The sequence below is a fragment of the Simochromis diagramma genome, unplaced genomic scaffold, assembly GCF_900408965.1.
Source record: "Simochromis diagramma unplaced genomic scaffold, fSimDia1.1 OVJJ01000646.1, whole genome shotgun sequence".
NCBI classification, from domain to species: domain Eukaryota; kingdom Metazoa; phylum Chordata; class Actinopteri; order Cichliformes; family Cichlidae; genus Simochromis; species Simochromis diagramma.
The window spans coordinates 7709546-7846747 of NW_024387279.1; the positions used below are offsets into that span (position 1 = coordinate 7709546).

Genomic DNA, 137202 nt, shown 5'->3' on the forward strand with positions numbered 1-137202 from the left:
GGCCTCATGAGCCTATATTTGTGTTTTTAAAAATTATGTTTGACTTTATGACTTTCTGTGTCGTTTCTGGGATGCTTAGGACTCATATTGCACTGCTGGAAATAGTTTATTTTGATGCATATGCTGTTTTTTTGCAAATTTGCATTATAATATTTATTTTCGTTTTTCCTGCAGTATATAAAAATTTGTGGATTTCAAAAATAAAACTATGAAGACACTTAAAATAAATTCCCTGTGGTGGGAAACTATTTTGTGCAACTTTTTTGTATTTACAGTTTTGAGGGATAAGCCTCTTAAATTTCTCTAACTAGAAATATATGTTAAAAAAGCAAAAACGATTTTCAATTTTTTTGTAGTCTATTGCACTTTTTTGCAAGTTATGTAATTACTATGCACTTAATGCATGCATATTATTAAAATGTGGGCTATAATCATTGTATTGATGTATATCATCTTGAAATGCTCCCAAAAATGGCACTACAACATGTAAATTTATAAAATATACTCTGGCGGACTTGGTTCTATGGTAGGTCTTAAAGGGTTAACAGAGTCCTGCAGACTCCGAAGGACCTCAGTCTCCTCAGCAGGTGGAGTCGACTCTGGCCCTTCTTATACAGGATGTCTGTATTTGTAGTCCAGTCCAGTTTATTGTTGAGGTGAACACCCAGGTACTTATAAGAGTCCACTATCTCAATGCCTTTCCCTTGGATGTTCACCGATGTTGTAGGGGGTGACTTCCTCCTTGAGTCTATGATCACCTCCTTTGTCTTGCCGGCGTTGATTTGGAGTACGTTGGTCTCAGACCAGCCAACAAAGTCACTGATGACCCCCCTGTATTCCTGATCATTCCCGTCTGATACGCATCCAATGATGGCTGTATCATCTGAGAACTTCTGTAGATGACAATCGTCCGAATTATAACAGAAATCTGAAGTGTAAAGGCTGAAGAGGAAAGGTGAGAGAACCGTGCCCTGTGGTGCCCCCGTGCTGCAGATTACCACCTCGGACACACAGTCATGGAGCCTCACATACTGTGGTCTGTTGGTAAGGTAGTCGATGGTCCATGCAGTCAGCTGTTTGCCTACTCCGGCTCCCTCCAGCTTCCCTCTCAGTAGTGCAGGTTGGATGGTGTTGAAAGCACTGGAGAAGTCAAAAAACATGATCCTCACAGTGCTCCCTGCCTGCTCTAGGTGAGAGAGGGATCGGTGTAACAGGTAGATGACAGCGTCATCCACCCCCATTCCAGAACGGTAGGCGAACTGCAGGGGGTCCATCACTGAGCCCACCAGTGGCCGAAGGTGGTGCAGGATGAGCCTTTCCATGGTCTTCATCAGATGAGAAGTCAAGGCAACAGGCCTGAAGTGGTTGGGCTCCCTGGGGTGTGCAATTTTTGGCACCGGAACCACACAGGAAGTCTTCCACAGTTCAGGAACCCTCTCCAGGCTCAGGCTCAGGTTGAAGATGTACAGGGCCACCTGACAGAGCTGGTCTGCACAGTCCCTGAGCAGTCTGGAGCAGATTCCATCCGGACCTGCTGCCTTCCTTGCCTTCGTCCTCTTGAGCTGATTTCTCACCTGATCAGCTGTGAAGTAGATGTGAGGCTGGGCTGGAGTGGGGGGTGGGGCTGGCTTTGTTGTGGGTAGATGTGTTATGTATCTGAAATGAACACAAGCTGCTTTAGTCAGAGTGTTTTGTGATATAAAACATTCAGCCATTTTCTTCCATTTATCCAAATCAGAGTAAGTGGAAGGGAAAAAGATGAGGTACACGGTGGGCAGGTTGCTAATCTTTCACAGAGCTAAAACTTAGTGTTAATTTAGAGTGACTAGTTATCCTAAAGCCACTAATTGCATGTCTTTGGACTGTGGGAGAAAGCTAGATTACTCAGAGAGAACCCACACAGACAGGGGGGAGAACATGCAAGCTCCACACCGAAGGGCCCCCGACCTTCTTGCTGTGAGGTAACAGTGCAACACACATCCTACCTCACGATTCACCTGAATCCTAGTGAAACATTTTAAGAATTTTATGTATTATTAAAAAAAATTTTTTAATTAACTTTTGTTTTAGCCAAAGAAAGGAGGCACAAACAGCAAATACCCTGCTTTTCTGGTGCATTTAAAAAGTATCACTGACTTGAAAATCAGCACGTACTTCTAGTTGTGTATTCATATATGTAGATATCGTTGTACTTTGTGAACTGCCCATTTAAAACAAATTCAATTTGTGTTAGAAAGTTTAGGTAGTTTTGAAAAGAATACAAAGCAACAATAGCTGCTTTGTATTCTGGGATTAAAATGACATGATTGCTCCGAGTGCAGACAAAAACACAGTTTTTGTTCTGAGCGACAGGACAACATCTCAAATTTTAAAAAAAAAGCTGAATTGTATTAGTTAGGGCCATTGATATTCTGACAGTCCTGTTTGAATATCAGTTCCTTGGAGAGAAGAAAATGTCACTGGTGAGAGAGAGAGAAAAAGAAACAAAATGCTTTAAAATGCTCACGCGAATCATCTTTTAGTCATTCTGCTGGGCTCCCACTCTCAGTGATTTTGTTTTTTTTAATACTTAAGTTACACACGCCACTCTTCACTGACACAAAGACACTGGGTGGACTTTTTATACATTCGGTAGGATTTGTTGACACACCCAGATATTATGCTGGTGCAGCAATTTTCACTTCATTTGTGCAGTTACTGTGCTAAGGTTTTTTTTTTTTTTTTTTTTTAAAGCTGGCAACCACAGAATATTTTCAATGTGTGAAATATGGATCACTGACTTCCAAAAAGCTCTCACCCACAAGCTGGGGGAGGTTAAGAGCAAAAAAAAAAAAAAATCAAATAAACATGAGGCAAATTCTCTCCCCGTTGACATCAAAGTGGCTCACATTTGCAAATTTTTCTTCTTTCAAAGTTTTTCAGGGGTTTATCATTTCAACTTACTTATTGACCATAAAAGGTCTCCAGAAAAAAGAAAAAAAAAGGATCCTTTGGTTGTAGCTGTTCATCATCATCTCCTCCCCTCCGTCATGTCCTCTCTAGCCTGCTGACACTGATGGTTTCTAAGTGAGTATCTCATCCAACTCTCCCTCTCTCTCTCTCCTCCTGTCATAATCACTGCTCTTTATGATCGGTTTGCCCTCTCTGCCCTTTCAAGATGCGGCGTGTAATGAGGGCTCTGGAGAACTATGTGAGTGGGCTATTTAGCTATTCAGACAAGATCAGCTCACACATCCCACGCTCTCTCTCGCTCGACTCCCTACCAATACCTTTCAGCTGAGTGCAGTGATTGTTTGTCCTGCTTGCAAGGTCACACTGTGGATGGAGCCGGAGCAGCTCCCGCATTCAACATCCATGACGGGCCTTTTAGTGTCTGCTCAACACATGGAAATTGAATGATTAAAATGGGCGATTTAAATATTCAATTCGATACTACTGTCAAATTATTTTGTAGAGCTTAATAGCTGCAAAGGCAACATAAAGGGTCAGTTTTCTCAAATTAAAATAATAATTATAACATAAAAGACATATTTCCTCCCACCAAAATCTGTGCACGCCGTATGAATCCATCATATTTTACACCAGCAGCAGCTTTTTTTTTTTTTTTTTTTTTTTTTTGCAATACTGCCAGAACTCATTAACCTTGATTTTCAAGTACTGCTTGTACATGCTGTTTGCAGACACATTAATAAGCAGCAAATAATATTATTTCTATTAAGGCCCCCCAAAAAACTTGAAACTTACTCTGCAACCTTCCCCACCCACTAGATAAACAAATTATGTCCATGAGTGCTTATAGATGAACCTGTACAAATTCTTCCTGCAATTCATGTCCAGTCTGCTTGTGTGGGTTTTCCTCCCACAGTGCAAAGCCAAGCATGTTACATTAATTGTGGAGTTGATCCCCAGTTAAGAAAATGAATGGATGCATTTCCAGCAATGAGACTGAAACTAATACACACACACATCCTCCCCATCCATCCATCAACCCCAAACGAAAAACAAAGACTGTATGCACTATGTGAGTCAGCACATTATAAATCCAAGTTATACATATATGCAGTAAAAATGTTTAGTTTGTTTGTGCCCTTTTCTTATGTCCTTTGATTCTTAACATTAGTGGAAAATTAACTCATATCGCTGTTTTTAATAATATGATTTATTATGATTTTCAGTTGTGATTGTTCATCACACATTAGTAACATAACTATTTTAAATCATATCTAATTTACCACATAAAAAGTGTTAAATTAGAACAGATCGAAAGCGCATCAAATCTGACTATTTTGACCCAATGCGACCCATGTGCGATCATGCTATGACAGTGTGAACGGCACAAATCCGATATTTTCAAATCCGATCTGGGTCACTTTCGTATGTGGTACTGAATCGGATACATATCTGATGTTTTAGAAAGCGACTGATGTTTGAATGGTCATGTCGCATTAAATCCGTCTTTTACGTCACTGACACAAGACAGACGCCATTTATCAGCGCCGGAGAAGACATTGTGAACGCTTCCTGGCCATCCAGTGTAGATGTTGAAACTGTTGGGAAAACAACTTTGAAGAAACGTGAACATTTTATTTGTACTGTATAATCTGTAGATTCTGACAGAAATCTGTAACTATCCTTTGAAGCACCGCTCCTCTCTAAAACAGCAATAAGGATAATTATCAGGCCATATGTAAATAACAAAATAACAAAATAACTTAAAGCAAAATTGGGAAACGTAAAGTCCGAAACAAGTCTTTATATTAAGGGTCTAAACAGAGCGCGTTGTGTGTGACGTCTTCTTTTGCTTTGAGGGTTCACACTAGAGCGCGTTTGCTGTCACATTTTATTTGTAGCGTGAACAAGCAGACAAGAAAATCGGATTTGATCAAAAAATCGGAACTGAGCATTAAGACCTGCAGTGTGAACGTAGCCTAAGATTCAAAGCTCATTACATTAGAAAAAAAGGAAAAAAAGAAAAAAACCTGCATGTGTAACATGAGTTTAATAATAGAATCTAAACTCTTCTTCAGTTGGTTAAAAACCACAAATTCCCAGAGATATTCTGAGGACAGAAACTCAGGGTCCTGTGTGGCAGTTGTAACACTGCACACGCTAACATGTATTACTTATGTAACGTGTAAGGGAGAAAATGAACATTAAAACTTAATAACAACAAGTTTTACAATCTTTGGTTTTACCCCACATATTGCTCAGTTACAGTATTTGGTCTAATGCTTAGATGACCCCATTAAGACCTCAGTAAGATCTAGATTGCTCAAAACAGCGATGCCCATCTTGCGCAGTGTCCACTGAGGGACACTTACCAGGCTGGACATTTCTTCCTGTTAGAAGCGAGTTTTTCCTTCCCACTGTCACCAAGTGCTTGCTCATAGAGGGTCATCTGATTGTTGGGTAATAGAGAATATCGAAATCACAAGTTAGGACTTGTAATACTCCTAACTTTACAATATAAAGCGCCTTGAAGGATTTGATTTTAGACAAAGAGAAATTGCTAGATCGTTAGATTTTTAATCTACTCTGTTCTCACCTCTGTCCCTGTAGTTTAGACTAAGCGCCAACAACGTCCATGCCTGCTAAACGTGCACACCTGACTCCACAGGTGTGCATGCGTCTTTTAGAAGCACCGCCCACCTCTGATTCTTGACCTATGATCGCTCACACGCTTTCAGCGTCATCTCCCGTTGGACTTGCGTGTCAACATGGCGGCTTCCATGGCATCCCAGGCTGTAGCGAAAGGACTGAGGATAGCTACTTCAAAGCACATACTTCTTGATAAAGCGAAGGTAGCGTTACAGCTTCTCTTGCTGATGTTACGGTCTGCTGCTCGGGCTGGGTGGCTTCGTCGCTGACAGCGTCTCACGGCTAGGGTTAGCAAGTTAGCATGTGTGAGCGAACAGAGGTTTGACAGATCAAAGTTGAACAGTGTGACAGTTCACAGGTGATGTAACAATGCCGTCTTCAAGTCCTGCAGTAGCTCTAATCATGGAGGCTGTTAAATATACGCGCTGCTCTACAAATGATAGTTATTCGGCAAGAGCTTGTTTGAGTAAAGCTTTTCTAATGCGCTCCTGCATGTGAATGTTACTCGTGTACACTGTCTGTCACTATAACTGTGAGTCTGTAAGTTTGTGCGTTTAAGATATTTTTAATTTTTCTTTATTGCGTATAATTGAACTGCAAAGGTCTTCTCGTCAGTGAGTTATTTTGCATGCTTAGGTTCAGCACTTCTACAGTGGGCTGTGTGACCTCTGATGAGCAAAAGTCATAGTGAACAAAACCCCCAGCCTGGCCCCATTTCAGATAAGACCCGAGTAAAAAAGGTTAACCCTTGCACTTTGAGCTTCCAGCATGTGTGTGTGAGCTGGCAACAGCAGCCAGCAGAATTCGCCTGATTAGAGTTGTCTAAGCACACAGTGGCAAATGCTTACAGTTGCACAGTTTCTCATTTAGCAAACAAAGCATTTGGTCTGGTAATTGCAAAGAGTCTTAAACATGCTGCCAGAGCTGCAAGACATAAATCCCCACACCCCTGCACTGTATTGACTAACAAACAAACCCAGTCACACAGAGTTGTGCTTTCATAATAAATTTCAAAGCTCCAGGACGAACAGATGAATAAATTAGCATGATATGCTGTACTGTCAGTTTGATGCTTTTCTGCGCAGTCGGTATCTGAGAACTGGTCTTTCAGGTTGAGGTGCTTGCATAGGTATTTGGAACATTAGTACAAATCACCATAGTGGGTGGACAAAGCAGGGACATCTCATGCTGTGTTTACCTTTCATATTTACTCCCAGATGGATTCAAATGGATGGAAACTTATCATCAAACAGATTTCATGTGCAGTGTTGTAGAGTATTTTTTTATATAGGTATTGTACCTGGAGGAAAGGTGATTGACTGAAAAATAATTGTGCTTTATGCTGATAGAAAATGAAAATATGTAAATTGAACTTCTTCTTTTATCCAAATTTGTCCAGATTAGCTTGGTAAGCTCCTAATACTAAAACTATTAGACATAATTACATGCTACATCTCAGTATCAGAATTCATTATTATTGCTTTTCAGCTTTAATATTATGACTTATTACAAAGTATTGTCAGAAACGCATGGAGGTTTTCTTTTTGTTATGTTTTTGTTATGTCTTGTGTAAAACTAGTTGCTTGCTTCTCTGCAACCATTACTAAAGTATAGAGAGGCCAAGTAATGGCCCACACTTTACTCCGATTATAAACCTGCATTTCTTCATGTGGCTATTGCACATAGCTGCATTATTTTCTGAGTCCTTCCAAAATGTGGGCAACCTACAGCTTACCTTGCCAGAACATCTTGGATTGGATGGTGCTTTGATAATGTGCTGTTCACACTGTGCCTTCTATTTAGCCATGTGTCTGTGTCTGTGTTGTTGTTTTTCATGATTGAAAACCTTTGGTTAATGTTATTACCTAAATAAAAACAATGTCCCAACCAAGGCAACAAATTGCATGAAACATTTCCATTATTTCTTTTCTCATTTTCCACCAACACATTCCTTAGAGCAGGGAATGGGAGCCCCTGTAAAGGCTGCAATTATTATAATTTTTTTCCTCCAGCATTAGAAAAAATGCTCTACAGGATTACTAAATCTGCCATTATTATATATCAAATATAAGTGTTTTTTATTTATTTAAAAAAATATATTTTTCATCCATCTAAGAAAGCAACTGTCAGTTTGCTAGTGGACGACAACTTCGCTCTTATTTTGAAAGGTCATTTGGCGTTTAAAATCTGGCCTTTCCAACTCCTGTTTTTCCAACTGGCTATCTTGCTAGCCGTGGGTGGAAAAAGAAGTGTATTTGTTTTTTAGCACTTACAGCACCAACTATATGAAATATCTCTGAAATTGGGGAACCTGCATCAATAACCAGGCTATCTGCATAAGGTAAACTTTAGATATGTCAGTGGAGGCCTGAGACCTGGCCTGAACTGTTCCTTTAAAAAGTAAACTCTAACAAAAGTTTTTATCTCATGTTTACTGGCTCTTTACCTGCTCGTCTTCTGCTTCTTTCACTTCTTTCGCTTCTGTCTCTCTCCTTCTCTCGTTCGGGCCAGGTGATAAGAGTAATGATCGGGGATTTTCTCTGGTGTGTAGCACAGTATCAGGGCCTGAACAGATTAACAGTCAGGTATCGCTACAATAGAATCAAATCAGCTTTGACAGTATGTCAGCTAAGCTGTGGAATTCAATTTGCAATGATTTGTCACCAACAATGCACAGGACATTGCAATATTCAGATGGTTATGCTCCAAGATACTCCTTAAAGGAGGAGTGAGATGTTGTTGTTATTTTTTTTTTCTCTCTCTCTCTCTCACACTCTCTCTCTCTCTCTCTCTCATAAATCAAATCTCCTGAATTCTTGTCTGCACACCGAGATAATCCTCGGGTTGTTTTTCACTGTCGCTGCACAGGGATGAATTTGTAAACCTTTGCTAAGTTTTTATTTTTTGTGTGGCGAGCGTGCTTGGTAATACCCCAACTGTGTTGAAGCCCAGTGTGGTTTGAAGGGGTACACTGGGAAGAAAGGTGTCTCAATGAGACTCAGTCCTGAATATTTTACAGAACAGGGTGGAGAGCCCTCTGCTTGCAACGGCTTCTTTTGCTGGAACTTCAAACGACGGGAGGCTCCCCCATCTGTCTCAGCAAGAACACATTTACATTTCCTCCCCGCAAGGGATACTGGAGGACGAAGTTGGCTCTAACTGGATTTGAATATCGTTCGCCAAGGTTAATAGCCATTTCTGTAGCTGGTGAGGTGCTTAGGCTTTTTCAATAATTTAGAGCGGCTGCAGTCATTAGGAAATGTTGCCAGCCTCTGCAATGAGTAAATGCGCTCCTATCAGCTTAACTTATGCTGTTGTTCCTGTGTAGATAATGAGGGAGAAGTGGGAGTAATGCTGAAAATTACTTGAGAAAACAATGTCAGTGATGGCTGACAGGCGTAATTCATTAAAAGTGCAGTATATTGAAGATCATGTTCAGCTTCTCTATCATCTGTGAAATGAGACCTTCAAAGATTGAGTTTTCCTGGAACTACCCTTTGTGCAAGTCATAGGGATCTGATTCATTGAAAATTCTGACGGGGTCTGGCTGGCTGGCTGATCTCTCTGTGCCATAAAGGCGGTGATTCCACTACCACTGCGTGAGTGAAGAGACTGTGTTACAGAGCACAATGGCTGCTGCCACTTGTAATAAGTACGCTGTAGTACTCTTTACACAGTTTTGCCTAGATGGTCAATGGTCAATGGTAACTTTATTGTCCCTGACGGGAAATTGATTCGCAGTATGTCAAAACGAACAACAAACATACAACCAACACATCACGTACACTCATTAAAAAAAATACTATAATATAATATAAGCCTGATAAAACAACCTAGATTTTCCATCGAAAAAAGTGCAATGTGCAATGGCAACAACACTTACAATTTAGTGTTGTTAATTAAGATAATAGCACTAGGTACAAACGACAATTTGTGTCGCTTTGTCTTCACTGCAGTCATTTTATAACGACGACCTGATGGAAAGCAGTTGGAAATCGTTAAAGAGAGGATGATCTGAACACAACAGGACAGAAGTTGCCTTCCTCAGCACCTGCCTGTTATAAAAGTCCACAAGCTGGACCTGAGACCTCCCTGAAATCTTGCCCGCCACTTTAACCAGATTGTTAAGTCTGGTCTTATTATCCATGGACATACTACCGTACCAAGCAATGATACAGAAAGTTAAAACAGATTCAATAAAACTTTTATAAAAGAGAGTCATCATTTCAGATGAAACCTTAAAACCTCTCAACCTCCTTAAAAAGTACAGTCTTTGTTGGGCCTTTTTCACTATAGCAGCAAGATGTGACTGCGTTAGATATCGACCATCTCGCCTGCTTAACCTTGGCATGCATGCCATGATCATTTTTAAAGTGGTGACGGCATATTAATCTGAACTTATTGATGAACAAGATAATTAAGCCATCAGCTAAAAGCAGTGCGTGGCTATTAAAGCACAAGGGGAAGACTTTTGCAATTCATGAGCTGTGACTGAAGGTTTGTGCCTGTGGCAAAGTTCACAGATATATGGGACTGAACTTTGCCACAGTTGCGCATCCTTGTATTAACTTCTCCTTATTTACTGCATTATCTTCCCTTTAGACCTGACACCTTTGAATTTGACTCCCTCCTCATATTAACTATGCTAATTACTGAAATCCCTATCTGTAGAGACACAACAGTCAGGTTTTCCTTTCTTAAGCCTGTCTGCAGGAGATTAGACCTGCCCTGCCTAAAGACCTGCCAATGATGCAAATCTCACTGATCTAAATCCTGGAGCCATGCTCTACTGCTTCCGTCTCTATCTCTGCTCCGCTGTTCTATCCCCGGCTCTGTAACAGGCAGATGTCATTTCTCTCTCCTTACTGAAATGGTCTGAGCGTGACCTTTTTAAAAGGCAAGGGCAAAAAAAAAAAGCTACAAGTGGCTGATAGCAGTAATAAGAGCAACAGCGCATCTTTTTGTGCAATAACCAGACCCAAATTTAATTTACCACTTTTTTTATTTATTTGTTTTGTCCATGTGATCAGAAAGGTAAATTCAGAAAAAGTAAAGTCCTATAGTATAAAGTGCCTTTCTCTGGTAGCTACAACAGAATGAATAGGCCAATCATTTGAAACGCTTTAACATGCATAACTTTTTAAAGGGAGTTATGTAACCTGCAATTTTATTTATTTATTTATTTATTTTTTGATAAACTAAATAACCTATTCATGCTTTCATCCAAATCTATAGAGGCACTGCCACAGTTGAGGGGTAGAGAGAGGCACTTGTGCCACGAACACTCAAGCACTATATTAATTAGAGCAGATAAGGCTCTTTGAATTAGTCCACTAAAGCTTCATGAGGCATACTCGTGCTGCTTTAAATGGAAAGCATGGCTGTGATTCATACTGGCATGTTTGTGAACACAGCTTCTTCGCTGTCGTCCATCTCTCTTATTTTATGTCACCTCTAGCACAGCTTACTACGCAGCGCTTGTCTTATCGCAAGACAGTTTGTATTTATGAGATGCAACGAAGTAGCCAAGTGCCACCTCATTAACAGAGTAACACTGTGCGATCAGTATAGCAGTGACTCTGATAGTCCCACAGAGGACTGCTCAATGTGATTCAGCATGTGCTCGTGCGAGTGGACACTATAAATTTCCCCTTTTAATTTTTCCTTGGATGGTTAGCTGAATGGATGGGGAAAGAGATGAGTTCATAACCTGAATGGGAACAAATCAATTACATAGAATTGATGAACTGGCAATCTGTTAATTTCTTAAACATTTGATAATGCCCCTTAAGGAGCATTCTGGTTAATTAAGTCTGCAGTCATTTGTCTTAACTAATTAGGCAGTGTCATTTCAAAGGGTTAGGGACTGGCCATGACAAATAATGAGGATTTTAACCTCACCAGACATCTGGGAATACCACTTAATAATATGTGATATTCGGTGACTGTGATTCACAGTTTGGAACAAGTGCATTGGTTTGTAATAGGTGAGAGTAAGGACTCATTTTTGTGCAGAAAAAATGGGACTTAACAGCCAATAATAACATGTCAGTGTGTTGCCAAAATTGCTCAAAAATGCTTAACTCTATTGTGATACATTAAAGAAAAATGTCCTTGTATACGGTCTAATGCATCAGTATTGAAACATACTGTTGTCCTGAAAAGTAATTGTTTCTGTACAACAATAACAACAATAACAAAAAAGATGTGCATGGGAGGGCATGAGTGGGGAGAGCGGTGTGCCAACCAAACCTCATTTAAAAATCTGGCCTTGTCAGCTCTTGTTGTGAGAAGTAGGTGCCACTTTTCACTGAGTGTGTGATAAGCTGCAGCTGCTTGAAGTGCATCCCGCTCCAGTCCTCAAGTTAGTGATATTGTCTGTAAAGTGTCTAGATAAGCCTGAAACTAGGTTTAACAGATATACAAAGCATATCTGATATCAATATGCTTATTTCTTATATTCTATGTAAAGTAGAATATATTGGTATTTCGTTATTCCCCCAGGCATATATGCAAATTGGGCATTTATTTTACTTTCTATTCTATTCTACTAGTCTTCCTTAAAGAAAAACAAAGTTATCACTCTGAAGCTGTAGCATGGAATTTGTAAAAATAAACAAACAAAAAACACTGATTAGTTTCTATTTAGAAGACAAAACCAGATGATGCAAAAAAAAAAAAAAAGTCTAAAAAATCAACAGTTGAATATGGAAGCCCGTTTCCACCACCAAAAAAAAAAAAGGATCCATAACTCGAAATTTCGAGTTAGCGCTGCCAATCAGTAATCTACGTGAATGATGTCATTTCCTTGTTACCCGGAAGCTGAAGCCCTCAGGTACAAATGCTACAGCTAAGCTACCGGTATTACATCCAGTCATGAATGCACAGATTGCTGAGTATTTTCAGCGTGGCTTCAAAAATGATGAAATCGTTGTGTTATTAGCTGAATCACATGGCGTTACTATCAGCAAACGTACTCGCGAAAGCGCCAATTTGTTGCGATCAAGTTTTGAGTGCATGTTACTCTGTGCCATATGCTTCCGGGTAACAAGAAAGTGACCTCATTCACCTAGATTACTGATTGGCAGAGCTAACTCGAAATTTCAAATTATGGATACTTGTTTGTTTGTTTGTTTGTTTGTTTGTTTTTGTTTTTTGTTTTTTTATTAGTGGCGGAAATGGGCTTCCATAGTTGAAAACCCCAGTAAGACCCGAATTGGAGATTCACCCATTTTAAGTTTAGCATCTTTAAAGACAATATATTCTGCACGTCTTTGAAACGCAACTGAAATTTAATGCTAGTCTGCTTGCCAATGTGCCCACTAATACAATCTGAACAGGATTTTTGGTTTCGTTGTTAAATGTGCTGAAGACTAATTGTAAATGTTCTGGAATATTGTTGCCCAGTTCCTAATGACTGTGACCTGGTGTAGCTAAAACCAAAGAAATGTTTTTTGATGAGAAAAATGGTATTAGATTTTCATCAGAGCTCCCCTTTTTTTCTGCCTGTGCATTATATGTGCTTAGGTTTGAGCATGTGGCAGCAGTGCATTCATACACTAGATGAAACTGAATCCTTTTTGCAATTACAGATGCTGTTTGATAAAACAATCTGTTGTTCTTTTTACAGAGCTTGCACGTGGACTTGGCACTGAGGAATGTATTTTATCTTTATTTTATTGATGCTGACCTTTCATTTTCTAGTGTTTGCTGGTTTGACAGCCTTACAAACTAGGAAAACTTGTTATGTTATGTAAATATGTTTTATGTGCCATAAAACTGCTGGTCTTGCTTTGAGGACCTGTTTCCCAGACATGTATTAAGCCTAGTTCAATGTCTTTTCTTCAGTCGATATTTTTAAAATTTAATCCAGGACTGGGCTTAATACATGTCTGGGGAGCTGGATGAAGATGTGCTTCAGCACTTGAATTAATAATAATGATTTTAAAGGCACAGACCATTGTTTTTGACGCTCATTATTCTTTAAATGTTGAGTTCCAGATGTCATCAGGGATGGAAGTTTAGTGCTACCTATTGGGAAAACTAATGGATACAAACTGTCCTTTGTCCTATCTTTAATTGGATCTTTAAAATAATTACAGCTCTGAATGTCATTGTGTCTGTCTTTCTTTTCCCCATGAATCATGGTGACAGTGTGGGAGAAGTAGATCTGCTGTTTGCTTTGTGTTTGATGTACAGGACATGCTGGTGTTAGACTCCTGTCTTTCATTTACATTGGCCTGTTGGCAATTATGGTTTTACCATAGCAGCATCCAGTTATGTTTTTCTGTCTTCTTATTCAAGCACATTAGCATGCTAACATCTGTTAATTATTTCAGAATATCAAAGTACAGCTGGGGGTGATTGGCACATTGGTAATGGTGATTTATATGTTCATAAATGTCCAACTTATCAGTGGCTCCCCTGAGATATCACAGCTCATCCTTAAGGGAGCGTGAATTCAATAGCTGTCAAATGTAAATCTCATAATGGTGCTTTATATGAAAAGTCAGGAGGTGAAGGTAAAACATTGTATATGTGTAGTTAAAATCCACTAGATATTTTGGCAGTTCATTGCAGACATACTTTCATGTGATAAGGAGGAGGACCAGCAGATTCATGTTTCCAGCTGCAGAGCTTTCTTCCTACTGGAAATAAAAACATAATTCTTTGTTTTCACTGTAATAGATTCTAGGTGTAGCAGTGCACCTATGGCAGTTTGCTGCAACTGACAGCATATACAAACAAAAATTAACTTTTGCATAACTCCATTTTAATAATTGTATGACATTATTAAACTTCACAACTTTTCCCAAACCACTATAAGTTTAAGGATCTTTTCTCACTTACTCATCTGAAAATAAAGTGCTCCGATATTAGAAACCGGCATAAATACTTAACTGAAAGTGAGCTGCTGTACATTCATCTTCACCTGACGTATTTGACTTTACAAGACTAAATCAGGTGCAACAGATTTATATAACAAAACCAATGTCAGTTTCTTACATCATTTTTTTCAGAGGTAAGATATCGACCCCGTTTTCTTTTTAACTCTATAAATCTCTCTCCATAATTTTCCTCATACCTGCTTTGGTCCTTTGCTCATGCTGAGGCTTCTGACTTCTGAGGTTTAGATTGAGTTTAGCGTTAGCTACTTTTCCTTTGTTAGCTTCTTTAAAATGTCCACGTTCAGGTGATGCAGAGGAGTTAAGCATTGGACTACGTTTGTCTTTATAAATGTTTTTCAGACTCGTCTATCTGTACTTGAATTTATGTCCTCACAGTGAAGAGTTTCCATGGTGAAGACATGTTAGCTTGTGGATTTAAATGTGCGCACAACTATAGACCAGCTTGTAATCAAACATCTGGGAGGCTGTTTGGCTGGTCATTGGTCTCTACTGAGAATGCTGGAAATCGGTTGATTTAAATCATGGATTGATCGATGCATCTCGAATAAAAAATGTCTGCTTTTTTCTGAAAATGGAGAATAAAATAAACACAGCAGGCCATTTCAGAATTTGGCAAGTTAGGAATTCTAAGCAGTCATTAAAAGAACAACAAAGAGGTCTTTCATAATGCTTAAATATTTCAAAAGCCCCTTTGAAACGTCCTGATTGGACTGTTGCAAACTTTAGAGCTCTGAAAGGAGTGTCACGCAGGTTGCATCGATACAGATTTGCAGTGTCCTCATGAATATGCCTGCTTAAAATTGCCTTAGTCTCTCTAATGTTGTCAATAGCCTTTCTTTATTTTTGCATAGAAACTAGTAAGGATCAATCCAGGGTTGACTTATTGAAAATTTCCTGTAATGGAACTCACTTTGTCCTGCCATCGGGGCTTTTGATTGATGATAGGCTTTTTGTAAGTGGGATGGTGTCTTGTTCAAGGTGCATTTCTGACTCAGTGCAGCTGTTTACTGCCTTAATGTAGCTCTTCACAGTGTATGTAAGAGATTTATCTGTGTATATATAATGTATAAACTTACTAAGTAAATAATTCAGTGAGATAATGTAAGGTTATTTGTTTTTATTTATTTTTATTGAGTTTTGAAAGGTGATGACTGACAGTGGCTCCTGTTAAAGTACGTCTCCTGCTTCAGTGCAGCCTCTTCACAAAGTCATTTCATCAATAGTGTAACAATAGATACCATTAGGTTCTCATATTGCTCACATTTCTATATAACAGTTTCCATAAAGTACTGAGTTTTATTATCGCTTTGTTTGTCTGTTTTTAAGAATGGTTTTAATATAACTGTTACAAAGGTAATATTTTTGGAAAGCTGCTGAGCTTGTTTGAATAAATGTTATAATAGAATAGCTGGAAACTAGAGTTTTTTGGGGGGGAAATAGTGAAATTGATTTATCAGATGATTTTCTTTATGCATCACTTGACACTTTGTTAGTTACACCCTGTTAGTACTGGGTTTGGACTCCTTTTTGGACTCACCACTGTCTTCGCGGCATCAATCCAGCAGCAATACTCAGATCGGCTGTACAAACCAAGTACAGTTCACACAGTCCTATGTGAACTGTACCTCAGTTTGATGTTTTTAGCTCGCACTTGGTGTGTGTGGTCTTCTGCTTTTATAGCCCTATGCTTCAAGTTTGATGTGTTGAGCATTCAGAGATGCTCTTCTGCACACCACAGTTGTAACAAGTGGTTATTTGAGCCGTCCTATCAGCTTGAAGGATTCGATTTCCTGTGATCTCGGGCATCAAGAGGCCATTCAGACCTCTGTAAACACTAGTGATGGTTGTGGGGAAATACCCCAGTAGATCAGCAGATTCTGAAATAGTTACACCAGCCTGTCTAGCACCAACAACTGTGGCACATTCATAGTCACTTAAATCAGCTTTTTCCTTATACTGATGTTCAGACTGAACCAAAGCAGGTTCTTGACCATGTCTAGATGCCTAAATGCAATGAATTGGTTCCATGTGATAAGCTAATTTGTGTTAATGTGCAGTTGAAGAGATGTACCTAACAAAATTATACTTTGCATACAACATCTTAGTTATATAGATAATGGTAACTGGTCATTTTTATGAACCTTCCAGCAACCTCTTTGAAAAAATATTAACACAAGGTGAAGACACTGCTTAACTGTGCACCACTGCTACATGTGCAGCAGTGTGGGGAGCATTATAAACAATGGAGTCAGAACCACTCTTAATTTGATTTTTCAATAATCAAATGAATCGTTTTAAATATGCCATTTAATATTTTGTGAGTAGATATGTATGATGTAATTACTACGAGGATATGTGAATTTCATTACATTGCCAAAAGAAAACGTGTGGCGGAGTCTTTCTTTTACAGCCGCAGTGCTGAAGTCTCTTGTAAGATAAATCGCTTGTGTTGAGAGATAATGTTCTTGTACTGTTAACACCTGCCAAGGCAGAATCACATCTTCACTCACTATTCGCTGGATCCTGTCTAGACTTACTTCCAAGAAACAAATGTGTTGTTTGACCCGCCGTGTCAACCCTTTGAATTTTTGAGTAACAGATTGACGAGCAGTGCAGCATTGACTCTCGGCTGTTTATGGGCCTGATCAGAGGTGATTGCCTGCTTTGTAACCTTCCCCTGTAAATTAAGGCTTATGGCTCCAATAAATTTTCAAGGGAGCTGGAACTGCTCTGTCAGATGGTGACTTTTTGACATTGTTCTACTCTCATAGTGATAAAGACAACTGCTCTAAATTAGCCTTAGGATATTGACTCCTTAAGTTTAACAGAAGGGCAAATGACAAAGTAGTGGCATGTCTTGAAATGACTTTGCAAAGTGCCAAGATCAGACATACCCTAACTGTGGTGACACTTCTCACAACAAGTGTTGTTTGACATTGTGCATCCTGCTCTCAACTAAGCATGAGACTGCACAATTCTGTGCCTCTTAGGAGGAAGAGAAGTCCTGATGTTGCACGATGCTGCGCTGATAACCATATGGTCCAGCCAGAGAGGTGTTTTGGGACTAGTGTTGTACATACCAAGATTTTGTCCTTCAACACCACTGGTGGATCAGTACAGCTGCGACAAGGACTTGGCAATCTGATGCATCTGCTGCCATAGCACTATCTGTCCTCCCTGTGCCTCTTTGTGCGAGGGCACAACCAGTGAGTGTTCTGGAAAGAGAGCGCCTGCATGTCTATTCTGCTCATTTCAGTGTTGCAACTATTCTTGTTTGCTTGTTTGTTTTTTGCGTGTAAATCTCATCAGAATTTAGTGCAGGGAATTCAACGTATGAACTGTGGTCTTTAGATTTGTTTACCTTTTTGCAATTCTTTCATTTATGTTAACTATCTAATAAGGTGCCTTTGATGTGAATCGTTTTTGCAGATACTTATGGAGCGAAGGACCATGTAAGGTTGTTGTTTTTTTGTTTTTTTGTAGTTCTCAAGGCTCTTTGGCACATACACGTGAATGTGTATCATCTATTTGTTTAATTACACTTCATCGTGTCTTTCAAATCTAATATAACCACAGTACACTGAGCACTGACTCACTTAAGGCATATTTTTTGATTTTGAGATTTTTCTATTTTGGCAATTCCATCAGAACATAAGCGTGTGCAAAGCTCCTCTCTTTTATCGTACTTTTCTAGACAAATCTTATTCACAGTTTACAGCAATAACCTTGTGCACCAATACTTTGTTGGAGTTTTACTTTACTGTGTTAAAGGGAAGAAAATTTAAATGTTGATCAAGTAAGTAAGCAGACAACCCATCAAGATATGGCTAAATGTTTGATGTTTGCTTTTAGCATTAAATGAAAAGCCCTGTTAGGATCCATCTTTTCTACAGTGTATTGCTGTGACATTTTCTGATCACTCGCTGAATGTCAGGACTCTTGCTGCAAGCATGCCAAAAGCAAAATCTTTCTCAGAATAAGTGCTTACTCAGTTTAACTTCAGCTTCCCTTTCCTCTGCCTAATTTAAATTTTATAGTTAAGTTATTTTTCCGTGCTTTTGCATCAAATCTAAAATGCAGTTGCACAGGTATAAAGAAGACAAGGTTGAGCTAATAATAGAGTGGTATGGCATTAATACTGTATGACTTTGTGGTTAGTTTGGGGTTATTCCTACCTCCTGGTCATTTGCGTGTTCCTGTCCTGAAGGGAAAACCGGAGACAATTTGTGTGGGCCTGCGATGGTTTGTCAGTGGGCCAAGTTCTTTGAAAGTATGGCTGGAATGAGAAAGCGGACGTTTTTACTTTTTGATTTACAGAGGAAATTGTTCCTTCAGTTTTTTTTCTTCTTCTGCCTCCTCTTACCTTACCTTCATATATTAATATAGAGATCATTATTTATCATTGTCACCACTCCACCTCTCTTTCTCCAGTCTGCCCCACTTCCTTCACTTAAATGCATCCATATGAGAGATCTTGAGTGCTTTTGTCTGTAGAGAGGTTTGCTCTGAATACTTTATCCCATCTTGGGCCCATTGCATACAACTTTGTTTGTGCCAGTGTCTAGTCTAGTCACCATTGTGCACAGCAAACCTTGTGTCTATTCTTGTCATCTTTGTGTGTGCATTAAGAATAAGTAGAGCAGTAGTTAGGCTGAAGGACTGTGTAGGATCGTCTCTAGAGTGCTGCTGATGATAATTACTGTAGAGAGTGTGTCTCGAGGGACTGCAGGCCAGCTGCCTGCTTGCCTCCCTGCCTTACTGCCATACTGTCATCCAACACTTGCAGCTTTTTTGTTTTTTTTTCCAGGGCAACCATGCAGTACTCAGATTATTTCTCTTCCTGTCAAGATGTCAGCACTATCATGACTTTCTTGTCTGAGTACAGGATTAGAAATGGCTGAAACCATAACAGTTTCAATGATTAGTCTGAAAGGAATTTTAAAGTAGTGATATCTTTATATTAGGGGTGTGTATTGGCAAGAATCTGGCGATACAATATGTATCATAATACAGGGTAGACGATACGATATATTGCAATACTAAAAGCCAGACGATATTTGTGTTTAGTAGGACTAAATTTAATTAGGAAAACTCAATCAAACAGTCCAAACTGTTTAATGCTTGACATGAAACATCTGAAACAAAAACACTCTAAGTTCAAAATGAATGGAGAAATTAACATCTGCCTTATTAGAAGTCATGTCAAATAAACAAACAAAAACTACTTTACTGAAATATCAAGTATTTTTTAACATGAAAAAAGTAAACATGTAACACTGAAGTCTTTCTAAGTACTATGATTGTAAAATACTTATCCAAAAACTGCTCTATGGAGCATCAAAACAAAGTACTTTTTATGTGACCTTAACATAAACAAATATAAATCAAAAATGAAATTGCTTGAAGAATCCATCCAAGTAAACATTAACAAAAAATGTAAAGTGCTATTACAATTAAGTGTTAATAAAATAAAGTACAGCTCTGCAGTGTCCATCAATGGAACACTTTTAGTACAACCTGAAAAAAGGAATTTACTCATCTAAATAAGTGCTTATGAGACTCAACCAAAATGTCAAACATTCTCATATCAGAGATTTTACATGTGTAGTGTTTTCTCAGTGTTTATTTTTCAATTTACAGATTTTTGTGCAGGAATACAAGCTGATCGACATGGTCAGCTCTCAGGACACTTCTCTGTGCATTTACTATGTCTCCTGCAGACGAGAAAACTCTCTCTGCAGAGACACTTGTTCCAGGAATGCATAGGAAACTCCTTGCTACTTTGGATAGCTGAGGCAAGTCTAACCGCGAGAGCCATGTTTGGTGCATTATCGGTAACAACAACAAGGTCCTTTGCGTTCAATCCCCATTCAGCCACAGCGTCAGTTAGTAACGCTGCAATGTGCTCACCTGTGTGACTGTCATGCATGGCTCGGGTTTGTAGTACATGAGACTGAAGGTTCCACTGGTCCGTTATGTGATGTGCTGTAACAGTTACATACGATTCAGTGGCTCTCGAAGTCCAAGCGTCACATGTCAGAGCAACTGTCTCAGCCGAGTTGAGAGAGTCCAGCACTGTCGCTTTGACTTCTTGGTACAACTTTGGCAGAGCGATGTCCGTGATGTGTTGTCGAGAAGGAACGGTGTAACGGGGCTCCAGCGTTTTAATCATATTACGAAATCCTTTATTCTCCACAACACTCAGAGGGCGCATGTCTTTGTAAATAAAAACAAGTACTAACTGCGTTATTTTTGTTGCACGAGTTGAAGTTGCTGGTAGTTTCGAAAAGTTAACTTCTTCAATTGTCCGTTGAGAGGGATCACCTCGTTTCGTTTTAAAATTAGCATTTGACGCTACGTCGCTATGGTGTCTAGACACGTGTGTTCGTAAATTTGTTGTGTTACCGGAATATTTGACTCTGGCGGTGCAGATTTTACAGACTGCATAGCTCTTGTCATAGTCTTTACTGCCTTCTTTTGTCCTAAATCCAAAATAAGTCCACACATCAGCTTTGAAAGCTGCGGGGGCCGGCTGTATCCTCTCCTCTTCAGTCATCAGTTAGCTAGCATCACACACGTCCACTGACTGTTCTACTTCGTTCTTTTGGCAAACTAGACGCTTCTACAGTTATCGCGAGACCTCGTTTTTACATCATAGTAAAGGCGGTGAAAACTGCAAACCAGTGGCCGGAGTTTGAATTCCAACATACAAAAGAAATAAACAGTAAATGCATGTCATTTTTCAATTAAAAAAATCGATAACAGTGATTTTAAATATCGATTCAGTATCATTGCGCGAAATATTGCGATATTTCGTTGTATCGATATTTTCTTACATCCCTACTTTATATGGTTCACAGTATCTATTGTTAAGGTGGCAAATATATCTTTATTCTGAGTTGCAGCATCTGGGGAATTGGCTAGTATAAAAGGTTTTGCAATACTGTAATTCCCATTTGACACTTTTCTGTAAGCCTTACTGTTTTCCTGTTACTCAACTTTGAAATACCAGAGTTTATGCAATAGCCTTGCATAAATATTAGCATTACAGAATGACAGTTAACTAAAATATTCCTGTACTTTTAGATCTGTCAGTGATTGAATGTACCGTCCTCTCTGTTTAAATATTTTAAAAAAAAGGAAAAAAAAGTAGTAGTAACGTAGGCCGGGCAGTTAATTGATGTTTCTTTTTTAATTAAAACAAAGTAAATTGAAAATGAAATGAAAGCAATAATTAAGAAACGGTAATTGCAACACTGTGATAAAGATTATTGTGCAGCATTTCCTTTGCAGTCACGCTGTTGTGTATCCTTGTTGTAAATCCATCACACTTCTTTTACAGTGGTACATTTTTGTTGCTCCCCAAAACCCAAACTTGGTGTTATATTTAAAGTTCAAGAAAATCCAGTGCAAAATTTCCATGAATTACTTTTGTTCACTTTCATAGCATTTCTTTTGTGTCTCACCCATGTTACTCAGAGAACCAGGGTTATATTGATGACCTTAAGTTTCCAGATTCGGCAACTAAATAAGCATCAAATAAACATGATTTAAATATTGACCTGCAAAATTTTAAATAAGACTTCAGCATTAATCAGCAGCCCTTACTTGAGGATTTTATGCCAAGGCACAGTGACCTCGTTATGGGGGTGCATGTTTGCTCAACACCATCCTACGTTACTTCACTATATGGATTTTTACATTAATTTGTCTCCTATTTTTATATTGTTATCAGCAGTAGTAAGAGCCCATCTTTGATACAGACTATTTGTCTGTGGATCTGCGACACAGTAAAATGTGCCTCAGGTTTCTTTCCATTCTCTGGTGTTTTGCCCAAGGTAACTGTCAGTGCCTGGAGGGCCACCTCAATCCCTACCTGACTTTCTCAGTATGCAGGGGTTGTTATTTTAGGAAGTCTGGATATCTTTTTCACCCTCGCTCACCCTTTCTTTGGGTGACAGTGAAGCCTTATTAGTTTGAATTTATTTAACTTTCCTGAGTAGTTTTTCTAGACCACAACAGTGTTTCTAATAATATATGCATAAGTCAAAGATAGTTGAAGATGCCTCCTGTGGAGGAGAATAAACACTGACACTTTGGGTTTTTTATTTTCTTTTTTCAGATTAAGTGGACAAAAATTAATTGACTTGGTAACTGTTAATGAAAATAGTCACTGGTACAGACACTCAAACAATTAGTATGCTGTTTTATGATGCTGATGTATTTGTGGATGACTCTTAACCTCTGTAAAAATGAAACCTCAAGTTAGAATAATACACTGCAGACTAATACATGAAATTGTTTCATGCACAAACTTGCACTTGTGTAGTTGAGGTTGACTACACACTGGCATTACTGATGAGCATAAGAGCTTGGATACTTTGCACGTATCTGTATACATACCATCTGACCATACTGTGATGCGTCTTAGGTCACTCGGATCAAAGCATTTAGCTGTCTGGTTAATACGTGTTGGTGTGATCTGATGATACTTCCTATTAAGGTGTTTAACCTGGCCCTGGGAAGGGTCCCATTTGCCACTTTCTTTTAAGCCCATTATAGAGTAAAAGATTGACAGATGGAGATATTCATTTAGGCAGCAGAGCTGATCCTCCTGGGGCAAACAGTTGGGTGGCAACGGAAGTGGATGTTTTAAGAGAGAGGGCCCTGCAGGTACCTGACAGCAGTCAAGTGAGTCGGCAGAACAGAGGAAATGTGTTTTGCAGCTTGGTTTGTTAAGGCTGTGTGAGATTTTCCGCTAAAGTGGACATAAAGGAGTGAGCGACAGGCAGAAAAAAAGAGTAAAGTTTTAAAGTCATACACATCAGCCAAGTTTTTGGCCAATACCACGCAGTACAGTTAATTTCCTGCCCTTTCTTTGAACCCCATCCACGCACTGTGAAAGAATGACATTATCAGAATGTGCTGCATTAGAGGGATATGGGTAATAGACTTGGAAGCATATATGTGTACAGTACAAGCTGTAATAGCTAAAACATATAAATAGTGTAGTATTACAAACAGTACTGCAGAGGTGACCTGCACATGCCCCTGTTTAGTGTAGGCCAGTATACATCAGCGTGCGCTGCTCTCCAAGAAAACAACCTATTTTGGCTGTAATGAAGTCTCTCGACAGGCTCTCACAAGAGCTGGAATGGAGAAAGCATGCTAATAGTGTGCTCTGGCACAGAGAGGATTGGTTTTGGCACGAATTGTGGATTACTGGTCTTGCAGTTTTGTTTTCAGTCGAGGTCCACCGATGATTGTAGATTGAAAAGGTTTAACTTGGCTATTGCCTATTTAAGGGACCATGTCAAGATCATTATCCTTTAATCACTAATAACCATTAAGTGCTAGTCGGGGTTACATTTTACTCCGTCTATCAGTAAATGGTTGAAAGAACATCTCTCTATTTCAATTCCCTCACTCTTGTGTGTTCCCCCTTCGTGAATGATGGAGTGACTGATGACTTTAAAAAACACACAGTGGCCTTTTCACACCCCATGAACCACTGAATCAAAATGCAGCCTAAAAATGCGGACACAGTCCATGTGCGTGCGCTCAAGTGAACAAAAAATGGCTTCTATTGTTGCCTGTTTGGTCCCTACTGTAAGAAGCTTTCAAAAATGTAGTTTCTGCTCCTCTGTCTTTATTCCTCTTGAATTCAAACTACATTATTCATTCACTGCGCACGGGTCTCACGCTGTTTGCAAGTGTGAGCAAGAAACATATAAACATGTTTGCTTGCTTGCAAACATTTTTACCATAATCTGAAGAGGTCCAAATAGTTAAACATGACTTAGTACGCAGAAGAACATGATTCTGTTATGGTTGTTTTTTTTTTGTTTTTTACCACATCACAAATCTTTAGTCTGTTTATAAAAAAGTCTATAAATAATTTGTTAGACTTATGTCATAAACTTTAGACAAAATGGCATTGTTTTGATTTTTTTTTTGTTTTGTTTTTTTTCTTGCCATGAGTCATCGAGAAATCGACAATGCTTCCTTAAGCACAGTTCCTGGTTTGTAGCATTTGACGTTGTTGCATTGATCTTTTGACAGTCTGTTACTAACAGAGTTTCAATAGTACACAAAAGCAGTGGATTATGTCACAAGTGATCATTGTCTTCTACATTTTAGATCACTTATGTGGCCCTTATGCTCATGCAGGTGTCCCTGAATAACTAATGTATTGTCTAACAGCATCCCATCTCAGTTTAACTCGACTGAGTCAGCAATAACATGTTGTGTTGCAGTCCTAATGTTATCCTGATGTAAGTTTAATCTTTACCGGGTAGACAAATAGAAATACTGAAGCATACTTTCTGTGCCGGCCGTGATTTAGTTCATAGTTCTTGTTTTTCCTTTACTTTAATGGAGTTTCTCTTCTTAATGACTCCCCAAAGACCTTTGCTGTGAAAACATTTGCATCCAGGCTCACATACAAGCCTGCTGGTGCAGAGGGATTCTAACTCTAACACAGTCTATGTCTCACTGTCGCATTAAAAAGCCAATTTCTTTTTAATAGCAACAACAGCTGGAGCTGACAGGACCAGTGTCTTGCTGATGGAGCAAACGGCTTCTTAGCTGTCCTGCAGTTTAAGCCCAAATGCCTGCCTCATTACAGGAAAAGAGAGTGTAAAATAGTTGGAGAGGAGGAGGGTAGTGAGGAGAGGAGTAGAAGATATATCCTATACATGCTATGTGTTGTTAGACATGTTTTGGTATTGTTTAATGTAAAAAAAAAAAAACACAGCAGAGTAGACAGGCTTGGTGATGTTAAGGTGAGGGAAAAAATTGCCATTGTTAGATGTGGTGGGAGCCTTTGAAATGGATACGATCGCCCCCAATTTAATGAAAAGCAAGTTTAAGGTCAGTCTCAAATAAATGTTTCACTTTGTTTCATTTACACTTTTACTCTTTCTACCTCGATCTTTCATCTAGTGCACCTGGTTGAGTCCGAGGAGATGGCTGAATCTACAGGAGTACCAGAGCAAGAAGCTGATGCAAGAGAGTGGCGTAGCTGTCCAGCGCTTCTATGTGGCTGACACAGCTTCTGAGGCACTGGAGGCTGCAAAGAGACTCAGTAAGTAGAGGACACACATACAGAGACATGTGATTCACTTATGTCAGCAGCTGCAATACGTTGTTGTTTAATATTGGTTTGTACCAGTGCTCATTCGTGGATTTCGCTGATACATTACTTGAAGCTGTATGTTCAGTGATTATTTGGGATCTGTCACAGTTTTTCACATTTATGGTAAAATGGTAAATGGCCTGTATTTATATAGCGCTTTTCTAGTCCCTAAGGACCCCAAAGCGCTTTACACAACCTGTCATCCACCCATTCACACACACATTCACACACTGGTGATGGCAAGCTACATTGTAGCCACAGCCGCCCTGGGACGCACTGACAGAGGCGAGGCTGCCGGACACTGGCGCCACCGGGCCCTCTGACCACCACCAGTAGGCAACGGGTGAAGTGTCTTGCCCAAAGACACAACGACCGAGACTGTCCAAGCCGGGGCTCGAACCGGCAACCTTCCGATTACAAGGCGAACTCCCAACTCTTGAGCCACGATCGCCCCCAATTTAATGAAAAGCAAGTTTAAGGTCAGTCTCAAATAAACTGGTGAGTCTGTGTTATAGTGGTCAGAATTGTGTTATTTCAATTATTTTCATACAGTATAGATTCAGCACGTGCACTTGACTGTATTGCATTTGTAGCTCTCTTTTAAACACAGATGTAGTGAGGCAAAAGCTAATTCCTAATTATTCTCTTACTGTAGTTTTAATGAGTTAGTGTAATGGTAAACGGTAATTGTATTGCTGTACCCAGTAAAACCTTAACGGTCCTATTTGTGCCGCATGGCTCTTTGGCCCTGCTACCCAATGTGCAAATGGCTGTGTTTGCAATTTAACAAGGGTCGAAGTTTTATCATGTTAAATTCCGCATCTTTGCTGTTTGCGTACGTGTGGGAGCTTGTGTTTTTGTGGTAGTGCCTGCTCAGTTTTTCATCACGGCGTTCATCCATACTAATTTGTTTCGCAACCTCTCATATGAAGTTTCATATATAAGTGTCAAGCTTTTGTTTGGGTGTGTGTGTGTTGTATAAAATTCAACTTGCCGCCTCACACAGTCATACAATGTAAGGTAGTGGCCAAAATTGTGATTTTTCTTTTTCTGTTTTTGTACTTGTGGTACAAATTTTCACAGATGCATTGTAAGCACAGTGTTAAGCACACATACATATGTGTGTGAACCTGCATCTGTCCTCTACCTTCCCTGTTCTACTTTCCTTTCACACACCAAATTGTCCAACACGTATAGTGTGTATTTCCACCCCCAGCTTTATATTTTATTCAGTGTCCTCTCTAGCTACAGCAGCAGCTTTCTGATAGTGCCTCCAGGTTGGTTGTCAGCCAGTGAGGTGCCACTCTTACTGCTGCCTTTGGGCTCAAGCGCCTGGGGCGCTGCTTTCAGTGGCCCTGGTTAAGATGCTGGCAAAGATAAACTGAATAGGGGAAGAGAATATATATTTTCATGACAGTATCTAGAATATATTGCTTGGTAGGGGATGAAATGGAGAGTCAGAAAACTTGGACAGAAAAGTTCGAAGGGTAAAATGTAATTTTTCTGCACTTACATAGCTTATTTTACACATACCTGAATTTTAAGGCCATGTTTTTCTTGTTCACTCATTAACAAACACATTAAAACACAAATGGCAGCGTTCACCTGCCATCAGGAACAACTTGGGGTTCACTCTGTTGCTAGCTCTGCCATTAGTTTACATTCCACACTACCACCTAAATTACAGCACAACAGTGGAATGGACAGTCTAATGAAACCATCAGACAGCCTTAAAGGCTTGTGTGCTCTCAATTCAGACAGCATTTGTCCATTGACAGTACATGCACTCACCAACCATTCACATATTCAGGTTTTCTTTGTCATGCAAATACTGAAAGGTAATTTAAGTGAGTTTCAATGTGGCATGGTTGTAAGTGCCACATTAGTTAATGGGCTGGTCCGCGTATTTCAGGAACTGCTGAACTACTGGGATTTTTCCACACAACCATCTCTTGGATTTCATAGAGAATGGTCTTTAAAAGAAGAAATATCCAGTGAGCAGCATTTCTCCGGAGAAAAAATGACTTGTTCATGTCAGCAGTCAGAGGAGAATGACCAGAGTGCTTCGAGCTGACAGGAACGAAACTAAGAATCACTCGTTAGAACCAAGGTATGCAGAAGACCGTCTCTGAAAGAAAAACATAATAGAACCTTGAAGAAGATGGGCTACAGCAGCAGAAGACCACACCGGGTGGCACTGACTCATTAAAGTTAGAGAGAAGATTGGAAAAACATTGCCTGGCTTGATTCTTGATATCTGCTGCAGCATTTGGGGGTGGCAGCAGCTCAGGAGGTAGAGCAGGTCATCTACTGATTTGAAGGTTGGTGGTTTGATGCCAAACATCCTTGGGCAAGATACTAACCCCAAGTTGCTCTCTGATGCATCCATCTGAGTATGAGTGTGTGCCAATGTTAGAGCACTTAAAGCAGGGGTGGGGAACTCCAGGCCTCAAGGGTTGATGCCCTGCAGGTTTTAGATCTCACCCTGGGTCAACACACCTGAATCAAGTGATTAGTTCATTACCAGCCTCTGGAGAACTTCAAGACATGTGGTACGAGGAGGTAATTTAGCCATTTAAATCAGCTGTGTTGGATCAGGGACGCATCTGAAACCTGCAGGACACCGGCCCTTCAGGCCTGGAGTTCTCCCACCCCTGACTTAACGCATAGAAGAAAATGCTGGTGTGAGTAGGTTAATGTGACATGTTGTATAAAGCGCTTTGAGCGCTCCAGGAGAGTAGAAAAGCGCTATATAAGAATCAGTCCATTTACGAATTACATTTGGATTGTGGTCATATGGCATAAACAACTTCCATCCTGCCATCATCAATTAAAGTGCTAATAGTGGGGAAATGGGTTTGGGAAATTATCTTGGTGCACTCTTAGTATCAGTTTAGCATTGTGGCCTCCACAGTCACCAGTTCTCAATTTCATGCAGTTTTATTGATCTTATTTCTTATCATATCATAAACAAATCGCATGAGCAGTCACAAAATTATGAGCTGAAAATTGGTAGGAACACATTCAAATTACAGCTCCCGCAGCTGACTGGGACCTTTTTTATGTTACTAATGCATTTCCAGTGTCCCTGACAACAAATATGTTAACCCAAGTTTTTGCAGTAATTTCAAGTCAGCTTGGTTAACCAATCCCTTGCTTCCCATAGTCCCTCAGAGCAGCTTTGCCCTAATATCTCTATTCATGCACTGGGCTTTGGTTGGTCCTTATCTGTGTGTGTCTTGCACTTTTTGTGCCCTTTGACTACTGCTGGCTCGCTAATAAAGCATGCAAGTGAGCATCCACATATGGTTCATTTCTTCAGACACACACTGACTGACTTTGTCTGGGCCATTTTAGGTCATACATAAATGTGTTAGAAAGTAAAAAAGACAGAGATTAATAGTCTTTAGTTGAGATTTGTGGTGCTGATATACAAACCGAGGCTGTGCCAAGCTTTGTGTCTGAGGGTGTGATGGGAAGGCAGGGAATGGAGCCAGCCTAGGATGAAGATCTTTTTCATGGCTCTCCACTGTAGAGGACACGTGGTATGGCTCTCTACAAAAGATATGGATGTTTGGGGTATCTGAGCTGATCAGAGTGACTCACATGGATTTCGGTATTGAGGCGATGTCCTGCTGTGAACCCCTGACGTACACACAATTGAATGAACTCATCAAACATTGAAGCACGGGCACAGATGAATGACATTCACGGAGTAGGCTTGCTTCTATGAGCACACAAACACTCAAACATTCACACCAACTAGTACACTCCTCTCTGCTCTCCTCTCTTAACCGTGAAGTGGTTAAATTGGCAGTTCAGTCACAGCAATGTTACACAGGAAAAAAAAACCTCTCATTCCTCTCATGGACTGTGGAGTGGTCCAGCTCTGGTAAGGTGGGCACAGACAGATTTGTTCTATTGCTGCTGAGGACAAACAGATTTTATCCTTCTCTATCAAAGCGTTAAAAACATGTATCTGGAGCAGACTTTTAATTCGCTTTAACTTGAATGACACTCTTATGGGAGAGTTTGCATTGCGTCAGATGGGTGATTCACTACCAGGTAATGGCTCATAGAAAGTAGGGTTTGATTTCTTTAGTGTTGTACTGGGTGAGTCCTGCAGGGAGCTTTTGTGATGGCTGGTCCACTGGGACACTGAAAACGTTACCACACTAACTGCTGCTGTCGGTCCAAAACCAGTGACCCACATCCACTATTCACATTCACAAGCTACTAATTTTTGTATTTTGTGTGTGTATATGCATGTACAGATTACAGTTTACATCTACAAATTACACTTTTCCATCTAAGTATTTCTTAATCTAACCTTAATATGTAACTACTTTAAATGAAAGTTAGAGTTTGTACCATATTGCCTGATAATGCCTGATTTGGAACTGATTGTTTTCTTTAGGTAGATTTTCATCACCATAACCCAAAATTTTTAATATGCAAGTAGGAAATCAATCCTGTCATTTGAAGACTGCATTGTCTCAGATACTGTGCCTGGAGCGACCCCCTGCTTGGGCTTACAGCAACCTGATGCTCGTATTCCCACGGGGATCACTTTGAGCTTCCACCTTCCACATCTGTTCTTTTTGTTCCTTCACCTCCTGGTGCTTCTCGACGTTCTCATGCTCCTTCTTGGGATTACCACATCTATCACAGCTAACGTTTTTTGCTTGTCAGCCACCACCATGTCACCGTGGAACTGCTTAAAGTTGAATTCCTGCAGGATCTTAGCTCTGCTGTTCTCAAGCAGTTTTGCTTGTATGTTCCATGTGGATGTTGGTACGTCTTGCCTATATTGGACAGAGATGTTTTTGTACACTATCCTTGCTATATAACCGATCAGCTGCAGACCAGTTTTATTTTATATCTCCTTGAGTTTATTCAGATAAAGTGCATAACACGATCTTGTTACAATGGAATGTTCTCCTGGGAAACTTTGCGCCCTGGCATTCATGTGGATGTTAGTTTGACACATACTGCTTACCTAAGCATTGTGCAGACAAAGCACAGCACACTATAGCAATGACGCTTTCCATAGGGACCCCAAGTAGGACAGCGTGGCCTGCCTCAGAGTATCACAGGCTCACAATTGTGTACAAAGCCCAAGGTGTTGACCCAGCTTTCAAACTCATCAGAGCCACCTTTAATCCAAAATTTAAGGTGCAGGCCAGAGATGATTCCTATCTAGGAGCCACAACCCAGCAGTTCACTGGGCCTAAAAGATCTTTGGGCAACATCCTACGCCAGAAACAGCACATCCCAGATATCCTGTGTCCATGCCAAACAGGGCAAAGTGGTTTTAGTGAAATTAAAACCTAACTAGAAGGAACGGTGCCGTCTTAAAAGCAAGCAATCATACTTAATATAAACACCATTGCTATTTTTTGTTCTGCATACTGCACTTTATAAAGACAGTTTAAAGAAATAACTTTTTAGTGCATTTTTGAAAGCGCTGTTTCTTATCTGCTAAGGCCTAAAACTTTCATAGGCAGAGATTTTTCACAAATGCTTTGTTTGAGATGTCACAGTAACTGCAGTAATGAATATAGATTTTGTGTTTGCCTTCGAAGCAGATTTGCACGGCCATGCACACAAATATACAAACACACATACCTGTGCCCTGCTACTGCCAAAGAGAATATGATTATGCAGTCCACTTTGTGTGTCGCCACCCGCCTGACAGATGCATCTGCAGAGCAAATCTTGATGGATTTTCAGTCTGAATTCTAAATCAAAACCACATTTTCTCTCTCTTTTCTTGGTACGAAAGCCCTTCATGTCTGCCATTTCCTCTGCCTCCCACAGAACTCATTCATTGACAGAGCAGTGATGGGAAAAAACATCGGTCTGGATTCTTATCTTAACCGCATGTTGAGCCTGTGTGATGAATGGGAGCAACATATACTTGTGTATATGTACAGCTTATATCAGATGGCAAAGTGTTCTCTTTTAGCATTGTCATCTTCCTGACTTTCCTTTCAGAAATTGTGCTGCAGTCATATTCTCTGCATCCTTCATTTTTCCCTTTCTTGTTTTCAGTTTTATACTTTAATCTTTTTGTACTCCTCGCTCACCTCAGTCTCCCTCTGCTGCTCTCTTCCTCTCTTTGTGCTTAGCACAGCCTCACTGCCAGAATGACAATTAACAGAGGAAGGAAATATTTTAATTTATTTTTTTTCCCACTGCTATGAATATTCAGTGTAAACAGTTTTTATGCATGGCTGTCAAATCTCATGTGTGCTTATTAAAAGGATGGTTGGTTTGATATGTTGGCTTACTGAATAATAGCAAGCTACCTTGACATTAGCCAACCCTTTGATGAGGCAGGTTTATGTGTGTGTTTATGCAGTTTTGCAAATTTGGTTATTCTTGTATATTTTGTGATGTTGCTGGATAGGAGAGGGAACGAGAGCTCTATGGGATGTTCCCAGCTCACAGACACATTTACATTGGTTTCCACTTTTTTCCCCTCTGAAGTTGAGTTACTTTAAAAGCACTCAGATTGTCGGATGACATAGACGTCAATCTCAGAATAAAAACAGTGTGTGTGTGTGTGGGGGGAGTGGGAGGGGGAGGGGGTTATTCTATATATAGTTGTTTATGTTCTTAGAAGTGAAAGAGGCTCTTTTGTTGGTCAGGATCTATTGTACTCAAGGGAAAGAAGCTCATATTGTTTTTTGTGCGTATTGTATCAATAAAACTAGCTTCCATACATTTTGTTGAACTTTGAAGTGAACAAAAAACCCAATATAAATAACAGCTAAATAACAACCTAATTACAGCTGCATACAATAGTTACAGGGGCTGTAAAAGCCAAAAATTCTGTCAGATGTGGAAATTTGCAAAAGTCTTAAGCCACCCCTCATTTTTAAAAAGTATTTTGTTAGGAAGATTTTTTTTTTTTTTTAATTGTTCTTTGGGAATCACCTTGTTGGTGCTGGTACTGTTTTTACGCTTGTCAAACTGTGCTGTTTTTTTTTTTTTCTAGATTCATGGCAAATGGGAACAAAATGGGAACAAATTTGTTTTTGTGATAGGCTGCTAGTATCAAAATGCCTAAAGCTACCATTTGTAATTGGTTCCCTCCTTGGTTGTGAGTTATATGTAGATGCAACACTGGTTAGTCTCTCGAGTTAAGTACCTTTTTTTAATTTTATGCTGATAAATCGGTGTTGATGGCTTAACAAACAGAGAAAAGCATCTCTCTGAAATGTCAGATACAAGAACTGGACTGATAATTAGTGAAAAAGGAGCCAATATGTTGGTTCCTTACAAGTGAAATATAGAGAAATGAGCTGTGACTCAAGACTTTTACACAGTAGTATAGGGACTGTTCAATATAACGATATATATTGGATGACGATATAAAAACGTCTATCGTTTCATTTTACGCTATCGTTTGTTTCGTGGTGTCGCAAAATAAACTGTTTACGGCAATATTTTTTCATCGTTTTGATGGTCACTGTAGTGGCTATATTAAAGTTCTCTCTTTCTCTTATATTTAATATAACCACACTACGGACGGACAAGCGCCTGTTTTTATGTGTTGTCGTTAGCAACAACGACGATAAAACCATCGCAAGTCTGCTTGTTTATTTTCCATATAAACCTTTCACAATAAAGCTCAAGATCCTGTTGAGACTTTTCAAAATAAACTGAATCACGTGAAAGAGCAGATTATTTACGGATGAGAAGTAAAAAGGAGCAGGTGCTAAAAAATAAACCTTGGACTCAAACATTAGAACAGGCTTTTCCCCGCAGCACGCCGTCTAATAAATACTCACAAAGAAAACGGCGGCCGTTACAACTTATGTCTAAAAATGTATAGTTTCAAGCATCGGTTAAAACACTCGACTCCAGCTACATGACGCCCAACTGAAAACACTTCACGCAAGTCGAGCTGCCCGAGATTCACAGAATTTACAGAAAATGTTAAATTTTTGTGATTTATATCGTTATCGGGACGATAGATGTCTTATATCGGGATATGAGATTTTGGTCATATTGCACAGCCCTACAGTAGTATTATAAAATACTATATTTTTATCACATGCATGACAACATGATCATAATTCGGTCGTGGGAAAAAAAAAAAGTGTCCCGCTGTATTTCCTGTTCACTCCTTACTTGAATGATCTTTAAACCTTAGAGCTTTCATCAGACTGTCATGCTCTAACCAAACCTTAACCGCCACATCTCCGTATCTCAAGTTTCCATACGCAGCATAACCTCATCAAAGCTCAACCTATATTTACGGTATGTTGAACCAACACTTTCTGTACTCTTCATATGAAATATGCTTAGTGTAGTGAATTCAGAAACTGTGCTTCTATCAGATGCAGTAAATGAATTAAATGTAGGTTATATGCTCGTTTAGATGATTGGTGTTTGTATGTGTAATGTTGCTCCAGCAGCCAGTTTCTGATATAATCACTGCAACCATCCTAGTTTTGTGTGACTGGTTTTGAACTGTCTTTTTTTTGTATCAGATATGCGTTTGATTTTTAGTACATGCTCCATCCGTTCAACATCGGAAGAATAACAGCATGAATGAGCATTTTGTTTTTCATCCATTTTTCGTGGAATCTGGATTTTCAGGGTCGACTGAGTACTTTGTGAGTGCTTAGGTGATTTCCTGCACAGCAAGTTTAGCATTTTCTTTTTCAAGTTTTCTTCAACAAAATTGGAACAAAAAAAAAAAAAAAAGTTCTTTCCATTTCAGAACTACTTGGCTCCTGTAATTGTTGCTTGCAGGTGTATTATTTATATTTGTCTTTCTTCATAATTCAGCAAAATGTGGAAATTCAACAAGAGTATATTTGACAGACTTTAGGTAAAGCACCGCTTTAGGCAAAGCACCACTTTTGTGTAGATGCCAAAATATATGTGAGAAAGGCTTGATATTTCAGTAGATGCTGAAACAGTTACTGCTGACATTTTGATTCACTATTTGTTTAACAATCAAAGAATTTGTTCTTAAAGCGAGGCCACTTACTGTAGAAGGTTTTATGTGGTCAGACGTGTTGATACATCACGATAGTTCATTAGTCTTAACTAAACTGCCAGTCTTACAAGGTATGACATAACACACACATACACTTTTGCTGGTGATGCGAATGGTTCCACTTCCTCTGGCAGGGTGCAGAGAAACATTTACACCTCCGACTGAGCCTGGCGCTGCTGTATGAGATCATCTAGAGGGTACCATATGCCTCTACACCAACCCCACACACGGCCTAGCCAGTGCCATCTGTCATGAAAATGCACTTTTCCACCATGGGCATCACCACAAGTCGTTTTGAGGAGCTCCTTATCCAACCATGACGCACCTCACCTGAGTCCTCCCTCACGCTCCCCTCCGATCTGTCTAGACTGGCCTGTTTGCCACCAGAAATTCTGTGCTGTGCTTTCTCTGTTTATTTTTTTTGTTCTTATTTTTATTTAATATTAGATAATTGGGGTGTTTGTCGATCATTATAGCTGCTTGAACATCTTGTTTTATTGTAGCTTTATTTCTTAATTAACATGGGACATCGTTGCATTGGATTAATACAAAAGAGTGAGCATGAGGAATTCTTAATATTCCCTATTACATCAGATTTGTTTTTTTCCTAATGAATAATGCAAGTAAAAATGTGTGCTGGTTAAATCTTAGTGAAAAATAATTTAACAGCAATTATTGTATGTGTAAAAGTTCAGTTACTGTTCAATTATAAAGTGCCAGAACTGCATAAAGTCATTGGGGCTAAACTGACGGGCTAGAACTTTGTTGTGAAGGTCAAGATTTCTTATTCAGCTGATCACACCTTCATAGCTGATAAATTGTATGACTCGTCAGACTTGGTGGTAACACTCGGCAGCCGTGTGCTGTTCACACTGAGGATCTAAAAATGAAGCAAACAGATCAGGCTCAGGTGGTTTCTATTTCTTTCCAAACCTTCACACCTTCCTGACATTTCACCAGGCTTAATGCTCCGCTATGGTACTTTGTAGTGTAGTTGGGGATATGACTAATTACTCGATTCAATGGTTAAACTAGGTAGCTTTTGGCTAGAAATACTAGTCTGTCAAACTAGTGCCATTACACAGCTTTTTTTTTTTTCCCCAGTGAGGCAGTAAATGTTACATTATAGCAGACTCCACTGATGAAAGTCTGTATTTTTGTTTGCAAAAGTCAGAAAATGGAGCACAGACTTTTCTAAGTGTTAAAAATCACTGCTTTAGTCAGCAAAGCCTGGCAGGTTGGAAATGAGGTCTTTCTTTTTCAGTATGTTATTTACTTAAGTAGCAGTGTTTCTTGCACAAATGGGTACATTTAACAGTCATCAGAGGGAAACCCAACCTGCCACCTCGTCTCAGAAATGAACATCTGCTGTAAATGGCACTATATGAAGCAATATTTGTAAGCAAGGTCTGGATGAGTCAAAATTGAGTACTTTGGCCATGATCACCAAAGGTGTGATTAGAGTAAATATGGCTTACAATTTTATGAAAAGAAAAGCTTGAAGAATTAAAGTGAAAAATTCTTGACTTTAAGCCTCTAAGGCAGCTACTGTAGTGGCAGAGGCAACATTGCACGGATAGAAGGAAGACGGCATTTGTTTAAAGAGCAGTAAATACTGGATGCAAATGTCATGCAGTCAGAGGATGAAGTAAAGGCCTGAATGGAGAATCATCCTGGGAAGTTATGAGTGGAAACATTTTGGATTCAGCACCACAGATCGAAAGGGTGTGGATGGAGGAAAGACAGTTTGCTCTTTTGTATAAAGGCAACTGTCTTGCATCGACACAACCACAATAACATATCCAACACTGCATCTTAGCTTGCCATTGAATTGAATTAGTGGAAATTATACTAAATGAAATGAATTCTACATCTTAAGTAGTTTAAAATTAGGTTACATGAGATGCATTCAAATGAAGTGAAATACATTTCATTATCTTTTCTTTAATTCAAACTTGAATGAAAAATGAATGCGAGTGCCAATCCAACTGTGGGTTGTTGTTTTTTCCTTCTTTTTTTGGATTTCAACCAGAGAAATAAATAGAAATCTGCACATATTGCTGACTTCCTGAAAGCTTGTGCTTGGCAGCTACTACACCTGACCTGCATGAAACAGAATGTGAACTAACAGATTTTATATGCATAAATATACATTAAGCAAAAATGGTGAAAATTGAATTGATGAACAAACTGCTATGCATGTAATTGAATCTAACCCACTGTACAAACGTGAGCTTTGATTGACTTGGTATCATATATGTATTGTAGGACTTGACAATCAGAAATATGTTGAAACCTTGTCGTGGGCTTTGAGTATTTATATGGCACATTAGCGTTACTCATGCTTCAGTTCACTTGAGCTCTTTTATGCCTTTGTGTCCCAAAACTTGTGCAGTTGTAGAGCCATTATCTGAATAATACTCAGCCTAAATTGCATGTTTTATTAAGGCTATTCCATGATTCATTGAGCAGTGAATTTGTAAGAAGCAACGCAGTGATATTTTCTCTCTAGTGTGTGTGTGTGTGTGTGTGTGTGTGTGTGTGTGTGTGTGTGTGTGTGTGTGTGTGTGTGTGTGTGTGTGTGTGTGTGTGTGTGTGTGTGTGTGTGCGTGTTCTCTCCAGTTCACATCCAATTTTTGCCTACCTTGATTTGGATAGCAGTGCTGTGTAAGACCTGGGTCTTTTGTCATCAAATTCTATTATACTCAGCTCTGTGTGTGATAACTCTCCCGTTCTATCAATGACAAATGTTGGGACATATCTTGCACTTCAATAGAGGGTTGAAAACTGGGGGAAAAGGTACTGTACACATCGCGTGCGCATGGGGCCCTTCTTCCTTTTCAGCGAGGGACAGACAAATATTTTACTGTCAAACATGGTTAAAACACGGAAAATGGCCAGACCTCTCCTCGCTGTGCACATCCTCCCTTCTCATTCACACAGTCCCCACTGGAGCTGCTTCATGCACTTCAACATTTCAAGCGCCTTTTAAGACCACTTTCATCTTCCCCCTTCAGAAAATGAGGCAGAGTCTCTGGTGAAAAGCGCTGACAGTAGCAGTTAGCGTTGAGTAGTGTTGGCTCAACCACAGCTCTTTTTCTTCTGTCTTTGTCTGAAGTATTGAGAGATGAGACGACCCTCTCAGAAGTTGGTCTGTGTGACTGTGTAGACCAGCTGGAGCCCTCATTGCGTCCTCTCCTCGTTGGTCTGCTGGACAGAGGACACCGAAGCAGCTGCTCGTCTATCAAGCCACTTGATGTTACAATGGGTTCTCGCACTTCATGAGAATATGCAGCCTGAGCCTCTGAATTTTGCGCTTGTGTCGCTGCCATCTTTTTGCTCTTGCTGCCAGCAATTTCCATCAGAGTCTTTGTCATTTCCACCTCTACTGTTTCCAGTGTAAACATTATGTGGTGAGTGGAGCTGTGCTGAGATTGGGTCTGTTTGGTGTCAACCATTCATATGGGTGAGCTTGTGAATCACTGAACAAACACACAGGGGAAGATGTATTTGCTAGCTCACTACCTCTTTTTTGACATACAAGCCTATATATGAAAGAGCTGTTTAAGTGGTTCATGTCTTGAGTCTGTGGCTTCCAGATAGACATTTTTTTTGAACACACCACTATCTTTTGGATATTTTATGTTTGCTGACCAACAGTGCATAATTAGTAATACTCAGTCTTTGTGTTGACTGCACAGTGTAATGTATAGTTTGCAGTAAAAACATGATTGGAGAATCCGTCAGGTCATTGGCTGCAGCTGCTAAGAGACTGATATGAAATATTTGTGCCCAAATGATAAGAAACTGACAAATTTGTAGCTGTTAGCTGTAATTTGGCATGCCTCAGCCTTTTCTCCAATTTCCCTTAATAACTTCTTGATTGCCATCCTACCACTGAGACCATTTCTGATGAGGGTTAAGGGCAAGTCTTTCAGATAAAATTCATCCTTTGTCTTCTACTTGTCCAGTTTCCTCAATATTTTTTTAAGAACGCACTGCACACCATGCCGAGATGTGCCACATGTTTGGGTAATAGCACTTTGGAAATCACCGTGCTTTTCCAAAAATATTTTATGCCTGTCAGACTGTTATCTTTGGCAGTTTTCCTAGAGTCAAATAATGAAATGAGAACAAATTGTTTTGGCAAGAGGCTTAAGTGCCTAAAGATACAATTTAAAATGGGTTCTTTGGTAAATTGTCTGTTATGTGTAGAGACAATCCTGGTTCATCCCATTTAGAACTTGTTGCACAAGTTCTAAATGGGATGAGTTACATAGCTCTTAAATTGTGATTGTGAAGTTAAAACAGCATTGGAGTTTCTTATGTATTGAAACCACACAGTGCGCTGTTGCCTTCTTCTTCTTTAGTCACTCTTTTCAGCCTTGTAATGTCTTTGTCACAGAACTATCCAGTTATATATGTTATATATTATATATGTGTGAAAGTGTCTTGTTTCTTTTCTTCTACAATACGTGTTGACTTTATTCATATTTAAGTCGTGAGTGTATTATAGCATGAGTGTGTTTTGAGTGTTTTGAGACGTACAATGCAAATAAAGCAACTTTTTTTTTTTTTACTGTACATTTGTTTATTTTTCTTTCCCATATGAGTTTTCTTTTTCATTCGTCCCTTACTTCAGGCTGTTGCTCACTCCTACTCGCAGCTCCCCCTATTTTTAGTATTTCCTAAACACCCCCTCAAAATGTGCCCAGACCTTCTGTAAAATCATCATAGATGGTACTCATTTGCCAGTTTAATCACATCGGAGGGGATAAGTAAACAAAAGCAGGTTGTTAGCTGGAGCCAACTGCAGATATCTGCGTCTCACCGTCTCACTCACTGCAGGGCTCCTGCTGATGGACTGAACAGCTCTCGCCCCTCCATAGTGCTGCTCTGTCACACAGGAAGACAGATGTTAGCCTGCAGTTTTTCACTACCTGCCAAGATAACACGCATAGCACGCAATGAGGAGAGAAAGTGGGGGGGGGGAGGGGGGGGGGGGGGGTGAAACAAAAGGTTATTAACACAGACACAGCGACCCGCCGACTTGGAGACAAAGCAGAAAACCACCCGTAGGCAGCATGATAGCTGTGAAGACACATGCGCATAAAAACGTCGAGAATTTTCAAGCACAATATGAGCGTTCCAAAATAAACAAGCAGATGCACATTATACTGCCCTCTCCAAGGACCTGTTGTTATCCATTACATTAGCTGGCTCTTAGGTCTTGCGTTGGTTTTAAAAAGGGGGGAAAAAAGCAATGCATCTGAAATTGTCTTAACAGCTGTAAATAGGCTTTGCAGGGTAAAGCAGCCTGTCTCTCAAAGAGCTGATTTCCGTAAGCAGCTTAGTGTTTCCACCTCCTCATTACGCACCACAACCTTTTCATGTTGTGGGTGAGATGTGGAATTATTTTTCACACGTCTTCTCTATCGTATTAGGACGATACTAATGTGCCAGTAGAAGTGAGCGTGCCGCCTATTGTTTGTTGTCAGGGCACATCGGGTAAACATGGGGCACCTGGTCGTGCCGGAGTTGAAAGTAGTTCGAGCAGATACAGAAATTGTGGAGTAAAATGTGCAAGCTCGGCTGCGCTTCGTTGTAGCGAGCTCCAGCCATTAGGTACGTTTCATTAGTCATCAGTGGAATTGGCATTGCGTTCCTCCTGCCCACTAATGCAGCAGCAGATGTCTGTAGATTTTAGAGTTTTTCTCTGCAGTTGTTAATGCTGAAGTGAAGAAATTGTACCAGTCAATAAAAGGGCCTCTCAGCTAGTTAAACTTTTTTTATTTTTAATTTTTTTACTCTTTTTCTTTTTTTTCTGGCGATCTTGTCTTTAACCAGTTGATTTTTTTTTTTTTTGTTGTTAACTGTTTCCCGATGAGCCTCGATACAAGTAAATGTCTTCACACTGGTTTTTGCTCCGAGACGAATGATTCGCCCTGCAGATATCTCCATGGTCATTTAGCACCCATTGCTCCACAACACCATTATCATTATGATCACCCTTCTGCTTGCATGGCAATTAAAAAAAAAAAAAAAAGAAAAAGGGAAAAAAAGACTGAGAGGAGACCAGGGGCATCTCAAGTTGTCATTAGAGGTGCTGTCCTGTGTCTGAAATTCAGGTGGACTTGTCCTCTAATGAGGACTCAGCTGTCATGCAAGCCGTGACTGGAGGAGTGTCACAAAAAGGTGCCATTGTTGGTCAGGGAAACTGATATTCTTTTTCCACTGAGTAGCACCGAGATGCATCATTAGATGCAGAGACACATGGACACTGGGCTTAACCAGACAAGACAGTGACATGATAATTATTTATTTAGTTGTAGCAAACAAAGAGGATAAATGTTGCAGTCTTTGGCTATTTTGGTGTTCAAATCTGTTTGTTAGAGTCTTGTTAGGCCCATATATCTGGTTGAACTGACGCGCCAGTAGTAAGAGGGCTTTTGCCAAGCGCGCTTATGATTTATAAATGTTGGTTGACTTTTCAACCTCAACTGAACAGGCAACATATTCTGCTTAAAGAATTTCAAGACCATTATATGTCAAGGTAGATGCAAAACAGAGAGATTTTATTTTCCTGTCTCTCCTTTTGGTTCACTTGCCATCGCTGCATGAATAGAAAACCATTTAATGTCTGACCTTTTCACAGTCTGGTAGAATTGGGGGAAAAAAGGTAAAAGTTTAGAGAAAGCGGAACTTTTTCCAAGATAATGTCAGCTTTATCTTCTGCGCTTACAGCCCCATCTTCTAAAAATCTGTATTCCTTTGTTAAAAACAATGATTTTACTGTATTCAATTAGAAATTTGATGGCACAAAGAAAAATTGTCGAATACTGAAACTGGGAAATTTCATTGTTATTTGACTAGCGTGCTGATTTTAAAGTGTTAGCCCTGTAAGAGACAGGCTGTCCCAGGTGTATCCCAGCCCTGAATGGGATAAGCAGGGAATGATGGGTGCATGCCGACCAGTTTATAAAAATCTTTTGCCGTTAACAAGTTATTTATGAGCACAGCTTAAAAAAAACTAAAAAAAAGTTTGATGATTTGTCTCTGTGTTGTTGTTCTTTAATTAAATTTAGGCTTTAAATGATTCGCAAATGATTTCCTTTTGTTTTGATTTACATTTTACATCGCATTCCAGCATTTCTGGAAATGGGAGTCGTAAATGAAATCATTATACAAGCAGTCATTAAACATGACCCGCTCTGTGCACTTGCCCTAATGGTGCCTAAGTGTAATTAAAATAAAATGTGTTGATAAGGCTATTACACTAAGCATTTTACAGAACTAAGCGCTGGCCCTAAATTTGCCTTTTAATTCACATGAAAGGTAAAAACCCGGCGCACATATTCACTTTTGTGCTTAAACAATTAGTAAAGCTTATTAGATGGTTTCTTTGTTTCGGATCATTAGTTTCCTGCGTTGCCTATGGTGCTGTAATAGATTATGAGTCCATTTTCACAATATTACTGATACATAGTTGTGACACAGCCAAAAATCACTGCGGCAAAGTGACTCATAAACTAGAGTCGACAGAGTCACTAGCTTTCTTGACATCAATATGCAGCTGACAGCATAATTGAAGTTATTTAAAGGTACACTATGTGCTTCGTGATGGAAGCAAATGGAGGTGCAGATTGTTTTGTTTTTTTCCTCCTACTTATCGTAAAATAGCTCTATACTGGGAAAGTATAATTGTGCCTACGCTACTTGTTTTAATGATCCTGTAGACTGACATTTCCGGCCTCTTTTTTTTCTTCTTTTCTTCCAAAGAACAGATTCCACCTGTTCGACAGCAATCAGCACTGTCTGGCATCATAATCGAGCACAGATGTTGAGGGTTTGACTGCGTTTCTTTTTATTTTTTTTATTTACTGTCTTTCCTCTGGTGTTAATGGTATTTATCCATAGGAAGGCTGAGACTCAGACTGGCTGTGTTTGATTGTGGCTGTTCGTGGCTTGTGTTTGTTTTCTCCTTACTCCCAAGAGTTTGATTAGTCTTCCCCATTTAGCCGCCGCATTACTTTCATTACTGCACACGAGTGTCGGGGAGGGCCACCCTGATCTTTTTCTCTCTCCTTGCAGATGGTAGCCTCATCTTACTCTCTCCGGATTGGCGCATAGCCCGCATCTGTCCCTTACCAGGCAGCATTCCCCCTCATGGCGCAGCCTCGAAGGCTTAATTAAATATCAGACCAAAGCTAACTGTGCTGTTGGCCGCTCATGAGCTACATGCAGAGGGAGGAGGGTGGGGGAAGAGAATAGCCTTTCAAAGTGCACAGAAAGAACGGGGTGAAAGAGACACCGACTGCAGAAGTAACGTCCTCTTTGCCAGCTGCCTTCACTGGCAAGCAGACTGGGAGTTGATTTGCTCTCATTACTGGGAAATAAGTAAAGCCCGAGGATGATGACCGCATTACTCAAATTGCATACGATGAGATCGTAGATGCTGTGCAATGTTAATCTCCTTCCGTGTGTCCCCAAGAAATGGAAAATAAATGAAGATGAAAATCTAGCTCCATTTCTTCACAGAGGGCCATGCATGATACAAATGGAAGCAGTTAGCTGATTATGAAACACGGTCTCCCTCCGACTAAGAAGAGGATTCTCGTTCAGCTGATAAGCAAACTAATATCAGTCTGAGGAGGTTTTTTTTTTTTTTAATTAACGTGGCTAAGATAACAGAAAGAGATTATTCACTTAGCCAGTACTGTAAAGAAAACATACAACAAAGTAACGTAATCAGAACATAGAAAATGTTCCTGTGATAAAACACCCACCTGTGTCACCTTTCAGATGTTTAGAGCTAAATATTGCATTTTTTCCCACTGTGTGAACATCTTGAGCTGTGACTCATCAGCAGCGCTTGGTGGTGTCTTTATTAACTTCAGACACGTGCCCTTGTTTCTGCTTTTTCTTTACAGTTTGACATAAGAAAACTTTGACTTGTTTCAGATTTTTTTTTTTTTACATTTTATTACTCCTTTTCCATCCTGTACTCACGCTGCTCTCATTATGGACCAACCTTTTTCTCTCAGTGTTAGAAGCCATCTCTTGTCTGCCATACTACCAGCTAATGGTCACACTGCTCTTTCACTCTGATCTTTAAGGACATTGTTATAATTTCCATGCATTTCAACTGAGATTGATGTTTCAGTGTTAAACAGCATTATTTGTAAGATTCTACATGGTGTGTGTGAGAGAGAGACCGAGAGAGATGGGAAGAGGCAAGTGTGTCCTTTTTAATCATGCTGTCTTTGTGATTGGTAATACTCACAGTTTATCACATTATATCTGCTTCTTCTGTTTTTCCTCTAAAGTTTTCTCTTATTATCAGCACATTACAGCTTCTGTGGCTATTCATAAATGCTGAAATTGCTTATATATCTTATTGTGTGCAGATTGGCTTCACTTACTAGTGCAGCAAGAATGAACACCTGCCTTGTTCTCACACCATTACCTTCCTTAACACGTCACATACCCTTTTCTTCTTCTTCTTCTATATATTTTAGTGTACTTGCTATGACGTCTTATCTTAGTTCTTTACCTTTCTTCACACCTCAATGATGCAACCTCCCTGCTGGGCCACATCCTTGTTCTTTAACTTGCTTCTTTTTTCTATATATTATTTCTTCTTTTTAAAGCAAAAGTCATTTCCTCTGTGCTGTCCCTCTCCGCTGCACATGCCCGCAGGACATGCTTTCTCATCTTGCTTTGAACTCTTTTTAATTTGGTGCAGTAGCAGTTTTTTTATTAACATATTTATTCATTTATAACTGCTCTCAAAGCCTTTTGCATACGAGCTCACCTTTCATTCTCTCTCCATCTCTTCATGCTTTCGCTTCCCCTCTCCCCTCAGCCTTTAACTCTCCTCGCAGAACGGGCCTCACTAATGCAGTGTTAGTTTAATCCCTGTCACCCTGTCCAAGCCTGTATTCCCTGGGTCCTCCCCCCCCCCCTTTTTTTCTCCGTTTTTTTTGCTTTAAACTGCAGCAACAGTGAACATGGAAAACATTTTTAGCCCCTCCAGCTTCACCGGGTCCTCGATCTATTCCACCCTTCCCTTAGACGTCAAGAGTTTTTATTTTTTTAAATGCCATCAAGGGAGGAGCCAAGGTCAAGGTGTCTTCTTAACCACGTTTCTACGCCCCCTCCACTCACTTCCCAACGTGCTGGCAGCCACCTGTCAAAGGTTGAACTCTCCCCACCTAGATAATAATAACCTAACTGTAGACCATCTTTCATCAAGTGTCCTTTGATCCATTTGAATAGTGCGGGATTGTGGGTAAGATGCGGAAGAGAGAGCTCAGAGGCGACCTCCTGATGCGACTGCTTGGAAGGTGGCAGTGACAGCGAAGGGGATGCTGGGTGGTTAAGTAATTAGGGCAAGGTCATGTTTCCAAACTTCCAAGACTTCCAATGCTTTACCAAGTTTTTATTTTCCTTCTTCCTTATGTGGATCTTTTAATTCTTAAATTTATTATAATGGCAATCACCCCAGAAATGGTAATCTTCTGTCAGTGTGTCCACCACTTTAGCTTATATGTCTTTTGAAATTCAATCACCTGAAATTTGTAGACATTTCTGTTCTTCAGAAGCTCTCCTGTACTGTTTAGCATAGCCACCAGAATTTTGACTTCTTTGGGAAAGTAGTTCTACTAATACTCTGATAACTCCAAAATGATCATCACAGTTATTTTGATCAGTACTGAGATCGCAGTTAGTGGCTCTACATTGTGTAGTGCTTTATACTTCCGCCCAACAGCAGAAGCTCCCTGGTTAAAATCCCAGCAGGAGACACAAATTCCAGGGAGGTTTTATCAGGAAGGGCGTCTAATGTTAAATAAATAAATATCTGCCAAATCAAATGTGAAGCTACCAGCTGTGGCGACCCCTTTTTGAATAAGAGAGCAGCTGAAAGGAGCTTTATTGACATTATGATTAAGCATGGAGCTTAGTGACAAAAATGCTTTGTAAGTATAACACTGCTTTTTCATCCAGGTTGTGTTCCTGCTAATGTCCCTTCATCTTGTTCGTATTTACCATTTTCAGCAGCTGAGACAGATGTTTGTTTGTTTTTTCACATTAGTTTCGTATTTCTTTGACCTTTGAGCTAACACCAGCATCAGGTCAGAGGTTTTTTATTTTCCTTTGCTTTTTATTTATTTAAAAAATGCATTTAAGAGATCCAGTTTACCTCAGTGAGTGAACAGGTGATCATATGCCACAAGGCTATAGTGCAGCAGCCCAGGTTCAAGCTGACCTGTGTCTCCTTCTCGCTCTTCTGTCTCCCCACTTTTCTCTCTGTTTTCACTGCTGTACTATCAAATAAAGGTTAAAATGCCCCAAAAAATAATCTTTAAAAGATGCATTTATGCTGTTGACAAGTTAAACCACCTGTACTTTTTCTTTAAAAAAACATTAATTAATGTACTTAAGTGTCCATTGATAAAACTGGTATGTTCTTTACTGGACTATAAACAGATGAATGTCTCATTGGGAGCCCTTAGATCTGGAATGCACTATAATTGGTGTTTAAGGAAGTCTTATCTGAAATGTATATGAAAGGATGTTGTCCACGAGTCCTGTTGGGTTGGTGGGAAGGTTAAGGCATGTCACTGTCTGAGCCAAGAAGAATAACATTAGGTTACAAAAGATATTTATTTTCCACCATCCGGCTGTCTGTAGACTTAATAGAGTTAACTTTGTGATGCATTACAACAGGACCTCAGTATAAACTAAAGTCAAAGTCTTGCAGATGATCACTCTGCTAAGGAATGTTAGCCAGCCTTCTGTTTTCTTCCTCCCTCCTTCCTTCCTTCAATCATATGGACAAATAATTGACAGGCTCAAGGGTGCGTTCAAGGGCATGAGCTTATATCTTAAGTGCTCCGTCTGACTTTCTCTTCTCCTCCTTTTGTCTCGTTCCCTCTCTCTATCTCTCTGTCTGTCTCACCCTGTTGTTCAGATGCCAAAGAGATCGTGCTGAAAGCTCAGATTCTGGCCGGGGGCAGAGGCAAGGGTGTGTTCGACAGCGGCCTTAAAGGTGGAGTGCACTTAACGAAGGAGTAAGTATGCCCCTACGTGCATTTCACACTGTGAGTTACTGTAGGAAATAGATTGATGTTATTTTCTCCAACAACAGCGGCTTTTACAGCGAGGAGGCTCAAAGAGCTTTCTGAAGATGCTCCCTAGGCACAAAGACACAGTCAGGATTACTCGGGCTGCAAATAAACATTTTTCTTTCTTCCACTGTCTCGTTTTCGAACAACTACCCTCAATTAAATGTTGAAAAAGGGGCTTTAAGGTCGACTGAAGCATTACTCACCCCATTTTCAGTTTCCCCGCTCGGGTTTATTGGGTTTTGTGCTACTATTTTGTTCCTGCTCAGAGTTGCGAAGTGATGGATGTATTTCTTCAATGAGGGCTCACTCTGAAATCTTATGCATTTTTCAAAAGGCTAAACAAATCTTAAAAGAGCTTTACTTTGCTCAGGAACTGCATTTCCCTCCACCAAGTTTCCCCCGTATAAAATACATAAATAAATAAAAAAAAATGCTGTCTTCTTAGTAAAGGTAGCTACAACTTGCTGCCACCGCAAAGGCAGAAAGGTGATTTATGACAATTGTCCCAAGCATGTATCATCATCACCCTACTTCGGGGTTCGGAAAGGCCGGAAACTTTTTCAAAGTGAGATACAGTGAAGTTCATCGTCCCCAGACAGTGACATGAGTGCACAGTTCACCTTCCTCTCATCTATCAAAGGATGAGTACAACCCCGAGCTTCATTTGTATTCACTTGCAAAAGCAGAGCAGGCTAACAGAAGCAGCCTCAGCATGCGTGCTGCTTTTAAATGGAGAGAAAATGCGGAGTTTGATTCACAGCAACGTGCACGTGTACCCAAAAGCTGTCCTTCATCAGAATATTTTGGACTAATACCGAGAAAGTGCTGAGACATATTTCTTTTCAACCGAACAAAGTTATTGAGAGGGGAAGAAATGCGCTTTCATCTGTAGACCCCTCCTGCTTTTTCCACCTTTATTTTAGAAGTCTTTTATTTTTTGGCTTCATGATAAAGATTTATTTCAAAGAAGTGATATTGTTTGACCTGCAACCTCTGTCCTTTAGCCCCGCTGTCGTTGGTGAGCTGGCCAATAAGATGCTGGGTTTCAACCTGACTACTAAGCAGACACCAAAAGAGGGAGTGAAAGTGAAAACGGTGAGCCACTGCAGAGACAGAGGGAAGGAAAAGATCTCTGCCCTCACTATCTTTTCTTTCCTTTTTTTGACCTCATTTCAAGTCATTTTGAGTCCAGTAATTAATTTCTGTCATATTAATATCAGTTTTGTTGTTGTTGTTTTGTGCTCAGTTTTAATAGTAGCTAGCCCCTGATGTTTACTTTTGGGTTGCACTAGCTGGTGTTATGGCTCATTGCATAAATTGAATAGAACCCACTGTGAATTTAAAGTGTCTGGTAAACAACTGTTTCTGTGCGCCACTAACAAGCAGGAATACTATTTTCTCTGCTCGCATGCTGCATGTCGTACCCCCTGAAAACAGACGTTTTCCAGGTGACGAAGCCGTCTCAGTCTGTGGCTTGTTTGTGTGTCCTGCTGCCTTCCTCTTTGTCTCTCCTCATCTCTGTTTCTGTTTCCCCTGTAAAGTTTACGTTGAATCAAATGAGCATCACACATCATTTTTATTGACGGCGGCTACAGAAAATTCAACAAGCTCAGAGTTCGCTCGCTGTCTGAGGCAGAAGGCAAAGGCGGATAAAAGACACAAACATATGGCCAAAACCTGGATTAGATCTGAGTGAGAAGAGAAGTGAAAACCAATTGGACATCTACAATCATTGTCTTATCAAGAAAATCTCACACAGCACAGAAATCTGACGTGGCAAAGAGCCGCCTAACGGCTCGAGTACAATAACGGTGTAGTCAGAACCCGGCGTTTCCGATGACAGCCAGAGCTCAGCTGTCAACCTGCCAATGGGAGCACACACCAACGCTCAACCCGTCCTACAACACAGATAAGGGGCAGCACTCGTGTATCTGTGTGGATTTTCACTCTCATAGCTCTGAATGAGAGATGAGGAAACGAGGCGGGACAGATGAGCGAGGCAGAGAAAGATAGAAATAGACTGTGGAGAAAAGAATATGTTTAGTTTGAGAGAAGAAACTGGTATAAGTCAAACGACAGGCAACTTAAAAGGTTGTTTGAGTGAGTGGGGAAAACAACTTTCGGACAAGAAGATAGGAGCGCTGTCTGTTAACACGGAGCGCAGAAAAGCCGATCCATCCTCATTCACTGGGCGATAAGGTGGAAGCAGAACATAAGGGCTGTGCATGTTCAAACAAACACCCCTTCCACCAAACCTGCACCCCATTAACCACCACAGAACTGATAGTTTCCTGTCAAGTCTTTTTTTCCTTTCCTTTTCAAATGGGCTTCTTGCTTGCTTCCTCCTGCCTCTCTTTCTGAATGAACACACAATCCCTCTCTATTTGCCTCTGTTTCTTTTATTCATAACAGATGACATTTCCTCAGAGCTGTTGCACGTAGATTGTGCCAATCTCTGCACTCTGCTTATGTTCTTGTTTTGTACAGCTAGTTGTAAATGTGTTACTTTTAAAAGATAAAGTTAAACATTTTCGGAGTTTTTGTAAATACTGGTCGGAATAAAGGGGAACACAAATGACTTATTTCCCTTTTTTTCCCCTTAATAATAATGTTTTCTTAGCGATGTCAGATCAGTAACATAGCTACCTTCTTCTATCCAGCCCCTCTGTTTTTGCTTTGCAATGTGCAGGTGATGGTTGCTGAGGCCCTGGATATTACCAGGGAGACATATTTTGCCATCCTAATGGACCGCTCCTTCAATGGTCCTGTCATGGTAGGAAGCCCCCAGGGAGGTATGGATATCGAGGAGGTGGCTGCCAGCACCCCAGAACTCATCTTTAAGGTATAACATTTCTGCTTTTCAGTCATTTCTAAGTTGTCAGTGATTACCAGCTACAAGAATAAGAAAGAGGGGGGAAAAAAACTTGAGAGCAGTCCAAACTTCCTTGAATTAGACATCTTACCATGATGCTTGTTCTTCACTGGCACAGTGGAGCTCTTTATAATCCCCTCACCATCTTACTTTAAAACTGATAAAGGTTTTTGTGGGGGGGGGGGTGTTGAAATCATACCGAGTTTCCAGATGGAAGCTGAGATCGGTTCGCGCACACACACAGCAGAAGCTGAACACGGCACACGCATACAGGAACACACTGGAGTTTAACATGTGCAAACACACACAGCCTTCGATGTTTTCTTTTGCCATTAATGAGATTTTATTTACAGCTTCTCGACAGCACGGCCTCATCGTCGTTAGCAGATGTAACCTTGAAGCGTTTACAGATGGTTACCTCCAAAGGTTATATACGTGTATCTTATTTTGCTAATGTGCGTTGTGAAACATCAAGCTGAGACATTACGTTACATTAACTTCACCAAAGACTTTAGAGTTTCTATAAATGAGAAGTGCGTGGTTTTACTATCAAACAAAATGATTAAAATAGTTATTGTCCAGCCGTGTTTGGTGCTACAGACTGTCTGTACAGATGGATGAGATGTCACCAATAGGTGAAGCAGTAACGATGTTGTAACTAGGAGATGGGCAGTGAAGATTAGGCTGCTGAAGTCATGTTTCCTACCATTCAAGTTGGGTTTTTTTTTTTATTAAATAAAAACCTAATTTCCACATTGATACATGAAATTATCATTACTATGAGATTCATAATAAACTGAATCTGCTTCACTACAGTTTGATTTTGCACTTCCACATCTAACCAGCACTTGGAACACAGACGTGCCTCCACAGGAGCGTGCACACAGGTTCGTGCCCGGACTTTTGCACTGCTTTGAAATGGATGTGTCTGCGGAGCAGTGACACTGATCCATCATCATCAAAAGAGAGAAAACAGGAGGATATATTAGGCTGCCAGGCTGACTTTTTGTCCTCCTTTATCCTGGAGCTTAATTTGACTGCAGTTTCTTTATATATGGTCTCCTTAACTTTTTGTTTCCCCGCGGGGGTTTCTGTCAGTGAAGAACGTGCATAGGAATAGTTGGTGAAAAGTGCAGAAGAAGCAGGTGCGATATTTTAAATGGAATAAAACTGTAGGTGTGAGGTAAATAAGTAAAGAGCCAGCAAGTCTTATTTATATATGTTCAGCTTCTAATCAGCCACCGTTTCTCTCTGAACCATGTGCTTTTTTGGGTCACACACTCTGCTTTATGGAGGACGGATAACCTCCTCTGCCAACAATGATGCTATCAGTCATCAGCAGTGCTAAAGGGGGAGGATAGAACGATTTGAATATGGAGCTAATTGCCCAATCCTAATAAACACACATGCCCAGAACTTCCCACAGATCAGTCGATGCATTATGCATAAATTACCTGCATGTTATAAAAACCCGGTGGAATGTGGGTAAAGGATCTAAAAGGATAGATCTGGATCACTTTCTTTAATTTTGCAAACTGGCATTGGTCTTGGTGATGGATATGCTCCCTGAAATTTTATTATGTTACACCATGTTACTGTACTCCTGCTTTGTGCAAGCTATAACTCTGGTGTCTGATTCTGGTTTTGTACAGTTTACGTATTTTGTGGTCTACAAAGGAAAATGAATGACATGGTTTAGGAAAGAAACAGTTCGTACATGTGCAGATGCTCCACTAGTACCTCAGGGACTGCTTCAGCTACTACAAATAAGCACTCATTAATAAGATAATCATAAGCATTTATAAAAAGTTGAGCCAACAAACATTAGCCTGATGTTTGAGTGTGATGAGCACTTTTAGATATATTTTTGGGAGGTGTTGTGATCATCTTCATAGACAGCCTATTGCTGTTAGAGAGTTGGTCCATTCTGTGTATGATTATCAGAAATATATTGCATAGTTTATTTAGGATATAGCCTAATGTTTACTTCTTGTCTTCATTTGTTTGTCTTCCTCTGTCTTGCATATTCTCTACAAATCTACCAGGAAGCCATAGATATCTTTGAAGGTGTGAGAGACGACCAGGCACTTCGCATGGCAGCTAATTTGGGTTTCAAAGGAGCTCTGCAGAGACAGGTAATGGGCCCATGGAAGGCTTTAAAGTCACAAAGAAGGATCAGTGATTCTGACATTCATATATATGTAGGCAGGCAGATGCTTGCCCAGTCATAAATAGGCCATACTTTGGCTATTATTAGTTTTCCAGAGGCAAGTTGTGAAGTGTCATTATACTATGCTGACTTGCCAGGTGGTCTGTTGTCATACTTGGCAGTGAGGCACAGCACTGTGCCAGGCTTAGGGAGCTTACAGTACTAACGATATCATTATTTGGTAGAACATGGCACACACTGATTTTGTGAGTGAATCATGCGTTAGCCACTAAAACTCATCTCAGTGGGCCAGTTATGATTTTGAGGACAGCGAAACAAACATTTTCTCTCCTCTCCCCAAAGTTTTGAGTCATGTTCAGGCATTTGCTCTGAAAATAAAGCTGAGGAAGAATAGCACAGCAGTAGGCCAAGCTCACAGTCTGAATAAAATGTGTGCTCGGTTAAGATTACTTTAGATCTTTTTTTTTTGCCTCTTAGTATTAAACCCTATTTTTATGGCAAAATTTCAAGTATTTATTTCTGGGCAAATTTACACAAATTTTGATTTTTATTCAGATTTTCTATGTGTAGCTTCACATTTGCCGTCACGAGCACTGGAAAAAAAAAGTTAACTTCTGGTTTGTGTGATTGCTATTGTTAGCAAATCCATGCAGGCTGTTGCCCATATACAGTATAAAAAAAGGCTGAATTGTGTCTGTGGGTTAACGGCACCTTGCTGGGGAGGTGACAGGTGTGTTTACAGTGTCTGTGAGCTATGAAAGGCTTCACAGTGTGGGCCTAAAGCCACACAGCAGACAGACTTTCAGCCTTGCATGCCATGTCAAGAATGTAAGCCGACGTCACAGCTTTGTGCTGGAAAAGGACAGAAAATCTGCAAGTCATGTTTCCATCACTGCAGATTGAAGGCAGAGCCGATAAATACCCAGAAACGCCGTCAAGCAGACTAGAGTCATTTGACCGATAATAAATGCAGCTGTAGCCTTTCCCGCTGTAGAGAAAAGTCAGGTGTTTGTCCAGTATAAAAAGGGCTTAATTTGTTTTCTTTTGCACAAGCTCTGACTGGCATGAGAAATCAGATAACTCAAATCCTAGCACATAGAATAATGAAATATATAAATTACAAAAAAAGTAAAACTCAAATCTGCCTTTGTGAGGCAAACTTGATTTGATGACATTTTTATTGCATCCTTTTTTAAGGCCTGTTTTTGCTGGATACTGAAAGGAAATTGATTTTAAACAGGGAATGGGAGAAATAGAAAATTATTGGTTAATTGTGTGCATTGTTAGTGCGCTTCTCCTTGGTTGCTGTTTGTCAGTTGCCAAGCTGTTTAATTCAGAGATAATTACAACATTTCTAAAATACCTTTACTGTTTTGAAGGAGCTGTGTGGCGACGGGAGCTTTGTGCAGATACAATTTTTTGCGCGTCTGTCTGCACTGTCAGACTGCCTTTGTCACTAAAGAAGCAAAGCTATAGAGAATTAAAAAGAGGTTCCTTTTAAAAGGAGGATTTCATTGATAATGTTTAAGTGCAGTCGTTTTTAATATCCCGTATTCTCACTGACAACATTTGTTTTCCACATTGTAAATATCAGTTGTTTTAAATGCAAAAGGCACATTAGCAAAACAGGTATGCATCGATACTACATCTATGTGCAATCAAGTGAAAGGTGTGCTAACACCAGGTAATTTAACTTTGCCTTCCTTACACATTAATGCCATAAAAAGACACGGTGATGTTGAAGGTGATTTGCCATGTTTTATGTAGCCTGTGTGGGAGGCTGAGCAGCCTTGTCAGGGCTGACTACTCAGAGCCGAACCATCAGGTAATTACTGTCCTCTGTGGACCTCACAGGCAGCAGATCAGATTAAGAGGCTCTATGATCTGTTCCTGAAAGTCGACGCCACTCAAGTTGAAGTCAATCCTCTCGGAGAGACTCCCGAAGGACAAGGTACTTTGTATCATTTTTTAAAAACATACTTGCCTGTATGTTTGTTTGTTTCATGTGTGTCTTTGGATGTGTGCCGTCCTGCTGTCTGTAATTTCTATTAAACATTTTAAACGCAGAACTCAGCATTTCAGCATCACGATGCTGCCACATATTAATCACTGACTGCGAGACAGAGGCAGCACTTCGCTCCTCTGGTCTAAATGCATTTCAGAATGTGAAGTGTACTGTAATTGCAACACACTGACATCAGTTTCTTGTCAGCATGACTTTGTCTGGATCAAAATCCAAATGGCTTCAGGGAGCAGAGCTTTCCATATTCACAGCATGTTCATGTTTGTTGATGTTTCCTAGTTGCTGATGATTAACTGAAGGCATATAATCTATCATCAGCAAGTAATGAGGGACTACGAATAGCAGCAGCGGCAGCTTCAGACGCAGCCTTTTAATTTATGGTCGGCGAAGATTAACCACTTTGAGATGTTCTGTGAAACTCTTATGGGCTCTGAGTGGAGCATTAATGAAATAAAGTAAAGTATCATAATTAAAAATATATTGACATAGGTAACTTTGCATGACCGTTTGTAGTTTTTGAATTGATCACCGTTTATTTCATATTTATTATTTTCATATTTATTTCATATTTTGCATGTGCACAAGATGTTCTGTGTAATCCCAGCAAATCTTTTTAGGAAAGCTAACAACAAATAATGCTGTTTATATTTATAAATATATCAAGTATAAATGTTAAGATTTCCAAAATAATAAGAAGAAATAGTAGTTCCCAGGTTAAAAACTTTGCATCGGGGAATGCCCCTAAAGCACTTTAAAAACCACAAAAACAATTTAATTTATCATACTGTTCACTTGTTCTATTCTCAAAGGAATTATTTTCTATAATTGTGTCGTTGTAAACTGGCCTTATTCCAAATGCATGTGCTCAGCCAAAAGTACTTAACTTGGAATATGTCTGTAAGTGTCTCTGAATGGATGAAAGGGAGATTATTAAAAGGTTGAGCAATTATCATCTTCACTCGACAATGTTTATTGGAGTGAAGCTTAGCCTATTACACGCTCAGTCTATTGAAATTAACTTTCAGTAATTATATTCAAGATAAATTTATTGTGTCGTCAAGCAATAAATATTGTCTCTTAACTCTTTGTACTTCATGTATAAATGATCAGATGAGACACATGAGCCAAATGACAAACTGTAAAATAGTAATGCTAAATTTTCTAAGAAACAAGCAATGATTAAGGTGTTGGCCTTGATCAACATGTCTGACTTTGTGCTGCTGAAGAAGTAGTTACGGCTGCCACGATTAGTCGACTAGTCACGATTACGTCGACTATTAAAATTGTCAACGACTGATTTAAGTCGACGCGTGGTTTGAAGCTTTGTAAGATCACAAAAGACGCAGGAATAAGTAGTAGGATTTAAGAGTGTAATAACGGACTGAAACAGAAGATGGCAGCACTGCATGTACAAGGGTGCCAGCTGCCGTTAAACCCCGAAGAAGAAGAAGCTGTGTCCCAGACGGTGTTGCCAACTTAGTGACTTTGTCGCTATATTTAGCGAGTTTTCAGACCCCTTAGCGACTTTTTTTCTAAAAAAAAATCGCTAAAAAAAGACGTGAAAGCGCGTATCGCTTTTACTCTCAACAAGCAGCGGGTGCTGTAACGCAGTCAGTTCTTCTTTTACTCTTTTACTCTTATGCTGTTTTGTGGATCACAAGGTTTAAAACTACTTATAAACACACACACAAAGTAACTCCACCAGAGTGCCTATTTCGGGTCACTTTTGCCGGTCCAAGCCCGGGTAAAGGAGCAGGGTTGGAATTGTGACATTAAAAAAACAATAATTGCTAAAAGAAATCTAATTTGTAGTTCTAAATAAACTCTAAATGCATTTAGGACGTTTTTTACTCACTTTATGTCTCTTCCACGATGTTATTTCTCTCTCCAACAACAGAGGTTACAATTAGATTAGCATGACCAATTATGCAAATTAGGCGATGACGTCATTTAGCGACTTCTAGCGACTTTTAGGACAACCAATAGCGATTTTCCTTACTGAGGAGTTGGCAACACTGGTCCCAGAGTTCATAGTGCAGCCCAGCTCAGTTTCCAACAATGGCGGCAGCTAGTTAGTTTTAATATTACTCTTATTATTCTTTCTGGGTCACAAAATAAACGTTTAACATATTTTCAGGCGAGAATGTAGCTGTGTAAACCTCAAATATCTGCTCAGTTTATCAAGACACCACATATTTTCAAAAGCGCTTTGACGTTTTCGGAGACGTCTGTTACCCACTAGCTCGATAGCTAGCCGGGGGCAAGGCTCGCTAGAGCCCGTGAGAACACCGGACTCCCGGCAAATCGTTTTCAAACCCACCGTGGTCTTTCGCTACTCAGGTTAAACATATATAAGTCACTTAGATAACTTAAAATGTTATTGTTTGGCTTTTTTTTTGTATTTTATTTGTTCCTGAGTAAATCGGTTTGGCTGAGATCAAAGTTATAGTTTTTACACAGCTGAATAAACGTCAAGCAGACAGCTGATTATCAGAAGTGTGAGATGCTCGAGAATATACTCCGGTGTCCTGTTATATTTTAGATAGCAAGGAGTTTATTAAACTTCACCGAAACAATCTGCAAATTTCATTCAAATTTAATAAACTATCCTCTTGTCTTTATTTTTAGTTAGCACATACCTTAAACACTTAATGTTGTAAGCTAATGATAGTTATATAAGAGCAGATGCTGCTGGTGCAATAAGCTGTACGTTTTACGTCTAATGGATGCATGATCTGATTAGTCGACTAATCGCAAAAATAATCTGTGACTAGTCGACTATCAAAATAATTGTTTGTGGCAGCCCTAAAAGTAGTTAATAAAAAGATGGGATATTTCAGTCATTGAAAAGTGTCTTAGATTAGTAATTTAGAAGTACAGTCTTAAATCCCCCCTTATTTCTTTATATTTTGCTAGGACAATGGAAAAAGGGGTGCAATGATTTACTGAAACACGCAAACATCCATGGAAATACAATATATAAGGCAAAGAGAGAGTTAATTAAATTCTACTGAGCTTAAAACTCAACATTTGGTAAGACCAACTTTATCTTGAGCACAGCCTGAACTCTCTAAGCAAACCTTTCTTGGCATTTCCTGAAGTAATCCTCAGAAATAGATCTCAAAGCTTCTTGAAGGACATTCAAAGCTCTTCTTTGGATGTTGGCTGCCTGTTCAGTTCAGCAATGTTGCTGATTGGACTCCGGGGACAGTGACTGTTGTGTCTGAGTGATGGTGTTTCACTGTGTGTTTTCTCTATCCAGGTATATTTTTACTGCATTGACGGTTTGTTCGGGATCGCAATGTTAAAAAAAATGAAAGTGCTTCCAGTCAGATATTTTCCTGATGGTATTGCTTGATGGATCAAAATTTGAATTGAATTAAATACAGCCAAAAACATGGCACAGCCTCCACTGTGTTTTACAGATGGCTCCAGACACTCACTGTTGTATGTTTTTTCCTGACTTCCTCCAGACGGGTTGAACCAAAAATTTCAAATGCGCTTTCATCACTCCGTCAGCCCTGCAGCCGCTAATTTTCAGCCCAGTGGTATTTGGCCTTTTCTACCCCGTTTCCCTTCATTAAGAATTTTTGATTCAATGAAGAGTGGATGGATCTCAAGTCCATTTTTTTTAGGCTTGATACTTCTTTTGTCCTCCATGTATCCAGTTTCCTTAATAATGCCAAGATACTCGCATACAGGTTATGTGAATCCACAACAGTAGTTCATCCTTGAGTCGAGTAACTTTTTTTTCATATACTTGAATGTATCATAGGTCAGTGTTAAAGAGCTTAACAAAACAAAAATTCCGCTGAAAATGGTCAGGTACAAGGACTGGACAGAAAATGAGAGAAAAGGCAACTTTTAATGGTTTAATGAAAAACTTTGAAAGGCCTTCAGAAAGCCTGGAGCACTATTGATCAAAACAAATTTTTAAAAATTACAAGAAAGTCTGTCTTCTTGGAGGAAAAAGATAAAGACATGACTCAAGATTTTTGCACAGTAGAATACAATTGGATCCAATATCTACCAGGATCGTTCAATTTTAAAGTAAAATACCATTTCACGGCCCCTTACTTTATTTGAAAGTCACCAAGAGCAGTTCACATTTCTGTCCTCCTCTCATTTGTAGCAGGCACTAGCAAACTGTTGTGTCCAGTAAGAGTAATGTAAGAGTACAGTTTCTGCGTCTATAATTTCTTGATGTATTTTTCCTGTATGGCGTAATCCCTGTTGGAAGCAAGCACTTCCAGTCACACAGAAGAACGGAGATATGGGTAAATTTCAGTCACCTTGATTTCCCCTAGTGACAAAAATGGAGGTTAGCAGGAAAACAATTCAAGTGCTCGTCATTCACATGAGAAGGCTGTTATAGGAAGTCACAAAGCATTATTCCAGCGCTTGTGACGCTGCCAAACTTTGGTTTTTGTTTTTATTTTTCTCTCAAAGAAATAAGAATGATTGTCTTGTCTTTGGAGCTGAACACAGATTGAGTGTGATGTGTCATACACTATTACAGCGTGCTGAAGATGCATCACTTCTTTGATCCTTAGTTTCCTCAAAAAAAAGATACTTGCTCAAAGTTATCAAACACTCACACGACAATGTTTTTGTGTGATTCGTTATGAATATTAATGCAGAAAATGAGTCCTTAAAAAAACTGAATTTATACGAGAGGTATGATTTTTCTTTTTTTTAAAAGAAGGAAGAAGCAGGTGTTGTGATTGAAGCAGGCTTTGTAGAAGGGCTTCACATTAACATCAGCTCATTCTTTGCTTCGATTTGTTCACACGTCACAAGGGAGCACAGCTATTTTCTTGCAGGCTTTCGACAGACGTGTTTGGAGAAGGAAAATTTCTCAAGGGTGGAAAATTTGTATTTTTTTGTCTCGTTTGGTAATAGCTGAATACATTTTGTAGATAGACTGCAATAATGGATGTGTCAAAACAGAACAAAAAGGAATTGTGTAGTGAGGAAAACGCTTCACCTGGAGGACGCAGCATGCCGACTCCCCAGTCCCAGGAGAGTCTGCCTGCCTCCATGTGTCTTGTGTCCATGTATGTTTGTTGTTCATGTTGCACTCATAAAATATTTGCACATTTCAATATTTTCCTTCCTTTCCTCAGTTTCGCATCAGGATTGCCTGAATGTTTAAATGTAATTAGCCATTAAGTGGAATAGTTAATATTGAACTAGGAGACGTGGGCCTCCATTTGGATATCATTTTTATACTTTAGGTTTTGTATTAAATTAATTGAGCTTCAATATCGGGGTGAATTTGTTACCTTTCCCCCTACTTTCCTGGTTTTAATAATAAGCTGAGCTAACTGACTTCTGGCTCCAGCTACAAATTTAGCAAATAGACGTGATTTTTCAAATTCTCACCAAGACGGCGAATAACTGTATTTCTTTTGAATGTCCAGTTATCCCTTTCAGTTAGAGTCACTATTTAAGTGTAAGCGCTTCTACTAATTTGTTACATTATTAGTGTGCGGTATTTTCAGGTGGCTTTAAGAGTGTGGAGTCTTTGAAATACACACTCTTTGATGTATAAAGGAAATGTCCATTTGCTATAATAGTCTTTTCCTTAGAGGCAGTGTCAAAACCACATACCTTAGTGAGCCTGAAATAATTAAGACCAGCAGACTGAGGGGACACCCTGGAGTTCATTACTTTCAGGTTTTAGAAATGGTAATTAGGTTTTTTTTTTAATGTCTGGATTCTGCTTCCTCTTTCTCACTTGTTCTATTTTTCCCCCATTGCTGTCTTTTACCCATCCCTTACCGTAGTGGTTTGCTTTGATGCTAAGATCAACTTTGATGACAACGCTGAGTTCCGTCAGAAAAACGTGTTTGCCATGGATGACATGACGGAGGCCGACCCCACGGAGATGGCTGCAGCAAAGTGGGACCTTAAATATATCGGACTGGATGGGAACATTGCCTGCTTTGGTAAGGAAGCGAATCTCTCCATCAGACCCGACACACCTGCTTGCACATACATCACCCAATAAAGGAGTTCTCCCAAAAGCCTACCCCTCCTGCCATGTGGCTTTAATGTGTCTCTTAAGTCGAGTAAGCGAAAAGCTCGGACACAGTTAAAACTTAGTCAAACTAACGGCAGTCTGTGCTCTCCTCCAGTCCACATTACAAGCAGCTTTCTGAAGACTCCAGAAGGATTGCTGCCATAACCAATGCGTTCTAATTAGCTATAATCCACCCAGAAAGTCTCCTGTGAGCCAGATTGTTAGCATTCTCATTAAAGGCCCCCTCTCTTGTCATAAATCAAAGCTTTTACAGTGTACAACTGCACTAACAGGTGCTCTCACTTCTTACCCCGTAGCCTCATAAACACATTAGTTGTCTGTTAACACTTCTCCTCCATTCTGCACACAAACCCCATTCTGCATCCCCAGCTTCCAGGCTCTCCTAAAGTAACAACAGCTTTTAAGGCCCCGCAGCTTCCTTGAGAGCTCCGTAAGCCACCAAAGTGACAGCTGTTAAAGCGAATTTCCCTTTTATTGAGACCTCGGTTGGGGAGCTTGCCAGGACACAAGTTCAGCTTGGCTAAACCAAATTATGTAGGACATTTTTGTGCACTTGGCTCCTGCACAACTCAGCAGGGCAGAGGCACAGGCAGTTGGCTAAATGATGACATAGTCCACAGTCCAAAAGCATAGCACAACCTCTTCTAATCAACACTCTCTTCTCTGAAGTCGGGAGCTGAGTTGTAATCAAATTTTCTCTGTGTTGCTTGACTTGAATGTTTCTGATTAGAAGATTTCCAGCAGATTCACTTTTTAAGTGTGGCATTTTTTTCCAGCTATTTGCTCGTATTTAGTGGATGCCTTAGCACTGAATTCCTTTGCGGGTTATTATAGTTCATGCCATCTTTCCTTCAGTGTCAGTAATGTTACTTTAATTAACTCGTGTCTGCATGTATTGCACTTTGTTCTCAGGCACGTCTGTTTCAATATCCGAATATTAGCCTTTATTTAATGTTCAAATTGTTATACTTTAGTCTAAATTATCGTTAACACAAATATGTGAAAGTGCATAAAAACGAGTGCCTAATTATTACATTACATTGTCGTAACAGTGAATGGAGCTGGTTTGGCCATGGCCACGTGTGACATCATTGACCTGCATGGAGGAAAGCCAGCAAACTTCCTGGACCTGGGTGGTGGAGTCAAAGAGAAACAGGTGTACGAGGCTTTTAAGCTGCTCACTGCCGACCCAAAGGTAGGAACAAACTGTTAACAAAGAGGTCGCTTGCCTGCTTCTTGAACAGCTTGACTGTAACAGTTGAGTACATAAGCTAAATTGGTTACTGATTTTTAAAGCACAGCTTGGAAGAAAAAGCAATTTTACCACCTGTTGAATTGCGTTTGATATTGCAGTCATGTATTTTGTCACAGTACATTCATAAAGCTCTATCTGTCTGGTTAGAGCTCTGTCAGTGCAACTCATTAGTCTGGGGACCTTGGCATATGCCCATGTTTAACTTAGGAAAACAGACTCTGGGAGGCTGTGTGATTATATGCCATCATTTCAGTTACTGTGGCATGATAAATTGGCGCTCTGTATTCTGCAGTAACTGCGCTTGTAAAGAAAGGCTAAGACGTGCAACCGCGTGCGCTGTGAACACGCAATAACGGGCGCATATGCAGCTCAGATTTAATGCACATATAAAACTTTAAATGAAAAGCATGCGACAGAAATTCTCGCGGCTGTGAATGAGTGGCAGCTCGGGGTGTTTTACAAGTGATTCTGCTCCATGTTCGGAAAGCTAATAATTCCAAGCTAAACAACGTAAGCCTTGTAACGATACCGCAGTGCTGATTGTGTGTTGACAGTTATCACATCGCTAAATCCCTCACTGCTGTCACTCCTGTATCCCAGGAATGATCACGGGTTCGCTCTCTGGAGCGTCTCTACTTGGTTGTGTTGAATACAGAGTAGAATTAGATTGAAATTCAGTCCTCAGCTCACTTTTTAAAAAAAATCTTTCTTTAAAAAAAAGCACATGCTGACTTGATTTGGCAGTAAATATTTTTGAAGAATTCGCTTCGCATCTAGTTTAACAAGCTATCTTGCCAGCTGGAATTTCCTCAAATGGCTTACCAGGACAGGTTACTAAACAATGCAGCTACAGTACGCTGTATGGCATGTGATACATAGTCTAGTCTTAAAATAGATATTATGTATATATTACACATACCAGAAAGCTTTATTTCATCTAAAGCTCATTCGAAACACTGAAGTAGGATTTTTCATGGTAGCAGTGTTGCACACCTTTTGTTGATGAATGTTAAAAACTTGCTAACCTTAACACTCCAGCAGGTGATACATTGCCTGACTCGAAAAATCCACTGTGTGATCGATTTTGGTCTCACAAAATCAGCCCGGCAGACTGTGGAGAAAAATAAAAATGAATATGGTGGTTAAAAAAGAAATGCAATCAACAGGGGAGATTTGCTGCTCTCTTCCCCTGAGGGAGCGACATTTTTATTATTATTATACCCTTTTAAAACAAGTTGGATATCTTCAAAGGCGAGATCAGGTTTTAGTCTGTATCCACTGGCCCCCTCACCATCAAACACTCCTCCTGTTCCTCTTTCTCTTTTTTTTTTTTTTTTTGCCTTGGGTTGATTCCCTAAATCCAGATGGGGGAGTAGACCTGCTGCCTGTCCCTCCTGCTGCTGTGTATGGAAACGGAGACGGGAAGCTCCTCCCTAACAGGGAAAAAATAGAGGAGGATTGACATTAAACTGGGTTGGAAGCACCATTAGCATTTCAACCAGGGGAGCTGAGAAACCTGCTCTGATCTGTGGAGGGAATGTTAATCATTTCACAATAAGAGCATGCTGCTCATTTGCATTTGGTTTCTTCTTTTTTTTCCTCCCCACAAATTACTACTCCCAAATCTTTAAAAGATATATGAGCAGTAAGTAACAGTAAAATCACACCCTGGGTAAACGTGGATGGGATGAGGTGCCGAGGCAAAATTGATCGGCTCGGAGCGTCAGTAAATTCTGTTTTTCCTTATTTGCCTTAAACATCAAGGCTTCAGTGCTTATTTCCTTCAAATGCGCAGCCCTTTGTTTAGTATTTATTCAAAGTTTAGAGTCTCAGACAGCCTGGTCTACTTGCATTTCACATCATTATTTTTCTACGGATTTAAAAAAACAAAACTTTCGCTGCTTTCGCATAATAGTGTTGATAGAGTGCCTTATAGGAATGCTTACTTCCACTGGCACTGAATAAAATGAGTTTGGTAGCTGCTGTGAGGAAGGCCAGAAATGTTCTGTTGCATATGTGAAAATGTGTTTTTTATTAGGAACCACTGCAACTTTTGAGTGCCAAGATTAAAATGGTTTATGTCCTGCGAAGAAAAAATGATAGAAGCCCATTCAGCAGGAAATATTACACTGTAATGACAGAAAGAAAAAAGAAGGGGAAAAACAGGTATTTTTGGGGTCCGTCTCTTCTTTCTGGCTTTCTTCCTCGGTTGCTTTTTCCGCTTTTGTCTCCCTCCCTCCCCTCTGTCTTCCTCGCGCTCTCTCCCTCTCAATCTCCGCTTTGATGTCTCAGGCTCATTGTGCTGAGAGGAGTGGATGCGACGCGAGTGTACCGCTGGCACTGAATAGCAGAGATGGAGCATGAGATGACAAAGGCTTCCTTTTCTTGTTTGCTCACTTCCCCAGAATCTACCCTTAAAGCATTCATTACCTTCAAATTATTATGTTGTGAATGAAAGGGGAAGCGAAAACAGATAAAATGGAGGGATACCGCATGAGAAGTGGGAACAAGACGAGAAAGAAAGTCGGAATGAAATTAATGCGAGAAAAATAAGCGAATCATAGAGCTGTATGTCAGCCCCCCCCCACCCCCACCCCACCCTACCCAAGTGTGTGCAAGTGCGTGTTCGCGTTAACTATGTGAGATGTTATGTAGCTCAGCTGGGTCTACTAGACCAATAAGGTTTGTTTGAATTTAGGCCCCCGGCTTCTTTAACAGGAACATATTTATCTCCCATGCTAAAATAAATAGCTCCACTTTCTTCACATCCACGCGTGGAACAGTTTGATGACAGAATGCCTGAATTTATTAAGGTTTCCCTCACATCACCTGTAGGCACAGGAGCAGGCAGCAAATACCAACAGCCAAATAACCTCGTTATTGCTTTGCGCCTGTGCCGTAAAGAAGGTGGCAGATGGATGTTTTGTCCAACTCAACATCCATTTTGTTCTCCGGGCTTAAGGCTGTTTTCTATAATTTTTATAGGCTAGAGTAAATGATGACATTTTCCTAAAACACACTCTTGTTGTGGCTAGATGCCCGTATCAGGGCCGCCATTATATCAACCTACTAATTGTCAAGGCGGCTTATTTTGTGATTTATTGTGTCGCCGTTACGTAATTAATATTCTATTCAAGTAGGCCGAGCGTTTTCGTAATACTTTAACCTTTCATTCCCATATTCATGCGTCTCACTGCGAGTGCATAAAGGAGCCTTTTTCAAAGGTTTATTACAATGCGAAACATCTAAAGCCCTGATCTTATCTGCGACTACGGCAAACTCTGTGTTTTCAGATGAATGAGAAAATAAGCACGTACGGCAGCCTGTCGGTAAATGAACATGTCGTGCTGACTCATGAGTGTGTGTGGGAAGCTTGGTTAACATTACACTGAGTTTGTGCATGTCATGTGTTTACAGATCAGCCTTTCGTTCCAAATTTACTGTAATGCAAACTAAAGTCAGCGCGGTGATCCTGGGGATGAATACTGAGGTTCTTTCTGTTTCTTGACCGACAGTTCCCAATTTCCATTTTACAATTTATGAAAACTACAGAATCCAAAGCAGTCCGACTTTAAAAATGAACTGGCTTTCGGTGTAGATAACGTCTTCCCCTTCCAGAATAAGGTGGTGTTGCGGTGTTGCTCGAAGGAGAGTTAAATTTTCAGAGTGAGCGAGCTGTCAGGGTTCTGCCGCCCACTCAGTTGTTTCTGCGTGTGTTCAAAGAGATGGCGATAAAGAAAGAACAAAAGTATAATGTGTTTAAAGTTGTAAATAATATAAAACTGGGAAATTACACATATATGTATCAGATATGATAATAACGAAAACAGCTATTCCTACATTGTGACCTTAAACATACAGGCAGTGTTTGTTTCTGCGTCTTATGACAGATTTTCTTTTTTCTTCTTTGTACATTGTTACCTTTAGGCTTGTTGCATACTGCAGTAGTTTGTCACATCTCTGCGTTGTTTGAGGTGAAGCAGGCACGCTATGAGGTGAAAGAGGCACAGACGGGCACATTAGCATTAGTCAGCCGGGGGGACCCGCCTCTGAGGCAAAAACAAGAGTCGTGTACATATTCATTTTTTGGCGTTGCATAATCACACTGCCGATCGTGAAACATCTTTTAGCTCGCACTGGTTTGTGTGTGTGTGTGTGTGTGTGAGTGTGAGTGTGAAGGCAGTTTGAAATGCTGAGACTCACCTGTGTGTATGTAATTTCGAGTTTCTCCCTCAGAGAGCTCTCCCTCCATTCTCACTTGCTCTCTCCCTCCCTCTTGCTCTCTTTGTGTGGGATTATTATGCGTGTCGCTCCAGCCCCCTCATTGCCCTCAAAGAAAACTACACACAATTTTACCTCTTTCCAGCTCAGTGACTCTGCTTTAACTCACCTGTGGTTCCCCTTTAACCACTTTCCTCGTCGTTGCAGTGACACTCCCGAGCCCTGCCGGCTCTAAGCCCCATCTCACCCTCTACAGGGAACACACCACTATTACTACCTTTCCAGCTCTGTCTTATGTTATCTGTGAAACAGTCTTTACTGGTGTTCTACACCACTACTTATGTGCTGATGTATACCCAGGCATTTCCTGTCTGCTCCTGCTAGTCTGTCATTTCACTAGTTCTTCTTGTGTTTTCTGCTTCTCCTTCTCCACCTTTTATCTCTCCTTCTTTGTGCTGCTTCTTTCTTCCCAGCAGACTTTCATCTCACTAAATCCTGTTAAAGTCAATGTGAAGCGCTTCCTTCAGTTTCATGCCTGCTAGTTAAATCCTGCAGGTGCCCAGGCACTGTTTCTCATCCCTGTATGGAGATGTCTGTACCCGTGTCCAGTGTGCTCCACATGTATGCAGACAGAGAAAAGGGAAGAGGGCTCAGGCCCAAGCCAGGTGAGCCAGAGAAATGTGTCATGAAAAGCCCATCATCCTTTCCTCACTGAAAAGAAGGAAAAGAGCTCTGTGTTACAGGGCTGTTTCCTAAGGGTGTTACAACACAGTTTGCAATGAAAACCACACAGCTCTTCCTGTCACTGTTAAGAAATGCAAATAGGTGCAGATAAATGCTTGTGTCGTGGCACAGCCACATCATACAGACGCACACACACGTAGTCCTCATGGGAGCCAAACAACTTTTAATCACAACAGTCACCTGCGATATTAGAGTCCCATGCTGCGTTATTTTAGTAAGAAAGAAATCACCTTTCCGCCTGGAGCCGAAGGCCTTTGGGAGATTCTGGTCCCCTGTGTTATAAACACAAGCAATGCGAGCTGGTGAGAAAAGGAGAGAAAGAAGAAAACAAGCTACCTCAGTAATGGGGTTCATTCCCAGTGTGCAGAGTATTACACAAGTACTAAATAGGGGGCCAGACATAAAGGGACGCATGCTTAGTCCAGTCAACGCACTGGGGCAGCTATATTGAGGCCAAGCTGCAGGAAGAGTGAGCACTGCTCGAGACAGGCAGACAGTTTGTGCGCTCCGAGGGAGCTGTGGCTCTCTGTTTTCCAGTTACTGGTTGCGTAGGTCATTTGAGAAAGCCTCCATCTCATATTGTGTTTTCCTGCAGATTTGCTTATAGTGCATTTAAGTCCCGTAGTGATGGATATAGGGTTAGGTTCTGTGTGCGTCTTTGAGGACCTTTTTGTCTCCAGCTCATTTAAAATCAGTGCAGCAATGTAAGAAGCTTCTATTATAGGCTAACCTTAGAGTACACTGACCCTGGCGATAGTCTGTGAAATGTATTCACCTTTTCTTTTCTATTTGAACATATAGTTTTTGAATGCATGTGCGTATAAATTTCAGTGCTTTCCATTCTGAGCTCCCAAGATTGAGGGCAAAAGTTCAAAACCCCTTTGTGCAGCTTTATAAAATACACATGTACAGGCTGAGGCAGCATGGGTGAACATACTTGATGAGACCTTACCTCACGGCAGTATTTTAAGTTCAGCTTCCGAATTAACTTTTGGTGTTTCACAATTTTTAACATGACTTCTAACAAGAGAAGTCAGGAAGAAGCAGATGTTCTTCTGTTTTTTAATCACATTTTTCCCAATAGTTTTAATGAGTGCACCCATGAAACCAAGTGAATACATGTCACACACAGCAGCTGGTGTGTTGAAGTGTTGATTGGTAGAGACGCGAGATGGCATATGGATTCATGGTTGTTTCGGTTTATAGAGATATATACATTTTGTGTGTGTGTGTGTGTGTGTGAATCAATACCAGTGTTGGCAGAGCTCTGTTTCTGTTTTCAGCTTGTGCATGTTTAGCTTTGGCTGTTAGCTTTACATTTGTAAACTCTATCTGTGCTGCAGTTGTAACATGAGAGAATTGCAGATGGTGTCTTATATCTCTTTGCAGTATGTTGGATGAAAGCAGTAGATTTATGCTTATAACCAGCCTAACTATATTTTCTTAATTTTCTCTATTAGGGTTTTGAAGCAGTTCAGGCTCGGAACAGATGAGGAATTTTGAGAGGCCAGTAAAGATCCCGTAACACTGAGATTAACAGTAAAATGTTAATACGCCCGGAAACACGTTAATATTAGCCATTTAACTATTATTACTAGCCATATTAGCCACATGCTAAGTTATTATTTAGGTAGCAGTTGTTGGCAGTGGCTAACTATTAAACTATAACATTAGTGAGGAAGCTAGGAAACAAACAGCATAAGTTCTGCCTGTCTTTAAGTCTAATAGAGGCAGTTAACAGGATAACGCAAGTATTTATGTGTATAAAGTTTAATGCTTTTCCTAAATTCCCAGAACGAAGTTGAGAAAAGTCTACTAGCAACTACAATATGTGCTTTACTTTTATATGTGTTGCATGAAAGAACAAGAGTATGATGATGAAATGCGAACTGCATCCAGAAACGGAAACTACTGCACAGCCAGCATCCTAACACAAAGCTAGCCAAAAACTCAGACTGACGTTAAAGGGCCCAGCAGCCTGACCCTGAATATCAACCCTAAATTTCCACCTGTACATGTTTCTACAGTAGGATCACTGTGCCTTTAAAGTTTCTCTCAGCTAGTTCTAATCTTTACTTGGTGTTTTTAGTTTTGCTTACTTACGTAAAAACTAAAAGAAAGCTCGTATGTGTGTCCTCATTAGGATTGGGATTTATGTTGGTGTGTGGGACTGTAGCCAAAAATTTATGTTAACTTGTACTTTTTTATTACAGAGTGCGTCTCAGGTCATTTGTCAGAGTAACATGGAAACAATGTAACAAATTACTTTCTCTGGTGAGTAATTAAGTAATATCCTGTGTCACTTTTATGAAAGCTAATGAGTCAAGTGTGATACATTACTTTTTTGAGTAACCCGACACTCTTGATCAGTACAAAAAATATGGTGCCCAGTCACCAGAAGCATACAAAATTTTGCCTTTTGTCAGGGTTTTTTTTTTTTTTTTTGCACAAACACTTCATATGTGGATATCTTAGAGTTCAGTTACTCTGTCACTGTCATTTACATTATTGTTTGTATTGTTCTAATCTTTATTTTTAAAAAGTGCCTTTTCCCTTTGCTTTTTTCACCTCATGGTATCAGAAAGAGTATCAACTATCAATAATTTTCTGGTCAGTATCAAGTTTAAAAATGTAGTATCATGACAACTCTGTACTAGTTTCTTATCTTAACCAGAATCACAGAAGTCTCAGAAAACGAGTATGTTGTAGTAGATCGTATAAGCACACCATGCCAGAAGTACTTGACCTATTTGGACTTGAGCCTGAGTTACAAATGCATATCCTGTGTCGGCACGTTGATGCAGGTTAAACAAACACCCCGGGTCTGTCTGTGTGGTTTGACCCTCCTCTCCACCTGGGTTTGATGTGGGTCAAATGCTGCCCAGCTTTGGTCACTTTCTGTTGCTGTCTGAAGTGGAAAGAGTCTTAACTTTTAAGTGTCATTTACCAATTGGCTGAAGGAGGACTGAGAGCACGGATGAGGGCAGAGAGAGAAAAAGCGATAAAAAGCTGGAAAGAAAGAGAGAAATTTTGCACACCTTGGTGTTGAAGAGAGAGGGAGGGGTGAAACGAACTTTTTCCTGCATGTAATTCTGTGTCATTTTTAGCCTTAACTGTGAAATGTGAAGCACCTCGCTCCTAGCAAGGATAATTTACAGCTGCTCCGTGAGTGGCTTTAATGCAGATTGAACGAGAGTGAAATAGATCTGTGACACGCACAAGCGTGCTCTCTTGAAAGCAGTATTGAGTGGGTGAATGTTGAGACAGGTCAATGAGATGTGAACTGAGAATGAAAAAGTCAAATGTACAGGCATGATGAATAAGCACAAAAATATATGCTTTCCACCACAGAAAAGGGATGTTTAAGCCGTAAGTGAAGAACAAACAGTACTTTTAGACTAACTATTGTATACTCTCTCTCTTATTTCTGTGCTTAATTTGTGGGCTCGAACTGTCCAGACATGTACAGTGGAACTCATGAGTTGTCAGATTGATTTGCCCTTCAGGGAGCTGTCGTCTTCTCCACTTGATCTGGGTTGGAACGGCACAGCGTGCTTTTAAAGACTCATGTCATTTTCCACAGCACCATCAGCAGACAACACTATTAACCTAACCATCATGTATGCAAGAAGACCGTGGATCGCTAATGTATTCACCTCATCCCAGCACCTTGACTTGGCACCAATTTGTCCCCTATTGAGACACACACACTCGTGCACACATGCACACAGAGACGAAAAGACAAAGAGGGAGACAGGTCCCATGGGTATGTCTGATTGAGCTTTCTCCTGTCTGCCATTCCTCATCCGAGGGAAATCAATAGAGGATCTGGGATTGGAGCTTGAGCTAATTGAGCTCTGCTCTCTCTGTTCTCTTATTGCTGCCAGGAGCATTTTGTCATCACAGCACCTGGTTCACACCACGGGGCCAGGGGGAGCCAGTCAGCGATCAGATAGGGCCTTTGGATGCCACAGGGAGGTGAGCTGCATGTGATTGAGCAACCTTGTGAAGTCAAGCACTCAGAGGAAGGGCATACCAAAGACGCTCTTCATTTATTTTCATTTGCTTCTTTGAAAGCGGCTTTACGTCTGCTCCTTTTCACCTGATGATAAAGGAAGTGGAAATACATTTTTAGTTTTGTAAAGTTTAATCATTTCGACAGTGATTATCACGTTGGGCAGATCCTTGTTAGAACTCTGTATCGTATTGGTCATTGCATCTATCTGCATGTATTTTACATCTCACTATTGGCTACAAAAAACTGAGAGAATAATTAAAAGGCTTCAAACTTAAACCTGTTGTCGTGCCAGTTTAAACCCCGATGCTTTTTCGCCCTGAATATCACAGCGTGAATGCAGCAGTTTTGTTGTGTTTACACACCACACAGGGTTTCAACATAGTCACCCACGATAATGGCTCAAATTAAATGTGGCATGCTGTTGCTAGCCAGTGTTCTCCTCTTCTGAGTGTTGAGTAAATGAAGATTTCTTCCATCCAAACCATCTGCTGTCATCACTCCACCCTTTGCCTCCAGTTCCCATCCTTCCATCTGTCCATGTTCCAAGACTTGAGAGAGTATGACCATCACAGACTTTTCCCTGTGCAGCTCTGAGAGACATTGCTGCAGAAATGTGACTCCCTCATTTCATGCTCCTCTGGCGCGTATGTGTGCACACAGGCGCGGGAGGGGGTGGATTATATGTGGCCACTCGAACACTCAGTCGATGAGATCAATCGTGCTCGGTGAGCCATGTATTGACACCACAAACACTGTACCCTCTCCTGCTCTCATGCTATCAAGGTGGAGGTCGGTGGTGCGCAGGTTAATTTCAGTGAAAGCTGGCGAAAGTTTGACGAGTAAACATGGCAGCTAGCTAGCTCTTTTTGGCTAGAGGTGACCAAAGTGCACCTCATTAACTGCAGTATGAGTCACTGTAAGATGCATCACTCATCACTCAAGGAGATGCATGTACTTTAAAAAGGGCTAACATTTTAATAGCAGCATGTATTTGCTTGAACAAACTCTGAAATTTCATTCAGTTTACATTTTCCAGCTCCTGCAGGCTGCTGTGTTATAGGCTTCTGCAGCTGAACACAATATTATCACACAATATTTTTGTTCAGTTGCATGAATGAGAGCTGAGATTCTGCACTTTAAGCATTTATTCATCATGAAATTGAAACTTGAATATGTTTTGGTACACTGCGAAAAATTGTCCCAGCTTCCAGAAATATGTGAACTTAACTGTCTTTTCTGGTCACGCTGCTTCTTTCTGTGCTGGATTTTCACTGCGGCTGGGGCTGAGGCAGCACCTCCATACACAGCAGACTAAAAATACTGAAACTGCATGAAATGTCAACGCTTAGTTTAAGAATATGTTAGGTTATTTCTTTTGCTGTTGTGATATTTATCTTAACATATTTAATCTGCACCACTTTTTGTGTATGCATGTGGTGTGTTTGCCTGTAGATTTCATTCTTGGGGATTGCGTTTATTCTAACAAGGCCCTAGGCTCTGAATAACTCACATTAACCTTCTGATTTTAGTCAGACTTTGCTCTAAATACCTCCCCTCCCACTGCCCTCTCTGCTGTTGATGCCTCGTGAGCTTTGATAGGGTCACGGGTTAAAACATCATCTCCTTTCCTCTAGCTCCTTTGTGCCATGCACCTCTATAATGTCCTCAGAATGAGCAACATTAAAGGACAACTGTTTTAGCTTCTTTGTCCTTCTTTGAAGTAAATAAAAGTAGGATTGTGCTAATGCTTGCTGTTTCAAAAAGAAAGCCACCCAAATTCTGAAAATCCCAAAGCATTTGCTCTTAAAATGCGGCGTCTTCCCACAGATGCTGTCGCTTCATAAACCGTTCCTGAATAGACTATCTGTTTAGATGTCCTGTCTCTTCTCAGCGCCCCTGCTCGTCATGTTTCAGGTAGTTGCTGCTTTGTATGGCGAGACATGCCGGCAGCAGTACAGCGAGAGATTATTGTCACAGTAATTGGCTTTTCCAGGCCTGATTTGATACGAGCCTCTTGTCTGATCCACACACTTCTTTATTATCAAGCGTAATGGAAAGACGATGAGGCTCCCATAAAACGCTTGGCTCGTCATATCTCCAGAGAAATCGCCTCTCGTGTTTTGTCTCCATGCTCCGGGTCAGGATAGATGGCCTTATATCTGTGTGAAGACTGAAAACCCGTAGAGGCGCACACACTAGCACACACTAGCATTAGGCGTACTGGATCTGCACACATGAGAAGAAAAATGGTCTTTTTCTATACTTCCTGTATTAATTTTAAGGTAAAGTTACATTAAAGGATTGACATGGATAATAGTTTTTGATACCAATACCTAAACAGTTCTGCTATAGGTCTGATTCTTTATCACACGTTTGCTGAGTTTGACTCAAATGGGACTTTAATGTCATTGTTTTGCTTTGTGCAGCTGTCAAATAACACAAAGTTTCTAGGAATATTATTTTAAAGGATAATTTAAACTGTGTTCTGGATTTCCATCCCTGTTTAGAAGTGCTGGTTGGTGCATAAGAGCGAGAGCATCAGGCCTAAACAAAAGCGCACATCACCCTCACCAATGAAATTAAACAAGTGCATGTGAATTAGATCAATAACTGGGTAACCACCAAATGATGATAATGATTGTCAGGCCAATACTGATGCTATTAGTATTTGCTCAGCAGGTGATGCTGTTTTTTTTGTTTTGCTTTTGACTATATTACTCCCTCTTCGATAACTAAAATACTTCATTATTATTGTTGTTGTTGTTGTTTAAAAACAGACTGGTACTCTGCTATCTGGATTTCACAGTGCTGTATGTGAAGTCACTCACAGTTTCATTTCGCTCCATTCTTGTGGCCGGCCCGCCTATCAAAACTCCGATAAGATAAACTCTGACAGATTTCATTTTCTTCAGAGGACAACATTACACTTCTACATGTTTACACAGCAAATTGTTGTGTGCGGTTTTATTAATGTTTAAAATCTCATATATTAAACCCTTAATCGCTATTTTGCTAGTACGCACTGCGGCACATTTCCCTTATCCAGATTTTATTGTCCCTGCGTTCCCCATAAGTGACAGCTGGTTGGAAGAATTTGCTATCAGATTGCATGATCCAGTTCAATTCCTGGTACTCTGTCCAAGCTGACATGACTGTCTGCTGCTGTGGCAGTCTGCCTTGTTCACCAAGCAGCAGAGGCAGTGTTGAACACGGCTCTCCTCCATTATTATCTCAGTCACTATCTGCTACTGCCAGAGGAAGATACAGATGGACAAGAGATTTTCGCAGGGAAAATGGAAAAGTACTGTGAAGGCACGGGAAAAAATGTTTTTATTTCTTTGAGATTGTTTGAAATAAAAATGAATTATTTCAGTTTCATTTCTGTAGTTTGTGTTCGGGGCTCAGCTTTACCATTACCACCTGGTGAAGTCTGCTGGCAGCTAGGGTTTCATTTCTTATACGATGTCACATTCACACATTTTTAAGTGCTGATTCTACATTTTTATAGAATTTCCTCCGTGACTTTGCTGATTCACTCACTGGGTTTTAAAGTACCTCAAGCTGAGCATGTTTGCCATTGCTGTCATAGTGGATGCAAGGAGCAAGGGTTGCAACGGACTGAGACCCAGGCCACTGCATGCTCATACAGCAGGGAGTAGAACAGAAACATACAGTTTTTTACATTTACACCATGAACAGTAGTTACCTGAACAGAGTACTGTACAGTAATTAAAATAAAATGACTGCAAATGATTTGTTGTTACAAGCATACCTCATATTTAAAACGTTAGTCTGTCCAAATACTGTTGAGCCTCTGAAAATGGCACACCACACTGATTGTATTCATAAACTGTTAATGCAGTGTGTTAGTTAAACCCCTTGAATCAGTCTATATTTCAGTCACATCTTGACTGTTTGAAATCCACTGTGCTGGTGTGCAGAGAGAAAACTACAAAAATTGCGTCATTGTCCAAATACTACTCATGGACCTTGCACTGTGTATTTTTGGTTAGCATTAAACGAGAGGGTACAAAGCACTAACATACCTGGTTTTAAATTAATTGAATCAAATGCCATTGAAAAATATAATTATCTGAATCCCAAAGGGATGCACTCGCTATTGATCCACTGATATTTTTTTTTTCATTAGGCTTTTGTTGTGTGCTTGTTTCCTTACCTACAACAGATTGTCATTTTAACAGCCGTATGACACTCATTCTTTGTTTATTTATTGTAGCAAGCATAGTGAGGAGTACTGGGAGAAAATGAGTAAAAGCGAGTCGGCGTGAAAAGAGCAACCAAATGGAAAGTGAGAAAGCGCAAAGGATGAGAAGAAAAGGAGGGAATGCGTATGTAGTGTGTAGAGGGTGGTAAAATGGGTGGAGGAGTGGGGCTGGGAGAGGAGTTCTAGCAGTGATTACATTGTCCATCAGGCCACAGGACGGCCTGCATCAGCCCGCAGGATTGATGTTTGACAGAATAATTAGAAAACTGTCGCAGCCTGTAATCACTGGAGCTCATCTTCCCGAAGAAGACTTCCATTCACTTTGTGCCACACATACACACACACACATACAGGCTAGTGGGAACCATCTGTGGTTGACTGGTATATGGGACAGTGGGTTGATAGAGTGGTAAGATGGGAGTGTTCCTGTTTATTCTTAAGAAAGTGAAAGACTTTATCTGCAGCAGTGGGGACAGGAGGCGAGCGTGGCGCCTCACTCACTGGTTGGCTGACGGCAGGAGTGGGGAATGCGCTGGTGACTTTAAAGGTGCCGCTGGTAGGATTTATGGCATGGCAAAAAATGAATTAAATGGAGTTTTATTACAGTGGGTGGCAGAATGAATGAGATGTGGGACCAAGAAAAAAAACCCTCACTTTGACTATTTCATTCATGGGTGGATGACTGGTTGTGTGAAGCGCTTTGGGGTCCTTAGGGACTAGTAAAGCGCTATACAAATACAGGCCATTTACCATTACTAGTGTGTTTGCTATAGGAGTGACTAGATCTGCAATGCTAGTCAAAGTGGACACAGCGTATTTGCAGTAGCCCATAGTGAATGGTAGGACATGAGTAACCCATCATTACTAAGCTGTGACACACCAGTGAACATGCTTAAGAGTAGTGGATGGTAACTAAAATCTGATCACACCTTAACTGTGTTTCCTTAAAGGTACAGGTTTACTTTTGCCTCTGGCATTTGTTCATAACACCAACAATTAATCCTTACCGAGTATTATAAGCTATAATGAATAAGGCTTATATTTAAATAAACACACCAGTGTGAGATGGAGTAATTACAGTGAACTACACTGAGTCAGTGGAAAGTGTATTGAACAAAGCACTCTCATCACAAGAACAATTTAAGCAGGTGCTCTGGAACTTTCAGTCCTTGCATGTTTTTTTCATTTAAGCCTAAAAGATACATAACAACAGATATTGTAATCTAGTTATTAGATTGTAATAGATTATCTTGAAAGTTTGATATTGCTATTCAAACTCCCAGTTTCAATGCCTGTTGATGGTTTATTTATCAGCAGTATAATATTAAGGCTTTCCTTGATTCAGCTACATGTTGAGTCTGTGACAGCCCTGTTTTGTGATTATTGCACATCAACTAGCATTAGCGCCTCCAGGTAAGAGGTCACAACATTAAACATGTCATTCTTACACTGCTTTTAAACAAGCTTGTGGAGTCTTTCCCAGCTTTGAGTGAGGGGACAGGATACACTCAGGATAAGTTGGCATATTAAAGTTAAGTTAAAACACAACCAACCCCAATATCAAATAGTACAACAACCTCTGTTTCATTATTAGGCCAACACTGCAGGAGGAAAGACAGAATATCAGGTCAGCAAGATAGCCCAAAACATTCAAATGAAAGAACTAGATGTTGGTCTTGAAATGATAGACGAGCGGCACAGTTTCCATATTTAAACAGACAAGTTTATGCAGGATGAACTGGACAGAAGGATTAAAGCAAAGCAACCTACAAGTGGAGCACTTTGCAGAAAGAGTATTGAGATCAACTTTCAACTGTTTTTTTGTTTTGTCTTGTTTGTTTGTTTGTTTGTTTGCCACAAGTATAATTAATTATGAGATTTAAACCTTACAGAGATTTTCAGTAGATGCAGCCATGTCATTGATTTGAAAATTCTGCGCTTCCTCGTTCTTGACTTATTGCATTCACAAACTTGGGTGTCCACACTGTTTTTTGTTTTTAGTTTTTTCATAAAAAATTAAAGCACACAAATAACAAAAATGGCAACACTATTTTTGATCTAATGAAGTGCCAAAAACAAACAATAAATAAATAAATAAATAAATGGATAACTGGTAGTGAGTCTTTTGTGTGCACACAGTCTGTGTCAACACACAGGGGAACACTGAGACTTCAGAACATTTTCACTGTGTTTGTCTCATTCAGCCACATATTTGTTTCAAATAACTTTCAGATTTTTCACATAACAAGCAGCACAGATTTTGTCCCTCATCATTTCAGCTGCAAGCACTTTATAAGGTGAACATTGAAACTGAATAGTAGTCAGACCTAGCTTCATTCTTCAGATCATTCTCCTTCTGCTGGTCTAACAGCACAGGTCACAGCTAGTCTTCTCCAGCATCATTGCTCTAGTTTAGTGTTTCCCAGCCACTGTGCCATGGCACACAGGTGTGAGAAATGATCAGGTGTGCTGTGGAAGATTATCTGGTTCCACCTGATTAGTACTCTAAGCGATCGGGGCGAGTAACGGGCAGAACAATTGTATTCTCTTCCAGTAGAGGGCAGTACAACTACCTGCTCTAATAAGGCATGTAAACATACACAGGCATAACAATACTGCGTGTATAAATATGAATATATAAAGTTGATGACTGTGAAAATAAAATAGATCATTGTAATCAATTTCTTGTTTGCTCCCAAACCTGTGACACATTAGCTTGCACTTGAAGTTCAAAGGTCGCGTTATATGGCCTTCCTGTTATTCACAAGGCCCCCAGACAAGACTTTCATCGATCTGAAATCTACTCTGCATCTTCCTTCTCTCCCCAGGCTTTTATTGGTTTCTCTGATCCCTTTAATACCTGAGCAAACCATTAATGGCTAATTGATATGCTGCACCGTTCTCCTGAACTCCATCAAAGTATGCATGGCAAAATGTCAGCCATAAAGCCATTGGTTGCCCCCACCCCCTCCCCCCTCCCTTCCTCTAAGACACACGAGAAATCCTTTGCATTTGCATATGTGAACAGGCCACATCTCTATTTGATGAGACTTCAGGACATGGGAAATTTTTATGTAAGAGCTCTCAGTGCAGGAGAATAAAAGGCATGAGCTGGGGTTGCTAACATGCCCAATCAGTGTGTGTATCTGTGTCTGGCGTCCTGTAAATTAAACCCTGATTGTGCCCATCTGTTTCGACCAGGTTTGGATGTTCCTGGCAATTTAGCACCCACTTTCCCAGACCTTGTTGCATCCACAGGGGTTGGGAAGGAGAGAAAGCTGGAATAGAGAGCAAATTGGGTCTATTCTATCAATTTCTGAATTACTCATTTAGCTGGGGCTGAGTGCCGTAGAGAAATCGTCATCTCCATTCATTAGCTGCTGTGATTTGGTCATTGACAAGAATGATGAATGAATAAGTGGGTTTGTTGGAAGGAGTTCTGTACTGTATGCAGAGGCTTGCTTTTCATTAAGCTTTTCTCTCGATTTTGGCATTTATAATAGGACATATGAACTTTGACGTCAGTGCAACTACTATACTGTTCTCTCTAAGTATGTTCTAGGGATCTAATATGCCATCCTTTTGGTGCACGTAGCTGATTTCATATAGTAAATTCTCACTCTACACCATATTCACCTGCCCCTTGCTTAATTGGCTGCCCTTCCATTCTCTCACAGCTTATGTACGGTTTGTGCTTATGTATTCTTAGAAAACTTGCGCTGCGTTGGTGTAGTACTTGTAAGATGCGTTAAGGTGAAAATTGTAGTTGCGGTGCCACTTAATTGTGAGGGGGAGGAATGTGAAGTCCTGAATGAACACTAGAGAAGTTCTGTAAAAATCTTTTTCCCTTCCCTGTCAGCTTGTTTAAGAGCAGTTATTCCACTTTAAAAAAGAATTTGTTTCTTTTTTTTCTAACTATGCAGAGTCTTGGAAATTATTACAGCAAAATCAAGCTTACAGTCTTTTAACCTGAAGATTATTCTGTGTTTGGTCTCATTTACAATCACTCTTCTCTCCTGTGCTGTGTGTGTGTGTGTGTGTGTGTGTGTGTGTGTGTGTGTGTGTGTGTGTGTGTGTGTGTGTAAGCGCCACCCAGCTACACAGCAGAGCAGTTAACTACAGGAGTCACTAATAACAGAAGTAACTTATAACCAAAATATGAGAGCCCCTCCAAAATAGTTTTACACTCCATAGATGTTCCTCAAGTCCACCACAATATATCCTCAATATGTAAAATCTATTGATTGAGCAAAAGAAACAAAATCTATGCAGATTTGTAACCTTGCATCTTGTAACAACCCTCGTAATGGTATAGCACCACTAGGGGATGTTGTCCTATTATTGTAGTAGTTGGAGAATCTCCTAGTGTGAGTGCAGCGGCAGCCATCACAGCTGAGCATGCTGCTCTCCGTTCATCTGTTTAGAGAGACCGCACCATTGTAACGGGCTGGCGCCGGCGACTGCCTGGCCACGGCACATGTATGTACGAACAGTGTAGAGCCGTGGAGATGTGGCTTGTATGGTCTTGTTCTGTTAACGCTAAATAAAGGCCTTTGTTCTGTTTAACTGCCTGTCCTCCGAGTTGACGGGCTAACTTCCGCACCAGGATTACCTGTTGAGCATTTTTGAGCATTAGTGTTAACTATTTGTTTACACCAATGTTTACTTAGAAGTCATCTGCTCTGTTACTTTTTTGTTAAGTTGTTTATAGTGGAATGCACTTCACTGAAAGCGAGCAGTCAGGCCTGCTCTGTCGGACACGTAAATGGTGGGGAGGTGACTAAAGATGAGAGTTTGGGCGATGATTTGCCTTGCAAAGCACACCCATCTGCCCTCTCGATGGCTCATTGGCTCCCAAGATCAGGTGCTATCTGAACTGGAATCATTTGGATAATTGACCTTCTGTGTGCATACATTAGAATAAATTAATTCTGATTGGCCGTGCAGCATTAGGAACAAAGCGGGAAATGTTGGCTCTTTTATATTCAACTGCTGGTTTGTTGTACCCAGTCTCTTAGGTGATTATGTATGCCATTCCCCAAACTATTATGCATTTCTTCAGTTTAATAAAATAATTCTTGCTCTGAGCAGAGTAGAGCACAACAGACACACACCAGTATACTCAACTTTTTAAAGCTTCAGCCTGACTTTGCAAAAAAGTATCCATCTACCATATGTCTATGCACTTATGCAAATTTCTATACATATTTCACGAGTAAAGGTCAGTGATGTATACCAATCTGTGTGTCTGGCAAAGAATAAGAATAATATTCCTGCTTTCATCATTTGCGTTCTTGTCTTCCAAGTTGTTGTTTAGTTGTTTTTTTTTTTAAATCTCCAAATGACCTTGCTATTCCAGTGAAAATGGTTACACTGTGTGTGCGCACCAGGCCCGTGTAGCTTTGTATGTGTCGTTGCTGCGTGATGGACAGCCATTAACCCATGTTCAAGGGGTTGAGGAATATTTATGTCTGCCTGTCAGCAGTAGCACGACACCCTCCGGGGATGAATAATATGCCTGCCCTACACTGGCTCCAATTGTTGAGTCTAATTCACACCAAAATGGTTTGTGTGTGCATGTTGGTGCGCCTGCTGATAGGTTTACAGTGTGTACGTGCGCATGTGTCAGTTCGGGGCTCTCTGATACCCTGAGGTGAACAGCGGGAGATGAGTTCTACATCCCTCACTGACATCTGACAAACCTCCCGCTCACCACAGAGGTCGGTCTCTCCTCGCCTTGCGTCATGCATGGCATCTCTGTTGCCTCGTAACTGTTCTTTCCTTTCTCTCTCCCCGTGTAACCTTCAGTGTGCACAAATATATAAAAGGATTTTAATCCTGATTATGTCAACATTAGGATTGGATTGAAAAGGTTGTTCAAAGGTCCCGAAACCTATAGCCTGGAAGAGTTTGCAATTTGTATGGTGACTGTATAGAAAGTGGAACATGGTCTTAGGGCCTTCATAACTAATTATCAAATCCCTTCATTTTACTGTTATTAAATCTCGTGTCTACCATCGTTTCCAAATTCATGTGTTTTTTTCTCCCCCTGAGTGTGACATATTTTCATAGATGGCTCTAAAAGGTCTCCCAAATATTGCTGTTAAAAATGCCTTCTGGATTGCTTTCACTCACCGCAGTAAGCTTTAGGGCCTGTAGTGAATGACTTTTGCTGCCAATGGGATCATTTCTACTCTCAGCCTACATGCAGTGCTGCTCCAGCCTCTGCTGCTGTGAGGTTGTCAAGGTCTAAGAAGAAGAGAAATTTTGTGGAATGAAATAAATACTTATACAGCTGACCCAGAATCAGTCGATACTCTGACACCAATCAATGCAAAAAATTACTATCAGATGAGATACTCGTTTGTAGCAGTATCAGTACTAAAGACACCATTTTTGCCTCCTCCAGCTGACCCACAACTTCACACAACACCTGCAGACTTGCAGGCACACAGCCCCTCCTCTGACATTCATAACACTAAATAACACTTTAAGTTATTCTCAGAGACCAGTAAAGCTCTCGTTTAAACAAGATTGAAGTATTGAATAGTTATCATAAATGTTAACTTGGCCAGGTTAACATTTGTGATACCCACTCAATAGGTGCTAACTGTTACCCAATAACCACAAACCCAGCCTCAGGTCTCAAAATGCCAAGACCTCCAGATCTCAACATCGGTCAACTTAAAAATAGTGTTGTTACTGATGCTTTTGTTTGTATTGTTTCAATTTTTTAAATGATTGTTTTGCCTCTGAGGAATCAAAAGTAATATTGAGTCGTCATTATCGAGCTTGAAATTCTAGTATCATGACGACCCTAGCATGACCTTAGTGCCACTCGGATCAGATTTGTCTGTTCGCTGTGACGATTTGAGTACTCGTCCCTTTAATGTAACACTGGCCCACCGTATGAATTTGTTGAAACACATTCAGAAACTAAGTATGCATTTCTAGTCTAATCAAGCTCCTCTAGCCCAAAACGTGTTCCAGATAAAGTCACGTCTAAACGTGTGAACATTTTAAAACTGTGCTTATGTTTAATGTTCGTTCACATTTTTAAGGTTCTTCAAAATGCTGTCCTGGCTTTTTACAAAAAAATGTGCTTCTTTACAAGGTCTGCTGTGGTGGCTTTTGCACCGGAGATTCTTAAGTGAGACTTTCATCCTTCTCGGTTGTTTAAAAGGATTAACTGGCAGCGTAAAAGAATGTGGAGTAACATGCTTACTGCTCAACTCCTGCTTCATTAGAACTATCCAGTGCTTTCAGAGTATCTTAACCTGTCCTTCATAGCTTTCAACAACAAAGTTTTTCCCCGTCCGCACCTCTAAGCCAGCAACATCAGCTCCCTGCTCCTATCTGCATGACAAAGAGGAAGTATATTTTGTAAAGCTGACCTTCAGAGGCACCTTCTGGGTTTTCATGTACTTGAAGTGCATTTAAAGACAAATACACATAAACTCTGTGACACTATTCATAAAATGTGTACATTATCAAAGTTATAGGTGTTGTTGTGGGAGCAGTTATTCATAATTTTCCCCACTCTATTATACCCATGTACTCAAATAAAATGCTAGAGTTGACTCTGTAACACAGCAGCGTGGATAAGATTAAATACTTTACCAAATACAACTTCACAAACATATTCTGTGCCTAAGGCACTGAAATGTTTGGTCTTAAACTCAAACTGTGTCAAGATGAAAGCTTATTTTTGTGTGTGTGAATCATAATAATGTAAATGACAGCTGAATGAGTTCACAGTGTATTGTTGGGATGTATTTCATAGAAAATACAGTTTTGTTTTGTTTTTTATAACTTTTTGTGTCTGATAAGTTGTGAGAGTCTCTCTTAAATTTGAAATTTGATTTCCATGAATACTAGATATTCATTCTGCTTATAAATCTGAGGGGAGGTGAAAGGGTCACATAATCATTGTGATGGTTTAGTAGCTAAGAATAAGAATAAAGCTTCAGTTACACAGTGACATCTTTTTTTAAAGCTTCTTAAATGTTGGTACAGGTGATAGCCATCACCTAACTGCATCCAGGAAACTCTTGATCTAGCCTTTTTTTTTTTTTTTTTTTTTTTTTTTTTTTGCTTTTTGTCTTCAGAATCCGAATGTATTGGTCAAGTTTGTGTACATGTGCAAGGAATTAGGCTTGAATTTTCTTTGGTCTCAGTAGAAACAGAATAGACAAACAGACAATTGCAACATGACACGAACAACAGCTACATGTGTAGCATATTTATATTTACATATTCAGTCGTGTAAAGTGCAAAAATATTGAAATAAATTATGGAATAATATCTCTTCTTATTGAAGTGATGTTTCCTGGAGCTCGGTGGACACTTGGCCTTTGGTCACTATTACTTATTAACTGACTGTCTCTTAGACAAAAAAGGACATAAGTAGTAAATCCAGAAGTACTTGGATTGTACACAGTTGCACTTGTAGTTTTACAGTATTCCTTGTTCATTGTACAGCCATTTATTAAAACACGTGCAAGCTTACATATAAATACATTATGTAAGGCAAAAGCAAGTTAATATATCAGCAATTGTACAAGTGGAAGCTTTCCAGATGGTATTGCATGGTTGCTGAAAAATTGACGGTGTATTTCTGTTTTCATAAATCCATCGATTTTGACAGGATCACCAACACCACTGGCTGAAATGCAGCCATGAACCAGTGTTTACAGCTAACTGCCTCACACTCACTGTTGTACCTCTCATACCTCAGCCTTTTCTTAATGGCTTCTTTACAGTCACCGTTCAACTCAGACCTTTTCTGATGAGGCTTCATTGAAAAGTAGACGGATCAACTGAATGGCCAGATGCATCTCTCAGGTCTAATAGCTAGCATGTTATTGGTACAAAATTACTATTTTATGCCTGTTTTTTTTTGCTATCTGTCATAGATTCATCTAAAAAAAAAAAATGGGAACAAATTACATGTTCTTGCAACAGGCTTTTAGTAACAAAGTGTCCAAAGATACAATTTCAGATTGGTTCTTTGCTAAATCGTCTGGTGTGTGTAGACAAAACACCGGTTCCCTTGATTTAGATTCGTTTTTTATGCTTGAATGGTTCACAGATTGGTGAAAAACAAAAAACATCCCTCTGAAAATGGTCAGGTACAATATCCAAAGAAAGAATTTGGAGACCTCCATAAAGCCTTGAGAACTTTTAAAAAGTGTAAGACCGTCTGGTTCCTTGGAAGGAGAATATAAAGAAATTAGGGGCCGCTCAAGAGCTTTGCGCAGTACTGTACGTTGATCCAGTCATTTAACCCCAAGAAATGAGATGGTTAATAGTAAGATCTGCTGTGGTGTTCACATTGGTCTGTCTACAGTTAAATGTGTTTGATTCTTATATTTAACAACAGAGAGAGAAAAGAGAGAAAGAATCACATCCTGAATGACAGAGTAGAAAAAGTGGTAAAGACGTGTCACTAGGGATCCCCAAAAGTCCCACAAGAAGAGAAACTTGTCACAAAATGTTAGCAAATCACAAAATGAGTTTCATGAAAAAATGCTTTGCTTGTTTTTTCTACTTTACTGAGGAAAAATCAAAGAAAATCTTTAATTGTAGGGCGGTGGAGCCCCTCTAAAATAATCCTCTCAGTCACGACACATTGCACAGTTTTTGTGTTTGCTTGGCATATTAGACAGTTTTGGTTAATTAGCATTATTTGTGCCTCTCACACCTGTCGAACATGTTTAAACTAATCTTGATGGGAATGCCTGGCAGTGGCTGGATCAGAAGGCAAATGATTACAATCATTAAACTCCACATGCTGTATGATTTTATCTCCCGACTGTCGACACCAACTGGCCCACACTGGAACAGATTTGATCCCACTTGGTCCAATCAGTCATTACATCCAAATCATAGCTATTAGTGGCCCAGAAATTGTAATGTATATTCACCTCCTCCTCTTTTTTTCTTTATTCAGCCAGAGATTTTTGTGTACATACTCATTGCATTACTTTGACAAAACCACAGAGTGCAATGACTGATTCCAGAGCAGTGCAAAAGTTTGTGAGAATAGGATCAGAAGAGCAATGAGGAACAAGATATGTTAAAGGCCGTTTTCAGGATCCATTCTGTGGTCACACAGGTTACGCCAGACCTCAGTTTGGTTTTTTCCTCATTTCCCTCTCCCTTTCTGTACCTACCAATACCTTCACACAAACTGATTTTGGCTGGAAGCAAAGCCATCTTTTCCTTGATTGGTTTCTATTCTTTCGCCTGCAGGAAAAAAAAGGAATCCCAGGGGGCTCTAGGTTGGAGGTGGCTGAGTGCTCATAAAAGACTCTTGGCCAGGACATATGTGAGAAGACTCAAAGATGTGGATGAATCCGTGCAAGACATTTCGATGCATACTCGAGTTAAAGCTCTGAAATAGTGCTCCGTCGCGTTGCTCTCAGGATGATTTGTTTTCAGAAAAGAGAATTGATGCCAATAATAAAAACTATGACTATCTGTTAAACTGCTGTTCAGTAGATGGTTAAAGTTGGGTTAAATACAGTCACTCTGAAAGCATGTAATCATTGTACAGCTTTTAAATTGGCACAGAAACAGGAACATAAAGGAGTATGTGTAGTTAGTAAACTTAGTTTAGTGATTACATCCTTATGTCCTCCAGATGTAACCCCATCAATCAGACAGGTATCCAGCTGCCTGTTGCGGTAGGTTTTTACCATCAGCTGAAACTTCAGACGCCACTGTCTGTCAAAAGGTGTCTCTGCCAGTGACATGGCCAATCTTTGACATAATGCTCAGTCTGTCTCTCTGCAGTCCCAAGAAGGGGCTGTCATGCTTCAGCAGGCCGGATAATTATTTCCCTCTTATCCCTCCTTGCCAGGGCCAATCCTAGCCTTCAATAGAAGTCAGGGCCTGCACCACTTCCCATCAGTTCTTTCTGTCTCTTTTCTTCTCCATCTCCCTTCTTCCATCTGTTTCACTTCACCTCACTCTCTGACTTTAAGACCTTCTTTTTTCCTCAGTCTGTCTTTATGTCATTCTCTCTTTCCTGTTCTGTATCGTCTCTAAGAATAGATTTGCATGGTAAAATAGATACTCCGTTTGACAGAATCAGTGGTCATAATGGCAAATGTTCCATAAAATTGCCGTGTGGGGTGTTTGATTCTGTGAAGTGGTCATTTAATGCAAAGCTTGTAGAAGAGTTGGGTTTCCCAGAGATGACAGTGTTACATGATGGAGCTCCTTGATTTTTAAAAATGCTGAATTTAATTCAGTAGGTGCTGTCAGGAGTTTGGATGCTCATTACTCCTCTTGGCGTTGTTCACTGGACCACTCACTGAATGAATGAAACACTCTGATAGCATCAAGAGGGAAATACATAGCATTATTCGGATGTATTGAATGAATGAATTCCTAGTTTTTGGACCTTTTTATCAGCATTTTAGAACCCAGCTGCTGAACCTGGACCTTTCAGATGTTTTTCTTTAAACGTCAAAATAAAGTAAATGACCCTGCTGCCATTTGTGAGATTAGGCTCTAATATGGAATTTATAAGCAATTTACCCATCTCAGTATCTCAAACAAGGCTAAAAAGAAGGAAAAGAAAGCATGCTAGAATACTGTGAACAGGCTCAAGTCACTCCTCATTTCTTTATATTTTGCATCCAAGTAGCCGGTCTTTCTTTCCATTTTTAAAGTGCTCTTCTGCAGTACTTTTAAAGTTTTTCCCAACTCAACTTGCTGATACAGTATGACTCAATCAATGACAATTGCAAGCATATTTGGGGGAGAGCAAAGTAATCCAGATGCATAAAGAGATTGCTTGGGTTTACGGTCAGTGAGGAAAACCTCCTCCAGGCTCCAGGAACCAAGTTTTCTTTTTTATAGGCATGGTGAAAAGCATCTTATTCCATTCTTTGAAATGGATGATGACTTTGTTGATTGTGCTGATGGTGAAGGTCTTTTGAGTGCAATGGTTGTGAGTACAGTGCAGACAAGTGAAGGCTGTTCATTAACGAATCAAATGTAAATGTGTCGTACTGCATAATGGCAAATACTTTGCATCTATGCCAATTGGTCTTTCTGTTAAAATTGAAAAAACAAGCAAAAGAAAATGTGCAGATCATGTTGGAGAAGCTGAAATCCAGTGAGCACAAATGGACCATATGTGAAAAAATGAATTCACATTTTGTAACAAAATTAGAATTTAATATTTTATTTGGTATTTTTTAACTCTGCCTCACTGAGTTAGGTAAGCTTTTTTTTCTCTTTTTAGTTTTTCGAAACTAGATCTAGTTTTCAGCTCCCTTTGAGTTGTTCTTTTACAAAGTTTAAGCTATTTGAGTGTAGAAACTAAACATATACCAAGAAATCCAAAACAACTCAGTGCCCATCTAAGACAATTTAATGCTTTCCACTTCAAACACGGGCAGAAACAGAATAATCGTTTCTCGCCAACTGCTCCTCCTTTCATTCCAAGATGTTTTACTAGAGCCAGCAGGCCTACCTTGATTTGGAAGCCGTACATGTTAACCTGTGGCCCCAGGACCAAGAACTGGGCCCCCAGTGGATCGAAAACAAATAAACAAGACCTGCCAGAGCAGGCGGTGACAGTACAGGCTGTCTTCAGTAGATAAGACAGAACAATAGCCCTTAATAGGCCACAGAGAGACACACACCCATCTCCATCCCTGCCTTTTTTTATACTCTATCTTGCTTGCTGGTAACAAAGGGAACAAGATTCTTTCCCTCTTCTATCCTGCTGAGAGATTAGCGGTGCTTAACAGCGGTATGGGCATAAAAATGTGTATTTGAGTGATAATTCAGCAACGCACACACAACTCATGACAAGGAGCCTCGCAGAATGAGAAGGAATACAATGCCTTTATTCCCTTCTGGGCTAAAATTTGGAGGAGAAAAGTACATCATGTTTGTTTGCTACTTAACAGTGTATGGAAATGAGCACCAAGACATCCCCAACATGGAATGGTGCTTTCTAAAGTTGTCCTCATTTTTCAGTCAGTACAGATGACTGTTTCAGTATATACTGATCCAGATCTGTGCCCATAATAATTACACACAGTGGGGGTTTTTCCCAGACATGTATTCAACATATGTTTCATAAAAAGCTCAGACAGCAAGACTACAATGAAGGTCCACATGAGCATGGTGAATTGTCTGAGTTATAGCTTTCTTGTCCTAAGTGCAGTTAGTGGGGTGTATAATAGCAGGCAGAAAAGCCTGTTTCTCCTGTGAAGGCCCCCTTTTTTTGACTTTGACACAAAAAAAACCTTGGCAGAGTATCTGAATGCCAGCAGCAATGATCCTATTTTCTAAAATTTGAATCATTTCAGCGGCACCCAGGTAGAAGGCAACAGCTCATGCTGCAACTCTGCCTGAAAGAACACACAAAGATCCTCTAAAAGAGTGAGCTGGCACATTATACCTGATGCCTTTATGCTGAGCTCTGATGAAAGAAATCCACCCCGCTGCCAACTTTGCTCACCTGAAATGAATGCCTTTAAGGAAAGAGACTGTAGCGTTTTACCGTCTGTTGCAGAAGTACAGAAATGCGATGTTGAAGGTTTGAGGCGGATTGAGGGGCGCAGCGCTATTTCAAACCTTGAAATCTGGATTTCTGAGATGCTGAAAGGATACGTGGTGCAGGGGAGTTTGTCGTTTAATTGTACAGGACATCAAACAAATGGGCTTGGCACTAAATTTGGCTCCCATTCTTTTTGTTTCCCCCTGTTGTTGCATTTTAACCCCACAGCTCACTAACCTGCGGAGAAGCAAAGTAATTCATACCTAATGTGCCGTTTTCATTCCACCACAAAGGAACAGTACGCTTGACCTCACCATATTATACATTTTGGAACCGAGTGACTCATTCCAGGGCAGAATATCTTTAGAAAAATGAATAGTTAGAACTGCCGTCGCTGCCTTGTTCCCTCCTGCCACACGGTTCTGTATTTAACGTATATCTGCGATCTCTGCTTGGAACATATAGCAGCTGAAGAGCATTTATATCAAATGTCTGCTTATTTGTCTCTTTGTACGAGGTGCTCCTTTGGGATGTACACATTGTCATAAAACGAAACGGGAGAAGAAGGGAAAAAAATAAAACGAACTTTCAGCAAAGTGCAACTTATTCCTCGCCACATCCATATTTCTATAAACTGCATTTACTTTTGTGGCCAGCAACATAAATCATGCCTCATATATCATTAATATACATGGGTGTCAATAGGAGATGCATGAATGGAAGAAATATGGTTCGTCCCCAAAGAGACAGAGTTGAAAAATGGGCTGTGGATGGGGTGAGAATAGAGGCTTCTCTAGTGAAGCTGCAAAAGGCGTCTAAATCTCTGCTGCCCCCAAGTGGGACTCCATATAATGGAGGGTGTGTGTGTTTGCGACACTAAACAACTGTGATACAATATGTGCAGCTTGAGCCACCAGAAATAAAGAAACGCACTGTTATCGTAAATCGGTGCCCCATTTTGCTGTTGCTCAGTGTCAGCTGTGTAACGCGAGGAGCACTCCAACAAAACTGTCACATTAAATGCGATACATTGTTAACGCACTGCACTGTGCATGCGAAGTCATGGCCGATGATACGAGCATTGTTTGCTCACTGGTAATACAAACAACTCCAATGATTATCTTCCCTCAGCGGGTCGATTTTTTTCTCTCCACATTTGATCTTTCTTTAAAGCTCTGTTTATGCTCTGGATTTTATTTATTTATTTTTCATCTATTGTACGTTGCTGCCGGTCAGGATAAAAATTGGGTGCGTGCAACGACTCGAGCATTGTAATTTGGTTGATTATGTTTTCTGTGGATAATATGCAGTTGTTGTTGTTGCCTGTTGTTTGCCACACCTGCACGGGGTAATGTAAAAACACACACTTTCATCCTTGTGCCCTAAGGCAGGATGTAGTGTATATGGCAAAAAAGAGGAAAAAATATAGACAAGCATGGACTTGGTGAACTCTGCATCACATCAGCTGCCAGTGAGTCTTTGTCATTGATGGTAACGAGTGAGTAAATGTTATTGCTAATATATTGCATATGTTTCCTTTAAAATGTATGTAAATTTACCCGTATTTCACCTCCACATTAACCTATATGTGGTCCTTCCCCTGTAGACCCATTATTGCAAACACACAGGTCATACAATGTGTGGTGGAGCAGATTCATGATTGTGCAGCGATGTCAGTCGTAAACATAGACAGTAATGAACAGCAGGGATAATTCAAAGCTTCTCCTTTAGATGTTTTACAATAGGTAGAATTTTTTAACATTATATTGACTTTTCAAACTATTCATGGTGCAAAGTACAAAGTGAACATAAAATAAATAAAAAGACAGAAAAATGCGGAAATAAAACGCCCTCCTCTCCTACCTTTTCCGTTTCAGCTTCACATGAGGAAAATATGGATACGTATATGTAATGACATATAATAGCTTTCCTTTTTACAGAATTTTTTTCTTTCAAAGCCGTGCCTTAAAGCAGAGAGCGCAGCCTTTGTTGCAGCAGTCTTTTCTTTTTTAGCATTTGGAGGTTATTTTGCAGCATTTTGCAGATATGGGTAACATAAAAGAATTGTAAGATTAATTTACAATAATGAAATTAGACTCATAGAAGTAAAAGAGAAAACAAAATGATTATAAAAGTGAAAATGTGCTTTCCATTTTTGAGCAGTTTGTAATTCTGGGAAAGGATGAGCAAGTGTGCTTGTAAATATTATCTTAATAAAATGCATTTAGTTTGTTACTGTTTAAATGATGGGAATATTATAACAGGGAGAGATGAAGTACTAGAAGTACCTGAAGCTGCTGAGTGGCACAGTTATCATTGTTTAGAGTGTATCGTCAGCTTTCCCGTAGACTGGGATTGTGACTTGGAGTCAAAAACTACAGCACACATAATTCAAACTGCCTCTACCCCGTCCATAATTTTCCATAAAGCTCCTCATCATACAGCATTACTCTCTAATCAGGAGGCCGTGTTTCATTTGATCACCTTTGCGTTTTATTGAAACATCAAACCGTTATGTTCAAGTTTGAGACTATCGATTCCCGGCCTCTTCCTCTTGTTTGTTTGTTTTTGCATTTCAGGGCGAACTCCCTGTGCGATGCACTTAATCAGCACAAAATGGCTCTCGGTGTGATCGAGCCTCTTTCTCGGTGTCTATGCGTGGTAAATGAGTTTTTATAGTCCTGCCTATGTTTGTGTTTGTTCGGGAGCGCTCTCCTGGTCTTGTGCCATTCTCCGCCGTTCGTACGGAGATGCTCATTTGGATAGCATATAGAGGACAATGCCATGGCGACACTCTGATAGCTATCCAAGTCCTTGATCTTCTCTCCCTGTAAACATCATTACCACACACTGACAACATACACATGCACAACAGGCACGCACACACAAGCACACAAACACACACCCACAAGCTGCTCATCCAAATCGCTGCTAACAGATTAGCAGTGATTATAAACAAACATGGAGGATTAATCCTGTGTGCTCTCAGTCTACTTTTCCACTGAGCTAGCTAGGGTAATTACCAAGTGCTAGATTGTCAGTGTGTAATCACACACACACATGCAAACACACACACATACAAGCTGCAATGCTTCTTTATTTGGTGATATCACTTTTGTGCTTGTTTTGTAAGAAAGTTGAGCGTGTCTTCATCGATATTTTAGGGCAGCTGTGCTCTGGTAAAGATGATGGGATGTTAAGTCACTTTCCAATAACCTGACAGCATCTGAACAGGTCACTGATGTGTTGTAATGCACAAACTGGACACTTTTCTATAAAGGTACAACATATATATCCATATATCATTTACATAACACTTTCCACAGAGGCTCAAACAAGATTATCCTAGTTCAGAAACACACACTGCTGTATCGTGCCCTAAACAGCCAAACAGAACAGCCTTTTGACACTGTCTCGCAGTCTTAGTCTGCCCGTGCTGACAGAACAGACAAAGCTGCTCCTTTGTGGAACAAAATGTGTTTTTATGCACACCTGACAAAGTGTGAACTTCACACTTCTTCCACCTTTCACACTCAGCAGAGTGCAAAGATACACTCTGTATGTCTATGCGTGAGTTTGCCTTTTTCACTTTGCCCTACAACTTTACAGTAAAGTCTTCACCCCAATGAAAACTTACCAGCAAGAAAAATAATCGTGATAAATTACCCCTGAGACACTGAGAGGATTGGCCATGTTGCGTACAATACTGTGTACTCCACGTAGGACATTTTTATTAATCAAAAAGCAAGACTTTACCAGTTTGTCACATCATTGTTGAGGAATTTCATCCCCTCTTCTTTGCAACATTACTTCAGTTCAGAGTGTTTGCTTATGCACAGCTCTCTTAAGGTCCCACTGCAGTTTTTCAGTCAGATTGAGGTCTGAACTTTGAGTCAGCGCACCTCCTTAATTCTTTCCTGTTTTAGTTATTCAGTTGTAGATTTGTTGCTGTGGTTGGGATCAATGATGGTTGTCAGACAGACTGTCTCATGTTTGACTCTCGAGTACTTTGGTATACAGAGGAGTTCATGGTCGACTCGAAGGCTGCAAGGTTCCCAGGCCCTGTAGCTGTAAATCAAACCCAAACCATCACCGTTGTTATGACTAGGGCTGGGTATCGTCACTGATTTCTAGAATCGATTCCATTCAATTCGATTCGATTTGAATCTGGGAAATTTTGCCTCAGACAGTGAGAAATATTATAATTCAGATCAGTACATTTACATATTTTTGTATCTATAAAAAGGAAGCTGACACTCGCAAGACTTTATCAAAGGTGTAAGCATCACAGCAGATGCCTTTGTGTCAAAGTAGCTGAAGATAAAACACAAAAACATGAAGGTGATTTTCCTGGCCTGGGATTTTATAAAAATATTCTGCAGTACATCAAAAACGAAAGAAAACCATTAATCAACATATGAACATTACCTCTGAAGTTACAGCGGTTTTATTAGAGACACAGCTGAGCGTTTTGCATTTTGCATAATTTTAAAAAGTTTACATTTGTTCAGAAGCCTGTTGAACGGCAGAAATTAGTCTTTCTTTTCGGAAGTAAGTAAAAGGGAAAAAAAACGTCGGCCGACAGCGCTGTAGGAACGGTAGACTTGTGCGTAACAAGCAAGCGAATAATGCAGAAAACAGATTTTTAGATGGGAAACTGTTCTTGAAGTATACAGAGAAAGCGAGAGAGAGAGAGAGAGAGAGCTGTGCATGAAGTGTGGTGGAAGCAAAACCGCAAAAGTCAGAGTGAATTCATGACGATGTTTTTGTGAAGCGTAGTTTGGATCTTCTTTTGCTGCTGGTTTGGTCAATAATGTTTGGAGAGATCAAACTAACATCTTTAGAATCAGCAAGCGCAAACACAAAGCGCGCAAACACAAAGCGCGGACCCACCGAAACATCGGAATCAGCGAGCTGTCAGCTTTCAGCCCCAACCGTGTCCGTGCCGTCGGGTGAGAAAGGCGACATCTCACTGATTCTGATGCGTCGGCGGGTCCGAGCTTTGTGTTTACGTCTTTGTGCAGAATCTGTGTTCCTGCTCTCATTTACTGTTTTAGCTGTTTGGTGGTTCTTGAAATTTTGTGAGGTTTAACCTGAGATTCTGGGGTTTCGGGCAAAATAAATTAATATAAAAAAAATCGATTCAGGATTTTAATGAATCGATTTCACGCTATCCAAGCCAGAATCGATTTTAATGAATCGATAAATCGATTATCAAAACCCACCCCTAGTTATGACAGTTGGTATGAGGTGTTTGTGCTTATACGCTATGTTTGGGTTTCACCAAACAATCTATCCAAAGGACATTAGAGTCTCTTTCAATAGTGTTTGCATGGAGATTCTTACCTTGCACAAAAAAGTCCATATGCAAAATTATTTTCAGATTCATGAAATGTGCACACCAGCTTATGTGTTCTTTACACCGTGCATCTGTTAGTGAAACACAGTCATGTTAAACCAACAGGCTTAGTATTAGTAAAAGTAGTAATTGCAGCACTAATAGTATTTTTATTCAGCTTTGAAAAAAACTTGTTTAGAGTTTCAAAGACAGCCAGACCTTCGTCATTGAAATGTCTGTATGCATAGTTCGTGCATAAACTTGTGCATACACATTGTTTCAATGAGGTTCATTGTTCCAAAATTTGTGGTTTGTGAGAAGAGGCTTTTTCTAATTCTACTGTCGTGAACTTTAACATTTAACAGCTTGTAGAGTCTGAGATGTCGCTCTTGGGTTTTGTTGCACTTTCTCTGATCGCTGCACAGCCTGATCTTGCAGTGAATTTGCTGGGACATCCACTCCTGGAAAGATTGGCTGCTGTCTTGATCGTTTTCCACTTGTGAATAATCTTTCTCAGTGTGGAATGATGGACTAAACATTGTTCGCAAATGGCTGTATAACCCTTTATAACCCATTGATGGACAGCAGCAGTGGTCTGTAAGATCACAGCTGACATCTCTTTGTCCTCAGCATTGTACACAACTTTGCTGCTCTGGACCAGCAAACTGCCAAAGCTTCTGCTTGTTCAGAGGCGCTCACATTCACTAATTATCAGTTAATCAAGTGCATTTAATTAGCAGGACCTGGCAGCTACTTACGCTCTTTATTCCTATAGAAGCAATAAGGGAATTCTTGGTTTTTCATGTACTGCTTTTGCATTTTAGCTCAGTTTTTGATAAAGAAATACTGACACGCAGTAATTTGTCATGTTTTGTTATCTGAGGTTGCAGTTACCTCATTTTAAGACCAGCTAAGGACCAGATTATTTCTATTTTGTCTTTATAAGTAAGACATTATCATTTAATGATATAATTGAATGTCTTATTTAGTACATGTCTGAATGAAGCCGCTAGGATTCCCAACAAGACATGCTCTGCTGTTTGTTTAAATGTTGTTGCTTGCTATTGCACAAAGATGGTACAGCTGAAACTTGCCTTTATCTTATTTCATTTCACTTGCTGTTTATTGTTGGTTTAATTCTTTTTTTGTCTATTGTCTTCTTTCACAGGTTGAAGCCATCCTGGTCAACATCTTTGGGGGCATTGTTAATTGTGCCATCATTGCCAACGGCATTACCAAAGCTTGCCGAGAGCTGGAGCTCAAAGTGCCGCTGGTGGTCAGGCTTGAAGGTAAAACAGCACTTGACACTCACCAACACTGGAACACATGCACAAAAGTTTTTGTTTTGCCTCTCTGACGCTGTTAGTAAGTCATCGGCAGTTGGCACTTCCAGTTAAACCAAACAGACTGCATCATTTCTCTTAGGCACATCTAGCCTCCAGCGAAAGAATTTCACATTAATGAGCATTTAATGATTGGGGGTTAATACGCTATAACATGCAACTAGGTTCACAGCTGTGTCGCTCGTCACAGTTGTTCACCTTGACCTGGCGCATGAGTAACATCATCATCATGTAAACACAAGTTCTTTTTGTCTTGCTTTTACATATATGTGTCAGTAAGTTTTATTTTTCTTGAACTGTACCTAAAGTCTCCTTTGCTCAGGGTACAGCTGGTTCGAGTTTATATGGACTGAGAATATAGCTTGCAGTATCGTTTTATGAATATTTTCAATTTCAAAGGTACAAAGAAACTCATTCCCCACCTAGTTTTAAACTTTGGAGCCATTGTATTATTGCTGCTGTACTCTCAGGAGCATATCCATCTTCATTGTGGCCCAGTGTCCCAGAAAGAACAGCAGTGCATTTCTCATAGATGTCACATTCTGCTGCACCTGTCATTAGCAGCAGCCAGAATAACTGTAGAGACGGCACTGATTGGCTCACCTTTCACCTCTATATGCTAATAAAACCTGCTCAGCTGTGTGTGTTTGCCCGAGTGTGTGTGTGTGTGTGTGTGGGGAATGGCAGTGGTGACTCAGAGGCATAGGGCCAGTTGGTGGTTAGCTTAATTGTCAAGATCCTGCCGAGTGGTGTGTTCAGAGCACAGAGCAGGGGAGAGTGTGTGTGTGTGTGTGTGTGTGTGTGTGTGTGTGTGTGTGTGTGTGTGTGTGTGTGTGTGTGTGTGTGTGTGTTAGCGCTTAGCATTTCATGCTGTATGTCTGCACACATCTGCTATTTGTAGGTCAGGGCGTGTAAGCTGTTTCTAGAAGCCAACTGTGTGTCGAGGTGCTGTGCAGTAGTGAGGGCATGGTTGTTCAGAGCACGATGTAGTGTGAGAATTTTACTCTTAACTGTCATTTCCACTACTTTCCCCTAAATTTGAATACAAATGTCATGCAGGTATGTACATCTACCCCATGGCTGAAGAAACTTTGGATCTGAACCAAAAATAATATTGTTGACTGGAGTTCAAACACCCCAAGTTCAAGATGCACATTTGTCTCTTTAGAATACACAACTACAGAACAAACTAGACTGGCAATCTGCACGGATCCTTAATTATCCACCACACATTTCTGATAGTAGCCATAATTCAACATGACTCTCAGACAGTCCAGAAAGTCACTTCTGGTGGATGCCGGATGGTCCAAACACGTCACCCTGACCGAGGCCTAATCCAAGCCTTAGTTGTGGGTCATTACATCCTGGGCTGCAGTCTTGTGGAGAGGATTGGCTCTGAATCAATCAGCTCAGCTTGCTAGGCTGTCTGCCGGGCATTGAAAACGGCCCAACGTTCTTCAACGGGATCAGAATGGATTAACAGGCACACTTTTAATTGGAAAGGCCCTAAAGAGCCAGGGTTGATTGCACTGGCAGAGAATTATGTGCTCCCATATGTGGGGAAGAGAGGCCATGTGGTCTAGTTCCTGATAGAGTTGTGTTAGTTGATAGAGTATGCATGAAGTGTTTGATGTGGGCTGATTGAGTTGATCTAAAACAGTCTGTAATTATCATCGCTAGCACTTAGACTCATCTGGTGAAAACTGAGCAGAGAACACGCAGACACATTGTCGTTATTGAAGGTATAGAAAGGAAGCGATACCTAAGGAGGTGCTGTACTGCCCTCTTTGGCTACAGTGTGCGCATGGTCATCCTGTGTTTCTCTGCAGGTTTGTCTGCCTCTTAAAAAACCTTTGGCATCCAGGAAAAAGGTGACTACATTCATTTAACTCTGTTCTGAGGTGTCCCCCAACTCTCTGTCAAAGAGTGGAGCATGTTCTGCTTGAGCAAGATTTGAAGGCCCTGTGTCAATGGATGAGATTTCAACATCAGTCCTGACAGCATCATTATAGCTTAAATAGCTGCTGCAGCTATATGCATATCCACATACATAAAAATACACTGGTTGATTTGGGGGGGTTTCTGTCTTTGATTTCTCATATATTACACATTTTTTCATTTTTGTAGTGCTTTTTAAAAATAGCTATTAACTTACCCTCACATAGTGTAAATCTCGCTATTTGCCTCTCACAAAGAATCTGACAAGAATTGATTAAATCATGAGAATGAATGTCATGCACGTTATACAAGTATGCAAATAGGGAACACAGTGTTAAGATACTAACACCGTAAGGCTCTCTGTTAGAGTTAGCACTGATGAAAACATGAAATCTGATGCTGCAGTAAGCTGCTCTTAAATAACAGATAATACAAAAAACTGAATAAAAAATGTAATGTGTTATGTTTGTTTTAATCATGTAGACCAGGGGTCGGCAACTTTTCTGATGGCGAGTGCCATTTAAAATTTCCTCAGAAGTCAGTGTGCCATATGATTGCATTACCAATAAATTTAATAACGCTCTATATGAACAGGTACACAATATATATAGACCCACTTTATAGAATTATATTTGTTTACAGATTTTGGCAGCTATCAGTGAATAGTTATCAGATATTTTGAAACAAAAAAAGACACTTTTTATCAATAACAGCAAATGAACTGTACAACAGAAAATGCAAATGCTATTTATGGTCTCCTCACAACAATGATAAGAAAAATAAACTAAGCCAATGTGGCATGTCTGTTAATACAGAGACACACATGTTAATGTGATCTCTGGTCTCCCACTCAGAGACACAGGTCTCCGAGTGTCCAGCATTCAGACGGCTACCTGAGGACTAATGTGAGAGAAAATCTGCGCACACAGATATGTAGAGCCAAATACTGTCAATAAGGCCTCTGCAATAGGGCTGGGTATCGTCACTGATTTCTAGAATCGATTCAATTCCGATTCACAAGGTCCCGAATCGATTCGATCCACGATTCGATTTAATTCGATTCGATTCGATTTGAATCTGGGAAATTTTGACAGTCAGAAATATTATAATTCAGATCAGTACATTTACATATTTTTGTATCTATAAAAAGGAAGCTGACACACGCAAGACTTTACTAAAGGTGTGAGCATCACAGCAGATGCCTTTGTGTCAAAGTAGCTGAAGATAAAACACAAAAACATGAAGGTGATTTTCCTGGCCTGGGATTTTATAAAAATATTCTGCAGTACATCAAAAACGAAAGAAAACCATTAATCAACACATGATTGTAATCTGAAGTTACAGCGGTTTTATTAGAGACACGGCTAAGCATTTTGCATTTTGCATAATTTTAAAAAGTTTTAATTTGTTCAGTATTGAACGGCAGAAATTAGGTTTTCTTTTCGGAAGTATATAAAACGAAAAAAAAAACGTCGGCCGACAGCGCTGTAAACAACGGTAATCTTGTGCGTAACAAGTAAGCGAATAATGAAGAAAACAGATTTTTAGACGGGAAACTGTTCTTGAAGTACAGAGAGAGAGGGGGGGGGAGAGAGAGAGAGAGAGAGCTGTGCATCGTGGTCGAAGCAAAACAGTGAAAGTAAGAGTGAATACATGACGATGTTTATGTGAAGCATAGTTTGGATCTTCTTTTGCTGCTGGTTCGGTCAATATTGTTTGGAGAGACATCAAACTAACAGCTTTAGAATCAGCGCATAAAGGGCGTGAACACAAAGCACGGACCCGCCGACAGATCAGAATCAGCGAGCTGTCGGCTTTCAGCCCCGACCGTGTCCGTGCCGTCGGGTGAGAAAGGTGACATCTCACTGATTCTGATCCGCGGGTCGCGCTGTGTGTCTTTGTGTCTTTGTGCAGAATCCGTGTTCCTGCTCTCATTTACTGTCTTAGCTGTTTGGTGGTTGTTGAAATTTTGTGAGATTTCACCTGAGATTCTGGCATTTCGGGCAAAATAAATTTATATTAAAAAATCGATTCAGGATTTTAATGAATCGATTTTACGTTATCCAAGCCAGAATCGATTTTAATCGATAAATCGATTATAAAAACCCACCCCTACTCTGCAATGTTCTGAAGACAGTTAAACTTCTCAGGTAGTGATGTCCAGCAGGTGAAAATGCAAGCTCCATGAACACGCACAGCTGTGGATTCCAGCTACGTCGATGTCGCATTAACTGGCATCAACTCAGCCAGTTAATGTGAGACAAATCCAGCTGCTCATTAAAAATTTATGGTTTGATCAGAAAATAAAACATTGGTCCAAACACCTGAAAGCACCACTGGTGCTGCCATTTATTTTTTGATGCACCTTCTCAGATTAATTCACTGCGTGTCATGCCAACGGCTGGACTGGGACAAAAAATCAGCCCGGGCATTTTGACTAGAGACCGGCCCACCAGGTATTAAAGCCATAAAGCCTTTGAATGAAAACAAAGGCTGTTGTGACAGTGATGTACAGTCTTGTTGGTATATGCATGATTTCTATACATTTTGCATCAGATAAAAACTGTGGTTGTAAGCTTCAGATAATTCTTTAATAACAGCCAGACATTTTAAATGAGAATAAGAAAGTAAAGTATTTCTTTGTGCCCCCCTCTCCCTGTTAATGCCCTACCTGCCCCCCTGGCAACACTTTGCTAGATCCGCACCTGCACAGTTACCAGCTGTCAGCTACTTAGAAACAGATCCTGGTGTTATTTGTCTCTCAGAAACAGTTCATAACTTCCCTTCAACTCATTCATGTTAACCTAAAAGGTAAACCTGTTTCTCCATCACCTGTTCAGCTCTGATGATTCAGTAAGGACATCTCATGGTTTCATCTTCATGTTTCCCTCTCACCACATATCCAAACCGACATCATGACCAGCAGCTTTACAGCTGTGGCTCCAGCAAACATCAGCTGATACTAGAAATTAATATTAAATAAATTCTAACAACAGCTGATCAAGCTTAAACGTGCTGCTGTTGTTTAGCGCGAAATCCGCTGGTTTCTTCTTTCTGGCGCAAAGTGGGCGATAAACAAACAAGAGAGAAAAGACGATCAGCTGATCATTGATCAGTTTTCATGATTGAAGTAGAAACAGGAGAGGGAGGGGGAGGAATGAGAGAAGAAGAGGCAGCTGTGCAGCAAAGACACAGAATAACTCCAGCTTTGTGTCTTTTTTTTTTCCCCATTCTAGCTGAAGTACGGGACAAACTGCGTCCCCTCTCAGCTCAATACGAAACGTGTAATATTTTCTCTGAATGAGGGACCATTCCATTTTTTAAGGAGCCGTTGGCAATTCTACTAACTAACCTTATGAATAAAATAAAGTTCACCTTAGTTCAGTAACATCATAGCACCCACCCAGCTGTATATAAACTCCGTCATGCTAGCTAGCACGCAGTATGAGTTATTGTAACTGACTGTAAAAAGTCAGCACAATGAAAATAAACTCCACCTAAACTTGGTTTATATCTGACCCAGACAGACTGCAGGTCATAACTTCTTACCTGAAGTTCAGTTCACCTGACACTCGGACCGGCGGCCGCCTCAGGTCCCTCCTCCTCCTGCCTCCCCTTTCCCTCATCCACCTGTTGGCCTCCACCACTTGCTAATGTTACTGAATCTGTGGAAGCTACGCCATAGCCACCACCAAACAACTGAATTATTTTTACACACCGGCCACATCTGGCCAATCCAACACCTTTCATTGTTTATACCGTTACAAAAAATAAAAAATCATCGGGTCCCAAGCAAATGCCCGGTATGCCCAATGGCCAGTCCAGCTATGTTCGTGCCATCAGTTAACCCTTCGCGTCCCAACCGTGGCACGCGTGCCCAGGGTTGCCGACCCCTGATGTAGACTGTCTGGTTGGGGCTGGGTTAAGAGTTGAGTGAGTATGACAACATGCAGTCAGTTAAGTAGGTTTCTTTTGGGGGGAGGGTGTATACATCAGCTGCCTGTGGTTCATCTGGCTGGTCTTGAGGCAGAGCGCCCTTCTTTGTTTTAAACTGCTTTTACTAAGTGAGTTACTGGACTGTAGCATTGTGACATTTATGCAGATTCTCAACACAAAAAGTTAATGATACAGATTATAATGTACGTTAGGACAGTGGCACGAAACAAAAACAGACTAAAATGTTAACTTTTGGTTTGCCATGAGATTTCCTGACAACTGCAATGACATACATACAGTTTACATACATAATTATTTGCTTTATTTGTACTGAGTTTGTGTCTAATTTAAATAAATAAGTCCTCTAAGAACTTCTTTCACAGCGTACCCCAGTATCTTCAGACAGCTGACAGATGGTGGGAATTATGTTAGTGTGACACATCAAAAGCTCTCATTGACAGCCAGGAGATTATTACGTGGGGAACTAATCACTTTCTAGTGTGAAGCAAACCATAACTCACCAGCAGTGCAGACACGCCACCAACTCAGGAAACCTGAAGAAAAACTGTCAGTGGACAGTCTTGCAGAAGCTGCCCGTCTAATTGCCACGTATTAATGACAGTTGTGATATTTAAAAGGGAAAAGAAATATCCATCCACACACAGCCTTACACTGACAATCACTCAGTAACCACATGATTAATTAACCGGTTGGCTTGACTGTGAGAGAAGGTGAAGGGGTTTCCATTTTTTGTTGTGGCAAAGATTTTACCAACAGCAGGCCAAAGAGTTCATTTATCAAGCTCTACATCTTTTTGTTTCCCTTATCTTCTCCTGCTAAGGAAACAGTCTTTATCGTGTCCTTGACATATAAGGAACCTTTACAGCTTCAGACTTTCTTTGTATGTGTGACTCTACAGCAACGTGTCCTTCTCTCAGATGACAGCAACGCTAAGCACAGCTTGTTAGGACAAAGCTGCTCACAAATGTAGGATTTGCAGCATCAAGAAAGCTCCTCCAGCACAAATCTTTGGCACAGCCCCAACCCTTATTATCCCACTGAAGCCTAGTGGCCTGTAAGTCACACGTTAAGGCGTCATTTTTCACAGTAGTCACAGGTACGCTAGTTAATTGCCACATAGATGTGAAAATATTGTGTTGTGATGCTTGCCACCTGCTGAATGCTCTTATGTTGTTTTCTTTGTTAAATGCTGAATCTAATTTAAAATCCTTCTCTTCACGTACAAGGTCTAGAATAATCAGGTCCCATCTTATATTAAAGACCTCACAGTACCACTTTGCCCCATTAGAGCACTTTAGTCTCAGACTGCGGGTTTATTTGCAGTTTCTAGGATATTTACAAGCAGAATGGGAGGCAGAGTCTTCAGTTTTCAGGCCTCTCTTCTGTGGAATCAGCTCCCAGTTTGGGTTATGGAGACAGACAGCCTCTAGTGTTAAGTTTAGGCTTAAAACTTTCCCTTTTGATCAAACATATAGGGAGGACTGGATCAGGTGACCCTGAATCCTCCTTAAGTTACTCTGCAATAGGCCTAGGCTGCTGGGGGATTCCCATGATGAGTGTGGGTTTTTTTTTTCTTCACTCGCCTCCTTTCACTGCGTCTGTTCATAAGCTACTCTGTATTTAGTCGTTAGTTATTATTAATCTCAGGCTCTCCTCCGCACTCATTGGTGTGGTCTTTCTCCCCTTAGCCCAACCTAGTCATGGCAGATGGCTGCCCCTCCCTGAGCCTGGTTCTGCCAGGTTTCTTCCTGTTAAAAGGGAGTTTTTCCTTCCTTCCCACTGTCACAACCTTCTTCCTCTAAGGGGTTGTCTAGCTGTTGGGGTTTTCTCTGTATTACTCTAAGGTCTTTAAATTACATTATAAAGCGCCTGGAGGCCACTGTGGTTATGATTTGGTGCTATATAAAGTTGAATTGAACCTAATTAAATTCGGGGGGTTTTGTCGGTTTTTGATTGGATTGAGCACTTTTGAAAAGTGAATTAAAGTTTGATTAAATTTTCAGGAGTTGATTGTTGATAAAGAAAAAAGTTCAGACTAGCAAGTTAGTGTTCTGTGACATTTCTCAGTAATTAACAGGTCAGTTGGACTGATGATCGAGGTCTGGAGAATACGTGTTGTGATGAATTTCTGCAGAAATCTATATTTTTGCCTTCTCTAATGTTCATTTCTTATATTTAATCATATAGATTTAAAACAATCATCTTGCTTTGGTTATTTGTGCATGCTGACTGTGTGCGTTGATGCCCTCTCCAGACTGTGAGTAGGTCTCTGGCAGCACCTAGTGGCTGCAGGTGAACACACACATATCCCCATTCTCCAGTTATACCCTACACTCACACACATGTACTCCACACATGCCTTAGTAATTCTGTATCCAGCTGAGCTCAGCCCTTGCTGATGCTGCTGGCGTGAGCTATCAGTGCTCCCTACTGCTCACAGTGGAACTGCAGTCAGCTCTCACCCATACTTGTGCAGAAAAAGACTCCCACAAATGCACGACTCCAACACGACGTGTGATTCTTCCACCACACATGTCCTGAGTAACAACACAGATGCTGCACAATCTAAATAATACGCTGAATACTCCTGCTGGTCATGAATATGTATCAGCTTGGGGAGAAAAAAATGCATGTTTACTTTTTGTTCCTGTATACACTTTCCATAGGCATATTTGTCTTTCAGAATACCTGCTGCATTATGTATTTGCTGGGGGCCCATATGGCTGCTTCCACTTTCGTCAGTTTTATCTTGTGCCATTTGAACTTTGTTGTGCTGCAGCTTTGTTTTAATCTTGTGACAGATAAACCTGTCAGTACACAAGCATAGATCCATCAATCTCAGTGAAGTTTGCGGATTAGCCTGTTGAATGTAAAGCATACAGTACTGCACCGCTCTTCTCGCTGCGTGTCCGAATCGAGACGCACACAGTCGCACGGAGAATATCCGCTGTTTGATGTGAAAACGACTTGAGACATCCGATCCCCTGTTTATGCAGCAGAGCAAGAGCTCTTCCTGCCCTTATTCTAATTAATTGCATTGCCGAATTGATTGTTTGGAGTGCGAGCCTGCAGAAATGTGTTTGGAATGACTTATTATACGGCTGGACAAAAGAGATGAAATATTAGGCGTTAAGTGGCACTGGTAATAGAATTCCTCATGAAAGGTCTATTGATCAGGGTGGCCGGGCCTCCGGAGAATTCACATATCATGCAGTCTTAATTACACGGCAGCCACGAGAGCGAAGGTCAACCTGTGAGCGTCTGAGCATGCACAAACACTCGCACATCGACTCGTTTAACACCCGAGCGAATACAGGGAGACACTAATATACAGAGAATCTCAACACACCCTTTGTCCATATACAGCAAACGTAACGTGTAAAGTCACTATAAAGTGTTTTTCCAGAACCTTTTTTAGAGACTTTTTCAAATGTTGTTTGTCTGAATAACACAGCATAACTTGAGTTTTTCATTGGTTTGAATTTGAAGTAAGAAAAGATCAGACGGGAGTGATCATCAGTTGAAGTGTTCAGCACGGACACAGAGAGGTGCGTCCACTCAAAATGTAATAAATGAGATCTGAAATCTGATTAAGAAAAACAAACAAATGCAAGTAGTTCGGGGGAAAAAAAGATAATTAAATGTTTCAGCAGCGTGCTGAGTCTTTGACGGCACATCAGACAGATTCAGTTTTTGTTCTTCATGTGTCGAATCAGTAAATGCCACATAAACAGCTGGCTTTTGTTGTTTTTAGCTGCGAGGGGCCAATTTTGCTTCATTTGACCTTTTGCTCTGCTGCCCCACCAGCACCACCACCTCGTTCACTCCCTCTCTCTTGCTCTCATCCACTCCCCTTCCTGCGTCCCTCCGTCCGCTGAGGCGCCCCCTGCCCTGTGTTGTGACAGGCTTGTCAGGCTTGCATTTGGCCGAGCGGTGTGCAGTGCTGGGAGGCAGCCAGCTCAGTGCGTAGAGCCTCGGGGTTGCACAGAGTATCTCCGAGTGTCTTCCTCTTTCTCTCTCTCTGGTTGGTTGTGGGCCTACTGGGGGCACAGGCATCACCGTATCACCCAGCACCTGCTACCCCTGACCTCACTACAGCCGGGGGAGCTGACACACACACACGCGCACACAAATTGCCCTTTTGCCCGTTGTTCACACTCTACGACGTTCGGATCAGCAGTTGCATGTGCCTCCATTGACCCATGACTCCATCTGTCTGTGTGGATTGATTCCTCCAGAGGAACTCTTCGTCTTTCACACAGTGTGGTTTTTAACATCCGTGCAGATGGCAGATCAGGTTCACCCTTGTTTAGCCATTTTTGTAATGTTGGTTGTCGCCTGTTGTAACACTGTTTTTCTTCCCTTTTTTTGCCCCTTTTCAGGGACCAACGTCCACGAGGCTAAAAGGATTCTGACCGAGAGCGGCCTGCCCATCTTGGCAGCAGATGACCTGGATGATGCCGCCAAGAAAGCGGTGGCAGCCATCAAGAAATAGAGAATCCTGCAGGACGTCTCATTCCAGCCTCAGCACAGCACCATCAGCCTTTTCTTCCACATGCAGACCTCCAAAACCTTGAGCCTTTGCGTGCATTTCTCACTTTAAATGCCAACTGAGATCCAGATCACAAGCACTTACAGGATTCTGCCATTACACTGGTTTCCTCTCTGCAGATCAGATCAGCTGCAGTTTCTTTAATCATTAAAATGTGCATTAGTTAGGAAGAACCACTGACATATTCAGGCTAACATATTGAAAGGACACCCAACACTTTGTCCATTCCATTAGCTTTCTTGTCTTTATTTTTCAGCAAAATATGAAGTGGGAAAGACATTTTCCATCTTCACATCCCATCCACTGAGTTGTTGCCATGTTATCGCACACCATTCATAAGCTGTGATATCATTCAGTGGTACTTGCTGAAACGGAGATGAATGGAAGCTGTAAACACTTTCTTACTTCGTCCACGTTGGTTACCAAGCCTCGTCTGCATTTCAAATGAAGTAGATGGCGTACTCACTCTGAATTTGTGCATCATGTCTTATTTATAAAGTGCTACTATGAGACGTCCATTATCTGCTCTAATCCTGTGCCTGTCCAGTGAAAGCTAATGAGGCATCACAGGTGTCGAGAAAATGAATAATTAAAAACAAAGAATTGTACTTTTTTATAATCATGAATGGATGTTGACAGGATGTCTGAAATACAATGAGAAAATGCAATTTGTGACATTAAACAAAAAATGTTTTAAAAACTACACTTTAGTGTGTTGAATTTGTCCGGCCCATATCGGAGTATCCTGATGGAGGAAAAACTGGCAGAAGGTGGAAAGTAAGGCGGAAAAAGAAATTCTGCTGAATTTCCCGGGTATTTCTGAAGGAAGCACACTCCCAGAATAAATGTGATGTCAGTGAGGAGAGCAGATCCTCAGCAGTTTGCAGTTTTCTTAACACTATTGACTGCATGAGCACATATTTTGCAAATGTGCAAATGTTTTTCCAAGTAAATCAAGCTGCTTCTTCAATGGGCAAGTCTTTTTTTTTTTTTCCAACAAGGGAAAAAGAGACTAAGATGTAATTTATAGTGAAAAGTTTTAATATAAGCAGTTTTTTTTGTTTTTTTTTTTCATTCTTGTAATAGATCTCCCTTTTTCTTTTCAGGAGGATGACACAGATGTAGACATCTCAAAAACTCATGTATCATAAATATGACACAGAAGGGATTAAGGGGTTAAGCTACCCAGAGGCCAAAGCTCATCTTTGTGTTGAAGTGTCAGTTGTCTAAAGATATTTAGTTTCTTAAGATTTCTACCATATATTTTCAGGTCTTCTTTCTTAAATGTTTAGAATTTTACGTTTAGAACGTATAAATGTTACGTTTATTATTTTTCCATTCTTCAGTAGCTCAGAAACTGTTTGTTACAGATTCCATGGTAACTGTTAAACTAAAGTCACTAGAAACGCCCTCATGTGTATCCAAAAATATAGTCTACATGATATCATTTAAATCTTTTTTTGTTTCTTTGCCATTTTCTTTTTGAACAACCCTGCCTTCTTTCTTGCTTTTCGTCTGCACATCAGTGTACACGTACACTTAAACTCCTCAAATCATCCACCCGCAGTCTTCTAATGAAACTCAAGTGTACGTCGTCCCAGGAGAGACTTGAAAAGAGTGATTGTCCTTCATAGGGCCCGTGTGAGCGCTACAGAAAGTTGACTGAGACCTCTTCCTGTCAGACACACTGACTGTGTGATGGATTATCTGTCAGGCAATCTGAGAGGGCTCACAGGATCGACTGCCACCTCCAGGAAAGACGCACGCAGAGAGCACTTTTCTCGTCCTGCCTGCACCGGAGAAGAACACAAAGTGTGACTCAAACTGAAGCTTTTCTCTACAGCGCTTTTTTTTGCTTGGGCAAAGTCAGGAGGACTCCAGAAGGGCCTCTTGGAAACTGCTGCCATAGCTACACGTCTTTGTGACATGTTTATTGACAGGCTATATTTAGAAACAAAAAAAAGATGTTGCCTAACTACTGAAATTTCTTTTCACTGTATTAATTCTTAGCATCCCTATCGCTGAGAGTCATCTCACAGCACAAACTCGGAGCTCTGAGGCTCTGTGCTGCATCGTGCCAGCCAGCCAAGCCGTAAAAATGGGCTGAAGGGTTCAATAATTGCCTTATTTCATGCTCTTCCCTCCGTGTGTCAGAAATATCCCCGCTGATGGATTGGACGGAGGAATTTAAGGCTTGTTAAAGCGGGCTTCTTGAGCCCTGATATTGTTTAATTCAGTGTCAAGCTGGAGGTCACAACGGAATGTGCACACTGATTTACTGGGCAAAATTAGTGCCGCTCCTTCATATAAATATAGATGAGGGGGGAAAGAAGCTTTGGAGGTCAGTCTGACGACTTCTATCGTGTAGCCCGCTGCTTTTAACTCTGCTAATACCTCCGGAGGTGGGAGACACGGGGGTGTTGTTGTAAATGACCCTTTGGATGGGCTGCTCCTTTAATTAAGCTGAATTATTATGCCGCGGGAGTTTTATTTTCCCGCTCTCGGTGGCTGGCTTTATTTGCCTCTGTAATTGTCCAGTTTGCTTTCTCAAAACAGGGCAGGTTTGTTATGTGCTTTCTGAATTGATGTCAGGATGGTAATTGCCACTTTACCGAAGCTGCTTTCAGTGTTTAAGCGTGTTGGGGGAAAAGCGTCCACTCGTGAAAAGCGTTCTTTCAGACAACCAGGTCAAGGCCGTCTCTGAGGAAGTATTGGATATTTATTGAGTAATTTGGAAGCGGCAACTATGAACATATTAGTTCATAAAAAGCAATAGTGGGATGAATTGCCTCCGGCTATTGTACTTCATTTTTCAGGGACAAGGGGTTGCTCAATATTTACAATTTTCTGCCTGTGAATCTGTCGACCAAGCGGTGGATAGATGAGGACAATGAGCCTGTGTGTGTGTGTGTGTGTCAATTGATTGTTATATCAGTTCCTGTAAGCGCTGTGAACACATGTTTATGCATGAGCTCTAAAAACCGCCAAGGTAGCTCTGCTCTGTGGGATCATACAAACACACAAACATTGTTTTCCTTTTCTCAGTCATGGAAATGCCAAGTGAGATGGAAGGTCGGGCCTCGCCCTCTCCACGGCCATTATTGTCTTACCAAAACCCTGAAATCATAAAAAAATAGCTGTCGACAGATTTTATGGAGCAAAAGCAATACAGCGAGGTAAAAACGTCAAGTGAAGGAGGAGCCTTGGCTGGCAGCAGCGTGCTTTGTTACAGCGCCGCTGTAGAAGTCCTCAGATTTGGCCTTGGCTCACAGATGAGCAGAAAAATCCATTTCCCCTCTCTCCAAACTGTTGTCAGTGTGTCTGTAATGGAAGGACTTAGAATCGATTTAAATTACCTTGGCTGTCTCGAGAAATTGAGCGAAGAGGAGGCAGATTTAAAAAGTTGCAATAAGCAACACTCCTCTTTCCATGACAATCTCTTGTTTTCAGCCTGTCTCCCAGCTGCTTCCACAATCAATACAATTTCTGCATCTCTTTTAGTTTCCAAAGTTTAAACACGCAAGATAATTTTTTGGGGGGATGTTTCCTGTTGATTTGGACCAAAGCATTTTAAACTTCCTTTCCATCCATCAAACACCAATTTGCTCCCTCAGTTTTTTGTCATCTGACCCTCTAACCTGATTTATAATAGTTTTGCTTAAAACCTACTGCCCTCTGTCTTTGTTGACTTTCTCCTTTGGTTCCCTTTTCTTTTTTTACATTTCTAATCAACCTTATTACTTCCAGGTAGTGCAGTGGGGCCGTGGTTAGCACTGTTCCCACACAGCAAGAAAGTCCTGGGTTCAAAGTCTAGGCCGGGGCCTTTCTGTGTGGGTTCTCTCTGGGCGCTCCAGCTTCCCTCCAGTCCAAAGACGTACTTGAGGTTAGGTTAATATGAGATTTTAAATTGTCTGTAGGTGATCATTACTTCTCTCCCTTCTTCTTTGTTTATCTATTCAGGCTTTGTCCTCTCTAATTTTTCCTTCATTCTTACTCCTCCCATCTTCATCTATTGTTTTGTTTTTTTCTTTGTTCTCCATCCAGAGGTATGTCATCCTCTTTACGTCAGGTCAGGATGGGCATATGACATGAAATTCTGCTTGTGGTTGAACCCTAAGTTCTGATGTAGGGGAGCAGTGGGGGGAAATTACGTAATTAGAAATACACTCCCTGGAATCACACGGGTGCTCTGATAGACTGAGCTCTGGTAACTGTGGAGGCCATTTGAGTTCAGTGAAGTCACTGCACTGTTCAAGACATCAGTTTGAAATGATTTGAGCTTTGTGACTCAATGTGTTATCCTGCTAGAAGGATTGACATGGTCAGTAATAATGCTCAGGTAGGCTGTGGCATTTAAGCAATGTTCAGTTGCTACTAAAAGGCCCAAAATGAGTCAAGAAAATAACCCACACACAATTACACCACCACCAATGGCCTGAAAGATGAGAATATTACATGAAAACTGAACTTGCTTGACAGTATTTTGTATTTTACTGCCTACAAAATTGAATTAGTTATTAGCTGAAGTTGGTGCAAAAAACGGTTCCAGGTGGTTCTACCTCAGCACCTTCACTCTTCCATCCTTCCCTCTACATTTCAAAAACATATGAAATCCCTTCCAAACCATTTTTGCACATGCTTTAAACTGCAGTCCTGATCAGAGTTGCAAAGATGCACTCAGTCTGGAAACTCTGGCATCTCAAATGAGACTTCAAAGTGTTTTCTGTGTCGCTCGCAATGCAGCATACAGTGATCAGATCAAATCAATAGTGCTGAGCAGAATCCATGAGTGCCATGAAGGACAGCATGGAGAACAACGGTGGGTTAACAGATGTCCAAATACATTATTTTGTAGCACTCTGAGGTGAGATGTCAACACAGGCAAAGCTAGAAGGAAAACCACATCACCACCATACCTACGTGCTGACTGATGGCTTAACAAGGTCCTCAAAGCTTCTGTAATTACAGAGTGCAATCCAAACAGGAGGAACAGACAAAGGGAGGCAGGGGATCGGTGCTACATAAACCTGCTTTCTTTTTCTCATCTCTATTCTGACTTATAAACCTTCCCCTCAACGCATCCTCATTTTTTGGTAAGCGTCCTACGATGCTGTCATCAACAAGCCAGCATCAGAAAAGTGTGTCAGTGTGGAAAAGAAATCTACTCCTGCAGTGGGTGTAGTTAAAAGCTCATTTAGTTGACCTCTGAAAAACCTTCCACCGCTTAATTAAAACAGAGGCAACAGTTTCAGATTGCTCCCAAGTTATCCTGGTGGAGCGCTCAGCAGGTGTTCACCTGACACTCTCAGGCGCTCAGTTTTCCCACAATGCCATGCTTTGAGGCCGTTCTTTACTGCACTTCTTGCATTTTCCTTATCTTTCTTCATATGGCTGAAGGTGTGTATGCTGATGAACATTAAGTACACACCCAGTGACGTGATCTGTTCTCCGTTCATCGTATTGGTTGCAGTGTGTTTGCACACACCCCTCAGGGCGAAGGTGACTTTGGCAGTTAATAGGTGTAACGTTAGCTTTGCCGTCTCAGGTTGAATATATGAAATGTGTGTGTTCGTGTGTGTGTCGAGCGTTATCACCATCAAATGATTCTGCCCACAACGCGCGCTGAACGGGGGGCACCAAAGGAAAGTGGCCCGTCACCTGTGATTTTGGCAACGATATAAAGCAGAGCAGTACCAGCAAAATGAAGGCCGCTCTCACAAATCCAGCTATGAAGAGAAACGGTAAATAAGGTAATGAGGTTTAGTAAGTGTGCTAGATGTGCCTTGTGGAGGATGCAGCGGAAGCCTGAATAGGTCTGATTGTGTTTATTCTTATGTTTGCACTGTGGATGTGTGTCAAAATCCACAGGAACATCAAATTGGTGCATATTTGCACCTGTGTTTGTATGTGTGTGTGTTTATTCACTGTGGGAAGATTTGATGAGGCATTTGTGTAGGGAAATGTGCTTGAAGGTTTGTTTGTGTTCAGGGTTGCGAGTGAATTGCTTTCTGTAAAAAAGTAAACTCGTGACGGTTTAGTGCACGTCAGCCTGGAGTATTTAAATCATATGGTAGCGATTAGCATGATATGAATCCGCTGACTAATTGTAAACTTTGCCTCACCTTTGTTTACCTGCTGCTGTTTTGCTGAGTACACAGGCTCGCTGCATTCACGCTGGACTGCGCATTCATTAGTGGGAGCTCAAACTGTAGAGCACAGCCATCTTCTTCTTTTCTTGACTGCTTACCAGCCTCCGTGGAGCAGTTTGGGATTAAAAGCCTTGATCGTAAACATATTAATGGCATTTGGTCAAGATGGTGCTTACTAGAGCTGTGCAGGAGGTACACACTCTTGGTTCTGTCTTTACACAGACGTTTATTATGTAGGAGGGCATTATTTGTTTATTACAAAGCAAACCTTAACAGATAATAATATGGGGCAAGACAAGTATTAAGTAAGGATTTGAAATGTGTTGATATATTTCAGAAACTAGATTTTTGTGATTTTTTTTTTTTTCTTCACCAGGGTAACCAGTAAACACAAACGCCCATTAAGCCCACCAGGGAGTATCAACTTATATATAAATAGCCCTGAAGGCACAAAAGCGATCTCTCCACTAAGACATGCAGTTCTAAAAGTATAGCTGTTACACACAGAGTAATAAAAGAAAGAACTAATCTTCATTTTATCTGCCCAAGTGTATTTGTGCTGGAAAATCATACACTCACTTTGTAATGTGCACCTGTTCAATTGCGCTTTAACACAAATACCTAATCAGTCAATCACATGGCAGCAATTAAGTGCATTTAGGCACAAAGACATGATCAAGATGACCCCATCAGAATGGGGGACAAAGGTGATTTAAGGGACTTTGAATGTTTCTGAAAATGCTGATCTACTGAGATTTTCCTGCACAACTATCTCTAGAGAGAAAATATCAATTGAACAGCAGTTCTCTGGGTAAAAATGATTTCTCGTTGTCAGTGTCCAGAGGAGAATGGCCAGATGCCTCCGAGCTGATAGGAAGGCAAGATTAACTGAAACAACCACTTTACAAGCAAGGTATGCAAAAGAGCATCTCTGAACATGCAACACGTTGAACCTTGAAGTGGACTGTTTGCAGCAGCAGAAGACCACTCTGGGTATCACTCCTGCCAGCTGAGAACAAGAAACCGAGGCTACAGTTTTTGCATGGGGTCACTAAATTTGGACCACAGAAACGTTACTGGATCTAATAAGTTTTCATTTCAGACAGTTGGATTGAAGGGCCAGAATCATCCGGCCAAGCATCCACCCATCCATCCATCCCCTGGATAATGCACCACATCACAAACTGGTTTCTTGAACTTGATAATTCTCTTAATAATTAATTAACTTAATAATTTCCCTGTATTTTAACTGCCTCTACAATCACCAGATCCTTGTGTAAAGGTGCTTTAACCTTTGGTGGAATGAAAGATTCTCATCATGGATGTGCAGCCAACAAATCTGCAGCAACTGTGCGATGCTATCACATCAGTACAGACCGAAATCTCCAAGGGAGATTTCTAGTACCTGGCATCTGTGCCACAAAAAATTAAAATGCCAAGACATCAATATACTACTCAGTATATTAGTCATCTGACAATCAATCAAAACCTTTGAAAAAAGTTCAGGAAATTTCCTCCTGAGAATCCACAAATCATGCGCAACAATGTGTGTGAGAAAAAGACGTAGTTTAGGAAAGAAAGCAGAGCCTACTTTCCCTAGATGAACACATTACCTACATCCAAAGAATCTTTCAAACACTTCCCCTTGTAAAATTCTCTATTACATGGGTCAATAGAGGGCAATGGGAGAAGAATAAATACCCACCCCTCTCCCATAGACTGCAGCCCTCTTCATTGCCTGCACACAAACATGCACACACGCGCCGGCTGACACTCGCTGTCAGCCCATCTGATTGCCTGTTAGGCAGTCTCACCCACCACGACAAGTGCCCTTTATCGCCAAGAACCATTTTCTCCGCCATGTCAGATATGGAGATATTAATAAATGCACAGTGACAGTACTTAGGGAGGCGAGCAGCTATCCTGCCTCTGCAAATTTACCTGCGGGTCACTTTTGTTCGACGGGAAAAAGAAACTACGGAAACAAACAGGTGCGGGTCAAAAACTCATCTCCTCTCCCAGATTAAAAACTCATCTTTCAAGGCAGTGCGCCGTTATTGAGGTTGATTCCCAGTGCTCTCCATGCAAATGGAGGTGTGATTAGACACATGGGAGGGGTAGGGAGGACGTGGCTGGGGATGAGGAGAACAATGTGTCCCTCTGTTCAATTACCCCTGTAAGGATAACTGAGAGATAGAGGGCCAAAGGCTGCCTCTGCCTCAAAACACTCATTAGGAGTCAAGGTTGTGTAGTTAGCACAGGATTCAAAGAAACACACAGCTTCACACTATCCTTGCTATTTGGTAAATTACCAGTAATGCACATAATAATTTCATCATTAGTGTATTTATTAATTTTGTATTTAAGCTATATTAAGGGCTACTTGTGTTACATTTGTGCCTTTTTTTTTTATTAAGAGGGCACTTTTTTATTTATCTGCTATCACTGAATCTTTTCTGGTAGATTAAAAACTTATTGTGTCTGTGAAGGTTCATCCAGGTCATCATAGTCTAAGGAGCTTGGAAAGAAAAGTGTCTGGACTTCTTTAAGTTGCTTGAAGACGTTTCACCTCTCATCCAAAGCTTCTCAGATGAGAGGTGAAATGTCTTCAAGCAAAAATGTATTGTCTTTATTTATGTTTTCCATATTTATTTGTGTATGTGATCAAATAAAAAATAAAATAAAAATATGATGACGATGCAGATCATTAAAGCATTAACGGCATCATTAACTGCTTCAACCCAGCCATGAGATGCCACAAGCCAGTATTTTCCTTGTGCCAGTCCCAATCGCAGATAAATGGAGAGGGTGGCATCGCAAAGGGCAACCAGCAAAAAAACCACAAATGTGTAGTTTTCCATACCAGATTGGTCAGGACCCGGGTTGACGACCACTTCCTGTAATGTTGGCCAACAGGGTGCAGGTGGAAACTATGCTTGTCTTCCTGTTGGCTGAAGAAAAAGGAAGAGAAAAGGGGATGGTGTGTTAGCAGGTATCGAGAGAGAAGAAAAGGCAAGAATCTGAAACTGAGAGTTGGGACTAAATTGTTGGGATTAAATATAAAATTGACTGACTGGTAAAGGTGGAGAGTTGGCTGATGTGACGGAGAAAAAATAAGGTAAATATATTTTGTGTGCAGGAGACCATGAGGAAGGGAAGCAAAGCCAGCAGCATCAGAGGTGGATTCAACCTGTTCTACCAGGGTGTAGATAAGAGAAATAGAGTAGGGGTAACCTTCAAGAAAGAGTATGTGAAGTAGGTGGAACAGAGCCTGGACAGGTAAAGGTATGCACTGGAGACAAGAGGAGGGAAAGTCAGTAGAAGCAAGACTGAATATATGTGTGGATGGTGGATAGAAGGTGGATACGATTAAATATCAAGGTTTAACCATCCGAGGCAAAGTGCAGGCAGGGTGGAGTGGGTGGAGGTTAGTCTTAGGGGTGATTTTTGTCAGGATAGCAACAAGAGTGAACGGGAAGGTTTACGAGATGGTGAGACATGCTAAGATATATGTTTGGAGATCTTGACACTGACAAAAAGACAGGAGGTTTAGCTGTAGGTGGCAGAGCTGAAGATGCTTAGATTTTCATTGGATTAGAAATGAATACACCAGACAAATAGTGCAGGTTGAGACAGTTTGGGCATGTGCACAGGAGCGAAGGCAGATATTTTATGACAAGGATGTTGAATATGGAGCTGCCAGGCAGGAGGAAAACAGAAGACCACAGAGAAAATTCATGGAAGTGAAGGAGGACATGCAGAGGGTTGGTGTGATGGAGGATGTTAGTGATTGTGTGAAATGGAGGCAAGTGATCCGCTGTAGCGACTCCTAAAGGGAACGACCCAAAGAGGAAGAAGATTAAAGCACTGCTTCAAATGCCTTTTTAATGAAAATCACCCAGGTCCAGCAAAGCTAAACAGGGGGGGGGATGAGGGTGGTTTCATCTGCTGTTGTTTCCTCATTAACCTTAAATTATGCAAACTAGACCAGTTCCCATTCCAGTTTGTGGACAGCTCCCTTTGCTCACTCTTGCGGTACCAACCCCTTCCTCTCCTCCCCCTCCCTCTTCCTACGAGTGGAGTGCTTTCATGTTGGCTCCAACAATCTGAGGGTCATGTCTGCTTTTCATTGCCACCCATTCCACTGCTGCTTTCCTCTGTAATGAGTCCTGGTGAGCCGACAAGGTCAGGTGGCACAGACACATGGAAATACCGTTTCTTTTTCATGTGCTAGCTCTGTGTGTTTGCACTGGATCATTTCACCATCTCTGTGTGTGTGTGTACGTAGGGACGCGCATCAAGCTACAAAGCCACCAAGGTCGGTATAAACAGAAAGCTCATCCATCCTCACACACACATTGTATTTCGCTGGTATAACTCCCTCTTGCTGAGACTGCAGTTACCTGCGCTGCCTCCACTTCAGCCTCAGGGTACGGCTTCATAGTAAAGTCTGCATATTTATCTGCTCTGCTGTCATGGATGAACTTGTTTGGATGGATGTGGAGGATTAGTATTTCACACCAAATCAGATAGCTCCTTGGAACCTGCCCTTTAGCTTCTGGACTTTTTGTTTTTCAAGGGAAATAATATTAGAGAGAATTATAGATATGAGTGTCATTGTACAGGTACGTGTCCCGAGGAGGCTAATGCTAGAATGCATGAACAGTTAGGAGTCATGGAATATATATTTTTTGTAAATAAGATTTGTTTCAGTAAGACCTAGGGTTGTAGTGGTTCTACAAATCAAATGTTTTCTGGGTCCTTAAGTCAAAGCCTCTTAAAACATCCCATCTTTCACTGCAGCATCCTTTAGCACAACAGCTTCTCATGACTAATTAGCATAAGCAACAAAGCTAATTAGTGCGACATTATGTTCACTTATTACAATCTATGTGTTTGTACTTTTTTTAAAATAGGGGGAAAAAGCTAAATAGCGGTTTAGCACAAAGTTTGCCTAACACTCAAGTTAGGTAGTTCCATGTATAACTACACTATGTTGGCAAAAGTATTCACAAGTTCAAAAGAATATGAACTTGAGTGGCATCCCATTCTTAATCCATAGGGTTTAATATGATGTCCACCCACCCCTTTGCAGCTATAACAGCTTCATCTCTTCTGGAAAGGCTTTTCACAAAGTTTAGGAGTGTGGGAATTTCTGACCATTCTTCCAGAAGCACATTTGTGAGGTCACACACTGATGTTACATGAGAAGGCCTGGCTCACGGTCTCTCCTCTAATTCATCCCAAAGACGTTCAATGTGCAGGCTAGTCAAGTTCTTACACACCAAACATCCATGTCTTTATGGAACTTGCTTTGCACAATGGTATGCAGTCATGTTGGAACAGGAACGGGCCATCCCCAAACTGTTCTCACAAAGTTGGGAGCATGAAATTGTCCAAAAGATCTTGGTATCCTGAAGTATTAAGAGTTCCTTTCACAGAAACTAAGGGGCCGAGCCCAACTCCTGAAAAATAATCCCACACCATAATCCCCCCTCCACCAAACTATACACTTGGCACAATGCAGTCAGGCAAGTACCGTTCTCTTGGTAACCACCAAATTCAGACTCATCGTACTGCATCGCGCTTAGTGATGTAAGGCTTGGATGCAGCTGCTTGGTCATTGAAAACAAATCCATGAAGCATTCCACACTGTGTTCTTGAGCTAATCTGAAGACCAAATGAAGTCTGGAGATCTGTAGTGATTTGCTCTGCAGAAAGTTGCCGAACTCTGTGCACTGTGTGCCTCAGCATTCCCCGATCTTGCTCTGTGATTTTACATAGCCACCCAGTTTGTGGCTGAGTTGCTGTCATTCCAGTTTTTTTTTTGCCACTAACTAACACTTGACTGTGGAATATTTAGCACATTTCATGACTGGACTTATTGCACAGGTGGCATGCTATCATGGTACCAAACTGGAATCCACTGAGCTCCGAGTGACCCATTCTTTTACAAATGATAGTAGAAGCAGTCTGCATGCCTAGCTGCTTGATGTTATACACCTGTGGACATGGAAGTGATTGGAAAACCTGATCAGTGATCAATGATTTGGATGGGTTAGTGAATACTTTTGGCAATATAGGGTAGACAGATGCTTCTTTATGAGCTGCTTTTCACTGTGAAAAACTTTCTACCACTACCATGTTGCTTACTAGACGTCACCAGGACTCTGACCTGTTTCTATCTCAAATTTCTGTCATGCTTTTGATGTTCCTGTAAAATTAAATAATAAAAATTAAAAACCAGCAAGTCACAGCTTTAAAAAGTTTCTGTAAAAATGTTACTGTTATGAAAGTGTTTAACTGTTAACAAAAGTGATTAACAAAAATAACCGGCATCCAGCCATTCATTTATCATTGTTTTTAACCTCTTATCTAGTTCAGGGCATAAACAGCATTAAAAGATGGATGTAGCTATTTAGACACCACACAGTGGTTTTGAAGCCTCCAGAAGGTTTCTACTGTCGCCATCATGGTTGTAAAAAAGAAAAGCAATGTGTTTGTGAAGCCACCCACTCTTTGGCTGAAGACTTTGTGTGGTTTATTTTTTTATTCAATATTACCCTAAATGAGTGACTGAGCTGATAAGCTCAGCATGCAAGTGTTTACACAGGTCAAGACAGAAAGCCACTTTGCCATAAACTTCTATAGGACCAGAAAACGTTTTGTGGCCACAGCTATCGCTATCTGGTGCCCTTCAGATAGACTCTGCAGGTTTAAGGCACTAATAGTGGCTTAATTGTTCTGACCTGGAAGACACATCTATGTTTTTACTGTCTATGGTTCAGGGTTACATGGTGGCTGAAGCCTATCCTAGCCTCATAAGGTGAGAGACAGGTCCGGTCCATCAAAAAAAAGTCATTTAGCTTTATTACTGAATCAGAAAGATATTGAAATTTAAAGCCCATTTGTGAATTGGAGATGTTGTTTGTGTTATTGGCTGAAGTAGTCCTAAATCTACCAGATTCACTTGCGTACCTATATGCCGGTGCACCGCTACAATAGCGCTGAGTGGTGCACAGTGTTTTTCAAGTTAGAAGATATTGATGGACCGCAGCACTAAGGAGAAGAGACTTTGAGGCAAATTACATTCAACTGTCTGCAGTTCTGATTTCAAGTCAAACTTTGACAGGAAAACTTGTTTAAATGATAAAGTGAATCCATCAGTTTTTATATATCAGACAGTCAGTTCTTACAACAGGATATCACTGGAGCAGCTGCAGATTATTAGCATTCAGTTCAAACGTTATATCATAGGACTATTATGGTCAGTTTCAACATGAGATAACATACTGGTACAATTCATAAGTATAATTTAAACATTTAAACAAGTCATTTGTAAATTGACTGAGGTATGATGATGATCGTTGGGATAGAAATTTGTTTCTCAATAGACTTTAGTGCACTATGAGGGGTGGCTCTCTCCAGTGCCATTGATGCAGTGCTCCAGTGAACAGCATCAACTAGTGTGGTGGCAAGTAGGTTATACTGAAAAATTCAATTCATTCAAATTTAAGAACATGGCAACATTACTGTAATCGATTATGGCTATACTTGTGTAAACTGTGGTGGATAATCATTTTACTAATAATCCTTTCATCTATTTTGTTATCCTTTTCCAATTCAGGGTCACAGAGGGGGCTGCAGTCTATCCCAGCTGTCAGAGGGTGAAAAGCATCCTGGACAGGTCGCAAGCCTGTCACAGGAATCCCATCACATAGCGTTGTGAAAAAGTGGTTGCCCCCTTCCTGATTTCCTATTTTTTGCATATTTGTCAACTTAAATGTTTCAGATCGTTAAACATGAATATTAGACAAAGGTAACACAAGTAAACACAAAATGCTGTTTCTAATTGAAAGTGTTTATTATTAAGGAGAAAAGAAAATTCAAACCTACATGGCCCTGTATGAAAAAGACGTGAACCTGCTGGTGTGTTTTGGATCATTGTCCTGCTGCAGAACCCAAGTGAGGTCAGTCAGCTTGAGGTCACGAACAGATGGCTGGACTTTTCAAATTCAAATTCAAATTCAAATTCAAATTTTATTTGTCACGTACACAGTCATACACAGTACAATATGTAGTGAAATGCTTGGACAACTGCTCGTGACCTAAAGAAAACAAAAAAGGAAAAGGCTATGAATAAGATAGGAAATAAATATGAAAAATTAAAAAGGGTAAATTTAACTAGGAAGGAATAAAATATAAATTAAGGTTAAAAATGAAATAACTGTACAACACAAATTAGAATGAAGGGTAAATTTAACTGGGAGAATAAGATAAAATATAAAAAAGTTGAAAATAAAATAACTGTACAACAAAACACAATATAGAACTATATAAGAAGTATGAAGAAATATAAATAAATATATACACAATAACAGCAGCATATACACAATAACAGCAGCGTGATTTAAGTAATGAAGTGAAAACAATGTCCAGAATGTCCAGTGTGTGTGTAAGAACTGTATGTGTGGGTCAGTACTGTGTGGTGGTGTGATTGAGAGACCGTATCGCCTGCGGGAAGAAGCTCCTCCTCAGTCTCTCTGTGTTGGTCTTCAGGGAGCGGAATCGCTTTCCTGACCTCAACAGAGAGAACAGACTGTTGTTGGGATGGCTGAGGTCCTTCACGATCTTCCTGGCCTTGGTCCAGCACCGCCTGCTGTAGATTGAGTGCAGGTCAGGGAGCTCGGAGCGGATGGTGCGCTCAGCTGACCGCACAACCCTCTGTAGAGCTCGTCTGTCCTGCATGGTGCTGTTCCCGAACCAGGTTAAGATGTTTCCCGTCAGGATGCTTTCTATGGTGCAGGAGTAAAAGTTCCTGAGCACCTTGGAGGGCAGTTGGAAGTCTCTCAAGCGTCTGAGGTGGTAGAGACGCTGACGGGCCTTTTTCACCACGGTGTTGATGTGACAGGACCATGACAGGTCCTGCGTGATGCTTCGCCTTCATGATGTTTGGTAGACAGCAGAATTTGTGGTTCCATTTACCACAGCAACCCAAAAGTCTTGGGGATCATCAAGTTTTCTGGCAAAACTGAGATGAGTCTTTGTGTTCCTTTCGCTCAGGATTGGTTTTCGTCCTGGACCTCTGGCCATTTTTGCCCAGTCTCATTCTTATGGTGGAGTCATGAACCTTAACTGAGGCAAGTGAGGCTTGCAGTTCTTTGGATGTTGTTCTGGCGTTTTTCGTTCTTTTGTGACTTCTTGGGTTAGTTGTCACTGCTCTCTTGGGGTAATTTTGGTTGACCGGCCACTTGTGGGAATGTTCACCACTGTTCCATATTTTATACTCCGTATACTCAGGAGGAACTGAAATATTAAATTAGTTGAGGACTACACTAAATTAATGTCAGGGAAATTCAGCCAGAGAGACTATCAGCCAACCAACTGATGTATTAAATGTGTCATGTATTAATCAAAATTGGAAATATGTGGAATATTTTTTTGAATACGTAATAATTGAATGTATCATTCATTAAAAAATCAATTCATTTTATTTCTCTAATTCATTGTTTCATGGTTCATGCATAGGGATTCACTGGAAAGCCTTATGAGACAGTAAAGGAAGGGTCTAAGGTTATTTATACATACCATGTTTAAGTTGAATTCATGTGCTAAGTGTGACAAATGAAAGAGTGCAGCTCAGCACACACTTTTAAAACAAAACTTTTTATACTGACGGTGAGTAAATGAAGGGATGGGAAAGGAGGAGACAGAAGAGAGGGAGAAATATTATTATGTAGTCTAGTTTTGTTGGTGTCGTTTTTTTGTGAGTGTCATAAAACACCCAGAACAGTTGATTGTCAATTTCGCAACTTTATTATCTGATAGAAAATCGAAATATTCTAATATAATAACATTAGGTTGATATAATAAACAACAAGACCACACAGCAATGGCTCAATGTTTCTGCATCACCCACTGTTCTTCATGAGTCATTTCACTGTGGCTCAACAGAGATGGAAAATGGGAATTTCAAAACAGCCCTTTCAAACAGTGAAACAGCTGTCAATTTAACGTCTTGGTGGAGCTACAAAGCAGTGGCTGTGAGCTGGGAGGTCCCTCCTGTCTTTCTCCACCTGGATCCATCGCCCTTGATGCACACTTTCAAGGACACCTGGCAAACTCCATGGAGGAGCTCAATAATGTAGGCAACGACCCCAAAAAGCCCAACGCAGCAGCTGCTCGGGCGCCACTCAGGGAGAGGCGTGTGTGGGTATGTGTGGAAAAAGTAACAGAAGCATCTAATTGAGTGAAAAAGTGTTTATATAGTCCGTTCAATAATACCATGCTAATATTGGCTAGGCTATTTGCTCTCAAAGGAGCATTAGCTTTTCAGTTCATGGATGTTGGAAACATATCTTTTGTGTTCTGCTCAGTGTTTACATGTTTTTATCACATTATTTCTGTAAGTTCTCTGCAGCTGTAGTGCTGCAGATTTTCTGTCACTCAGGTCACTGCAATCATTGTCAAGCTAGCCTAAAACAACTCTCTTTGAGGTACACTGTTTAACATAAAATAGAAATCTGTGGTTACAGCAATATACATTTTTAGCCATAACTATAGATTTGCTAAATAACATATCCACTTTTGTGCTACTTTGTGACGTTCCAATGACATAAGTGCTTATTGTTAGTAACTGCTGCTGTTTTTGGTGATGGTAGTTGCTGTTAGCCTATGTTATCTGGTGTTAGCTAATGTTAGTAAAATCATCTTTGAAGGAGGTCTAACATTGCTGGACTTGGACAAATAAACTCTCATATAATGTCAGAGGGTAATCAAATTGTTTGTCAGGGAAAGTATGATTTTAGGACACTCCAGCCTGACATTAGCTGGCATACATGTTAGCTTTTATCCAGCTGTTGTTGTTATTTAGCTTGCTTGTTGTCAGCTGTCCAGAGATGTGAAGGACACATAGTGCTAATAGTAAGTAATTGTTACAATATCAGCATAATTACGCGCTTTTATCCACGTTTTTATGTGTTAGAGCCCTGACTTCAGTTCAGGAGATGAGGCTTGTAGGAAGAGGGTAACATTTTATCCAGACGCGGTTGTGTTGTCACTTTCCTTCATCTCTGCCCTTCTCTTATAATGACACATAGGTGTGATGCTTCATCATCAGGTGCAGACACGAATTAAAATGTGTCTCCACAATACACAAATTACTACATATTCTCTTCTCCAAAAGTTGATTCTGTTCATCTGGACATAGCGTTTTGTGGGAGAAATGTTTCGTCACTCCTTGAAAGAGATGAGGATGTACACATCCTGGACAGGCAGGAACGCTGGTTTGAGCGCGGAGTCAAGGAGGCCATTTACGTGAAAAGGGAAAGACCATCTCTGAATCGAGGAGGGGGCCTAAGGGTAAGGGAAGAAGTCACTTGGATGAGTGACGAAACGTTTCTCCCACAAAACGCTACGTCCAGATGACAAGAATCAACTTTCGGAGATTTACTTTCCTGGATGATTGAGAATGCATCAATACATATTCTCTTCTTCTTCTCAAGCTGGTGGGACAACATGGCAGCTTCCATAAACCAGCACCTGCTCCTATGTCGTTTTAATGGACTCTTAATAGATTAATTCTAAATTTGGGATAACGCACCAGTTTGTTGGATGATGTAATTACACACTGATCAAAGTATATTTATGAACACAACATTTTTCTTTCTATTAAATTACCTTAAAAATGGCTGTGCCTTTAAATAATGCTGCTTCTTAACAAAGTGAGGTTAAAATCATTAGTTCCATTTATTCAGCTGGTTAAGCAAAGGTAAATGTCTGTCTTTGAGAAAACAAGTGCACACAGACACACACACATACGCACGCTGTATGTGTGCAAATGTGAAAGCTGAGCCCTATTCTCACCTCCGCAAACCCACCACCACCTCCCACCACCTCAGAGCAGCAGATGACATTTCATCAAATATTTATTAAAAACAATCTCTGAACAGCATAATTAGAGACTGGGTTTAATGTCGGCCTAATCCTTGGGCTCCGATTTCCCCGCCGTGCTCGTTTTGCAGTTATGGGAGCCAGTGCCGCAGTGTCTACAGCCAAATGGGCTCCCAGTGAGCACCCTGCAGCGTGATGTCTTGTGGAGCACCTCGTCAATTCCTCACCTATGAATCAACGTTTAATTTCTCCCCCTCTCCCCTTTTTCTACTGTCATTCCTGTTTATCTCACTAGAAGCTCACAAAGCAGCTGCAGTGTAATATGCTGACAAGATGCACGCACGCACGTACTTGGCTTCAAACGCTACAATCCCCCGGAATGGCTTGCAGGAGAAGAGCTGCCGCTGAGCACATTATTATATTTTCAGGTTATTAATTACTTTCCAATTACTTAAACAAATATGCTACATTGAGTGCCTAATTTCCCTGCTAAACTGCAGCAGATGGATGTGGCTTTGGCTCGAACCGGCTAGCACTTGGTGCCTCAGCATAAAAGAAAAGCACAGAGATGAGGAGAAATATCATGCACTGGTTGCTGCTCTGCTGTTTTAGCTCTAGAACATTAGTTAGTTGGTGAACCCTAAAGCAGGGCATCAGGACGTGTGTGTTTTCTGTGCAGCCTCGCAGAGAAGCAGCTGCTATTAATTATTCCTTGAAAAGTTGTGGCTGTTTGGCATTTTGGGAACAGTTATTTTTTTTGTATCTAGTTGTAAATGACCTTTTAGACAACATTTTTTAACCTTGAACTGTAAACTGATTTTTTGGGTGTGTGTGTGATGGATGTTCGTCTTTCATTAAAGAGGCGCACACCTACATATGCACGGAACGTGGCGCCCTATGGTTTTGCGGGCGCTCGTCTATTTACACACCCGCCAACTCTCTCTCAAAACAGCGGCCAAACTCTTCAGTCACATCTAAAAGCCTAATGGGAAATCTCTCCCCTAATTAAGATGCATGAATAATTCAAGTGGTGGCACGCTAATTAGTATTCCATCAGTCCTCTGTGGCAGTGACGGCCTGTCGAGGCTCATCACAGCTAGTTACGGCCCGTACGGGGAGGAGGCCGGCTGAAGAGAAGGAATGCAGACACCTTGAGAGCTGCTTGACAGAGTATCCTATGATTACTGCAGAGAGCATGACAAGCTTCCTATTTTCCTCCATCTCTGTAATCAACAACAACATGAATCCTTTGTCTGTGGAAAATCTGGTGAGAAAGATATAATTTAGGAGGAAAATGAGCCTTAGGAGAGGGAACTGGGTTTTTTTCCCTTGTCTAGCTTCAGCTAGAGAAAGCGATGTTACATTTATTTGTCTGAGCGTGAGTAGTTTTCTTGTCACCCAGGGTGCAGTGAAACTTCCATATACACATTGTACTGCTTTAAATGCATGATTTAGCAGTGTTATGGCCCCACAGTTATTGCCTCTCTCTCAAAGGGGCTGTTTAATGCTAGTAAAAGCAATAAAGAGGTGTTAAGATGGAAATTAAGTCTGGATAAATCACCGAGGTTAACTCTGCTTTAGCTCACAATTACTGTGTGCCTTCAGTGAAATTCATTACTTTATCCACAACAGGAATATTAACCCTGTATGGAAATGTGCTAATGTGTCTGTCATCTTGTGCGATCTCGCTCCGCATTGTTTTCACTGCAAGAATATCATTAAACAAGAAATTATCTTTAATTCAATTACAGCTGCGTCGTGAAACAAATTAATGGCGATGCGCGATACATGACGCAGTAGCTTCTATTCGTGCCCGTGGCTGTGTCACTGTATTCGAGGATTCGCCGTTTTGTTGCCATGATACGCACACACACACTGTCTCTCACACACATGCACACAGGAAAAGAAGAAAGGCTCCTGTGGGCCCTCGCCTGTGTGAGTGTATGTCGCCCCGGGGAGGCAGGCTGAGGTTTTGTGGTGTCTTTGTGCTGGGGTTAACCTTGGCTGTGGGCTAAACACACAGGGAATGTTCTGAGAGGACCTTCAGCCATCAGCAGTGGCTTTTCATATACTGCTTCACTCCTGTGGGAGTGCCGCCACAAACACAACTATTGATCCGCTGTCACGCTCTCACACACTCCTCCCCTTGGCGTTTCTCTTTTTCTCTTAGCCAACTGGGTAGTGTGTGTGTGTGTGTGTTTATGTGTGTGTCAGCCAGGCTAAAAAACACTCTCCAAAGTGGTCACAGATCCCCCTGATGTGGTATTGGGATATTGATGTGTCACTGGTGTCCCGTGTATCCTGTGGGCTTATGCATTATGTTTTGCATCTTTTCTTTTTAAATCTATTTATAGCCACAAATGGCCTGCAGTGAATGTGTGCAAAATATGATCATATGTTGTAAATTACACGATTTCAACTTCCTGGAAAAGAGTGGAGGGTGACCTCGTGCTGCATTATTAGTTATTACTGTTTCTGCTTCTATCAAAATCAATTTTAATTTTCCCTTTCTTGACTGGCACCACACTGTTAATGCAAAATGATCTTTTATTGTGCAGCTACGCCCCGGCAGTGTGTAGTAACGTTGCTCATTTTTATTCCCAGAAACGTTTGAAATTATAGGAGAAATTTATTTTTTAAAAATTGTTGTCGTGGTCTTTAAAGTTGAGTTAGTTGTGCACTTTATGTTGATTATACTTTATGATATATATCTATGCTTTTCAGTGGACAAATTCATATTTCTTCATGTTGGGCTAACCTGCTGTACGGGTCACACCAGCAGTTAATTCATCATCATCATTGTTAATTAGAATTTGTTTTTTGCATTCCTTGAACTTTAATTAGGGCAACATTTCACAAGCCTTTTGTGAAACTGTGCAGAGGATGTCTGATTCCCTGTGTGTAGGTGCAAAGAAGCAGAAAGATTTTGACATGCTTGGTTGTTTTGGGGGCATATTTGACCCATCTAAAGACTTTAATTGTGAAAATTGTGATCATTTCAATTGTTATTTTTGGACATATGAGATAAAGTTGGACAATAAAAAAGTTTTATTTGCTTTTATGTGGATGTCTTCTCCTTCTAACCTCATGACTGTGTTATTTGGACTATGGCAGCCCACCCTTTTTTTTTTCTTTTGGCCATTTGGGAGTCAGGTCAGTCTGTTGTGAGACTAAATGTGCAGTGATGGTAAAACAGAGTTCGAGAATTTTAAATGCACAGCTAATAATTTCAAATTTGGAGGGGAAAAAAAAGAAAGAAGACGAAACCCCAACAGATGGAGCAGGAGACAAGTTCACAGGATTTGTGGAAAAAAGAGTTGGGGAGAGAGAAGGAGAGAGAAAGAGTGGTCTGAGGGACTACAATGATTCATCTCCACTTCCTCTGTATGCGGAATAAATAGCAGGCCATTTCCACATCATAAATATCACCCCCGCTTAATGTGCTGAGCTCCAGGGTGGGCCTAGACTGCGTTTTTGTTTTTAGCTTTTTTCTTCTTTCTTTTTTTTTTGCGATTTGGGGGGCGGCGTTGTTGATGAGGTGGTGCGATGGATCCCTTACCTGCACGCCTCGAGAGAGGGGGCAAAGGGCATTTAATCCCCGAAGCAGGTGCCATAGCTGTCATGGTCCCAGAGGGGCAGATGTGCTCCAGATGCCAGAAGGGACCAAAAGGAGCATTAATCATTTTCAGCCTGATGACTCTCCTCTTCATCTCCTCAACCCGGAGGAGCGCCTGTGTGAGGCTGAATGAGGGACGGGCACACCTATATTCGCATGTGCGGTGTAGCTACGTTTCCTTGCTGTAGAAATAGAATGAAGACTTTGGGGGCCAGCTGTCATAATTTGAAGACAAATTGAAGAGGATAGTGAGCGTACACACGCTTTCTCTTTCTTTTATCCCTTTTGAATGTAGACCTCTCGTGCTGAGCAAGTCAGTGACATTGGGCCCCGATTTGTCCTGACGTGTGGAGGGTTGAGCTCATTTTTCTGGATGTCAAGCGTTGTCCCCTCTGATGAATCCTCTGGCCCGAGGCCTGGGCAGATTGGCTCGCGCGCTGGCTACAGGCAGGTGATTGATGACTGGAGGAGAAGTCTTCGGCTTTGCTCTGATTTCCCCTGACCAGTGTATCTGACAGCACCAATCGCCAGGCGGACATTGGAATTGGGCCCTCCGCCATCGAGTGCCCAACCCCTGGCAGAGCTCGCTGCTTAAGCTGCCCGTATCGCTCTACGTTTTGAAAACAGCGGCATAGCTACGCTTGAAATGCCCGTGCAGTAAAAACCAGTCGTGCTTTTGGAAGGCCGTGGTGTATTACACCCACGCAGACATGAAATACCACTAAGCTGGATGTTTTCCACATTCAAGTGCAATTAAGAGAGATTTTGTAGCATATCTGGGGTCCAATTCAGAATGGCTTTTCTCAGCATCCTTACAGGCGAGGAAAGCAGTGAGCCAACGCCTCCCTTCACAGCCCCGTCTGAAGCCCCTGCATCAGCTTTTTGGATGAATGCTCGCCTTGGAACACACATAGGTGGTATATCGTCTTCTCAATTAGCACCTTGTCCAAAGGCCCCCCATGTCCCATTCCCTCCCACAGTACGGGTGTGAAATTTAAAATCCTCCTCCAGCATGACTGCTCTTCTCTTCGGGGGAACCGCACTGCTGAGCCAGCATAATGACAATCACCACAGTAGCCCAGGATGGCAGAGCAACAAAACAGTGAGTGTTTACAGGGAGGGTGAAGGACTGCAAACTAAGCTCAGCGATGAGTGAAAGTGAATTAACAAAGGAATTAGGAGTGTTGGGAGTGCTGTACTGTGAAGGCTGAGTTAAGTCATCGGGCTTTCTTTGGCCACGCTTCTCATAGCCAGTTATGAACGTCTGTTTGTTCCATTAAAACATCCCTCATTCTTTTCCGCCCCTTCCTCATTTCCTACTTCACTCTACCAGTCTGTGTCCCATGGCAGCTCACCAGGTGGGCAAAGTTGCAGCTGGCAATTAACAGGTACCCACCTGAGAGCTAGTGTAAACGTCTGTTTGGTTTAAAGGAATGTGATTAGCTGCATTTTTTTAGACAGCTATCTCAGGGGAAAAGCAAGCAAATAAAGGAGGGAGGGAGATTTCTTTTTGATGTTTTGAATAGAGATGTTAAGTTGCTATTACCCACTGGTTTCTTTCTTTTAGTCCTTAGATCTGTTTTGGCTCTAGAGGGTGGGAATGGCACCAAAAAGACTAATTATAGTTGTTAAGGCTTACAGTATTCCCAATCTTTGTGCCTAACCTTTTGGAGCACCTTTTGGTTTTTATGCAGATGAGTATGCACAAGCCTTTGTCCAGTCTTGGATTTGCATTTCTTCTTCTTTGTTCCTGCCTCTGTGACTGATTAGCAGAACTCAAGTTATGGATCGGGCGTAAACATTGATAATATCTCTAGAGCAGTGCATAATGCATGAGTGTAGTTAAAAGTGGAATTTCTCTGTCGTAACTAGAGCAATAGCATTGTGAATACTTAATGTTAGAGTTGCTGTAAAACCTGGAGGTCTTGGAGACACTTCACGCTGACCCCTTCTGATCTGATGCCGTTTTGACACTAGCTCAGAAGCATTCTCAGAACAAGGGAGAGGCAGAACCCCTGCAACCTTTTCCAAGCTCACCTAGCCAAACCTCTCATTCTCAGATTGTGTGACTTTAACCATAACTTGTGAACAACTGAGCTGCTCAGGAGGCTGACCTAAACTTTTCAGGAGTCATGAGTGTTGACACGATTAAGAGTGAGCGGGTGCCTTGTTTCGTGGATGGAGCTATTTTGATCCATAAACGCTCACCTGTGGCTGCTGTTGATTCTGATAGAAGTGTTGTAAAGCAGGCTGCCTGTTGTCACTTGTTTTGTCTTTTGGCACAATGGCTAGGCGTGACAAAAACACATCCTCTCCTTCTGAAGCACTTCTTTCGGCAGCGCCGGAAAAAAAAAGACATGGGTGGTGCCTGCCAAACTCGCCACAGTCATAATAAGCCAAGTCAGAAAATATCAGCGGCCCCATCATATACATGTAACAGACCAATCCTCTGAGTTTTTCATGACCCATTGTGTGATATTTTTTTACCCTGAATCATAAATGCAAATCAGTATTCATTTGCCAGGACGTGCGCTGCCACCCAATTCACTGAAGCCACCCATCTGCAAAAATCCCAGCCAGTTCCCAGGTCCACTAGGTCCCTCGTGAAAGCACTACGCAAGATATTTTTGCACAATTTGGCATTCAAAATAAATTCCTAGGTTCTCTTTTATTCTGTGACACTGTTTAGGAAGCACTTGAATTCAGTCCTGCAGAGATAATTTTTGGTTGCACGCCTCAACTTTCCATAAAATCTTTAAAATAAATGTTTCTTTGGCCTGAATTTTGCTCTTCTTGAAAAAGTGTATCAGATATGGAAGAGGATTAGGGCCACAGGGAAAAAGAGTGGGCACATCTTTTTCTCTTTCTTTCCTTCCAGAATTCTGAGGAAAAAAAGTCAGAATTCTGACTTTTTTTCCTCAGAATTCTGGAAAAGAAGAAAAAAAGACATGCCCACGTTTTGTTTTTGTTTTTTTCTGGTGTGCACCAAGTGACAGATATTATTAAATCACAACCTGGAGCTAGACAAAGATGAGAAAAGAAGGAGGGCAGTGAGAAGAAGAGGAAAGAAGTGCACCTTTCCAGCAAAGCTCAGACACATTACTATGGCAGACTTCCCAGTGTCCTGCACATCAGAGCCCAATCAAATATTCTATTACATTATTCTCCAATTTCTGCCCCCTATCAACTTCTGGGGCCCAGGGGCCTCGCTAGCACTGTCGGCCGAGGAAATGTTTCCTCTGCATCCATCTGTGGTGATGCGAGGACATATTGGAAATCAAAGCAGGAACAGGAGGAGGGAGCAGAGGGCAGGTCCCCTGGCTCCTGGATGGCTCCTCTTCGGCCAGGAATTGCCACTCTGTGGAAAGAGGTAGTAGGGAGAGGTGAATTTGTATGTTAAATGCATACATGCACACACTCCTTACTGTACATACATCTGTTCATGGATGTGGTTGAGCCCTATGCATACAGAAGTAGAAATACAAGCCAGAACATTTGTTCTTCACTTTTCAAATTTGAACTTTATATATTTCCAGTCACCAAAGTTGAAAGTAGACATGGAGATAGTCACATGGGATTAAATGTGCATTCTCACCAAGGACAGCAAACTCTCACATAGGTCAGGTTCAGCAGAGTCAGACATTTTCAAGCTGAGGAATCAGACAGCAGCAGAAAAAAGCAGATAAAAAAATATCAAGAGAACAAAACCCTGCTCAAAAAAACAAGGTCAGAGAAAACTGCAAAACTGAAAAGTAAGGATACTGTTGGTGCCAACCCACAAGAAGAAAGCAGTCTTGAAAAAGGCATAAACACTAGCGAGGACACCCATTGAGGACTCACATCAATTAATAATCTGGCCTCTGCTCAAACTGCCTACTGATTCCCTCTGAGCGGGTTTTACTGAGCATTCTGTAATCTTCCCCTTCCCCAAAATATCCCCCTTCAGGAGACATTTCCTACGGCCTCAACTCATATCTCTGCAACACAGTTGGTCAGCAATGTGGTCCTGGCTTGGAACCACAGCTGCAGAGACTCGGATGGAGTTCATCACTGCAGAGGAGGGCAGAATTTTGGAAATCTGGTATTAACAGGCTTGCTTCTTATAATTTCTAATGAGTTAGTAAAGTTAGCCAAGAAGCATTTATAGATTTAGAAGCTTTGTGCAATAAAAACTTTCTCTCAAAACGTGCAGCTACCCCTAAATCCACTTCGCAGCTTTGTGGTTGGACTGGAAAACATACAAACAAACCAAAATACTTGCTTCTGACGTGTGACATCAACTAGCTTCATGCTGTACTCGTTCTAACTGTTACCAGCTTCTGTTTTTGTCATATTTACATTTATGGACTGGATCACAGGTCCCACAGTTGGGACAACAGGAACCACTTTTTTCAGAACCATCCTAATTTTACATTTTAATATTGCATTTGTCTATTTGCACAATATTTCTCTGTGAATAGTCTCTGGATTGTTCATTTATTTAAACAAATAAGTTATAGCTCTAAATATCTGACAGTTTTCTTATCCATCTCAAAAATTGGTACACATGGTATTAATGTGTGTACATTATTATCTGCCCTAATAAGAGAGCAAAACGTTATACCACTACTCATATGAATCCAAAAACCAAATCTGATTTCACTGTGGCGACTATTCTCATCAAGGGCTTCTCCTTGTGCACCAGTCAACCCTATAAACCTCAGGCTACAGTTCTCCACATCAACACAAATACTCATCTGATGAAGACAGATATAACGGCTTTCTTTTAGTGTTTAGGTATGAATATGTGTAAATACAAAGATGACAATACAAAGCAAAGATGAAATCTAGCCTAAGGAGATTTTAAAGTGATCGCTACAATGATTCTACAGTGGTTGCCAGATGGTTGCCAACTGGTCTCTAGTCCAGTCTTACCATATCCCCCCATCAGTTTATGATCAAACACAAGTGAAGAATGATGAGAAGCTTTTCCCCTCACTGTCATTCAAACTACTACCAATGGGTGGCGAGTGATCACATGATTCACCCTGGCAGCTATGTGCATTATGCACCCCGAACGAAAACAAACAAGCCACTGGCTTCTGTTTAACCTTTGGAAAAAATGAACAGATAAACAAATGAAAGGGGGAGAAGTGGAAATAATGAGCAACTGATAACCGTCAGCTGGCGGTCAAACGCTGGTGTGCCACATACGCTTTTTTTCCACCTAAACACACACTCACAGTGTGCCCCTCACTCCAATCACCACCTCCCGGCTGCCCAGCAGGAGACTCGGGTTGATCTCACAGCAGTGTGACAGGACAGCAGGAGCGCCTAGGTGGGTGGTCAAAGGAACAACAGAGGTTAGTGAATAGAGGGGCATGATGAAAGCATGTGTGTGTGTGTGGAAAGAGTGCAGTGTGTAGCCACTATGTCCACTGACAGTGGCCTGAAGATCACGCCAAGGGCACTCCAGCCAGCTACTCTGCTAGCCAGCCCCCTGTCTTTAGCAGCTCAGTGTGTATATGGGACTGTGTGTGTGTGTGTGTGTGTCACAGCACATGAGGCTATCTCTATATCTGTGTGTGTACGTGTGATTCACCTATGACCAGCTCTGCTCGCTCGGAGGCAGCTCTTTGTCTTTGTGCTGACAGGGTGAAGATGATCGACTGCTCTGTACCTCCAGTTTCACGCCAAAGAGACAGAGAGGTTTATGCAGTGAACACGTTTCACAGTATATGTTAGAGCTTTGCTTTGTTTCGGTGTAAAGTGCCAAAACATTGGATTTTTTAACAACTAAAAGTCAGCTATGTTTGATATTTGGGTAAGTGACTCTCTCAAATGAGATTAAACTAAACTGTGTGTCCAGAGGGATTATATAATATCAGAGTATTATTAGTTATCTAAATTGAATAAAGCTCTCAGAAATGAAAACCATATGTCTAAGAGGGTTCATTCTTCACATGTAATCTCCCTTTTTCGTTGCGATAAGCCTGAATAGTACAATGTTTAAAAATGGAGAGGGGAAAAAAGTACCACGAGGGGATATGTGTGTGAAGGCAGGAATGAAAGAAGTAGTGATATGATCATTTGAAATGATAAGGCTAGACTCATGAAGACTTAATTGTTTTTTTTTATATATCTGAGGCTTTATGGACAATGTTTTCCTCTTCTGCTCTCCACATAAACTGCAAAGATTTCAGGTCATGCATATTCTCTGTATTCGTTCAGACATTCATGAGTAGTGAACCCTTTTCCAGGACATGTCATGAAAATAATTGCACACTTCCTCATCCAGAAAGATGGTCAACATCAAGATCAGAGAGAAAAAAATGAAGCCAAAATGAAATTTGATCTAGCGTAATATAAGAAAAAATAAAGTCAAAGGGAAAACTCTGAGTACAGAAATATCAGAGCCAAACACCAGTATAACTGTGCAGAACGATAATAACCCTTAACTTGGTTACATCTTTGTTTTTCAGGACATTACAGGTGAGAAGATCTTCACCCACAGTGTTGAATGTTTCTTCTTAAAAACTTAATCAACTGATAGGAAATCAGTTGAGCCCCTAGTTCAACATTTGATTGGTTATTACGGTCATTATTTTCACAGCAAAGATGCCAAGCACTGTATACTTCAGATTTCCACTTTGCTGGTTGACTTGAGTGTCTGTGGGGTTTGGACATTCGATTTTACATTATTTTTATAAATTGCTTTGCCTAAAAGAAATACAAGTTAAAATATAACCAGATTAGTAAAAGCAACTGTGACAGCCCTTCATGAGTTAATAATGTTTTACGATGACTGGCTAATTGAAGTTTCTCCATTTCTTTGAGGAGGCAGGAAATCATGCCAAGACAGTGTTTCTCTTCCTCTCCTTTAATATCATATTTCTAAGGCTGCTGATACCATTATGTCGACAAGAGTGTGCTGAATTACGGAGTTTGGCTTGCGTCCCTGGAGAGCATGAGCTGTTGGAATGATTAGTAAAGCATGTAACCAGCCTGCATCTTGTTGAGCCAGACAGACAGGGAACATATGTATGTGTGCCGGGCCTTTTAATCAACACATGGGCTGAGAGGATGCTTGCTACTGCCAAGGAATGAATGCGCTTCTTCCCTCTGTGCTTTGAGGGAAATAAGGTAAACCGCCACAACACGAGTGAATCCAAAATAAACGTGCGCTCAGATGTAGAAGCCAAGAAGCAATAAAAAAACCAAAAACCTCTCAACTGAAAGTGCTAAGCAAAATTATATTTACAGAGTGTGAACAGATAGGAATATTCAATCAGTTTTTATAGCCCACAGAGACACATACAGCAAAACCCAGCAGTCATTGTAATATCACTGGCCTAAATAGTGTTATTAAGCTGACAGTGGCTAATTAATTTTATTGGCGGCTTCATTTTCTCTTTCTCCCTGCGGTAAGAGTCCAGTGTCGTCGATAAACTGTGAGAGCGGTGTGACAGTGACCCTCTGGGCGCACGCAGGCCCCAGCGCCTCCTTACGCCGCCTGACGTCACTCCCGTCCCGCCAAAGGCTCCCTGTAATTAAGAGCTACGCGCTGGGGAGCGCGTGCGTGCATTTATCTATGGAGCGATACATGGAGTGAGTATTATCAACAGGGGTAATAAAGCATGCTGTAGAAGATAACAGGGACAGATTAAAATGCTGTAAAAATCATCTGAAAAGTCAGTTTGTGTAAATAAAGGGAATCTTGATTTGTAAGATAGCATATAACATGTCAGTCTGAACTGTAGGTCGTGTCTTCTTTAAGTTGTGCACTGAAAAGCTGAGGTGTTCAGGTCAGGGTGCTAATACTCGCATCATTTTGTTAAATAAGTCTTTGAGTAGGCTTAACTTAACCACACTCAAGATCAGTAGCATAGAAACTGTTTACTGTGAATTCAGCAGTATTTCAGTGCTGCAGTAGTTCGGTCTTCACATTTCCCCAACATCAACACACGTCACGTGCCTCCATGCTTCCTCAGACAGTAGTGGGAATGTGTATTAGCTGTGAGTTTAATCTTATTAAAGAGAACAAGGCAGACTGTTATTGTGGTAAAACGTGTTTTTAGGTTTTATATATTATGAGGAAAGCAGGGCTGTGGGTTAAGTGCAGGGAACAGGGTCTAAAGTCACAATACACTGACAGAAAGATTAACCCACAGACATGCCCATCTTTTTTTAAGTGATTTATTGCATGAAAACAAATACAGTGGCTTCTATATTGTGCCTCATCATTGGCTTCACAGTGTGATGGTTTTAACAATGGCTTAACAAGCAAAAGATCCCTGCTTCAAACCCAGGAGGAGACGTAGATCCCACAGTTTGTTGGCCATGCATGTTCACTGTATATTAACAGGAGTACATAAAGGTTAAATGTGTGTGAGAGGAAAGCTGAGAGCTATTTATCCCCGGAGCTTTGCTCCATATTTTCCCTCCCACCTCTTCCTCCTTGACATGGACGAAAGGTGAAGTGAGAGAGTGAGATGATGGGCTTCGCTTCCTGCAAACATGCTCATCAGCGCGTTGCATTGATTGCACTAATATCTTCTCCGCAACAATCAATGACTCCGTGTGTCGTCCTGACACCGTTGCGTGTCTCACAGGCTGTCTCACAGCTGATGGAGACAAAACAGGCACATGTCCTTAAAAACAGCAGTTCTGTCTCAATCAAAAGAAATATATATGTTTTTAAATCATTCTTTAAATGTCAGAATGATGTATTTTTTACACCAGTTTGTCTTTCCACTAATTCTTTTTGTTCCGTTATCACGCGTTCATTATCCAGTAGAAAGAAAACAGAAATTACCGGTATAATTCGACCCTAACTGAGAGCTGGTGTCTGTGACTCTCGTGCGCTCTCCATCTCTGACAGGGTGGCAGGTGTTAGATGAAATAGAGAAAATGAGCTCAGTGGAAAGACCCATTAGATGCCAGCAGCGGGTGCTCAATTGAACAAATAGAAACACTTTTGTCATCTTGGGTTCACCGTAGCCAGCTGAATGCAATCCTATCAGAGGCTAAACAGGAATGTGCAAACGTGCACATACATATGGGTTTGGATGTAATCCAATAACTACCCCAGCTAACTCGCAGGAATCACACAGAGATGTACGTTCACATACAAAATATTCCATTTTAGATCTAAATTGGCTGAATGTTCCTCACGCAGCAGCTCTTTAGGTAGGATGGAAGATTTCACTTTCAAAACTCCGGCAACATCAGTGGAAGCCTGTAAAAAATACAAACTTTTTCATTTCAACATTTGATTGTGTTTGCTCCATTTTCATTTACATTTATTGACAATAACTACTCTTCATTTTGAGCAGATTTTACATCATATTTTCCCTTATTTACTGCAGCTGTGTTCTTCCTGTCCTGTTATCCATCAACGGCTTCTGTTTTTTCACCTACAGGATTACCAGCCGTAACATTACCCACCTTCAGGTTATTCAAAATCAATTTTTATCCTGACCTTCTTTCACTCTGTATTTCCAGCACAACCTCAGTACTTACTGGACCATACTGTATGCCATCTCTCCTCCTCCTCTTCTTCCTTCATCTGTTGACTTACTGTCACTGTCCCGCTCACCTTCTGGTGCTGGCACATGTGCTGAAATCCTCAGAGCAACTTCACCCCTCCTCCCCTAACGCTCGCAAATTTATTAATATGATTTACATAAAGTTAAAGTTCTCCTGGCAGCCAAGGAGGCCGCTCTAAAATAAGCTGTGGCGCTGACAGAGTCAATGTGTTATGTGTGTCATAGGCCCGAGGGGCTCTGGGGGCTGTTGGGCAGGGAACGTTATAGAGGGTCCCCGGGGGTCTGCTGGCCTGGAAATGACATGGAGTGAGGGAAGAGCCCCCATACTCCAGAATCAGTCATCTCATCTGCAGGGGGAGAGGAGGAAGGACAAAGACGCATCGCCCCACCGCAAGGCACGTACGCACACTCGTGGGAAAGGCACGCATGCACTCTCACACACACACGCACATGCACGGACACACTCACTGGAATATAATATTTTATGTGTGATTTTTAAATATGGCTTTAGAGAAGGATTATCCAGGAGATGATGCGGGCCGATTATGGTTTCAGGACATCGGGGGCGCTTGAGCTCTCTAGAGAGGCCCAATGCAAGAGTGTATTTTTTTTTTCATACCGCAAACAGATTTTAAAATAGGGTGAAAAAAAAAACCATTAATTTAATTTAACATTAAAACGGCCTGTTCACTCAAAGGACAGGCATACAATGATGCTTTCTTTTCCTGTATTAGCACGGCTCGAGGGTGAATTTAACAAAAATTATATATTTATTAGGAGTTTATTAAATAAAAGCAGACATAATAAAACACAACTTAAAAATAAAATGACAATTTTAAGTATTTAAAATTTCTCTATTAATAATGGAGCACTCATAACTCCTTTCAGTTACTGTGACTGCAACAAAATCCGCTGTTAACATCGTCGAATGACCACCACATCTGAAAATAGCAGTGTGTGGTGTTGCTTACCTACCACAAGGTCAATATCTGCC

At 40.7% G+C, this 137202-nt stretch overlaps 1 protein-coding gene and 2 long non-coding RNA genes across 3 annotated transcripts; 2 read left to right on the forward strand and 1 right to left on the reverse strand.

Annotated features, from left to right (window-relative positions):
- The first annotated feature begins 5670 nt into the window (after window positions 1-5670).
- suclg2 (succinate-CoA ligase GDP-forming subunit beta) lies at window positions 5671-105727 on the forward strand. Its single transcript, XM_040002971.1, has 11 exons — window positions 5671-5801; window positions 25452-25593; window positions 46638-46737; window positions 47799-47889; window positions 49484-49636; window positions 51712-51801; window positions 53691-53787; window positions 59649-59810; window positions 60958-61100; window positions 94403-94523; window positions 104855-105727. Exons 1-11 carry the CDS (start codon window positions 5718-5720, stop codon window positions 104965-104967), a joined length of 1296 nt encoding a protein of 431 aa, XP_039858905.1. The 5' UTR covers window positions 5671-5717; the 3' UTR covers window positions 104968-105727.
- On the reverse strand, window positions 38611-55262 carry LOC120715804. Its single transcript, XR_005691737.1, has 4 exons — window positions 55096-55262; window positions 47253-47258; window positions 42271-42276; window positions 38611-38622 (listed from the first exon to the last, which is right to left on the reverse strand). It is a non-coding gene; the product is annotated as an uncharacterized LOC120715804 (long non-coding RNA).
- LOC120715805 lies at window positions 68406-79520 on the forward strand. The gene is made up of 2 exons (XR_005691738.1): window positions 68406-69891; window positions 70013-79520. It is a non-coding gene; the product is annotated as an uncharacterized LOC120715805 (long non-coding RNA).
- Window positions 105728-137202: the final 31475 nt, after the last annotated feature.

Coding starts and splice junctions, on each gene's coding strand:
- suclg2 (XM_040002971.1), top strand. CDS start 5,718: ATGGCGGCTTCCATGGCATCCCAGGCTGTAGCGAAAGGACTGAGGATA. Junction 53,788..59,648: donor AGAGACTCCCGAAGGACAAG/GTACTTTGTATC, acceptor CCCTTACCGTAG/TGGTTTGCTTTGATGCTAAG. Junction 59,811..60,957: donor TGGGAACATTGCCTGCTTTG/GTAAGGAAGCGA, acceptor TTGTCGTAACAG/TGAATGGAGCTGGTTTGGCC.